Here is a 144179-nt window from a genome sequence, read left to right as displayed (position 1 = left end):
AAGTCTTAAGATTAACATTGGTAAAAGTGAATGCATGTGTTTTGATCTAAAGTCTCACCTTCTGTAATTTTCCTCTAGCCCTCATATGAAGTTGGAAGAGTCTTCAATTGAATGTTATAAATTAATTAGGTTCTTAGGGCTGCATACAAGTAAGTATCTTGACTGGTGGATGCATAAATATTAATGCAACATTACCAAAGATCACAACCATCTCTGTGATTCTTAATGCTGCAGAGACAACCTCCTGTTCTTTCTGAGGTATAGAAGACACTCTACTACACAAACATACATTCTTTTCTTCCATAATGTATCCTTTTTTTAAAGGAACAGCAGTGAGGCTAAATAAGTCTTTTCACTTCAGAAATATGCCATTGAGGTTGCATGTCAAGTTTTATGATGTGTTCATGTATAGCCTAATCGTTAATCTAAGTTTTATTTTCCTCAAATTATAAAATGTGTAGTGTTTTAAAACACTAATCCCATCTGTTTCCTATCAATACTACATCACGTCAACATGCTATACTAGAATCCCTCTTGTTCACTCTCACTTTAGGTGGCCAATATTTTATTCAGCCCCAGTGCTCCAGGGTGTGAATTGCACATTATTATTTATGTATCAGCGTCATTTGGAAATTGAAAATACAAAGCTTGAGATAGTTTTCGATTAACAGTCAATAACTAACTTTAATTCCTGTACAAATAAAGATTACAGGCTCTTTTTGGTTTTGAGGATCAATGAAATTTTTCCCTTTCAATCGTTTGATTTCAAGAAAGAGTGTAATTTTTCTTTTATCATATATAAATGAAATAGTCCAATAACAATGATGACAAGGCATCAATACACTTCAAGCATCATTGCATCTCTTGATGCAATGATGATTGAAATGCCATGATGAGATGGAGTGTTACATATCTCCTCGTGTAGTTAGATCAAATGCTGGACTGGAGCAACTTCTGGGTAAAAAAGAAAAACAAAACTGTGTAGTGGAATACATGGCGTGGAGAGAAAAAAGGTCCTGAACAATGTGCATACATTGTAGAAAAGGTGTGCATAGCATTTCCTTAGTTTGCTATGGTTGCTAGATGAACAGTCCTATGACACTTGTAAGAACAGACTTCTTCAAAATGTGACTTTGCAGAGGCTGACAGAAAGTTATGCAACTCAAAAGTACGCAATTTATTTTTTAATAATTTTTTCAACATTTCTTTTTGGTTAATTTTGTTATGTAAAAATATTGCTTTCATAAGAATATGTAGTAAAAAATGTATCATGTATCAAAACTATTGTTTCTTAAAACAAAATTCTTATTACTAAAAGAAAATTGTTCATATTTAGTTGACTAAAACAATTAGAATTATTTCATAGGTCGATATTGAATTCATTCCTAAATGGTACCGAATTCAGTCAATAAACAATTAAAAAGACTGCTATGGATATTTTTTTAAATGACTTCCAAATGTTTTGCCCCTCGATGGATGATACATTTGATTAAATCACCCTCTGCACTTCTCACTAGTATCACTGGCAGAATGCAGCACTAAAAGGGTGAAGGGAATAGACCTATTATTGTGTCAGACCTTAAAATGCAATAAAAACAAGTCCTGGCTGATTTATTTTACCAATTAAAACAAAGTTTCCCTGCAATCTCTGTAGATGCATCTGGTGTAAACATTCCTCAAAATTCCAGCACCCAATTCCTGGGAGTTGTTCACCAAAGAAACATGCCTTGGGAGGAAAACAATCTCAAATTACATAGAAAGTTAAGTTCCCTGTGCTTCCTCATAAGCAATAGCAGACATTCTGTAAATTAATAGGTCCTTCTATTCAATTTTTCTTGGCTCAACTTTGTGGAAGTTCATGTTCATTAAATGAAGAACACAGTGCATATTTCCACTGCTCTCTATTAATGTACAACTAGTTTCAATGCTTATGCATCATCATGAGGAACAAATTAATCAAGTCACAGTCTATTTATATACCATTCGTGAGGGAGAGGAGGGGTAAGTGAGAGCTGGTGGAAGCAGGGGAAAAAAGTGGAGCTGCAATCGGCATTGATGGGAAGGGGGGGAGGGGTGTTTAGCATCAGGAAAGGAGATTGGTGGGTTCACAGTTGGGGGGTGGATGTTGGGTCTTTCTGTGAAGGAAAGGGGTACTTCCAGGACTGGGGAGAGGTATTCAAACAATAAATTGTTAACCAATTAACCCGTTTTTAAATTCTTCCTGATTTACAGCTCTTCCCACTTGTTCATCCTCATTCCTTTATTTATCTGGTGTCTCCAAGTAAGGTCCCCCGCCCTCCAAACATATCCTAGTGCCATTTGATATCAAAAACCTATATACAAATATCCCGGTTTTGGAAACATTGGTAGTGGCGGTAAAAAAGAGCTGGAGCCGAACCACCCTTCCTCAATGAGTTCATGCCACTATGGAGATTGTGTGTTGAACAAAATTATTTCCAATTTAACAATTAATTCTTCAAACAAGTGGAAGGATTAGCTAAGGGGTCTCCCTTATCACCACTACTTGCTGACCTGTTCATGGACGATTTTGAAAGAAAAATATTCAGCAGCCCCTCAATTTTTACAAAGAATATTCACTGTTGGTTTTGATGCGTAGACGACATCTTTGCTACATGGACAGGAACTGATCGGCAGTTAGAAAATTTTATGAACAACCTAAATTCCCAATGCAAAAGTATTGGTTTCACTTGTGAGAAAGAACAAAATAATCAACTAAATTTTCTAGATATCACAATGTTGAGAAAGGGATGCAATTTGAATTTGCAATTTTCCGGAAAAGTACTACCACAGACCACATCATCCCCTTCAACTCCCGCCATCACACATCTCACAAGCTTTCAACTTTTATTTTCCTCCTAAACAGACTGTTGGCCATTCCTCTTACCAAAAATAATTTTGTTCAAGAACTCAGAACGATTTAAGATTTAGCAATGAAAAATGGCTACAAAGAAAATTTAATTGAAAAAATACTACGAAAAAACGTTCATTTAAAACACACAATCCTTTGTTCAAAACAGTTAATGTGGAGGAGATTATAGGAGGTCATAAATGGTGTAAACTCCCTTATTATGGATTGATTTCACAAAAGATAGCCAACCTCTTTCCTATGGAAAAATTTTGAATAGCTTTTTACGATACGAATTCTATGAAATTTGTAGTGTAAAATCATTCTTGAATGCAACGAAAGACAAAGTAGGAAATCAAAATAAAAGTGGCATTTATAGTTACCTTGTCAGGACTGTAGTGCTATATATTAGGCCAAACAGGGAGATCATTAAAAACACAGGCGGAGGCACATAAACACTGTTTTAGAAATTGTGACATCAAGCAATCTCACTTCGCCAAGCATCAATGGGAAGAAAATCATGGGAGTGATTTCAACCCAGAACTCATACACCAGATGGAAAAAGGAATGAGGCTGGACAAGTGGGAAGAGCTGGAAATCAGGAAGAATTTAATAACGGGTCATTTGGTTAATAATTTATCGTTTGAATACCTCTCCCCAATCCTGGAAGTACCCCTTTCCTTCACAGAAAGACCTAACAACCCTGTGAACCCACCAATCACCTTGCCTGACGCTTAACACTCCTCCCCCCCTTCCCATCAATGCCGATCGCAGCCCCACTTTTTTCCCATCCTTCCTCCCTTTCACCCACCCTTCCTCTCCCTCATGAATGGTATATAAATGAACCACAACTTGATTGTACCTGATGATGATGCCTAAGCGTTGAAACTAGTCGTATGTAAATAAAGAACAGAGGAAATATACATAGTATTCTTCATTTAAGTTTCATCTATCATTTATTATGGTGAATTTTATTCTTGTGTTACTTTTAGTATCTTCTTCTAGGGTTGCTCTTGACATGTGGGTATAATCTTCTAAATTCAGAAGAGGATTATACGTATCATTAGCAATGCTCCTTAAGACGCACCATGTAAACCTCTTTTCAAAAGATTTGGTTTATTACCAGTACCCTGCATACATATATTTAAAGCCATATTGCATGAAAAGTATGGTATTTCTCTGTACAGGTCCAACCACAATAGCCATTGTCACTATACAATGACCTACACCAGCCATATGTCAGAATGCACAACTCTGCTCATGAGCCCAAACAATAGGCTTTAGGTTATTTGATAAACTTCCCCATGAAATCAAATATGAAACAAAAATACCTGTTTTCAAGAAAAAGCAGTTCAACCTATCAAAAAATAATATGAAATGAAAAAAACCAGGCATAGCTGTGAAATTAAATTCTGGGGTTAAACTTACTCGCATTTGAATTCCCAGGTGGGTAAAGCCCAGAGATCCTAGGAGCATTATGGTAAATTCTTTGAATGTTTTCAAGAACTCCATTTAGTTAAATAGTTACTTTAAGGCTAACCCAAAGCAAACATCATTTGGCTTCCAAAGACAATGCTCTCTAGTGTCTGAGAAATGCCAATTAGGTCTTAGCACTTGATGAAGGGAAAGGCTGTGATGACTAAATATAAACCCTCGATATAATACACTAATGGTTTATGAAGTGATGCCAGGAACATGAGGACTATGAAAGAGAAAGGAAAGATTGAGAAAATGGAAAGAAGTACTCTAAATATTCCATGACTGAGTTAAGTGAAATGGGTCGGAAGGAAGAAACTGACGTTGGATGCATACAAGATGATGTGCAAAAGGGAGGCAACTAAGAATAGGGAAATGGGTTTGGTGATGAGGAAGGTGATAGTAAAGAACTTTGCCAATAATGGCAGCTTTTAGTGAGAGGTTGATAGTGGTCAAGTTAAAAATCAAACCAATATATACTTCTCAGGTTATGCTAAGGTACATGCCCATGTTAGATGTAAAGGATGAATTGGATAAAGTGAATGAACAAATATTTCAGGTGTGAGAAGAATAAATTTTCACTTTTCCACAAGTTGTAACTTGTGGAAAAGTGTGCTTCCTACATCTTGCCTGAATCTGTTAATATATTCCAGGATCGTAAGTAGGTATAGCTGTAAGAAAAAAATGATACAACCAGGGCATTGACAGACCAGTAGGTGGAAAGAGGAAATGAGTCAGTGGAGATCATTGAATGGATTATCTAATAAGGCAATACAGATAGCTAAATAATAAAGCTAATTTACTGAGGAGAGAGACAGGTAATTCTCTAGAGGAATGAATGAAGAGGCTATGCTTAGCGTAAAGGGAATGGAGAGGGATGAAAGGTATTAGAGAGCAAAACATCTGACCAAAAGGAACTTGTGAAAGATAAGTAAGAGGGAATTATTCATAGATGAAAATGACAAATTAACATTGGATACTGAGGTAATGAAGGTTCTGGAAATGAAGGAAGGAGAATGATGAAGAATGTTAGAATGGAGACAATTGAACAATAGACCTGAGACAATGAAGGATACATTAGAGAGAGTAATATTGACCTTGAGGAATGGGCTGACTGAGGGTTGTGATAACATTAGTGGCATTTGGCAAGGGAAGGAGAGCTAATCGATGCAGTTGGCTCAAAACTCTTGGGTCTGATCTTGATACAAATCACCAAGAATCAGCGACTTTTAGTTAATGTCATGGGATTATGGGGAAGACATTTTTACTTGATCTAATGTGTTAAGAATGACTACAGAGTCTCTTTCAAGTTCATTGTTTTATGAAGAAATTAAATGGATTTTGGAGAGAAAATAGGAAACCATCAACATAAACTTTTCTTTCCAACCCACAAGATCTAATCTCTTTACCTCTAGTTCTACATTCTATAGGTAGCTCTTACTTGTATATTTCTTCCAAAAGTCCTTAAATCCAGCCATACACTCCCATTCTCTCAATTGCCATCTGATCTGATTTCAAAGGAGGATTCAGTGAAATGGAGTTACATGGTAAAAAATTTGAGCAAGTGTCTTCATTAAAGTGCCTGGGAAGTACCATCATGTGGAATGGGTTCTATACACAGGATATCAGAACTGCATAGGCTTGCTTAGGGATTAGTAGTGTCAGGAAACTGTTCACAACTAAGAATATCAGCTGACAACTATGGAGAATAGTTGCAGATTTTTGTGTATGGGGCATCGCTTTTCCATTACTGTAAAACATGGACATTTTGAAAGAAAGAAAGTAGGTACATATAAGAAAAGCTTTTGGATATAACTGTGCTGATGAGAGTATGAGTTGGATTGATGGAGCTATGAATGGGGATTAACTGAAAAGAATTGAAAAGGGATGACACATTGAAAAGTATGAGGGAGGCATGCTATACAGCCCACATATTTAGGATGAACTGAATGCAGATCAACAAAAAGGCAAGTTTTGATGGGGAAAAAGAAATTGCATGAAAATACTTTAAATTGGACAAGCAGGTAGGAAGTGGAGGCAATAGGAGGCTCTGAGGATGTTATCCATAGTCAGGGGTTAATTAAATTGTGTCATTACACCACCATGATGATAATAAGTTATATTTATTCAATTCAATGTTTTCCCAAAAAACTAAGAGGAAAAGTTTTATATGTAAAACCACATACTCATTTTTACCATTCATCAGTGTAATCATCACCATTTGTTCAATTACATAATGAGTAAAAATTAAATAATAACATCAGAACAAAATTGCACAAAATATAAAAATCAGCGATCTGCTGATTTTATGATACAAAAATATTACAAATTATCATGCTCCTCCCTCCTCATTAGCAAATTTACCCTGGAGATAAATACACTTTTATTCCATGATACATTTAAATGTTCACCCACAATTATTCCTTGCACATTCATACAAGTGGTGAGTTACAACAATATTTAGTCCAGGCAAATGGAATGAAGAAAGTTTATTTAAGCCTTTATTTATATTATTTATGGTTATAAAACAATTTAATTACTGGATGATTGCGCTTTCTTTTCCATAGTTATTATTTCATACACGAACTAATAACCCATGCCCTTTCTTCTTAGATACATCGCTAATAGTCAATAAAAGCTTAACGGGTTTTGTATGGCATATAATATTTGCATATTGGATACTCTTTAGATTCCCCGTAGGAAAGAATTCTAAGGAATTATTTTTGGGTTATTTCCAATAAGTTTACACTTTCTCTTGCATACAATAGTTGCATATTCAAGTTGTCCTGAATATAGCATGAAATAACATTATAATTTCTTAACTACCCTTAAAAGCAGAGGTACTTATTATAATGAATACCAAAGTTCGATGAACAAATATAACGAAATTTTCAATCTGAGGTATAAAGGTAAATGTTTCTTCAAAAGTTACTCCATAGCCCTTACATTTAGATAACTCCTCTATATTGGTTTCTCTAGAGTCCAGATTCGTCTATTTTTTCCAGCATGAAGTACATTAAGTAGGTACTAAACTTAATCCTAGATAATCTCATCATCTCTCTGCGGAATACATTTGAAAAACCCTCGAAAATTAAACAATTGAATCGTAAATTCGATGTAATCGATCTATCAATTTCCACCCGACTGATTCGACCTTGATAAATTTTCGATATTTCATTACACGTGAGGTTGGTGAGGTGGAGAGCTGGTAGTTCGTGAGATTGTGTATGGTTGCATATTGGTGACAGTAGTGATACGACAATGCCTAAAAAAAACAAAGGTTCTAAAAAGGATGCAGACTTAGATGATTTCGAAGCCCCCTCAAAAGCTATAGAAGTCGACTCTACTGCACCTGCAGCCAAAAAAGAAAAGAAGCCATCTGCCAAGAAAAATCAAAAAGGCAAAGGTAAAAAAGAAGATTGGCCAAGTGATGATGAAGATACTGGGAAACTCGAATTGTGTGATGATGTCGATGAAAATGTAATTGCCAAACCCAAGAAAGCAAAGGGCGAGACTGGTAAGAAGAAGCAGAAAGGCAAAGGGAAAAACGACGATTGGGGAGATGACGATGTTCCAGATGTTCTACAAGAGGTTGAGGAAGACGTTCATCTTTTGCAACCAGTAAAGGCAAGCAAAAAGAAAGCTAAGGATAAGAAAAAACAGCAAAATGATTCGGAAGATGACAGTGACGATTTGACTAATCAAGTCGAAAACAATGAAAATGGGAACCTCAAGAAAAAAGGGCAAGGTAAAGGCAAGAAAATGGAAAGCAGTGATTCCGAGGATGGAGTTCCGCAGAAAGTTAACATGGAAGAAGCTAAGGAAAAATCTCAGGCCAAATCGAAACCTAAAAAAGGTGAACGTAATGGAAATAGAGATGTTGGAAAGAATGCACAGGAAAACTACACCAAACCTAGTCCTTCAGAAGACGAAGAAAAAGTAATGGATAGTCAAGAATACTTGGACGAAAGAGAGGGCGAAGATGAAGTCGAAGCTCTAGTGGTTGAAACGAAAAAGCTCAGTGTAGCGACAGAAAAGAACAATTCAAAGAAAGGTGAGATTAAAGTAAGTGATAAGTACCGCAAGAAGGGAAGCAAAACCGATAAGCCAGATGCAACTTCTAAAGACGAGTCAGAGAGTGAAGAGGGAGAAAAGGAGATTACGGCTGAGGCTTTGAAGGAAGAAACTTTGGGTTAGTGCGACCGGAAAGAGAATGCCAAACATTGCTCAATACAATTTGTTGGACCTTATCATCAATTAATGTTTGAAAAATATTTTGTTTTTAATTGCAGATTCTTCTAAGAAACTCACCCACAAGGAGAAGAAGAAGTTAAAAAAACAGGTAGATTTTTTCGGATATAGTCATAGCCATAGATAGTGTTTTGCATGTGAAGTGTAATTGTATGATTTTCTGAGCTTATTCCCAATCAACAAAAAGTTATGAAATGACATAGCATTGAGTGAAAATTTCTGATTAGGGGTTCGGTTGGTGTCCGTCTAATACAATAACTCCCTATGTTGCAAGAACGTGTTGTTTTACAGGTATTCCACGTTAAAACGAAATAAAAAGGAATCAGACATTGTACATGGCTTTGATTAATTTTAGCCTATGATTAGACATTCCCTTTTTTGAGTCAGAACTATCTCTTTGAATCAAAAAGATTGCTCACTGGATAGAGGCAGTTTTTAATGTGTGGACGAAGAAAGGTAATTTTTGATATTTTCAAGTTATGACTGTCTTTCACTCCAAAGGTGTGCTATGAGAGCATTGTTCACCAGAAGAATGGCAGGGAGACAGTAAGGAAGGATTTAAAGAAGGGGAAGAAGTTTATTGTTAACCGTTCAAATTATTTAAAATACTTGTATTTAAAGCATTGTCGGTTATTTTTGGGTAATGCATCAAGGTTGGGTCAGTCTAAGGGGAGAATTGGTATTTACTCAAACTTTAAAATAGACTTGGAAATATATTGAGCAATAACAAATGAACCTCAACAGTAACCATTAATTTCTTTTCCCTTCTTTGCATTCCACTGTCTGCATCGTCTCTCTCTCCTGTTAGCACCTGCTTCCCTCACATGTCTTCACCTACTCACTACTAAATTGGATGATGCAAAAATTTTTTGGTTTCACTTTATGATGATATTGCCATGTTGAAACTAATGTGGGGTTTGAAGATTTTAGTGGCAATGTTATGTGTTATTTTTACCGTTTAATCGTAATTTCAACAAAGTGACAGGCTGCCAGAAAAGTAACTTGGAAATTCTGTTGTTCATATGAAGTGACACCCCTCTAAATGACTGCCCCAATTAGTGTCAGATGCCTTTATAGCAGCATCACTGAGAAACAGATGCTCTGTGAACAACTATCTTCTGTCTGAATCCTGCCTTTCAATATATCTGTGATGGGTGGGCATATTGGGAACAATTGCCATTGCCTCCACCACCACAGGTCTAGGGGTCATCAGAAAACACATGCCATATGAAGGTTGTGGCCTAAGAGGAGGCCTTTTAAAATACACCGGGGTTTTTGTTTTACCTAGCAAAGCATTGTAAAGTCACATTAAACCATCCATGAAACATCTAAACACCTTGTAATTAAAGTCTTTCTCTTAATCACCTACTTTAATTTCTTCAGATTTATCTTCATCAGTATGTTGAATTACTTTACTTCCCGAGTCTTGCTATGGTATTATTGTGTTGCAGAAGTTCTCCATCATTTGTGTTTATTTGTTTAATATATTATTCTCATTCTAGCTTGAATATGAGAAGCAAGTAGAAACTATGACAAAGAAAGGTGGGCAAGGACATAGTGAACTAGGAGAAAACTTCAGTGTTTCTCAGGTGGAAAAGTCTGCTCAACAGAAACAAGCCCTGGAGAATGCTGTTGATATCAAAGTGGAAGGTTTCAGTATTTCAGCCCGAGGAAATGACCTGTTTGTGAATGCCAATCTTCTCATTGCAAATGGACGTAGATATGGTCTTGTTGGGCCAAATGGGTATGTTGTCGGTCATTAAAGATTGCTCGTTCAACATCTGAAGTATAGAAATTTATGTCAATAGAACTTTATTACTAATGAGAGAATGAGATGGTATGAATATCAAAATAATTGGTAAGCCTTTTGCCTTTCAACATTCTCTTTGAATTTTGGTGTTGGGCGAAACTTGTTGGACATTTTTTCCTAGCTTGATCTTCAATTAATTTGTTAACATTGTGTGGTAGATGTACTTTTAAAAACTTTTATTTATTTTAAATACAAAAAAACTTGAGAGACCAAGATTACAGTGAATTTGTTCAGTTTGAATTATAGTCTAAGGGGAAAATTGTAATTATTACTTGAAGAACAGATGCCTCAGGCAATGTAAAACATTGCTCTTTATTCATGATGTGAGTATGCCAGTTAGAAACAATGAAAAGAGTCATTTACAAACAATAATTTATTTCATTCCATTGGGCCATAGAACAATAGATATCATCATGAACACACATACTTAGACACGACAGAACCTAATTTTATATATTACAACCTATCCTCCAAACATTCATGCACAGTATAGTAGCTTTCTCGTTGAGTCGACTGATTGTTGTGTGTGTTAAAGATCAGCTACGCTGACACCTCGTTCTTATTTTTGGATGATTTTTTTTCATTCATACGGTTATTTTTATTTTCTTTTGCCTGTCTCCTTATGGCCTTTTATTTGGTGGCATTTTAAAAACTATTCTTAAAATATTATTAAACTGTGCACAAAAAGTCACAAAAACATTCCTGAACACAGGTTTGGACCAGTGTACAATCACTGGCAACACTACAATGCTAGTAGAACTTGTGCTACACATAAACTGTTTGCTAACACAAACAGTGCAATCACTCTGGGTATCCCCTGCTCCTCATCACTTTCTATGGGAAATGCTAAGCAGGTTATTCTTGGGCACCATATTTTTGCTAATTATGCAAATTATTTGCCATCTAAGGTGTGCATTAAGTGAAATTTCACTGTAAAATCTCCAAAGGAGAAACAAAAGTAAAATATCTGAGGGGGTGAAGAGGGCACTAATGAAATTGTATAAAGAGTACCTTTTAGTAAGAGTTGGGTATGATGTTTCATCAATAAAATGATCACTCTTTCCAAAAAAGATAATTTGGTGTGTAGTATTTATTAATATATTGTGATGAATTTGGTGTTACATAAGTTATGGTGTTTCGATTTGATTTGCTAGTTTTTCAGTGTTAAACAAAGATGTTCATGTACATTAGAGAATAAAAGAATAATTTTGAAGTTTTTAGTTGGTTTAAACACTATAATTGTAAAGTTTCCTCTCCATAAAGTTAAGCAATGTGGCATAATTTGTATTCTTTGTATTGATTCTTAATTTGAGGTTTGTGTGTAAAGTGCATGTATTTTGCTGTAAAATTCCATTTGCATTTAGACACCTCAAAGCAATAATGTACTAATTGATTTTTGGCATTAATGAATATTTAAAGCCAGTGGGATGTTAATGATAGCAAAAATATTGTTTATCAAATTACTTTGAGGAGTTTTTATGATTTTAATGGATTTTCCTTTCCTTTTCATGAACCTCATGGAAACAGACATGGTAAGACCACTTTATTAAGGCACATAGCTTCCCGGGCATTTAACATACCTTCGTCAATTGATGTACTCTACTGTGAGCAGGAGGTTGTAGCTGATGAACGTACAGCAGTTGAAGTGGTGCTTCAGGCAGACACAAAGCGAACTGCTCTACTAGAAGAATGCTCTACCCTTGAAGCCCAACTTGAATCTGGGAAGGGTGTTCATGAAGAGGTTCAAACAAGGCTGAAGGAGGTGGGTCTGTCATTATATATACCTGCTATCTATATATTGATTGGAAAATACCAGGCCACTGGCCATTGTGTGGCAGTTAACTGCTCAATGCAAAGGTGTGGTGGCTAATGTACTTGGCACGTGCAACCTTTGGGATGGAAACCCCCAGAGTGGGAAGGCATGCTGGCTTCCTACTCTGAACTTAGGTTTTAATCCTGTAAATGGCAGGTTTTTTCAGTGATATCCCAATCCCTAATTGCATTGCTGTTTGAAGAGTACTTCAAGTGGTGTATGCTGTCCGTGAGATAAGACATTAATCTGTCGACCCCTTGGTGCCTTTCATTATAAGTAGGCTGATGCCAATGGTGGAGTTTCTCTACACCCTTCCACCATTCCCTGAATATCCTATCTCTACTGAATTTCCCATCTATCCCCAATGTTGCAAATCACCTCACCTGTCTTACATTTCTCATTGTAACTACTACTAATACTAATGCAGTGAATTGTTTATGGTAGTTGACATTAATAAATATTATCAGCCTAATGGCAGTCCTTGTAATAGCAATATTTCTAGCTAAATATTTTGCCAATCTTGATAATTCTATCTTTCATAAACCCTCTTAATTTTGTTGGTAACTTTGCAGATTAAAATGAGTGAATGAATTAATATGTTCCTTTATTTGCTATTGTTATGAGGGTAATCCCAGAAGTACCCAATGCAACAAAGAAAACACAATAATGTTGGTAAATAAGGTATTTATTTTTCAACATCTCCTTTCAGCTTGATTCACTTTTCCCAGCAATGTTCAATACCCTTTTTACAATAAGAACTGTATTGCTCCTCAAAATACCCATTAACTGCCAACATCACTTCTTCACGGTTGGAAAATATTTTACCACCAAGCCATTTTTTCAGGTTTGCAAAAAGAAAATAATCCGAGGGGCCTAAATCTGGCAAATAGGGTGCATGAGGTAGCAAATCAAACTTTAATTCATGAATTTTTGCCATTGCAATAACGGATTTGTGAGCTGGTGCATTGTCTTGATGAAACAACACACTCTTCTTAAACACAACAGTTTCAGGTTTAACTTTGTGGAATTCATTCATTATGAGAGTAAAAAGGAACTTAACATTTCCACCAAAAAGATTTAATATTTCACGACCATGGTTTCGATGCTGCGTATCATTATCAGGTAACAATATGTTGACGATATCTTCTGTGTTTGGACTGGATCTGGAAGACAATTAAACAATTTTTTGACTCTGTTAAATTCTTTAGATGTATGTATACAATTCACTAGTGAGTTTGAAACCGACAGTGCCTTAAATTTACTGTGAAAATAATTAATCAAAGGTTTGACCTCTCCGTGCACAGAAAAAAGTGTTACTACGACCAAATTATCCAATCCACATCCAAGCATCACCATTCACATAAACGTGCTGCCTTTCATTCCATGTTACACAGCGTATGCAATTCCAATTTCACCACACAACAAACAAGAGGAACTCTGTATTATTAAACAAATTGTGGTCAACAACAGTTACAGGAAAATAATGATTGACAACATGTACAACAGAAAACAAGCACAGATTGCCCAGAAATCCATATATCACACTTCTAAACTTAACGAGCACTGATGGTGGAGAATTCCATTTCTCGGCCACATTTAACTCGGGATAGAACAAATACTCTCCAAAAACAAAATCAACACAGCTTTTTACAACACACATTCTTTAAAAAACATATTAGGTTCACCCAAAGACAAAGTTGACATAATGCAACAAAGCGGGGTTTATAAACTCAATTGTGCAGACTGCAATGCCATCTATATTGGACAGACAGGGAGGATATTCGATATTAGGATCAAAGAACGCTGTTCATGCTTCACAAAGAAAGACAGCAGATCCCAATTCACCAAATACCTCTTAGATATAAATCACACTTGTAACTTCACAGCAGACATTCTTCACACTGGAATGAAAGGACGCAGGTTGAATGCTTTGGAGGAGTTGGAAATTTAGCAATCCCTTCAGTCTGACAGGATTGAGGTGGTTAAATGAAACATTATACCTCTCACGTTCCCCCCTCCTAAAATTCTTAAAAGACTCTGATATGTTTCTGCACCAACCCTGCCCCCAGCAAGGCAGTGATGATCATCGACCGTCCCTTAATAAAGGTCAAACCATTGCAGACTAACACCCTCCCTAATTGAATGTAGAACACAATGTGTTCGTTTTTTTCTGCCGCTATTTCCTATGAACCGTGGAGTGTTTTTCATTTAATGATCACTTAATTAATTTAAACCCCCACAAAGTTGAGCCAGTAACCTTCCAATGCATACCCTCCCCCTCCCCTAGACCACTAATAGGTTGCTGCACCTAAACACAACTTACCCCCTCTCCCTTACTCCCCTTACCTTACCCTCTCCTCTCCCTTACTCTTTTCTTTGAGCCAGACTATATAAGTTGAAAAATGTTGATATACGTTACCTGATGATGATGCGCCACATCAAAACCATGGTTGTGAAATATTAAATCTTTTTGGTGGAAATGTTAAGTTTCTTTTTACCCTCACACTCTTCTTAGCCAAATGCAGCAGCTTTTGCTTGATTTCTTCGCTCAAACGTCGCAATAAGTTCGCATTATAGTCGCATTTGAAAGTTTTTCCTTTTTCAAGATAGGCAATGAAAATTATCCCATGCATATCCCAAAAAACCAACGCCATGATCTTGCCTGCAGATGAAACTGTCTTCGCCTTCTTTGGAGCCAGTTCTCCCTGGTGAATCTATTGTTTTGATTGTTCTTTTGTCTCAGGTGTGAAGTAATGGACCCATGTTTCATCCATGGTTTTGAAATGGCATAAAAACTCTGCTTTGTTGCTGTGAAACTTTGCTTAACACTCAATTGAAACATCTTCATGACACTGGTTATGCTCGAGTGTGAGCAAATGCAGCACCCATCTTGCACACAGCTTTCTCAAGTCCAAACATTCAGTTAATATGCGATGTACCGTACTTGTTGAAATGCCTACTATGTCTGCTAGCTCGCGCTCTTTCAGTCGACGATCACTTCCATTGTATTCCCATGTGTTATAATTATTATTAATAAAAACCAGTTAAAGTAAATGCTCTGAATTCATGTTTCCTGCCTGCTTTGGATATCTCCCAACAATCCCCTGTCCTCCCTCATTATAATCAGCACTTCTTTGATTGTTTTCCTATCTAACTATTTCATCTTTTTTATCCTTCCCAACACCCACATTTGAAAAGCCTCCTGTGTACACCTATCATCCTGTTTCAATGACCATGTTTTACCACTGTACAAAACATTTATTATCCATTGTCCCGTTTAAATTGTCAAAAGTAGAGTCCACTGCCATCAGGAATTGTGCTGTACCTAACTCATTTATCCACAAAATACCTGCAAGAACAAAAGAAGATGTACACGAGCCTAAAAAACAATAAATTCCATTAAAAAGTTAAAAAATTCTCATATTTCACTTCTTCCAACCAATGCATGTACTCCTGCAACATCATTACTATAAATGTCAGCTGCTAAATTTTCATGCCTTTTCTGGACTGTTGTTGGGACAAATGAGCCTCTGTAAGGTTAAAGAGCCTATATACATGAAACATGATAAAAGTAATAAATACATCACATAAAAAATTATCATTGCCAATCAGACTATAAGAGCAACAGAAACAGGTAATCTAAGAAAATCAATTTTGAAACATGATATTGTAAAATAAGTTGCAGTGTGAATTGATAATTTTTTTCCAAAGTTTATTTAGACCACATGGCCAACTCATCAAAAAGAAGAAGAACTCCAAAACTGCTATTATTTTGTGGCAGCCTCTGAAAATTATCAATCATGCTCGCAACAAACCATATTCCTCAAGTAACCGCTCACTATATTTTTGTGACAGTATTTCAGTTTATCTACGCAGATATAGACATATTGTTCACTGGAAAGCACTCGACTGAAATATGGAACACAGGGGAGAATTAATATGCATGCATAAAAGTATTATAACTAAATTTAAGTTATAAATATTACAAATTATTTATAAATTTCACTGAATTCGAAGTTTGAATGTCAGGTTTCCATTCCAAGAAATTAATGTCTTAATGGCAATTGGCTTGCTGTCATCCTCATTTAAAACAACTGAAATTTAGGGAAATGTAAATATTTCCTATGACATATCCATCAATATTGCTGATTGAGCCAACATGTGGCACAAAACTCACACATTACAATGGAATTGTATAGATATTGTAACAATTCCTGAACATGCTGCAGGTAGAACCAGTATTTCACTAGCCGAGGCAAGTAGAACCAATTCTTCATTAATCGACTTCTGCATGAATATAAAATAGTCATTCTACACATGAAATAACTTTTGATTTATAAAAGCTAAAAATGATTTCATAATTGACTGGCAACATGTGCATTTGAGTTCGTTAGGTATGAATCTTATTAACCAACTTACTTCTCAATTACCCTCTGAAAATTGAACTGTTTTCCTTCTCTTGAGTAACAGCCAAACACGCGACATCTTCTAGGTATTATAGCTGATTTATTAAATATTCAACAGGAAAAGATCACAGACAACTCAACTTTTTTCGTAACTCGCAAAATTGGATCCTTTCCCGAGAAGATGCCAACCCTCTCCCAACCTCCTCATTTAGGAGGGGGAGGTCTGATGGCTTCTCTTAGTTGGGAAACCCTCTCCTCAGATGGCCTGGAGAAAGGCCAAAAAATGGGCAGGCCACTGACACCGGCCTGCTCTATATCAAGGTTTTGATGAGCCTATTCTTAAAAACCATTCTCAAAGTCATTGTCATCAACTCCCTTCTTATGAAAGCTTATTATGTGTAATTAATTATGAATTACATCAGGCTAAGAAACTTTCACTTGGAGGGAGTTGATGACAGGGACTATGCCTTTGATTGGAAATCGGATGTTGAAGACTGTGATAGTGTGGGGAATGGCAAGCAAGGAAGGGACAGGAATAGGATAGAGATGCTAGATGGAATGAAGGGAGGAAGGAAGTATGCAGAATTGAAGAGGGGCTTATTGTAGTGTTGAATGCTTGGTTGTGTTTTGTTAGGAGAGGCAAGGGAATTGTCACTACCATTTAGTAGCTTGTGTCCATCGAAAACCTCTCCTAAATGGTAGATTACTGATAATAATAATTGTTCTACTGTAAAAATTTGTTGTGGAAGATTTAATTGAGACTATTTGCTGTGTGATTTTTGGGGATCCAGTGACCAGAAATGAAGATATGTAAGTTATGCTAATATCTATTTTATTAGGTGTATGAAGAGCTTAAAGCAATTGGAGCTGATTCAGCAGAGCCTCGATCCAGAAGGATCCTTGCTGGTTTGGGCTTTACTAGACAAATGCAAAATCGTGCGACTCATCACTTCTCAGGTGGTTGGCGAATGCGTGTCTCCTTAGCAAGAGCTTTATTTCTGGAACCTACTCTTTTGTTACTTGATGAACCCACTAATCATTTGGATCTGAATGCTGTTATTTGGCTGGATAAGTAAGTCTGATTGGGAAATTTTATGAGGAGAATTGACGATGAGATAAGGATATGGTACTTTACCACAAAATCTAACTATTGTACGATGCGCATTTCAACTCACAGAGCCATTATCAAGTACAAGCCATCGTCAGGTGTTGTACCTAATAATCGCTTTGAGTCGAAATGTATGTTGTCATAATAAAGTTTTATTTCATGGAAAAGTGCTGTATTCTTACCAAATAATGTAATTCCATCCATTACATCAACCTTGAAACTGTTTATCTTATTAGGAGAACTGATGACAAAATTCAGTGAAATTTAGCAGAATCTATGGAATGGACAAAAGTAATGGGAAATGAGAGTCAAGTTGATTTATTTTAACAGTATTTATCTTTTGTCTGCCAAAATTGTTGCCAATTTCAATGCTACATGAAAGTAAATTAATAGAAATTGCAAACTTTAAATGTTCATTATCTCAAAATTTCACTTAGTGAAAGTGCTCTTCACCGTCTGCTGAAATACATTGCTATTGATGCATGGGTCCATTTTATATTGAAGAATAATGTCTACTCTAACTGGTGAATATAAATTGTTATACAAACCAATCACTAAGTAACTTTTGATATTCATTACAGCTATCTTCAGGGCTGGAAGAAGACCTTGTTGGTTGTATCCCATGACCAGAGCTTTTTAGACAATGTCTGTAATGAGATAATTCATCTTGATCAACAAAAACTTTATTACTACAAAGGAAATTACTCAATGTTTAAGAAGATGTATTTTCAAAAACGTAAAGAAATGAGCAAAGAATATGAAAAGCAGGAGAAACGACTAAAGGAACTGAAAGCTCATGGACAGTCAAAGAAGCAGGCTGTAAGTATATTTTCATAGGGTGTTTGCATGGTCAAATGAGAAAATTTAAAGCATCATACCAAACATTCATGTAATATTGGAAAAAAATTATATTTTTCTGTACGTGGTAAAAGGGGTGCATTTATTAAATTTACTATGTCTCAAGCAGAAGTTTTTTATATTTTTTTGACCTTTTGTTGTATTTGTCCATGGATGCAGCATTTTGGGAAATACCTCAATAATCATTCAGTCAATGAATAAAAATGTTCAACTTAGACATTAATTGAGACTAGGAAGAGAGTTGTGTTTTATCTATTCACCAACAAGAACCACATTATTGTGCTGTTTCATTTATAGCCGAGTAATTAATTAGGGATGTCTTGGAAAATTTGCATGGCAGATGTTTTCCAGGTAAAAAATGTCCATCTTAACAATTTTAACTGTTTAAAAACTGTATACATGTACAATTCTGTATCCTGATAATGCATCTCAAATCCTCATTGAAAATTTCATTTTGCCTCTCATTTATCTTCAAATTTTGTTTACTCATCTTCTGATGATATACTATTAAAATTGATGTACAATTACTGAAATGCTGATAAAGTTATTGTATTTACTGATGTGATTCTATAATCACTAATTAACTAATTCCTATGAATTTCAGGTTGTAATAACAATAGTATAATATACTTCATTCTATTTGAGAACTGGTAAAACCATTTTAATGTGGACACCCTGAATTTATTCTTTGGCCTATGGATATCAAGTAAACTATTGATGTTGGGCTGTCTGACTTTTATGGATTTTCATGATGTGGCACGCATTATTATATTGTGATAATAAGTATTGAAAAATTTACTGATGGATTGGATTTTGTTGACTGCACTATTTGATAATAAATTATAGCTTGTTATTCGATAGTAGCTAAAGAAATATCTTGGGATGAGTTGGGAATATAATCTGTTATTGTGAGTATTATAAAAATAAAATTTATATATATGCACTTAAATACATCTCTTGGCCCAATAATTCCATTTCGTGTAAATAATTGTATTTATGTTGTCAGGTACGTACATCTATGTACACTTATGTAAAAATAATTAAAATAGATGTGGAAAACTTAGTAATTTGTAAACAAACTGTAGAACTAATGAACACATGCTTACAAGTTGGGATTATTGGCTCATAAAATTGCAATCTGTCCCTTGCTTGATGTTAAAATCAATATTGCCATCTACCACCAAATCTAGGCACTTCTTGAATTCCATCATCTGCTGACTGATGATGACTAAAGATACAAGACAAGCATTGAAATAAAACATGCCAAAATCTTCGTGCCAAAATCTGTTTTATGTAGAAAATTAATGTTAAACTGGAGGGAAATGAAAATTTATTTTTATGAACTTTGCCTTACCAATGAGCCCCACCTTTTACTGTCTCATTAACCAGTGAACATTTAAATGGGAAGATGATTGTAGAGCAGTCTTTTTTAAAATCCTTTGCAGAAATTATTTCTTTCAAAATCATTGTCATATTGGGATCTTAACTTTGGAAAATTATGCTGTATGGACTACTTGTGATACATGCCAGTCAGCCTCCAGGACAATTTAAATTTAAATTTGATATCATTTACAGATCTACTCAGCTTCCACCTTGATATGAAGCTTCCTTAGTTTCTGATCTTAGATTACAAAATGAATCAAAAAGAGCAAAGAATGTTGTGTTCAGAATTTTGATTCATATCCATTTAATAAAGCATGGTGATACTGAGGTATGACTGAAATAACTTGTAGCGGTAGAATAACCTGAGCCGTAGAAATCGGTACAACTCAAAATTAAATTTGGGTAGGCAGAGACGGTGAAGAATATGTGTGCTTAGCATTTGAAATTTGGTGAGTTTTTAGGATTGTCTTTTTTGTGCAGATGTTAAATCAATTTTAATTTCAAGTGGAAATTTTTGCAGCAATGCGTAGACCTCGCAAGTGGCAATTTAATTTTCATGTAGATCATTGAGCAATAACATATATCATGATTATTACTCATTATTTTGAAATTTCCATTATTTATGATATTCGTATATCAAAATGACACTGTAACTGTCATTTTGAACTATCACTCTGTGCATTCCTCTCCATTACATTGATAATCAGTGCTCTACACACTATTTATGGAAATAAGTCGTTTTGTGACATCGAGAATAGAAAATAAATTGCCATGTAGGCATTCCTACACAATCTTACTATTGCCTATAATGCTATTTGCTACCTGCTATGGTTTCTCATTCTTATCATCTGAAGAAGGCACTATTAATGTGAGGTTTATTTGGATACTTGGCTGATGTTTGTCATTTGTTTGATCCAATATGCCATCCTTGTTTTCACTGTCCCATGTTTTTTTAATTTGAACTTGACTATGTGATATTGACATTTACAGGAGAAGAAACAAAAAGAGGTTCTTACCAGGAAGCAAGAGAAGAATCGAAGTAGGGCTGGGCAGAAGGGAGGAGGTGGGGCTGGCGATGACAGTGAAACTGGACCGACTGAACTGCTGCAAAAACCCCGGGAGTACATTGTCAAATTTCGTTTTCCTGATCCACCTCCTTTACAACCACCTATTCTTGGATTGCACAGTAAGTTAATAGACCTTTTTGAAAGATGTGTGCTTATACAGATTTTTGACCATTTTTTAATTGATCGTTTTAATTCCGTATTTCTTTTTGTTTTTCAGATGTCACATTTGCTTATGAAGGTCAGAAGCCATTGCTGGAAAAGTGTGACTTTGGCATTGACTTGAGTTCCCGTGTCGCTATTGTCGGGCCAAATGGAGTTGGAAAGTCCACATTTCTCAAGCTTCTTACTGGTGACTTAACTCCACGTATTGGCGATGTTAAGAAAAATCATCGCTTGGTATGTTGTTAGATGTTTCCCTAGGGTATAGGTGAACATATATTTTGCCTGTTTAATTTCACTAAGTGGCTTATGGACTTTCGCTGTTGAAAAAAAGTCACGAAATGAAATGATAAAATTAATGTCAATGTTTTATCTCAGGCAATTTTGATACTAAAGGGGCCTCAATTCTAGCTTGTTAATGGATGGTATATTCGCAATGGTAACATTAACATGCCATGTAGTGAAATTGGTGTTGCATGGCTTAATTATGCCACAAATTAGATAACTTAATTTTTATAAATGATATAGGGACGTATTTCTGTTCAGAAGTAACATCATTGAATGTATTTCAGATAGCAATTGTGCATTTTATTTGATTGCAATTTGTGCATGCCTTACAGTCCATAAACATAATTGAATGCTACGTTACTGTAGCTTTTTTGATCTATATTCATATTATGAAGTTTATAAACTGTTCTTGTCCCGCTTATGCTAATGTGGCTAGTGAGTGAGTGAATAGAGTATTTTTGGCAATGAGATAAATAATTTGGAAATTGGATTGGAATATAATGGCTGGTGCAACTATGGTGTACTCCCTGTATCAAAACTCCAGTCTGTTTTCAAGGTGTCATGTTCTTTCATTTCTCCACTAAGGTGAGGTGTGTACAGTATTCCATAAAGAACCTTAGAACTTCATATTATCTCCCGCAATTCATGCTATGATGATTTTGAGGACAGTTTAAAATTAGATTCTTTCGTGCATGAATTTCCTAAGGATATACTGTTTTCATTGAAACATATTTCTTTGACATAATGGGCTATCTTAATAAATAGTTTTGCAGAATATTATTTCATTGAAGAACATTATTGATTTTTGAACAAATTGGAGTGATTTGTGATTGCACTCAGAAAACAATGAGTAGATAAACCCTAATCTCATTCATTATTCATCGATGTTATTTCCAATATAATTAAGATGTTTTTAAGTATTTATCTGCCATAATAACGTATGATTAGTGTATGGAGTGCCACTATTTGGTTGATTCATTTTCTTGCTTAGAAATTGTGTCAGCAAATTTTATTCCTTGTGCTAAAGGAAAATGATCTTTCATTCTTTGGCTATGTAATAAAAAGTAATTGTAAAAAAAGAATACTCTTCTAATTAATTCTTTCATGTACTAAAATGTGCATTGCAGTAAAAATGATCTATATATATGTAAATCTGGCAATGTCATAGAGCTTTGTATTGAAATGAAATTCAGTTTTTGTGTGTGCTTGTATGAGACTTATTCAAACCAAATACTTAATTAAAAAAATCTTTGTCTCCTTCCTTAGTCAAATGCCACAATGGACAGACCATTGCATATGATATTGATTTAATTAATCCAATTAAACTCTTTCAATGTTATCTCATTGGTTTATGAATTCTACTTGGTACAGCTTTTTTATTTTTACTTTCAGCGCATTGGTAGGTTTGATCAGCACTCTGGGGAGCACTTAACAGCTGAGGAATCTCCCTCTGAATATTTAATGAGATTATTTAATTTGCCTTATGAAAAGGTAATATTTATAGTCAGTTACTCTTATAAAATTACTTTATTAATCATTTTGATGGTTAAAATGGGATGGTAAACATATTTACTAATTATGGTTTATTATGCCAATACTAATTTCAAAGCAACTTGCCGTGATATCTCTATTGTGTTTACACTTTGTGATTGCAAAGGGTAATTTGCATTGAATACCCATTCCATACCTTTTGACGCTCTCTACTACTTGAAACTTGTGTTGTCTGCATGTTAATCCTTATGCTTTGATTAAAATTTTTTTGATATAAGAAATTGATTTTTTATGCTTTGACCTTAAAAATGACTGTAAAAATGTAATTTCTATTTTAAGCAAAAGTAATATCAAGAACAGTGTTGTATATATTTTAAATGGTCTGATATTGGTTTTTCATGTGTCACCAATTTTTTTATAGGCACGAAAGCAGTTAGGAACATTTGGCCTTATTAGTCATGCTCATACTATCAGAATGAAGGACTTGTCTGGTGGGCAGAAGGCTCGAGTTGCTCTTGCAGAGCTTTGCCTCAATGCTCCAGATGTTGTAATTCTGGTAACTATTACATATATTTTGATTAATTTATAATGAAGAAAAATTTTATGAATCAATGTTTTATTGATTACCATTTAACTATTATTTTCATTGGAATTTCACTAATTTTGTTCATCATACATATGCATTAGGTAATCTCAGTTGTCCCTAGTTTTTTATGTGATATAGCTTAAATAGTCTTCCATGTAGCATTAATCGTAAAGTGGAATTGGGTTGATGAGGTAAGTTGCAACTAATTTGTTAAATATCAGTACAGGTTTAAGCCAAAATGAAGTATATGCATATTTAGTTTTTCATGAATTGAACTGTTGCTGTTCCGTGAACACTTAAAATAAATTGCATAAATCCTGACGACTGAATAAATTTAGTAATTATAATGACACCAGAATCATTTTTCTCCCAAGGGTAAGCACTAATACATAGTATATTTGCTTTATTTTAGGATGAACCTACCAATAACCTGGATATTGAATCTATTGATGCCCTTGCAGAAGCAATAAATGAATATAATGGAGGTAAGCAATCCTCATTTTTTAGAAATATTCGTTGTTTGCTGTGATGATTTTACAGCATATCCCTGAAAATTGTTCATTTTATAATGTATAGTGTTCTTCACTCTTCCATTAAGTGAATATTTGAATTTGTGTATTCAAAGGATCCTTTTGGTCGAAGCACCAAAAATTGGTTTAGAAGAGAACTTGGTTCTTCCTGGATAGTATTTGATCCTGTGGCAAATGTAGGAAATAGTAGCAGAAATCTCTGATGAACTGGGATGGTACAATTGCAAAAATATATGGATGTGTATCCTTCATGCCCATTAAATAAGGAAAATTCTGGATTGTTAGCAAGTTACCTGTATATAATGAGCCCTGCACGTTTCCAAGGTTTTCGCTGAATTCATTAGTTTAACTAGGTAATGGTTTCACCAGAAATCCAGTTGACACTTTGAGGTCAAAGGTAGATTGCTGCAACTTGCACTGCCTTTATATCGACCATTCCATCTTGTTGTTACTCTCTGATTGTTCAGTTGTTGCAGAACTCTTTTCAACAAACAATGTAGTGGATAACCAACTTCTCAGTTGAAGTTTTTGTCGTGTATTCATCAAATTGCCAATTGTCTATTTTATCAATCTAGAATAGTATCATTTCTCATTGGCTTATTATATACATTAGTCCATATTTGATGTTGTGCCCTGGTTTGCACCACTCGTGTTTGGATACAGCAGATAGGATGAACTTTTTTCTTTATAGCCGTTTTCATTTGGACACCCATTGATCTTCAGATTGCACAAAATTTTGCCCGACTCTGTTTCTGTTCAGGCTTAATCTTAATGTTATCTTCTGTAGAACTGCAACTTGGACATTTTTTTCCATTTATGTTTGCTTGAAACATGCATAAGAATCCAAATTGCTGCAAGGATTCCAATTGAGAAGGGTAAAGGGCTAGAAAGACAAAGTTCTTCTTGGATTCTCTTGAAAGGAATCACTTAGGCAGAGGAATCATTAAAAGGGAGTAAATGCCTAAAATGAATTAAAATAAGTTTTTTTGTGCTTTTCCCAAAGGGGAATGGCATAGAGGGTATCTATGCATCTCTGTTCATTAGATGCACTGTCCTGTAGAAGTGGATCCTTAGTTTTATATTTTTGCCACAGTTATCAACCTGAAGATTGGTTTTGGTCCTTTATTATAAAATGCTTTTAATCATTTATCTTCATTTATTTGCGTGTTAATATCTTACTATCTAATTTTTAATTGCAGGAGTCATCATCGTCACCCACGATGAACGCCTTATCAGAGAAACTGAGTGTACTCTATGGGTGATTGAGGATAGGACTATCAATGAAGTGGATGGTGATTTTGATGACTATAGACGTGAATTACTCGATAGTTTGGGAGAAGTTATTAATAGCCCAAGCATTGCAGCAAATTTAGCAAACAAACAGTGAGCTGAATAAGTGAGTTGTTGCTTAATGACTTGTGAAGGTTAAATAAATTAATTAAATGGATTCAAGTGATGGTGCTTTAGGTGTCATGTATTTTCAGTTATTATCCTAATCTATTTAAATTTGTGATGCATCCTGGACTTTCATTATTACCTTGAAAAATTAGTATAATTTAACTATTTTCCCAGCTGTTGAAATCTACCCTGTCAGTCTTGTGTTTTTGTAAAGTTGCTACTATTTAAATTGTTTGTAAAAGTGAATGGTTGGCATATTTCTTGTTGGAATGTATGCTCTTTATGTGAGTAGTGGCTATTGCCATTGTGTGTCAGGAAGAACCTGATCTGTTTTTCACTGAGGAATATTTGAGTGGTATTTGTAACTGCTTGCATGTATTAATGATTGAATAAAGCTGGAGTTTATTTTTATTTTTCCATAGCATTTTTCTATCCCTCCCCGTGAGCTACAAAACCTTGACATGGTGACAGCGCATGTTTGTCATGATGAAACCTAGAGTTGTGCTGGTGGGAGTAATAATAACTGTTCCTGATGGGGTCACTCATGCTAGATTAACATAACGGTTTCAGGTTTAACTTTGTGGAATTCGTTCATTATGAGGGTAAATAGAAACGTTACACTTTCACAATAAAGATTTAATATTTCATGACCATAGTTTCAATGCTGTGCATCATCATCAGGTTACCTGTGGTAAATCTTTATTGTGGAAGTGCATCGTTTCTCTTTACCCTCATGCTAGATAGGTTGAAGGGTTTGAGCCAGATGGATTTCTGTTGGGAGTGGAAGATGCAAGGCTTCAGCAATTGCCATCACATGGAATCCTTGCAAAGCAGAATGAGAAGCATTTGCAAAGGAGAGACACAAGGGGACTGAACCAATTAAAATATGGACTTAGAATGTTAGGATGATGTTGAAGTCAGAGAAATTAGATAATATCAAGCGGGAGATAGAGAAAGAAAATTGAGGTATTTTATGGTAGAGATAGGTGAAAGGATAGCGATTACTGAAGTGATAATCAAAGAGTAATATACATTGGAAAGGTGGCAATAGTATTGAACAAAAAGGTAGGAAGAAGCATAGTAAACATTGAGCAAGTAACAGGTAGAATATTACTTGTGAAAGTAAAAGCAGAACGGACAAGCTTTGTCATTGTTCAGGAATATTTGCCACAAAGCAATCATAGGGTGGAAGAAGTCCATAGGGTATACAAGAATGATCAGTACGGAAAAGGACATTATTGCAGGTGTTCTTGGAGGGAAACATTTGTAAATTATTGGGAACTGGAGAGTGATTGTGGGTGAAGGAAGAAATGGTTACGATGTAGGGAACTGCGGTTTAGGAACAAGGGACGACCGTGGAGAGAAAACAATAAATCTGCCGGAGAAATGGTTTAATCATAATGAATGCTTATTTTAACATCACAATAGGCTAAGGTATTCTTAGAGAATGCCCAGGATTACAGAGAGATATCAGTTAGGCTATATTATGGTTAGGTGCAGATTGAGGTATAATGTAATCTATTCTCAGAGTTTCCTGGGAATTTGGTGTGGATTCAGAATTTAATGCTTATGATGTGGAACATCAGATTCAGAAGGATGAATTGGGACAGAAAGGGAGGGAGTACCATGAGATAGTGGAAAAATTGATGAATAAGTAAAGGAACACTGAGATAAGTACCTTGGACCTTGAATAACTGTATTTAAGACCTGCAGCACTAGATTCCTGATGCTCACACATTGGAATTTCATTCATTGCTGGCCTATACTTCATAGTCGGATTTTCCGCTTAAAAATATTGTTCAGTATTTCTTCTGTCCGACTAAATATTAATTCCTCATTGCCATCAAGTTTACTGGGTACATGGGGCTAGAGCATTAAATGCCATTACCAAAAGCAAAGATGAGTTTGTTCTTAAATTTCATGGGATGAAAATTTTTTCTCCATACTGCGATTAGTGTAGCAGTTTTTTGTTTGATTTGACATCATGTATACTTCATTTTTTAGTAAATCCTAACCTATACATTAAGTTTAAGGATTTTGGCCATCCACAAGATGACAAATTATCTTAAATTACATATGCTTAACTGAATGAAGCAATTTCTTGTTCTGCCTATAATTGCCCAGGATATTCTAGTGCCCAGAAAATTTTGCATTACTTTTATTCAGCTCAGGAAAACAACCCAGATTTGAACTGGGGACATCTGGTTAGTGCTTGACCTCTGCCATTACTGGGCTGCCATACCACCCACCTATAATGATTGCAGAAAGTATGAAAAGGCAGCCAATTTTTAGAAAATTGTTGACTACAGTTATATTGATAATCATACTCTTATTATTTTATTGCTATTGATTCATTCAATCAATATGGGCAGTATAAAAATTTAATTTGATAACTGTTGATTATCTTACATTTGATTAATGTGCTAAATATTCTAAACATTACAGGATATTAGCCCTCAGGATTTAGAATTTAAAATGTTTTGAACAAATGCATCGAATGAGGGAATAATTTTATTTTTCCTCCAGTCTCAGGATTGGATTACATCCAAATGATTTCCAAATCCACAAAGATTCATCATTTATAATGAGTAATTTATGGCATATCACCCTGACAAGGATGATTTTTTTGTGTTTGCACTCATTCCATGGTCCATGATGACACTGTAAGTGTATCATATGGTCCAAGAGATGCATGAATTTTCATAGAGCGTGTAATGGTGCCATTCAATGTTTGAAGTATTACAATAATTTATTTGTTTTTGAAATATGTGGCACTTTACACTTGCGCTACTTTCAGCACCGAGTCTCATGAGCATCAATTTATTAATGCCCATTATAAGGATGGATTTTTTGAACTAATGCACAGTATTTGTGAGGAAGGAATATGGGCAGAAGATATCCATAGGTCAATTTGGATCGCTATCCCTGAAAAGTGTGAAGCAGCTGTGCGTGAGGACTAAAAGATGACAAGTCTAATTTCACATTCAACAAAGGTGGTTCTAAGAATTATCAATATAATGTTACAAAGTGGTGCCAGCAGCTACAAAGGCAATGATTAGTTTGGCATCAAAACCGGGGAAAACATATGATCTATTTATTTTAGAAATGAGAAAATTAGTGGAAAGGAACGTCAAATACAATCAGCATGTATTGGTGTGATTTATGAATTTTGAGAAGGTATTCAACTGTGAGGAGTGGGCAAGGTTAGTGAATACATTGTAGAATATGGGAGGGGCCTGGAGGCAACTTATTCGAAACTTGTGCATTGATCAGACAGGTAGGTCTAGCAGAGGGAGGATTTGGATGCTTAGTGATTGATAGCATGAGACAGGGTAGCCTTTTATAGCCAGTACTTTTCAAAATATATGCTGAGAACATTTTAAGGATAGCATGAGAAGGGCTGGAGTTGTGGTTAGAATTTGGCAGCGAGATGATTAAGTCAGGCTTGTCAACGATCAAGCAGTAGTGAGTCAGACAACCAAGGGATTGCAGCTATTATTGAGTGCTTGACTGGAACGATGCAAGAATTATGGGATATGGATTAAAAACAAGAAAATAAGGGAATGAAATTCTCTAGAAGGAGGAAAACTGAGTTAAGTATTAAAGCAGGAGGGAAAAAACTAGAGCAGGTGGAGTAGTTTAATATGGAATGTAGTGCTTTATGGATGTGAGTCTTGGTCTTTTAGGCAAAGGGATGAGCCTAGATTTGAGGTTTTTGAGATGTGGGTGTGGCTGAGGATGGAGGAAAAAAGTTGGCTTTAGTGAGAAAATATTGATGTTTTAAGCTTTGCAAAGAGAGGGAGTTACTGAGGAAGTCTACAGGGAGTAGAGAAAGTGGTTGGAGGAAATATTGAAAGGCAAAGGTATGTTGAAGGCAATGGATGAAGGGAGAATGTTGGATAAGTGGGGGAGTGGAAGGAAAGCGGAGCTTTCTTTGAAGGCAGTTAGAAGTTATGAAGAAATGGGGAAGGAAATACAGCAAAGCAAAGAAAGAGGAGGATCCCAGGGTACTTAGAAATAAGTATCCATCAGGACTAAGACCTACCGACAAGTAGGTAGAATACCTTGATTCAACCCATAGCATTTATGAGGAAGTTTGTTGTCTCAGGCGTAACTTTATGGAATATGCATAACATATTGAAATGTAATGAAATAATTGACTTTTTAATTCCACACACTTTATTTTAAAAAACATGACCCAGGTTTCGACGTTGAACGTCATCATCAGGTGGTCCTCATAGAAGCAAGCTGGCTCTATATACCCTCTGATTATAGGAGGGGGGTTGGTCAGAGAGGGAGGTTGGAGGGGTAAAAAGGTTACAATGCAACTGGGAAGAAAAGAGAATTACATTTTTGACTTAGAAGAGTGGTAGGTCTAGGAGTGGGGAGTGGGAGGGATACAAAATTTCGTTGGCAAGATCATCTTTCCAACGGACACATTTCAAAATTTCTAACTGCTCCAAAGCATCGAGCCTTTGACCTTTTCCTTCAAAATGAATAATTTTTGTCACAAAGTTACTGTTGTGGTCACTTTCGATGAGGTGCTTTGCAAAGAGGGATGTTATGGTCTTATTTTTTACACATGTTTGGTGTTCTTTAATCCTTTCTTTAAATTTCCGTCCTGTTTGCCCAATATACTTTGTGCTACAATCTGAGCACTTTAACTCATACACTCCACTCCTCTCGTTTTTGGGGACTTTGTCTTTAGTGTGAGAGATCAGGTTCTTAAGGCATGAACCACTGTAAAAGGCACATTTAATTTTTTCTTTAGGAAAACTTTTAATTACTTTTTGAGAAAAAGTAATTCTCTGCCATTTGGCAGTGGGATCTTTTAAATGTCCGGGGTTGTAAATGTGGCTAAGGCTATATTTGTAAGTTTATTCCGGTAAAGTTTATTTATTAGATCTTCTGAATAATCATTGTTTACTGCCAACATTTTAATTACATTAAGTTCCTTATTTACATTGAATTTTGACATAGGGATAGCGGTTAAATGGTGGATCATTGCATGAAATGCCGAAAGCTTTTGGGTGAAGCAATGCCTTGAAGAGGAATTAATTAATTGGTCTGTATACATTTCTTTCCTAAAAATGGAATACTCTAACCCGTCTTTGTCTTTAGAAATGGATAGGTCGAGGAAATTCAGGGAACCTTTTTCCTCTTTTTCACACGTGAATTGTACGAGGGTCATCCGGAAAGTAGTACCCGTTCGTGAAATAAAGACACAAAAGTAAATATTAACAAACATAAAAAATTTTATTTGAAAGAGGATACTTTAAACTACTTCTCAACATAATCTCCAAGCAAATTAAGGCATTTGTCATAACGTGTGACAAGTTTCTGTATTCCTGCTGCATAGTCCTTCGCCGCCAGCTCATTGAGATACGCGAGGGACCCATCTTGCACAAATTTTTGCATAATGCAGATGGTGTTTAACAATTTCATGAACAATTGTTCGAGAAACATTGGGAAAATGCTCACAGATGTCATCAATTGTGACGCGCCGATCGTTCCTCACGAATTCGTCAACTGAGCTCACCAGTTGGTCTGTAATGACAGACGGTCTCCCCGAACGCTCATCGTCGTGTGTGTTCCCCCTCCCCATGTTGAAGTTGCGACACCACCGCCGAACAGACGACTCGTCCATTACATTGTCTCCATACACCTCCTTTAATTGGCGATGAATATCACATGGGCGAACGTTTCTTGCATTGAGGAATTTAATCACTGCCCTCACTTCACAACTGGCGGCGTTCTCAATTTTTTTAAACATTGTAAACAATCACAGAAACAACACAGGCAATGCTAGCGTCACGCAACTTGGCTCAGAGAAGGCAGACAAGCCACTGAAGCTATCTGACCTCGTCCAGCGGCTACTCGCGTCGTCAGCACTTCATGCGGCACGAACGGGTACTACTTTCCGGATGACCCTCGTACATTAGAATTGATAGAATTTAGATGTGCTAGAAACTGATCTAGTTGCCTATCAGAACCAGTCCATGCTCAGAAGACATCGTCTACATATCTTAGCCAACAAAATACATTATTAATGAGAGGGTGAGCTGAGGAGAACAAAACTTTTTCAAAATTGTCCATATACATATCGGCCAGGAGTGGGGACTAGGGCAAGCCCATGGCTAAACCATTGGGTTGTTGGAAATAGGTACCATTAAAAATGAAATAATTTTGGGAAACACACGTCTTAAGTAATACACAAAGTTCACTTATAACTGGCACTGGGATGGACTTCCGGATGAGGATGTCTTTGGCAAGGTTCACCGCTTCCATGGGTGGCACGTTGGTGAAAAGGTTGCGTACATCGAAGGAAACAAGCATGCACTTTTTCGGGATGACCTTTTTCATAAGTTTCTGGACAAGCTCCAAGGAATTCACTACACCATATTCCGTGGAAAATTTGGAAACCTCCCTGAAGAGTACATTAAGCCTTTTCGCTAATATATGGTTGATCTGATGATGACGTTCAACATCAAAACCTGGGTTGTGTTTTTTAAAATAAAGTGTGTGGAATTACAAAGTCAATTATTTCATTACATTTCAATTTACGAGGAAGGATTTGGACCAGAAGATTAATTTTCCCAATCTTGAAAAAGAGTGGAGTGGTGGAATGCGAAGACTCTATGATGATTAGTTTGATTTCACATGTGGCAAAGGTAGGACTGCGAATCTTTGAAGGATGGTTACACTCAGTGCCTTGTAGTTATGTGAACTTTATTAGAAAAGAGTATATATAAACCATAATCAGGATGCACTTATAAGCATTTTGGATTTTATGAAGACATTCTTATGGGATAGATTGGACTAAACTGATGGAAATATTATGGAATTTAGAAGTAGATTGTAGGGATAGGAGGTTTATTTGATAGCTGTGAGTGAATCAGATGGCACAGTTAGGAGTAGTGGGATGGGCAGGGATAGGCAGAGAATAAGATAGGGTTGGTTGTTATATCCATTGCATTTTAACTAATATGCTGAGATAATATTAAGGATGGTATGGGAAGGGTTTTAGGTAGAAATGCAAAGTGTGACAAAAAGTGAATGAGTCAGATTTTCAGCTGAAAAAAAACAAATCTTGACAGATAAGAGATTGCAGTTTCTGTTGAGTGATCTACTGGAGCAATGATTCATAGCTACCCCTAATTTTCTACCTTAATTCTTAAAGCAAGAGAGTTATAGAGTATTACATTATTTCAAAGAAACTGCGGGAGATGCCGCATCAGTAACTTTTAACGGAGTCATCCGCTAATGTGCATTTCAATGCAACAATTTCAGTGTGTAAAAATCATTCGCCTGAATGATTTTTACACTCTGAAATTGTTGCATTGAAATTACATTATTTCACTAATTGTGAATTAAATTAGAACTTGGATATAATTCAATGACTCCAAGTGTGATGGGCTAATTATGGACTTTTCCATATAGGGCAAATATGGGACAATTATGGAAGGATGAATCTCTTTCTGCATAATGGGATAATTTTGTTCAAATGTTTGCAAGAAAGTAGAGTATCGTCAAAGCCTTTCAACTAACATACATGGACTAATAATGCTTTCTGTATGACTGCATCTGACATGGGAAAGAGTTGTTGACAAGAAAAGGAGACTGCACATGCTGGAAATGTGGTGATAGAGAATAATGATGGAAATAAGATGGAGTTATCATGTATCTGCTACAAAAATGCTTAAAAGATTGTAGATGGGAATTTCTAATGAAAATATTCAGTGGAAGATGAAATTAATTTCACAAATGGAAGTTCAAGGAAGAATTTTAAGAACCAAATTATGGTTGACAGCAATGCAAGAAGAAACATGGTCATGAAGGGTTTGATTGGGAGCAGGATTTCTAAAAGAGTTGCTCCAAATATCTTTCACTTAACTATGATCAAAAAGACAATTAAATTTAAGGATTTTTTCAGCAGTATTTTCTGAAAAAGGAATGTAAAATTTATAGAAAAAGCTCGAGGGACACAGTTGTGCATCAGAGAGTTTGACCAAAGTGGGATCGAGATGGTGCGGGGGCTAACGTACTGGCTTCCCATCCAGAGGGCGCGGGTTCAAATCCAGGCGGTGTTGAATATTTTTCAGAGGTATCTCGATCCCTACTTGAGGTGCTTTGTGGAGGGCACTTTGAGTGAGTACGCCGTCCGTCGGATGGGACGTTAAACTGCGGACCCCTTGGCGCCTTTCGTAAAGAGTTGGCTTATGCCGACGCCGGATTTATCTCCACCCTTCATCCTTTCCTGTCCATCCCCTATAGCGCAAATGATCGCAGCTGTCGGTCGCCTCCCCTCAAAACTACTACTACTACGAGTTTGACTAAAGTTCTTAAAAATTCTCTCAGGTCCAGCCACATTGGAACGACTGTTGACCTTATATTTTTACGTGCAGGACGTAGGGTGAGGGAGGGAGGGCTGCAAAAAATACTCTCAAACGTTTTTTGGTGTCAATGACAGTAGCGTCCGAGTTTTGCCCTAACTGGAAAAATGTTCCCCGTCAGGCCTGCTTGTAGGAATTATGGCCTACCACCCAGGATACTCATGCTAACATTGAAAATAATGAAATAATGAGGCAGCCAAACAATTAACTCCATGTTCAATCGATGTTGTTGCAAAAAAATACCTGAAGTGAAGGCATCATGTTTCTCATAGCACATTTCTCTAGTTTCAACTTATCTTCAATTTTTTGTTGACCTTCATCTATCAGCAGCACATTATATCGGTTCGGCTATCTCAAAGCGCTCTTTTCATTTTGTTTGTGGCATTTAAGTCAATCATCAAGGAAACGAGTTTCTCAGGTTAACATTACCACGTAGAAAAATATTTTTTCTCAAAATTTGCCTCTTTTCGGAACCATGGGGACAAATTCCAAGTTGAAAAAGGACCGATGATTGAGGTAAGACGATAGGGAATGGGAAATGGCGAAGGGAGTTGTTATATATTACTTCATATTTTTGCGGCTGATCTTATAGAAAGGTATAATGGAAAGTGAGTTGCATTTTGCAATCGTTGTACTTTGATGTTAAAAATTACGAATACCTACTAATCTCAATTTACTATAATACTATCACACACAGGAGGTTAAGTCAATAAATAACTCGCAAAACTGGATAGAGGCAATAATAATCAAAGTAACTTCCTGAACTTTATTTCACTTTTCTACGTAATCACCCTGTTTATTCAGACACTTATCACATCTCTTTACATGTCCTTGATGGCCGGCAGCAAATAAGTCTTTTGTTTGCTGTCGCAGCCAACGAGTCGACCTCTTGGACTACGGCATCGTCATTTTCAAAACGTCGGCCACCCTAACGATTTTTAGGTGCCCGAACAGATGAAAATCAATGGGAGCTAATTCGGCACTACACAGTGAATATTCAAAGCATTCCCAATGAAATGTTTGCAACAGCTCCCGCGTTTGTCTTCCTGATGTTTGCGACTTATTAATTGACTTAACCTCGTATTTTAGGTTAAGTTAGGTAAAATAATTGGAGATTTGAAATTTCTTCTATCTACTATACGCTTGCTATAGTTTGCTAGATGAGATCTGGCTTAGAGTATCCGCAGATCCTGAGCAGCTTCAGTTAGACGATGGATTTGGGGGCAAATTCATCCAAAAAATGTTGGTCGAAAAGAACGATTGTTTTCTGAATGTAGCCAGTGAAATAATTGAAAAAGTGGGGTGAATGTTGTCGCAGGGTATCTCAAAACAATTAATACCTGTTGGGAGTATATGGCACAGAAGAGCGTATGTAAAACAACGTGTGAACGTGACAGAGACAAAAGAAGTATGCAAGGATGTAGAAAGGGCGGTGTGGAAGAGTTTAGTAAAAGGAAGCAGTTTCTTCCCGTAACGTTAAACCAGACTTGCCTTGAGAGGGAAAGGCAAGAAGGACATGTGTGTATAAACTTGCTTTGTTCAAGTTCATACACGAATTAGTTTTTCTTGCCGACTAAGTGTGATAGACGCAAATACTAGTACGAATAGGAGGATATACTACCTTGATCAAAAATTTCCCGGAATAACCACCGTGTGGCGCTCCCATCGTTCCGATTTGAGTTCTGTTTTTTTTGTTAAATTGGTACATCTGTTGTTGATATTCCCTTTAAATCTTAGTGTCATAACTTGACATTTGCAAAAGTTACGTAGCCAAGAGTACATCTATCTCTGTGTGTGTTGGCGATTTTTTACAATTGCAAAAAATGGATTTAAATTTGCAACAACGAACTTGTATTAAATTTTGCGTAAAAAACGGATTTAGTGGCGCACGGACGTTGGAAATGTTGGAAAAGTGTTTCGGCAACGATTCTCTAAAAAAAACGGTCGTTTACCAGTGGCACGAGCGGTTCAGAAGTGGTCGTGAGTCAATCGAAGATGATGAACGCAGTGGCAGACCATCGACATCGAAAGTCGGTGAAAAAATTGATAAAGTAAAAGAAATGTTGGTCAATAACCGCAAATTAACCATCAGAGAAATAGCGGAGGACTTGAACATTGCCTATGGATCCGCCCAAGACATTGTGGTTAATGATTTGGGTTTCCGTCGTGTAGCAGCAAAGTACCTCAATTTCATGCAAAAAAGAGACCGTGTTGACGTCGCAAAAGACATGATTTGCGAGGCTGAATCCGATCCCACATTCATCAAAAGGATCATTACTGGAGACGAGACGTGGGTTTATGAGTACGACACGCAATCCAGACATCAGGCAAGTGAATGGCGTTCACCAAGTGAGCCGAGACCAAAAAACCACGTCGTTTTCAGTCAAAAAAGAAGGCAATGCTGACGGTTTTCATGGATTACAGCGGTGTAGTGCATCATGAATTTTTGCCAGAAGGCCAGAGAGTAAACAAAGAGTATTATTTGGGCGTTATGAGACGTTTGCGTGAAGCAATTCGCCGAAAGAGACCAGAAATGTGGGCAGAAAACTCGTGGATTTTGCACCATGATAACGCACCGTCGCACAGTGCTATCATTATTCGTAATTTTTTGACGAAAAATGCAACAAATACCATCCAACAGCCACCGAATTCACCTGATTTGGCTCCCTGTGACTTCTTTCTGTTCAATCGAGTTAAAAAACCATTACGGGGAACGCGTTTTAGCAGCCGAGAGGAAGTAATGGAAAAATCGCAGGAAGCACTGATGGACATACCGAAAACCGAATATAAAAAATGTTTCGAGGATTGGATCAAGCGCTGGCATAAGTGTGTTGCAGTCGATGGGGATTACTTTGAAGGGGACAATATAGATTTAGATGAATAAACTTGTATTTTTAATTTTCTGAATAAATTCCGGGAAATTTTTGATCAAGGTAGTAATCTTTTAAGGAGGCTATATGTAACGGAAATTAATAGCAGTTTTTCGAGTTTGAGTCTTTAGGTACGCGTACTGTACTAATTCATTGAATTTTCTTAGATGTAAAAATCAGTCGCATATTGTTTAATATAGGCATTAATTGTTTAATATAGGCATTAGGTGGATCATCTATTAGAATGAGCAGACGACTTCTGTGCAAATTACAGAAGACTCATTAATTGACTTGTAACTCTGAGAAACTGGCCTCATTTACTAGATACGATGTAAGGTCTTCTGTTTTTTTCTGCCAAACTACGTTTCTATTTTTTCGTAACTATAGAGTCGACACTTACCTCTATAAATATTTCTCTTATGTTACCTCCATAAATATTTCTTCTGTAAACGCATACATTTTCACAGCGTAGACGCTATGATTTTATGGCTGCCGAGAATGCTTTTATATGGGTCCCAATTTTGGACACTGGAAAAAACGGCTGGTCAATGGCTGGGGCTTATTTGGGTTCGTTGTCACGTTACGACGTTCGGCCTTCTTTGAACTGTCATGTACCCACAAACACATATTTTATATAGACATCCTGTTTGTTTATATACGCATCCCGTTTTTACACATACCGATATTTATATACCACCACCGCATGTATCATTCGCCATATTTGACGATTCATTTCGGAATGGGGATAAATCATGCAAGTGGAGAAAACAGATTATTACACACCGTGCCAAAATCTTATTCATTTACTAGCACTATGATCTTCTTATAATGCGTTTTCTAAAGGTCGCGCCACTGTTGTCAAAGTTTGTTTTAAGTCCCGCCAGGAAGCAGAAAATTTACCCGAAATTATCAAACTTCTTATGGGTCAAACGTTTCTCCATTGTCTTAGATCAATTTTTTCATGCCTCTATAATTAAAAGATATCATTCAATATTGATAAAATACTTTTTCCCCTTCACTACTTTCGAGCCCCCGATTTCAAGTCATAGAAGATTCTTCCTGTAGATGAGACCTATGTCATTGAGTTTTTCATGTGCAAAACATTAAAATATGAAATTATGAACATTATGAAGATTTTTGCGATGAAAGTTTACAAGAATGTATGACATTGTTGTTTGCATTGGAGCATACGCAATTAAAATTTGGATTTGATGCCGCACGCTTAATGTGGAATAATCCCCTAACACACATCCTAGGTGTTGGTTGTTATGTAGATGAGTTTGTTTTTCCCATTTTCCTTATCGTAATGACAAAGCCTGTTACGTCATTGAAAACTATACGATCCATAGTTCCAATTCTTAGAACTCACAAGAACTTCAGTTCCAATACTTAAACCCACCTCATATTTGCATCCATGTCTTACATACTAGTCCATAAGATCATCGAACAATCATGCTGAACATTGGATGATGTTCCATGCTACGATGTTTCATCGAAACATGGAACTTGTTTCGCACCATATCTTATTTAAACCAAGAAATCAAGGCGCGATTCAATATTTACAATGGCTGTACTACTTTCACACATCACTTCTATAGCATTTAATAACCGCTAACATACGTGCACTCTCTAAAACTTCTGAAATATTCTTTTGATTGCCCTGTCATATGCTTTTTCCAAACGCAATATAAAGTTTATTTCGCACATTCAAGCCATTCTCGAGTATTCGCTGACGAGCAAATGATGATCCTTATACAATATTACCTACCAGACATAAAAAATACACTGAGCTCCCCGGATGTTTTCCAAGGCTACCGTGTGTACTTTATTTCAATCAACGCCAACATTTTTCATGGAATACTCAAAGCGAGTATTTGCTCATTAATTTTTCATTGCATCTTACGATGATCGTTCTAGTTCAAACATCTCCATTTTTTTCTGATACACTACTTAACACCACAAAGATAAAACATCTGGTTATTTTTAACTAAAAGATATTTTACCCAATGCCATTTCTTAGGAACGGTTCAGAAGATTTTTCGTGGGGTATAAGTGAATCATAAAGAAACGAGTTGATTCGTTAGCCAAAGCTGTTTTCATTATTTTTACTCTCCAAACTTCTCTGGTGCTCCGTGAGCCCCTTGGGTTTATTTTGTTGTCAGGTGCGTCCCAAAGGTCGATTCACCAGAGTTTTGACATTGCAGACATACCCGAGGTGGAGGTACTCGAACCCGCGACCTTTGGATTAGCAGTCAAGCATGTTACCCACCTGATTAATCTGGCCGGCATTATTAATCTTCTTAATAAATGCCTCAATCAATGCCTCTTATCATTTTAGACATTTTTACCGATGTTCGACGTCCACGGAGGCATGGCTACTTCGGTGTACAATCAATGTTCCAATGTATTCTATCTTTATGATAGAGGCCAAAAAAGTATTTAAATACTGATATCTTTTAAGTAACTTGATTTAATTGAAAATAATACCGGAATTCATTGATATCGGCGTGACGTCATTTTTCAGTTGGAACGCAATACCAGTGACCTATCTGCAGTGACTGGCATAAGATACCCTCATATATCAACTGGAGTTGTATCCATATCAGAAACCGGAAAGATATTGGAAATTCTGGTATAATTTCAGTATTATCATGAGAATTTTCTATCACCGACCATGATACTAACTATTTATGTCATCAATAAGACTGTAAAATACTGGTATCATGCTGGTAGAAGGAGGAAATGAAAGTCTAATTTCTCAAAATGTTGTCATATGATATTCGCATAATACCTCGTATTTTTAAAATTAAATAATACTATACTAAAAAATAAGAAGTTAAATTAGCTTGGAATAGTATTCTAGAATAGATATATTGGAGGCCAAAAATATTTCAAACGCGCTTTGATAATGCAAAAGTGAAGAATTTCCCATTTAAAAATTTAATTTATCTGCGTTTATTCCTATTCTGCGCACAGAAATGATGTGAACCTCCGATTCGTCGCTTGGTATTCGCTCAATCGGCAGTAGTAATTTGATTTCAGGGGCCCCAACGACTGAGGTCATTTGCATCGCTCAATAAGTTTGAAAATTGAATATTACAGGTATTTAGCCAAACGCAAACCTATTTATAATTGGCTAATTAACATATTATCAAATAAATAAAATCTATGATTATATTATCAACAAATGTATTTCTGTATAATTGTGTAGGCTGTGTCCATTGTTGGTATTTTACCTTAACTAGTAGAATACAAATAATAATAGTCGTAGCTCTAAAACTTTCAACCTCGTTTTCTGACATTTATTGAGCCCTTGATAAATTTTCGAAACATTTTTATATGGTCCTGCAGTACAAACAAAATCGACTGCTTCAGATTCCCATGTAGCTGAGATCGATTAACATGTCAGTTTCTGAATTTTATTTTAAAGAAAAATATTTAAATAGATTTGAGTGTGGGAGCGAAAATTCTTTCCTGTTGCCGTTTTTTCAGGCCTTATTATATTTTTGTAGTTTTCCCTCGGCTTTATCTTCTGCAGTAATATGTAATGTTTTATTCGCAGAATAAATCGATAGGCAGAGTTCTTTTTCTAATTATGACAATTCTTTGGGTCAGAGAGTAGGCGATAGTCAATCAACACTTCAATCTTCAATTCCTCAAGCTATTGAAAAGTTAAAGCATTTGATTCGCTGAAAAGCCGGAAATTTCCTTCTATTTATTCTTCCCCCTTATTTATTAGGAGAATAATTCACGATTTCTGTATTGAATACTGTTTGCCAACATGGAAATACCCACCGCAGGCGAGAGAAGCGTTCTCAATGGTCGAAATGGCGTCCTATAGCCCACATAGTGTTATAATCCGTTGTGTTTGGTTTAACATCCATCGACATTCATTACCAATTAGGGAGACATTAGGTGATAGTGTAGTGGATATGTGTTCACATATACCTGTAATATGCGCGTTCGTGGATGCGACAGTTGAAAGAAGACAAAACGTCGTGACGTGACAACGAACCAAAGGAGTCATCCTGATGTTTCTATTGGGTAAAATTGCTACCACCCCTACAAAAGCGTTCTCGGCGTCCACGGCGTCAGTATTTTTAAAAAGTGTAATTAGGTAGGTTAGATAGTTATGTTGAGAAGAACCTGATGTTTTATCTTTGTGGTGTTAAGTAGTTTGTCAGAAAAAATGGAGAAGTTTGAACTAAAACGCTCATCGTAAGATGAAATGAAAAATTAATCAGCAAATATTCATTTTGAGTATTCCATGAAAAATGTTAGCGTTGATTGAAATAAAGTACGCGAGGTATCTTGGAAAATATTCGGGGAGCTCAGCGTATTTTTTTATGTCTGGTAGGTAATATATATAAGGATCATCGTTTTCATCTTCAGCGACTACTCGAGAATTGCTTGAATATGCGAAAGAAATTTTATCTTACATTATTCTATTTGGAAAGGACAAACGACAGGGCAAACAAAATAATATTTTAGAAGGATAAGAGAATGCATGGAGTATGTGAGCATTCATTAAATACTATAAAAGTGATGTGTGAAAGAAGTACAACCATTGTAAAGGGTGAATCGCACCTTGATTGGTTTGATTAAGATATTATGTGAAACGAGGGCACTCGATGTTTTAAGGAAAAGCATGTAAGATATGGATGGAAAGATGAGGTAAGGGTTGGAAATCTAAAGCACCCTTCTTAAAAACATCGGCAGTTCAGTATTGCTGGGCGAGAACTCACAAGACCTTAAGGGAGTATTTCGTAGTTATCAATGAGGTAACAGAGATTATGTCATTATGATAAGGAGAATGAGGAGAAGTAACGCATCTAATTCGCAGCCCATCCCTAGGGTGCGTGGCAGTGGATGATTCCTCATTAAGCGTGATACATCAAATCCATATGTTACTTAAATTACTTACGTATACGAACATCAATTTGATGTATGGTTATTTGTAAATCTTTTATCGAAAAAAGCTTAAGAATATTCATTGAACTTTGTATCTTTATGTTTTTGAATACGATATACTCAATGTCTTAGTCCTACGGTGACGCTTTGTTTAGGCACAAGAAAAATTTCAATTAAGTGTCGGGTGTTACCCACATCATTGCCGTATGCGAGCTGAACAAGTTTCCACTTGCAACAGCTGTCATTAACGGAATTCTCGAAATCGAGGAAACTTGCATCACTTCTATATTATAAATTAAGCTAATAATATAGCAATAAATCAAAAATGTTAATGATATGAGGTCTGTTCAAAACCTCCCGAACTTTTTTATTACCCAAAAAGGTTCACTGACAAGTTGTTGGTAGTCTCCTCCCCAAGTTATACACTTATCCCAATGCTGTTTCCACTTTTTGTCAGTCCTCAAACAGTCCTGGAATGCTTCTTCCGGTATGCTCATAAGCTCCTCCGTCGAATTTTTCTCTATCTATGGAATAATGGTAAATCTTTTTTTTTGAGCGGAGTTTTCAGTTTGAGAAACAGGAAAAAATCACCTGTGGCTAGTTCTGGTGAGTGGGGTGGGTGATCAGGTCTTCTTTTTGGCTAAAAACTAACGAGTTTTGGGAGACGAATGAGCTGGCGCGTTGTCGTGACGAACAAGGCACTCGCCGATCCTCCAAAGTTCGGGCCGTTTTATCTGATTCTGTCTCTTAGGCGTTTAGTAACCCCCAGGTAGTACTTTGTGTTTACTGTATGACCGCTAGGTAGGTATTCGTAATGTACAACCCCCTTTGCATCAAAAAAACAGTCAATATCACCTTGACATTTGAGCGAGCTTGTCGAGCTTTTCTGGGGCAAGAAGATGCTTCACCAATCCATTGTGAAGATTGCACTTTTGTTCAAATGTCATATCCATGAACCCACGACTCATCACCTGTTATAATCCTGGACAAGAAGGCTTAATCCTCTTCAGCTAAATCTAACTGTTCCCGACTAACTTGAACTCGATTTTGTTCCTGGTCAGCTGTCATCAGGCGAGGCACGAATTTGGCGGCAACTCGATGCATCCTCAATTTTTCAGTCAGGATCTCATATCACGAATCAATCGAGATGTCACACTCTTTTGCAAGTTCCCTGAGAGTCAAACGTCTATTTGCGGGAAAGAAATCGTTCACTGTCTCGATGTGGGGGTCATCAGTCGACGTTGATGGCTTCCGGAACGGTCGTCGTCCTCCACTAGTGCCTCCCCATTTTGAACCGGGTAAACCACTCTTAAACACAACACAACACGCGGTACGTTTTAGAGCATCCTCATCATAAAAACCTTGGTAATCAACTCAAAATTTTCCGTGAAGGATTTGCAGAGTTTCACGCAGAATTTCAGGAACAGCGCTGATCCGATTTTTCACCGCACTCCATGAACTCCCCTTTTAAAAAATGTAAATACTAATAACACAAACCAGATACCAACAAAGTGATTGAAAGCGGTTATTTGGGAAGTTTCTGCAGACACAACGCCCCCAAGCAGTTCAAAAAATAACCAACTGGAGACGTGCTATTCAAAATGTTCGGGAACCTTTAATGAGAGTAAAATAAAATAATGGCCATACACTGGGTTACATAGGGTTAAAACTTTTTTTTTTAACCGTCTTCAGTAGATTATCGGACCCCTTCTCGCCTAATTAATTAGAGTAGCGGGGATGAAATTGAGCAAGGGGAATATTTCTCATAAATTTGCAGGATTTCCACAAAATAGGAAAGATAAAGAGATAAAAAGGCATGCAAATGCCAGCATAAAGGTTGTTCCTAATAAGCGGAATGTATAAAAAAATTATTACGTATCTAAAAAGCCAAGAATTGCAGTGCATACGTTTACTCCCCTCTAACATTGCATGGAACCTGGACAGATACTAGGAAAAGAATTTCAATGCTATCAAAAATCGATGGGTTTGGAGTAAATACTGGAGTATGATTTGTGACAAAAATAGGAGAGTTGGGATGAGAAGAGTGAATTACGAGAGAATTTGGCTTGGAAAGTCTACATCCAAATCTGTACGATACGCTGAACACCACCCCAGAGGCGTGTGGGTGTCGGGGTATTAGTGATGCATGTTGGAATATCAGTTCATACGTGCATTTGAATATATACATTTATGTTAGCTGATAAACAAACATACACTTTAGCGCACGCATTTAATGATGCGATGGAATATTTACCATTGCCACTTTCAAAAGTTTCTTAAAACCATGGTTACAAGTAAAAAATAAATGAACTGAGATGAGCGTAAGAAATATCTAGAAATTAGAATAAGGAATCATAAAAATATTAGTGTTTAAGATCCACGAGAGAAAAACTTAATTTTGGAATTTGAACACCTAGGTTTGTTAAAAATTGCCAGGGGAAAGAATAAGCGTGAGGAGTATGTTTGGGGAAATAGGTTGGGATCCCCTTGATTCACGAAGAGATCAGGTAAGGCAAGATTTGTACTTTTATAAAGGTACAGAACACCTATATTTTCTTCGGAGATAGATGATTTTACTGTGGAACCAGATTATGCTGGTAGATTCGACCACCGAGATAAAATAAGAAGGATTAGATTCTATTACAGACCAATCAAAATCGAGTGGGCGAAGAGAGCCAGTGACAAAATTATGCGACTGCCAAGACCATAGTTTTAACAAAATTGGACTTTCAAACGGATAGCACCAAAAACGATCATATAGAGAGAAGAAATCGGTCGAACGTGACGTTCAACCACCGTGGAAGTTAAAAGAGTCAGGTGTGATTAGGAGATCATTGTTTGTTCCTTTCAATGGGTTTTATTCCGAGACACAACTACAGCAATACCATTTAGGTGTGCCTGATCAGAGTCACTCAGAATACATTCAATTAACTTATGCAATAATTGGGGAGGAAGGAGAGCTTGAGGTGCAGGTGGGAAATTACCACTGGACACAGGATGTCTGACCCACAACTCAGCTCCGAGCAGCCTCTTCAGCGGCTTGGTGAGCGTCGGGTGTTCGATCTGTAATTCAGATGGAAGGGGATGATCTGGAAGCCTCGGGGTCAACTTTTTAAAGTGTACCCATCCGAGTGTCGATGACTACCGGTGAAAAATTCACCGGTAACCCTCCAATTCGACCTTCTTCCTCGATGACGTGGGAGCACGGACAGCTTGCCAGCGCCCTCGCTACGTTCATGACTTCATAGTGCGTTTCTAAAATACTCGCTACAAGAATTGCCTTTGTGATGTGTGGAAAAGTATTTTGTGCTTTGATATCTTATTGCACACAGCTTTAGTTAATATTATTCCATTATTGGAAGTATTTTTCATTTTTATTGGTAATTAACATGTAAATGAAACTTAATTGTGATGTTGCATGGCTGGTGGGGAGTCACCCTTTACTACGTACATACCTCCGTGGCAGCTTGCTAGTAGGTCACCATGCAGATAAAGATGTAGGAGTAATGGTAGATTCGACCATTCAGTGAAAATAATAGAGATAAACCCTGTCATGGACATATTCAAATACTCAGTCTTCCCTCGCACGATTCGCAGTTACAACAAAATCGATCCCAAGCAGCCGAATACACTTACTTTATGGCAAAAATTTAATGATTTAGTCAAACACACAAATTGCTGGATCTAGTACCAAAATTGACATGCATAAGTACAAATGTTCATGTACATGAGTAACTATGTATTCGAATTCATACATGAACTAATATTTGTGCATATAAGGCTGGCACCCAAGCACCCCCCATCACACGCCCTTGCTTTGCTTGCTTGGTATTGTGCTGGTGAAGGTGATTTTTCTCTAAGTAGCCAAATCATCATATCTCAATAGCAATATAGATACCTTAACCACGTCTTCGTGCCATATACAGTGAAGTAATTCCTAGTTCGCAGTAGCACGAAAAAATGGGTTCCTAGTGCAGGCGAAGGTTTTTAGATGACTCCATCTGGGGACGTGAAATCATATTATTTCATACTTGCGCCCGGCCAGTTGTCCATCATTTTCAAATAGTATTTCCCTCACCTTGATTCTCGTCCCGAAAGTTCCATTTTCCCCAGTCATTGGTTAAGAGATTTAAAAAAAAATCTATTTTCGACAGATAGAGGTCTTTATTGGGGCGAAATTGAGACCTAATGGTCCCTTCTTCCATTTTACCCGATACGTCCCAAGGTTCACCCACATGAACTGAATCTGTATGTAGTAGTTGTTATGGGGCACGGGAAATAAAGAGAGAGAGATCTGGGGTAATTTGGGAATAGGGATCCGTAGCTGTCAGTAGTGGAAGAATGCTGGATGGGAACCTTGGTTTTGGTTTTTCTTGAAGAAAGGCAATGCGATCTCTTGAGCTTCTCTGTCCCATCCGATTGGTTGAGGTCCTTGAAAGTTTCTTTCATGGCACAGAAATACTAAATTTAATGCAACAAAAAAACTGCCACTACAATTTTTTTATTCCGGTCCTTGGTTGTTGAAGGTACTACGCCAGCCATTGCACTAATCTGATACTCTTCCCTTGCTAAGAGTGTGTGGCATGAGATTTTACATGTTCAGTCAGAAAATATTCGGAATTTTTATATTTTCTTAAAACAGAAGAAACTTAGATTCATAAAGGAATGAAATGTATTATTAGTTTGCAATTTCAAAACTCATGTCGCTAAATTTTTAGAGGATCCGAAAAAGTTGTGTTGTAGGAAAATAAAATCATATCACCGAAAAAAAGGGATAAAATTTCATATTTATGCTATAACGTAAAATATTTGTGTGGTAAGAACAATTTTATTTTTTAAATACAAGCTTGGGTTCTGGAAAACCAATTTTGAAAAAATAAAATCCTGTTGGAATATTCTGTTTTATTGATAATACATTATACCCTTTGTGTGGCAATAAACCACGCGATAAAGGTTTTTATATCGCTTTGCTATACACAACAATGAGCACTTTTATACATACACAATTATATAAATTTGCCGCGGTAAAAATTCGCGACATAGCCTCGTTTACTTTTATACAGCATCAGCATATCAATCACTTCTTCAATTCATTTTATGGAATGGAAAAAGGAGCGGGATACATCAGTTTGAGGGCGGATACTGTTAGATCCTTATCCGTCAAAACGCACGTCATATAGTTCTCCATCACTAACCGTAGCGTTTCGTGATTGACGACAATTGCTGGGTTCTCTTATATCATTGTCCCACTTAGACAAACGAGTGAAAACCCATTATTGAATACTGGAGACTTTCCACAGGTCCATCGAAGGGCGATTGTCAAGACTGTGAATCTTATTCTGTGAATACTTCATGTGAAACTTTTATAAACAGATAATATTATGGATAACTTATGTGTAACGCTTTGAGGTAATACGCTATTACTTATTAGTGTTTGGTTTAGTGTAGTACTTAAAAATAATATCTACTTACATCCACAGAGAATAGTAAATAAAGCACTAGTAAAGTGTAATATGTACCAAGTTATGGAAAATGAACTTTCCTCTTTAGGCGCACGATCACGTAATATGTCAATCCAAAAATCAGTGGCGTATGATTTCGAGAGAAGTCTATGAAACACGGTGTGTACATTTAATTATCATATCACACATGAGATTTGAATTTCCAACGACTCCATCCTTGCATCATTTTGTCCATTGCCATCGAATTCTGATATTGCACTCGAATACGACGTCTAACCAAAACAAAAAAAAGGGCGTTGAATGCAAGCACATGGAATCTCCGACTGATCACTGAATTTTCACGTTCGAACAATATTGTTTTCATTATTTTTTTGCACATTTAAAAATCGTACGAGCCAACCTCCTCGTCAGCCTTGCTTCCCTTAAGCACGTACTTGTACACTATGGCGGAGCACGAGGCGCCGATAATGGGCCCCACCCAGTAGACCTGGAAAAAAAAAGAAAACGTGGGATTAATTTTTAAAATTTCCAAGCGCGGAGGAAGAAAGAGGAGAAAGATATTTTCAAACTAAGGTGAGAAACCACTCCAATAATTAGCAACTTTGAAGATAAGGCTATCCCCTACGCTAAAGAGGATAACACTTCAAAAAGGGTGAAACTTCTGACAGTTATCCGCATGCCGGAATGAGAAAACTATTGTCGCTATTAATGAAAACATTGAATTCACCACGCCCGTATTCATTCTTTTTTTAATGTGTTGAGTTCAGCTATTTCAAATCTAATAGTGATGCTTTCTATTGGAACACACGTTTTTGTCCTGTATAAAGTTTACTCGCCAAACAGATTTAAGCAAAGGAATAAGCGATAACAGATTTTAGCAAACGATCAAGCCAAAAGGATTATAAGTACACTTATTATGAACACATTTTTAAATCTTCCGCCGTAGTGGTATCATTTCCAGCAAAACGATATTCTCTGGAATGAGATGGATAGTATAATCCCACGATAAAAATTATGCAAAATCAAGTGAAAACCTCTGAAATTCACGATAAGCAATCGCGACGACGGACATGCATCGGTAGCATCAGAATTCCCACCACGAAAGAACACTTCTGTTTGGTGAACTGGTTCTTGTTTGACGATTGGGAACGGATTTTTAAGCCATTTCGGCCTGACTCCTTATTGATTAAGTGAGGGACGCGATGGGGCTGGAGGAATCGGAGTGGATAGGAAAGGGAGGGGATGTCTAATGGATGCTAAAGGGAAGGTGAAGAAACAGGAGAGGTGAGGAATATTTTTAACGTTAATGCAGTAACACTGTCCCCATATATTAAAAATCCTTTTAAAAATTCTTTTATAGTATACAAAAATAAGAGCAGATCCGTGCGTATATAAAAATAACGGAGGGCATCTTCCAATTTTGTAGCAGGGGCGGTTTGCCACCTAACGGTGAGGACACGATTTGGCGGGAGAGACGAAAAAAAAGAGATTGCGAAGGAGGTTGATGGTGGGGCGAGAGGGTATACGATGTATTATTAGCAAAAAGAGGGTTGGGCGAAACCTTAGTCCAAAGGGTTTGGGGGGTGGAGGAGGGCGAGGAATGGGGGAGAGGAAGGGGAGGGACGTGGGATAAATCCTCCCCTCGCACCGCGCGCACTTGGGAGGAGGAGAGCCGCCAAGGCATCCCCTGGGGGCAGTTTGGAAACGGGGTCACCGGCAAGCCTCGGGGGCAAAGCTCTTCGAGAGGCAATGATCTGGGAGGAGAGTGCGCGGCGTTGTGGGGGAGAGGGGAGGCTTGAAGAGAGCTTGGGGAGGGGTGGGGCTCTCTCTCTTTCTCGTGTGGGTCCGGAGCTGAGGGGGGGAAAGGGCCGTTGTGTTGCCTCGGATGCTTGCCGTTGTTTGCAGTGGGGAGGGGGAGGCTGTGTGGTGGGGGAGGAGAGGGGTTGTTTGGATGTGTCGCAATCACACCCCCCCCTCCCTCTTACCTATCTCCTCCCGCCCTCCTCCACATCGACTGAGAGCCAGCCCCACCTAGCTCTCAGCTGCCCCGCGGGGTGAGGCGGGAGGGGGGCGGCCGCGTGTATTTAGGTTGAGGTGGGCGACATGCCCCCCGGGGTGAGGATTGGCGGAGAGGGGAGAAAGAGGAGGAGGGTGGGGGGTTGGGAGGCGGGCGGCAGCGAAAGATCCTGCTTCGGCGGTGGAAAGGCGGCGAACGAACGGCAATTGCTAATCCGAAAGGCGTTCTCCTCCTCCGACTTAAATGTTAGTCAAAAGGGGATCCGGGCGGTAGGTAGGACGGAGCGCACTAGAAAACGGCTGGGGATTGCTCCACAAGTGCCACCCGGGCGGTGACACAACACGGAATCCACTGAGTGATTGATATTATCCTCGCTCTGCATTCGCCGTGAAAAACAAGCGGTTATAAATATATACAACTGTTTTATTAATATTCATAGCCGTGTCCGCATGGAGCTTTTTTGACTTTCGTCCTTTTCTTTGTCCCACATTAATCGTTAGAAGACCGTGATTGAGGATTCCCGTTAACAGAACGGCGGCTGCCGGCTGCAACAGCCCGTTTGTGTTGGTCTGTAATAGGTAAAACAGGAAGTTGATATAAGGACTAGCGAAAAGGATCTGCCTACTGAGACATTGAAAAATTACTGACCCCGAATGCGTAAGTTTGAGAACGGAAGAGGCCTTTTCTTTAGCTTGAATAAACTTCCGCACTATTCCACACAGCTACGTATGAGCAAATAAAAACGATCCCGTGCCTCTGCTCGTGTTGATTTAGTATCGAATCGGATTTAAGAAGGTGGATTGATATCCTAAATCGATACGTGAATGGTAAATAAAGAAAAGGATATTAATATTTTTTTGATATAAAACACAGGCATTTTTCGCGGGAGTGGTCGATTAAGGAAATACGAAAAGGTAAATAAAAAGGGAAAGTATAAGTGAAAAATTATCATTTTGGAATGGATTGACGCGTCTCCCTTTCCGGGAGGAGAAAACGTGAGATCCGACGTTTCGGCTTCTTATTTTTGAGATTTCCGACTTCTCTTGATACTGGTACTTCGTGTATTCGACTAGCTAGTCATATAAGCATTTTCGAAAACTTTGATAGCCACTTATTCCATCACAGAACTCTTAAATTGGACGAATGAAGTATACATGAAAGTCGTTGCATAGACTGCAAAAATTGATGGGTCGCGTAATGTTGCACTGCACTTCACCTTTGAGAGAACTCAGGCAAACTTCAACGAAAGATCAAGTCGTAAGAAAACCTAAGATCCGCGAAATATGTAATAGCGAAAATATATAGGAATATTTAGTCTTAGGAATAGATAGCAAGTCAGACATGTTGCCTGGATTGAAAAGGGCGTTGAAGATGGAATGAGACAAATAATAGCTTTCCAATAGCTTGAAAAACTACCTTTTAAGGTAGTTTTTGGCTCATAAGGCTTTGTTAAAAATTATAGGGTAGAATTTAAGGAATTGGGAAAGACTGAAGCGCGGCGACACCAAATGCAGTCATAAAACTCGGCGTTAACATAGACGAAAAAAACAAAGTGAGACAAATATTTTTACGCTCCGGCGGTCATGTCGCCTTCGTCAGATGATAAGAAAAGTGAAGCGGGTGAAACACTGTTTTCTATGTTTCCTTTCTCTAAAGTATAAATTATATATATATATATATATATATATATATATATATATATATATATATATAATATATATATAAATTTTAAGGAACGGAAGGAAAGGTGATTTAAGGTTTCAGAACAAAACTCATGAGCATTTCTAGTGAACGCACGATACCTTACGAAATATTATGTCACCATATGCATAAAAAATTGCTGCCTTTCTCGACGAAAGGGAACTCATTTTAATTCTTCCTATTTATCGAATATAGAGTGCTGATGTGAAAAAAACGATAATAACTGAAGAGCTTGAAATATCCTATCCATTCAAAATATAACGCATGCAATTGTTTGGGATACTATTTAAGTTTGAACCTCCTTATCTTTAGATTCGGCTTTAATTGTCAAGTATACCATTTTTTACGATTCAGCAATCCCTATGCCGATCGTCACTCGAGACAATACCGCAAACCTCAAAAGGGGTGAGAACATCTTCCTCGGCGGAAGAATTATTAAATGTTGCTTTCTCAAATTTCGTTACCTTTCTAAATGTGGAAAGAAGAAAAGGGATTTTCCAGCGGGAAAATATGGCTTTTTCACTCCTCTCTCTTCGACCTCCAAAGCCTCTCCCCGTTCCCTCTTCCTTGCTCCCGCCTCCGCCCGGAGAGCGAACCTTTCACGCCGACTAAGAAAACCCAATCCCTGCACTTCACCATTTCCTTTCCCGAAAGGTAAGGTAACACCTGAGGTGTGTTCCTCAGCAACTGTGATAGGGCGGCATTTCCCGAAATTTCGTGAGAGTATGAAAAAAATATACATTCGTTTCGCAGCTGTGTTCGCGGTTCACAATCTGAGAAGGTATTTGTAACTTACCTTGGGTTAAAATTGGAAATTATTGCCGTATATATCTTTTGATCAGTCATCTTTAGATAAATCATATGATTCAAATTTGTTTGTATTTCAATTGCATTAAGTGACAGCATATTGGCATTGGTTTTCTTTGATTTGAATAAATACATTACAGGCATTAAAATCTCTGTCTAACCCTGTTAAATCTCCTCGCTGGCGATATATCTATGGTCTTACAAGATTTTCCGCTGCGTCACTAAATGCTCTAAGGAAAGCGACCCTGACCCATTTAAAAGATTAGCATAATCTCTGTAGTTGCTAAAAATAGACAGTAAAAATTGCGTCCCATACAAATTATGGTCAATCGGAACTCGGTAGCTAGTAGTAATGACGAGGAGAAAAAATTCATGTACTGCATGCCTGGGAAGAAAGGTCTTGAACTGAGAAACGGTCTGGGTAAAATAAACCATTATGTATCCTGCAATTCAATGTCCAGGGTTCAATTCCATCTGTCCATAATTTACAATCAGATACCAAGCAATTTTATTAGATAAAATCTACATAAGTAGATCAATTCTGAGAGAATGGATAAATGGCGAAATTGTTATACGTGCAGATGTTGAATAATGTAAAATAAATGTCCCGATATTTTTTTAATAATTGAAGTACATCTAATATTTTACCAGGAATGGAAAGTACGTACATACGTTTTCAACTCTCATTAGGTTGCTAAGATATAATTGGATCGAGTTCATCCATAGGAAAAAGTTGAAAAATGAAAAGAAATCTTCGTCAAGAAAGTACATATGAAACAAGGTAAAATGCGTCTAACTTCTATTATAATTGAAAAGAATACTCTTCACATCTGCTATAAATTCTTTTCGAGACGCACGTATAATATCCATCGTATTAGCAAAATACGTATGTTATTATAGTAAATTAAATAAAGGCTTTATTTAAATTTGCATTTTCAGAACATTGTTGAAAATTTCAAATAAACAATCATAACTAAAATTTTAAAAGTTGCGTTTGAAAGTTGATTGCAATGATTATGAATATTATTTGCTATGAAAATCGAAATAATAATTGTTTTAATTTGCTTGAATTATTGGAGAATGGCAAAATTAATGATACGTACATCCACGATAAAAAAATTTATATTTTGAATAAAATAAGGAAACAAAACTGGTTGAATTTAAGAGAAAAAATGAAATAATCTGCCAAACTAATATTTATTCCATATTTTAAGATCTGTTTTTTTCATTGGTTATCTTTTTCTTTTCGATATTGAAATTCACTATTAAATTATGATGGTTAATATTATGTCCAAAAAGTTATGTGATATACTCAGGATTATCAACTTATTGTTTGTATGTTTGTGTAAGTTAAATGTTTTCCAGTGCTCCAGCTAACTGTTTTTCATTTAATATTTCCGGTGGCTTTGATTTAAATGAATGATATATTAATTTCATTAATTGAAGTAAAAAAATAAATTGTTTGAAAATATAATTGAGTATCCAAGTTCATGTTCAAATCAGGTATGAATTGGAATTCAGTACAATAGAACGCCTTTATAGTACGATCTCTATGTAGGGGTGAGGCAGTCGGTTACGAGTCCTTGCTACTTTTGAGCTATTTAGACGTAGATTAATCGCCCAGTAATTTTAATTTTATATTTTGGAACACTCTATCGTTACTGTAGGACGGTTTTCAGGCTCAATTGGTCAACTATCGGTAAAACAGTGATATTGGAAATCTCCCTAAGCCACTCATGTTTAGTAAAATGTAAACCTATGCGAGAAAATAAATTTTCCATTACCACCCCGAAACATATTGGAGCACAGAAATTTTTTTTGAAAGCTGTAAACCACCTGTCCACAAGTCTATAATTAGGCCCATAAATTCACTGAATCTTATTTAAATGGATTTATCGGAAGAACTCAAAGCAGAGAAAACCGGTCTTTATTGTGTCAGCCCGACGAGTGTAGCCGTAAAATAAAAAGAAATGATTGTTCCTTGAGAAATTTTCACGCTCGAAGTTAATGTTTATTGGTCAGTAAATTTGAATATACAATTACAATAGGGGTGAAATTAAATTGGAAGCGCTCTATACCTACAAGGTAAAGGTGGGATATCAGAAAAAAAAACTACCATGCGGATTGATAGGCATGGCGTAAGCACTAAAAAGGCAGATAACGTATTTTAATAAATAAAACATCAAATATTTCGATGAACTACGAGTTAAATACGATTTGTACACCTGGTCATTTATTTATTCGAAACATAATTTGATTCATCTCCACGTTTTGGTCAATAGGGGAGAGCAACGAAAATCCCACAGGAAAATATTTCAACGTTACTATTTTAGCTTAATTTGCTTTCTGATGTACCTCTATGCCCTTTAATTTATATTTTATGCATAATCTGCGGGCCTACGTGGTTAAGAGCGTTAAATATTCATTGTCAAGTTTGGATGGCATGGATATGATATAATTACTTTTGCCTTGCGAATAAGACGTACGTTATATTTTATATTTTAGCTTACTTATCGGTAGAACTGAAATTTTGGATCGATTCACTAAGTTTGTGAACATCATCATGATAAAATGTGTCACTGTGAATTTTCAATTAAAAGTTTCATCAAAGATCAGTGAGGAGGTTCATTTTAAATACGAGTATGTGTATACAAAGACATTAAAAAAAATAAAGTGAAGATGTCGGAAGTTTATGGTAATTAGGCACAGGGACTTGTAAGCAGTTTTGAACCCAGCAAAATATACAACGATAAATGTGACACGGAAGTGGGAGTAGCTGATCAAGTCCTTCAAGCGTTAATACTAGATACGTATTGAATATATTCAGAATTCTGGCCCACGCCAAATTTAAATCCTGTTGATTACACTTAAAAGCAGAAAGGACGATTATAGACATCGCAATTGGGATCGTATAAGTTCCACTATGAGGCTAGCAATTCATGTCTCATGTCATGAAAGTAATCTTACGTCACATGAGGAACTAAGTGGATGGGGCGAAAGTGAATCACTGCTTCAGACTCCAGAAATTAACAGACAACGAGGGAACGGCAATTTTGCAATACTGCAAAATTGGCATTGCGTTGCATTACTTGTTTGTGCGTGTGTGATTTTATCGCCAAAGCCGAAATTCGTTTCAGATTGTAATTCAGTCTGTGGTATTATTTTCAAGGGAAACACATAAGATGGATTAATTTAAGAATTAATATATGTGTGAACTTCTGTCGTCAAATTATATGATCGTGTTTCGTAATAACTAAGAGTAGGTAGCGCTTCTGTTAGTGTGCCCCTCTATTTCGCCATCAAGTTTCTATTTTAATTGCTAGTCAATGCCAAATGGCTTCAATATAAAGCAAAAGGTGGCAGTAATAAATCGATGTTTTATGAGGAGCTAGCTGTAAATGACTGCGATGAAATTAAGGATTGTATTTTTCTAATATTAACCTACACCGGGTTCCTCTCCACCATTCCTCCTTTCCTATCCATCCCTACATGCGCAAATACCCTTAGCTGTCGGTCGCCTCCCCTAAATATACTACCACCAGCAATTTAGTGATATTCGAGAAAAATCGAATGAAGGTAATACATGTAAATCGACGATATACGATAATACATGTAAATCGACGATTGTAAGATACTTTCTCTGCAAAGAATGTAGTCCACAAGTTTAATGAGATTCTAAAAGGGCGACAACTTGACCTTTCTCTATTAGATGATTGAGAAATATTCTTCCAGACATTAGTCTGCTAAATAAAGGAAAACCTGAGTTCAAAATTTCCTGAGATTGCACATCTTATAACTTCTGTCCTACATTCGGCGGTCATTTTATCTCACTACGTCTGACGTCAAAAAACTTTGTTACAGCGCGTAAATATTTTATGAGTTAGGGCATATTGAAGAATCAGCTGTAATTCTTGTCAGAATAGTACTGAATCAGAACAAGTTTCTTCTATTTTAAGAGGCAAATAAACTTAAACAACTTAAAGACGGAAATTTTCTTACCCAATGCTGATCCCATGCACCAGCGAGAACAGCTGGACCGAAACTTCTGGCGGGGTTCATGCTGCTTCCGGTGTACTGCACCTGCAATCAACAAAGTGAAAAAAAATTAGCATTTGTTTGTTTTTTCTGAGTCAATGACAAATGGCTGGCAGAAAAGCAAGCCGTCCAAAAGAGGACCACAGTGACGATTTACTACAAATGCTTAAATATATATGTGGTTCTTCCAGAAAAAAGAAGTAAAGCAGCTAGCCATGTTTTAGTTTATCTAGCGTTCTTATCATCTACATCTGTACACTACCCACCAAGCTATCACAAGGACGTGGGGTAGGGGTCACCACGATTGCTTCTACATACGCGCGGCACCTCGCGATCGTATTGGCACCTTCGAAAAGGCACGTGTATGAGAGGCGAACGGTCATCATCCGTGCGAAAACATTTATAAATATTACAAATAATATACTGCCAGTAACTACTCCACTAAATACACCAAAAAGATAACTGAAAACCCCATTAAAAAGGTCGGGATCAAATGCAACGTAGCTACCAATTACCAAGTAGCGTTCTACTCATGCAGGACAGGCAATTCATAAATGCAGTAGATCCACAACTTTACGTACACGACACGCCACCACCCGGCCAAAGGGTGCGTGGGGAGGGGGGTGTGTTAGGATACCAGCCATGAAATGAGTTCAAGGGGAGAATGTAACTTGCATACTATATTCCTCACTATTTTCGCTAGTGCTTACCAATTTCTCTCTTATTCTTTCCCCCCTTGAGTAGTTGTCGCCAATAGAGCGCGGGGAAAGGTAAAGCTTTAATCTATCCGTTCGACAGTCTATCTCTCTTATTTGTGACAATTTTATGTCCTGGCGATGTGATTATCTGAAGTGGTAGAACGGCGCACTAAATAACCCAACACACGCCATTCTTTCATTTCTGACGGGGCACCATGTCGCTTCGAAAATATTGAGTACCTTTGTTCCCGTTAGGTGTGGAATAAAGAGGAGTGTCATTAAACAGGGCACAGAACAAGGACTGCAACAGCAGTAGCGCGATTGCGAGATCTCGGGTTTCTTACTCATCCCTCCCTTTTGAGCCCTCAACTCATCCCATTCATCTTAACTTCTCGCCTACGCCTCTTACTTAGTCTGCGGATTAACAACATCCCTCTCGCCTCACAAGCGATTGAATGCCAACTTGATCTTTTTCGCATCTATTAGCAATCGTGATCCCATCTAGTTGGCCGCATTACTGGCAAGGGCGTCGCAGCTGGATGCACATGCAGGAGGCGGTGTTCCATTCTTCTTCTGAAATTCTGGGAGCTGAATAAAGTTCAGAAGGGAGTGTCCCAAAAGTATTAGACTCGTCATCTAAACATCAACAAGTAATGGTATTCCTACTCATTGGGTAAATAACTTTCCTTCATTGATGTCTAACCTTAGCACTGCGTTAGATATTCAATTTGGCAGTTCGATGAAATTGTAAAGGTTAATTCACGCCATCATCTCATGATAAAGTGGTATATGGCAATAAGTAACGCCCCATTCGTTATTACGAAATACATACACTATTATACCGGTGGCTAAAATGAAGTTTTCTCGCAACTATAGCTCGTTATATCGAACTTGTACTCATAAAAAATACCTCTTTCGTCTGCGACGAAGCCCAAACAAAGACGAATACAAATATATTTTGAAAATTAATCACACAGACTAAGAATTAAATAACCTCGAGCCCAATATTTTAACTTTGAATGACCCATTCCCATGGTAATGTATATACAAAATAAACAACCAATATATACTAATGTAACGATAGTGAAATGATCATAGCTATAATAACTAAAAACATCAAAATGGAATTTCTTTAGTAATGATAATTTTAATCTACATATGGGCTCCCTTCCTTACCTTATCGAAATCCAAAAATAATTTATATCACGAAAAACATCTGTAAGATTGTATTAAAAGATCTGGAGCGAGATTTCGCGCTTACGCATACTATCCGCAGGTTAGGAAATCAATCAATTGGTCTTATTCTCTATTCGGTAACAGGGTAGTCCAAGTTTGTCTGATCTGTTGAAGCACACTGGTTTTGGATGTAGCTATCGATCTGGCAAGTTCTCGCTGCAACTTCCGATTCGTACACACTGGTTACATTTTGCTGCTTTGAAAGATGATCTTATGAACTGGTTTTAATTTAGTCGTCCGCTAGTATGTAGACATTGAATATTCATAAGTAAATCGATGAAAAATTGGGACCTGGTAAATGTAGCTTAACTGAATAGATACAGTGTTGGGGTTCTATTTTATCTAGATCGTAAATTTAATATGAAAAATTCAGTTTGTTATTTCGCATTTAGCAATATAAATATACATATATATATATATATATATATATATATATATATATATATATATATATATATATATATATATATATATATATATATCTTCGAAATGGAACGCTCTTCGGCGACGCACAAATATATAAAAACACGGATGTAGATTTGTAGAATATAGAGACACAGTTTTAGCCAATGTGTACCTCAAGATGATCTGTGAACTATGGTTATGGTTCAATAAGAGTCATAGAAAATAAGCTACACTGATTGTACAATCTAACCATTCGATTTCTGTTATTAACGTGATGTCCTCTAGTCGTATTCTGAAATATACTTAAATTTTAAGATCTTATATTTAAGGTACAACCTACCATAGTATTACGCCGTTTATAGTTTGCATTTTACGTTTTCCCAAAGAAAAACGTGTGATTAATATTTACTCATGTGATATATTCATATTTTGACCTTTGATCTGTGGGTGATAGTTATAACAATCCGGTGACGTTATTGAGTTATAATAATATCTTTTTTACAATTAAGCCACTCTTTGCTGTACTTATTTTAATTCGGAAATCAAATCCGCCATCCCTGTCCGGCACCATAGTGATGGCTCGAGGGTGCCATGTAGGTATAGGCACCAGCAGCACATTCTAAGTGAGATCTACCATACTGAAAAATTGCATAATCTCGCTTTTATCTCCTCGTAACATTTTTCGATAACTCATTTTGAAAATTCTAAGTTTCTATTAGATGAATGGTACACCAACAACCAGTATCCAAACAAGCTAGAAGAACATTGCTGTTGCGATTTCTCTAGGTCTGCAGATGAGAAGGACATGTGAACGGACGAGGAATTTTTTTAAAACATCAATTGTTTTGCTTGGGGAATCACCATCAATTGTTTTCTTGCGCGCGCGCACACACACGCACACACAAACACAAGAATACACACAGACACTGCAATCAGTAAGATTTACCCAAAGCATTCCCGAGTAACCGTTCACTCGAGGATCCCACGAGCGCAAAATATAGGGGCCGATTACATTGTGCGTCTTCCAGAATATACGGCAAGTGGCTTTAAATCTTGGTTTAGCCGTCCATCTCCGGATGCTTACCACCCTATAAGGTATGCCGCCCGCCAAATTGTAGTTGATGATTACCCTTTCAACGTGAAATCACTACTGAAACACCCTTGACCGCCTGCCTCGAACTTTAATCACCTTCGCCTTTTGTACCTCACCCATTTCCCAACTTCGACGCGTCGTAGAAAGAGGGAAAAATAAAAGGCTCTAATACGCTTTAATCTACGCTCGGTACCCACGATTTGGAAAGGGAACGAGCACTAACAGTCCATTGAATCGATACCAATATGTCATTATTAAGCATAATGCCAAAGTGCAGACACGTTTCTTTGGTTAAATTTATGTACTTTCTTTCGCCAGTTACATTTCACAGAGCAAACCTGTTACTTTGGGCTTAATTCAAACTCATTCATAAAAACAAATTAGGCGAAATAAGCTGAGTGGTTAATCGAATGGATTGGGGACTTGTTAGGATTTTATGATTGGATTATATGATGTTAATAGATATTATTGATTTAGGAAAATAAGTGCAGAGAAGAAATGTTTTAAGAGGAATTTCGGTGGGAATCACTCATCAAAGGTTGAAATATCACGATCGTATATTCTTTATATACGATCGACTCGTATATAAAGTATAGTTGAAGCACATGATTTCCTAGCTGAAGATGCTAAATGCACAGTGCAAATATTTTGCTACTACGTTAGGCTGCATCTTAATGTCACATTAAAGAGATATTCTAAAGGTATATGTTAAAAATTAAATTTTTTCCGCACTATATTGGATAAGAAAATATATAGAAGTCGCCCAAGTGATACTTTGTGATTTTCTATCTGCTTCCTTTCTATCCACATTGTACCCTGAAAGCTACCGCTAGGGTACGTGACAGAGTAACTTACACATCAGGCAATATATATAACATATATGCATATATATACACATATATATATATATATATATATAAACCATAAATACAGTAATCAACAATCAAAATATATTAAGCTCCTTTCCCTGTGCCGGTTAATATATATATATATATATATATATATATATGGGCCCGGGTTCGATTCCCGGGAAAGGCACTCTGGGCATGCAGCTACACCCAAGATATGTGATTTTTCGGGTATCTGATCTTCTTGGGAAACCATAACCGGCACAGGGAAAGGAACTGGCCCCCCTACTCTGATGTGTGAATTTTACACGCCATAGGGCTTAGTACTGGGCGAACTCTGCCATCACCTACCAAACCGACCTTCGGGTTGATTACTGGGTTTATGGTTATATAGTGTGTGTATGTGTGTAAATTAATTCAAATAATGTGTACGATATCTTGATATAACTGCAGGTACCTGCACTACATTGTGAAAGTTATATAGGATTCTCTACGCATACGATGTGAGCTGTTAGCAACGAGAAGGCAACTATGGCTAGATGAGATAATTACAACATACTTGGCTAGGTAGAATAAAAAAAAGAAAAATTCTTTTTTCCCCCTAAACGCGGTTGGATACATTTATTGGTCGTAAAAATGTCATCTTAAGTCTACCTGTTCTACATTTAATCCCTCTAATTTTATTTACATAGTCTCTGCTACCGATGTACAATAGGCGTGTAAGGTGTATCGCAACTCCTCTTGCATGATAACCACTACTAGCAGATTGTCTCACATGCACAAAGTATTTTTTAATATGCACTTGCGTCAATGTAGGGGATAAAAATCTGATTGTGATCCGAGTTATATTCGTCGTTTCAATAATTAGGATTCCCCACTAGTATTTCGTAACCTTTTCCCGAATACGTGTACGAATACTCTTCGCCTCATATGGAATCTCCCCTTGCTACACACTCAAGGGGTCGGTGACTGCAGAATACCATGCATCTTTAGAAGTAAACGGTCGAGCGATTGGACGGTAAATTTTAAGACCGTAGGTTCAAATCCCACTTCCCACATGGCATTTTGCTGCCGTGAAATGAATTTTCTTGCACTGAGTTTAGCGATAAGACCTTAGCTGTCTAATTGCCATTTATTATTACTAGAATAATTACCACTTATAACTAACATTATATAAACAATGTTCCCCACATGCATACCAACATTTTAGCAACTTAATACAGTAGCGCCATATAAATAAGAATATAACACTCAAATGAAACTTAAAATATTGTATTTCCACTGCGATACTGTGATTCTAAAAGGAGAGTAAAATTAATATTTAAAGCGAGAAGGGAGGAAAAAGTATCTTGGCCCTTCACCCTACATCAAAATAAGGTTTACATATGGCAATAAGACTGGATAATTTACGCAAAGCTGTAATATTGAGTTCAATCGATAGAATGTTCGAGATTTGCTCTGAAATGATTTTGAATTCGTAAGTGAAGAATTCGTAAATGATGACTTAATCCATGGTGTCAATAAAAAAATATTTCATAAGCCCGCCCGTCGATGGCAATTTGAAAGAAAATTTCACACATCATTTTCTTTCAATTTTTAAAAGACCTTCTACCATGTTCTACCATTTGGCATTTTAAGATTGAATGAGATTTAAGTTAACTATTAATGTATACTTTGCAATAATAGTTTCGTTGTTATGTGATAACGTCCTGGTGCGACGAATTTCCGATATTTTAATTTTTTCTCGTTTCTCAATGATGGACCCTACGCTGGCCTATAGAAACCCACATATATGCCTCTTGTCGTGCAAAAATTGTTGTGTCTCTTGTGAAAAATGTGTTTCGTGAAAAAAATTATAGTTTTATAATCGTGCCTCGGGCGAATCTCGCGAAGCAAGTGCGAGCGAGCGCGGCGGCATTAACGGCCCCATCCGAAGCCACCTCTTGCATCCCGCACGCCACCAGCTGCGGCCAAACTGTGGCCCGCTCCCTGCCCCCCCCCCCAAAACCAACCACCAAATCCACCACTTGGCAGATCCCTCATCCCCCTCGCGCCCCCCCGGACTTCTCCGCACCCTCCTCCCACGTGCAGGCCTGTCCATCCCCATTCACTACTGACGCCTGACGTCACCGCTTTGGGAAAGAGGTGGGCGAATGATTTGACGAGGGGGAAGGGGGTCTGGTCGGTTCGAACGGAGTGGTAGGGATGGGGGGTGGGGAGAGAGAGAGAGAGAACACCTGCAGGCAACACTCCGCTGCCCCGATGGCAGCAGCCCGCGTGGCGTAACATGCCCCCTCCTCCCCACATCCCCCTCAAACTTTACTCGCTCGCTCCACAAGCCGGCTCCTTCTCCCCAATTTCCACTCCTCGATACGCCCATTCATGTACATAGTCTTTCGCCGAGCGGGTGAAAGGGAGAGTGTTCGCTCTGGGCGACCTCCATTCCCGGGAGAGAGAGAGATGGGAGGGGAAGGGATACTCTCTCCTCCCCTCCTTCCTCTTCCTCGCCCTCTCCAAACCTTCTCCTTCCCCATTCCACACCGAAGTGGTACTGGTATGGCCGGGGTGGGCTCACTTCTTGGTTTAGGGGTGCGCCCGCCGCGGGGATGGGAGGGCGGGAGAAGGGTCCATGGGGGGAGGGAGAGCGGCGGAGGACATTCAAACAGATCTCCCACGGATTGACCAGAGAGTTGAGAGCACCGCTCATGCGACATAATTCTTCGCTTTACTCTGCCCTCCCAAGTTATGATAGGATCAGCTGATTTTGGAAGCAGCATTTTTTCCCTATGATTCGTGCGCGCCCTGATTTTCACGCGGATTTAAATGTCGCGTTTAGCTTTTAAATCCACTGGAGGAGATAATTCTGTCTTCCCCGTCGAGTATTCGCTTCCTATTCACGTACAATCAAGCACTGGCACCACAGTGGTAATCCCAGCACAATTCTATATTCGATATTCACGTGAGGATTATTTGTATTTATTGAAAAGTAACGCAAAGGAAAATGCTACATGGAGTACCGTGAGGAGTCACGTACGTTTGTGCAAAACAATGCGGGGGAGATATTTCATCGCCACCCAAGATATTCCCGGAGAGGCGTGGAGGCCCAGGTTCGATTCCCCGTAATGTTACTTTTTTATAACGACTCCTCCAAACGTGCGTGTTTAAAGGCGTTATCATGAGTCAAGGTTGTAATTGGTACGAGGGTAATCCGGAAAGTAGTACCCGTTCGTGAAATAAAGACACTCGTACATCTGGACGTCAACGCGGAATAGTGTCCATACGCGAGGTTAAATGAGTATTTTGTGCGATGTAAAACCGTAATTAGAGAAGGGAAACAATTGAAAATGTAACCTCAGTAGCTTTATTGAGTTAGTGGATGAGCAGGGATTGGGAAAGAATTTTAATATTTTTAAGTTTCAACCAAAAGAGGTATTTTAACTATTTATCTTATTTTATACTTCTATTTCTCCATATTCCAAGTATTTGCAATGCCTATACAAGTACGTACACACACACACACACACATATATATATATATATATATATATATATATATATATATATATATATATATATACACCCACACACACATATATGTACGTTCAACTAACAAAAGCCAATAAATTAATTGGGAAGCCTTAAAAAGTATAAATCAAAAGAAAATTTATGCCCCACGAATTAATTTTAAATTGTGTCCAATTACTCATTTCACGAGTAAATTAAAGAGAGGATACAATTCAGTATACAAATCTGGGTAGTTTGATGGAATATTCGTGATCTCCGTAACCTTGAACGAGACAAGATGGGAAATTTTGAGTTGCGGCATGCAAGGCATGTTCCGAAATTTTCGGCATCTCTTAATAAAGGAGTATCGGAGACATTTGCCTTTTTTTTTACTGCGAACGCTTAAGAACGCCCATACTAAGTGCACAATGTTTGACCACAGAGGTCATTGACCCATCCATTGAGTTATCACCCTTTGACCAGAGAGGAAAAAATGATTATTATAGCTCTTTCTCAGGAATATTAATAAAAGAAACAAACTATCAAGCACCTTCCTGAATTTATACCAAATTATTGGAAATAAATTATCGAAATCGGTAAAGGAAATACAAGTTAATGCGAATCATATTAGTTTACCAAAACAATGAGCGAAATGGTATAGTGGAAAACCAAATGGGAGAGCGAATCATTGGTGACAAAACAAAAATAAAATCTCACACCTTATGAAATGTTTTCACTGTGTGCGCCGAAGGAAGATGGCCCACTTTAAGATATTTATTCAAAATATTACCCACGCTTCCCAATACTGCTGCTATTACTGAGCTGGGGTTTTAGGCTTTTCGAAGAATCGGGTTGCGGAACCGAATGTGTGAAGAAATCCAGTCGCCATTATACCTGATTATCCATCAAAATATTCATCTTGATCAATGGGATATTTCAATTCGCCTTGCAAATTCTGGAAACCGCGTAATTTATTTTGCATCACTAATAAATGTTGAAATGTAATTTAGGTCGATAAATGAGCAAAAAATATAAATTATTTAATTGAAATATTTCTCTCTTTATCGATGTTTAACTTTCGATGTGTTTTTGCGAGGCAAGAAAAATGTATCTGTCTGATTTTTCAATAAAAAATTTTCCCTTAAATATATAGCCTTATGAGACTAATTATGCGTAGATACATTGACTTTTTATACTGTGAGTAGCTCTATATACCTGAGAGCCTAATCACATCTTTTATTTAGAGTTAATGTCTAGCATCTTATATTTTAAGAGAATATATCTCGTTAGACCAGATATCGGTTACAGATCCCACCCCCTTCTTGGTGTTCTAAGAGCCGCTTTTGACTGCGTTATACATTGCAGCGTCAAGGGATTACCTTTTGCGAAATCTGGCGAATAGTTGACGCCATCTCTCTGATCCAGTTGGATACCTATTTATTTCATCTGACGTACATTTGAGCAAGCAAAATAAAAGTAAGAGTTGTAAAAACTGTGAAACCGGACCGTCATATCAATAAGTAGTGAAGGAATTGTCGTAATTGATTATTTTTGTGACAACAGACAGACAGTGGTGGAAATAGTCGAAAATGGCGTAAATAGCACGACGGTGCATGGCGGGTGACGTTAGTACAGCAAGCAAATAAGTAAAAATGCTTTAATGTATAAATAAAATTATTATTATTAAAGTTCATTTATTTCATTTAATTCTTTAAAATATTATCACTACTAAAATTATATATATCATATGTACTACTCCAACTACCGGTTGGCATTAATAAGAATAAATGACAATCTTTCGTAGATGTAAAGGATATATTATCAAGAGTCTGTCCTTTTAGATTTTACACTTCATCAAGCTTTAAGAGGTTACATCGTGATATCAGGTATATGCCATTTTGGTGAAATTTTCTGAATTTGTATTTTAAAGTGCACTCAAATGACTGTGATAAAAGAGGATCTTACCGCTTCAGTTTTCATAAAATGGGACACTAGAAATCCATGATTTAATTCCACGCGCTCTTATGACAGTAGGAGACTACCACCGGAAGAGTCATAGTTAAATGGTGCAATAAATAATGTTGTTCTCATGAAAACTGATATATTAAATGCACAATTACATTAACATAACAGCATATACCCGAATTAAAAAATTTTATTAGTTCCTTTGTGGGCAAAAAGCAGCCGAAATCACTCAGTTCGAAAACCCAGAGTCTCTGAACTAGTCCAAAATAAGTTTTAGAGCACGTATCGAAAGTTAATGAGAACCTTTTAGAGTTCTTAAAAACTGTCCACATCATATCTGTTTATGAACTACGCACGAAAGGGCGATACCTTTCGTAAGATTATTATCTAATATCTTTATTACAATAAATCAAATCTCTTAACGTCAATGCACGATCTAAGGTGACACGTTGTCTCGCGCAGCCACACGATCCAATCCCATTAACAATAATTACTACTTACGGCGAGCAGGTGGCAGGTGGTGACCGCCAATCCGATGGCCAGGGGTCCAGGTGAAGCGGCGACAGGCGTGGCGCCGCTAGTCTGTTTGGAGCTCAAGTCGACAACGGCGTGCACCACCAAAACCAATACGGCAGTCACGAGGGCTTCCACGAGGAGACCCTGCTCCGAGGTCAAGGACGGAGACACGGAAGTGTTTCCGAGTCCAAAGGCACCGATTTCAGCGGGAGTCATCACCTGCAACCCAGACAGGTTTTCGGTGAATATTAAACAAGATTCTAAATCGTATTAATTAACTCGTTTTCATCGCATTTGTTTACTGGGCAGGCGATGGGCAATAGGTATGCGCTCAGTTTATGAGCATACACTTGCGACAATCAGGGCAACACCATCCAAAAATGACAATTAAGCCATTGAGTGCCGGTAGGACCGTTGCGCCGATACGTAGAGCATCGATGCATTATTTTAGCCCACTTAATCGAAAAGTTTTCTCATGAGAAATGATTATTCTCTACTTGCGCAATTCTTATAACCCATTGATACATGTTCTTAGCATCTTTAGTTGATAGTTTAAATGACGTTCTTCCCTCACCCTAAATTTTAAAACTTGGGGAAATTGTCTAGAATATGAATCCGTTTATTCTATTAATAATTTTCATTTATTTGAAAAACAAACTTATTGGAAAAGACGATCTAATTCCATCTGTAGTGGCACTAAATCGGTTATTTAACTCATTTAATTTATTTATCATGCCATTAAACAATTGCTATAGTTTTAAAGGAGACGTATATTACGAATTGAAGCTCTTTGAGTTGATCGATTTGTATGTAATCATATACCAAATGATATTTTTGCAATATATTCCATTTCTACGAAATTAATTTTTTCGAATTATTCTCTTAAGCCTTTTGCAATTTGCATTTGCAGTTACATTATTCATTATGAAACTTCATTCATCATATTATTCAATAATTGTGTCCTGGCTCTATTAAAAGTTTTTTCATTAAAAAAAGTCATTGTTATGTCATTATCCAAACTGGGAATCAGCGTGGATTTCCACCATCTTCATTCAGGCTCATGATGATTGGCCTGGAAATTTATTGGAAATGGGGGAAAACTTCTGGTGTGCATACATGAAATTGTCGCATTATAAATAGCATTAAGAATTCTTAGAATATAAAATTATACATAAGTATCACACCCGAGTGAAACTGTTATAGGGAACACGGTACTATTTTAAAATGGAGATATTTAGTTTCGTGTTTTCGATTTTGAATGGCCCGAAAATGCGATGCTGTTTGCGGTTTCTGAAGGACGTTCCCGGGCGTTAACGCTCATTAAAAACCTCTACCACATGCTTCCCATTTTAAAATTCATAAATGTATGCATGGACCAATTTTGTTTTAGAATGAAAAATGTGAAATTTCTATTATCGGTGTGATGTTGTTTTAGACCCTAGAATATTTCCTTTGAGTCTCCTAAATCTTCCACACGCATACTTCAGCCTTCTTTCACGCCAATGTCCTTGACCGACAACGGCAATGGAGTTCCCGCGTAAATGTCAAGTAGTTCGGTAGGGAACGGTTTTATTTCGGGTGCTATTGTCATGAAAGTTTTTTGGAGGAAAGCGATTCCAAAATTCACGTCACCTCCTTTACTCTCAGGATGGTATTCAGTATTCATCAGTCATTAATGTCCCTCAAACGTTACTTTTATAATAATCCGCCCATGAACATAGTCACATTTGAGCAACGTGCCAGAGCTGCAACGAACGGTCCAAACAAACTCTGTACGGATTCACCTCACGGGGAATTTTACAAACATCATTTATGGCTTTTAAATATCAATTACAACTGTTTCCAGCACTATATTCCTATTTATAAAAATGCAACAAGTAAAGTATGAATAGATCTGCTACCTAAGATCGACGTAATTCATGCCTTGGAAGACTCCAAAAGTAATAGGTGCGATATAGTGTGTAAGCAGCATTGAAGGAAAAAAAAGTTAACGTGCGTATTGATTTTTTTCCGAAACAGGTCATCTTAAGTGCCGTTAAGAATGCCATTTCGTATAAGGCCTCTGGGGCGGTTGAGGGTGAGCTTCATGGATTTTTTTTCAAATTTATTTGCTTCCCTTCCCCCCTGGAAACATCTAAAACTCGTTCCTTCAGTGTTTTTTTTATTTTATCCGCCCTAAGAACAGCGTTGTCAGAGTGAGGAAACGTTTCCTCTTCGAAGAAATAGTAGGCACCTGAAACATAATTAAAAAGTCTAACAGAAAACTTCGAGGTCTAAGAAGCGGGTGATTATGGCTCTCTATACACATTAGCAGGAACTAATCTGTGCCTTTGTAGTCGTTTATTTTTTCCGCTTGCTTAGAAAGTGTGGTTTGCGGTGGTCTCGCATTCCCCGCCGCAATCCATATGACATAACTGTTCATTCATCACGTTCTATCTCCTCTAAAGGTGTTAAATGGGCATAAACGACGACTCAAGTATTGTCTATTACCTTTCCTGCTGGGTGACGGGTTTTTAATCCCCAGAGTTTCAGTAATTACGATCCAAACTTGGGTACTGTGTAGTGAAAACTTCGAAATTCAGCAAGCCGCACGCTTGACGAGGCGTTAAACCGATCGCAATTGTTCAAGACTGCCTGCTTCCTCTCTCTCTCTCCAACCCCCTTCCCCTCGTCTCTCCCTAATCGCCCGCGTAATTTTCAGTCGCTCAACCCATCGCACCCGAAATGGCGCAAGTAGTGAGCGCGGCGGTCGCGTGAGTCTCCCGCAGGAGCCGCCTCCTGCTACACTACTACCACCACCGCCATCGCTACTACGGGTGCCTCGAGTTACTCCACCGTGACGACGCGCCGCTGATGAAAGGCTTTAAACAGACGGGGAGAGCGATTACGAGCGCTCTCGCCTTGTGAACATTTTCACCGCTCGGTTTCATAGTCCTCGGTCACTCACGAATGCACTCTCACCTTAAAATAAACAAGGAAAAATGAAAAGACTTTCAAGGAAGGGAGAGAAGAGATGAGAGTGAGGCGGCGTGGGGCTCTCTCTCTCACTCTTTCACCCTCCCTCCCCAAAACGCGGGAGAGGGAACCGGGTGTGACCGCTGGTCAATGGGAAATTTCACGTAACAGCAACGGCGGCTGCGTGCCACGGGTCTTCGGAGGAGGGGTTCCGCCTCGGACGCAGCGACGGCTCTGAGGCGAGAGGGGTTTCAAAAACTTGAATAGGAGAGAATGGAGGAGTGGTAAGGTGTTGGGGCTGGAGGGAGGGTGGCGCAGCCGCGATTGATGGTGAAGGGCAACGGCGGTCACCCTCCAGTGGCCATGGGGGTCGCGACCGAGGTGAGTGTGTTGCGCCGGAGGGAGGGGGGCAGGGGGCGTGGAGGAGGAGACCGATGCTGGTGTTGGTGAAGGGGGAGTCTTCGTAGTAGCTGTAGTGTACTAGTTTGGAGAGTGGAATGGAACTATGGGAGGGGGGGAGTGGGAAAATTTACGTCTGGGGAGACACGGGGGCGCCGACTCCGGGGCCCGTGGGAAGGCTTCGATCGATGTTCGGAGTAGGCTGAGGGGATCGTGCCGCCGCATCCTAAAATTCTTGTCCCCCGGCCATTGAAACTAAACCCCGTAATCCAGGCGTGCTGCTATCACACCCAGGGTCCCCCTGGCGGTGGGCGGTCGACGATAGAAGGTTTGTTTTCGGGCGTGGGACTCCACATGAATGCTCCGAAAAAAATAATTCCCAAAAACCCCGGGCAGAATTCTCCAAAATTTTTCGAAATCGCCGATCGCGATATGATCAGCTGAGGAATTTGCAGAGACGGTCTTCGAGTGGGGCATTGCTATTTTCTAGTCCCTTGGGGCGGAGGAGAGGCAAAGGTCACAAGACAGGATGACTGAAGGAGAGAGAAAGTGTACATTTAAGGTCGAGCCCTTTTGTGGTAGGCAGGCAGGCGAGCGGGTCCGAATTTTTCACTGCAATCCAGCTTTCGAATTTAGAGTCAATGTCCAACAAACCAGAGGAAATGAATTCCACACCCTCGCCGAAGGACACCCCAGGCGCCCGCCGTGATTTAACGCCGCCGGCACAGAGTGCACTCACCCACCCCTCCATCCTCGTCCTCGTCCCGGCGTTTTTAAAATGTCATGCGTAGCGCTCAAGAATATTAAAAGCGACATGAGATCCGAAGGGAATAACGAGCCAAGAGTTTTAGCGGGCGAGGAGGGGGCGGGGGCTGGGAGCGAATTCGGCGAAGGGGAGGGTAGGAGGAGACCTTGCACTCTCCCGAAGTTCGACTTCCTTTCCCTCGTGGGAGAATTCCGCAAGCGAGCGCTATTGACGGGCGCACGCCGATTGCCCAAGCTCCCGACTGCCCTCACCCTCGTTACCAAAAACGGCAAGTGCGCAGCTACGAAAGGCTAAGCCAAGACGACCGTTCGACAACACCGAAAGCCAGCATGATTTTCCAGGCGCAACTGCGGAGTGATAGATAAATGTTTCCCCATGACGAAAATATTGCCTAACTATCGCCGTCAAGAAAAAAAAAGAAAAACCTTGTCTGCTAAAATTCGCACCGAAACTTATTCCGCGAGTTTGGGTCACACGAGAGTGGGCAAAGGAACTTACGGGTGTGATGTGTTTAACTCGTTTCGGGTGTGACCCCTTCGTACGCTATCGGTTCGAAGGATGAGAAAAAATTATGGGGACTGGTCTATTCTGCGGTGACTGGTATTCTTACAGGGAGTACCTGTCTAGCCAGTTTTCTTCTTTCCCATTTGGGGGCGGGGGCATCTCGAAAGTACGGAGGATTCTAAAAATCGACCACGGAACAACATATCGACGGAGGAGAATTGATTGAAAATCCGCTAATGCATTCATTAGAGCTAGAATTCATTGGATATGTTAATTATTCATGGAACGTTCCTAAAAATGCCTACAGGGAAGATATGTTTGAACGATGATCGTAGGGGAATTTTTGTTAGAAATTGCATGCATATTGATATAGCAATGTTTAGGCGATCATGTTTTATCTTTCACGCTATCTTTCTGACTTTCTGCGTGATTTTCATAGAATCAGCCCTATTTTATCTCTGTCCTTGTCTTTCTGGTATTCATCTTCAAAACAAGAAGTGCATTAGGAACAAGATTAGTTATCACACCACTGCGAATTTATTGTATAGGAAAGCAAAATATGCAGTCTCCCTCCGTCGGCTGCAAAGGGCACTAAATTTTGGTATACAAACTAGGTCTTCTCAAGACTGATTCGGAAAAAATGTGAACTGTGGACATTAGTTGATTACGACATGTTTTATTGCCCACGATGCTACTGGTCCCGGGACAAATATAGTCTGTATTGAGAATTTTCCGAATTATAAAACGTTTTCGCGCCAGTGCCTCTCTTTTCAATCGTCCTGGCACCGCTTCGGATCGTTTGGCTCCCACCCAGCAACTTCGAAGGCTCGTCATCGAAGCGGCGCCGAAGAAAAGTAGCGGAGACATAATTTCTACATTTATAAATCCCTCTTCGTGGAAGAGATTGTAATTTATTGTTATTATTCGAATTCGTCCGCTACTTCGCTGAGACCCTGATCCGTGCGCGCGGCCGTCCCATCGCCGAAGGACTTGGGTGCGACCGTTATAGCTGGATGGATGGGCGATGCGGTGGCCCTCACCTTGAGAACGGCGGCCCCGGCGACTGCACCGATGCACTGCACGAGGACGTAGAAAGCCGCACGGAGGAGAGTCACGTGACCGGAGACGAGTAGGCCAATGGTAACTGCAGGATTTATGTGCCCACCGCTAACGTGCCCTATCACCTGAAATGGAAAGAATGACCAAAGACAAGTTAATACTCAGTAGCTTTCAATGATAGAAAAAAAATGAATTAGATATAGTGGCATTTAGAAAAGGTCGGTTTTGAATTTATTTCTTTACTGATCAGCTACGTTTGCCTCGAATAAAATGCGAATGTGATAATTTTTATTTGCCAATCTGATATGTTAAAGTCCTTTCCTTGAGATTTATTTGATTTTTTCATATGATATATACATATATTTATTAATTTATATATATATATATATATATATACATATATATATACACACAAATATATATTTAGCAATATCAAAATAATTATATGATTAAATACATATGTCATTGTATATGAAATTCAACACATTTTAAACTAATTATTATATTATTTAAATATCACTAATAGGTTTAAATTTATTTTTCTCAATGCGAAATATACTGCAAATATGTAGCGGACTCGTATATATAGTATAATAAGTAGTATATCTAGAATTAGTTCTTCGTATATAGCACTGAATTTAATGAACACTTTTACTTCTCATTTATTTATATCTAATTATTAAAAGGTACGCGTTTCATTAAGAAATTCCAACAAAAATTCAAGCTTATAGTATAACGATGAAGTTCAGCATCATAGTAGTACATTAAGTATCGAAAACAGAGTTTTTGAGATGAATGAAAAGACGAAGGCTTAATATGAGGGGCTCTCACATAGCCATAAACGAGGAAAGTGCCTTATGTAAGATGAATGAATTATTAATTACCTATCCTAATTATTGAACGGGCTAGGTAAACTCGAACACTCAACTAAAACTATATGGATGATATGGAATTCATTTAGAAAACATTTACTAATTTAACTGTGTCGTAATCCAGGCTTTTCAGGGTGTTCAAAAGGAGGGGCAACGCCTTACTGGAAACTTAGCGTTATTAACTCATTTCGTTCAATTCCTTTTTTGAGTATTATCTGCTACTAATTTTACTTCCAGCCGTGACCCACACAATTATCTGCACGAATAGTGGCTCAAGGTTGGCAGAATTTTTATGAGGGCGGCCTTATTCCAGAACCCGTCTCCGTGACATATTAACGACAACCTGCAAGAGTTTTCAGGACATCATAGGTGGTTCACGGATCTTTTTTTTTGGAAGTTAACGCCACCGCTGACTTTTATGCGATTTTGGACCAAAGTTTGCGATCACCAGTCCTGATTCCCTAATCCAGTGATTTGTTCGTGCGGCAAAGAATCGCGTTATGCTGGTTTTGTCGCGGAAAATGTACAGAAAGGTTATAGGAGTATTCGTTATCCATCGCGGTGAGGACGATAGTTACTACGAATCATTTGAAATAATCGTGAACGCACTCCCAGGACTAAAGCACGGAATTTATTTATGAAAGTCGATTCACACCTCTTTCAAATTGGCGCAAAGGAAATGTTCAAGGTGTAGGCATGACATATACGTGCATAACCGAACACTTTACAGGATAAGCCATATCTTAATTCGAGCCAATTGCCTCCAGGGCAAGCCATATGGAGCAGATATGGTTACGCTTGAGCTGCCGGTCTCATAATTTCAGAATACCTATATTTTAATAACATCATGTTTAAATCCAATGGAGAAATATTTTAATGATAGGTTAGAAAAATCATCAATGGTAGTAAATGAACTTGTTGAAGTATCTCGCGGGGAGTGTGGATTTGAGTCGACCCAGTGTGCCCCCCACGAATTGGAACTCACGGATTGAGTCATTTCGTTATGAAACTGATGGCGCGATCGCATGTAAAATGGGTGATTGAACTCTCTCTTTCCATTTCTTCTCCCTTTTTATGCAACCCTTCCGCCAGGCTGACGTATGCGCACTAATTGCGTAAAGGCGTAATCGGTCAAGTTTAATTGCTCACGATTAGTTTTTTTTTCTTTTCTCGCTCCATTCCAAGGAGGGGCTCCATGAGAGGCTCACAAGTATTCTCCCGTGGAGGTGAAACCCGTTTAAGCCCGTGGACCTCGAATTCTCGCTCATTTTTATTTTGACGTTTTTCGGTGGATAGGCAAATGTCACTCGAGTACGAGCGGGATGCACGAGTTGAATGGCTCCCGAGTTCACAAATCGAAGGCCATATTTGGAAGTGAGAGAGCCAAGTGATTAATCAGTTGCGGGTGGCGTGGACCACCTCGCTTTCGGTCCTCTCTTCATCCTCGGCCTCCTCCCGAGCCTCGTGAGCGCGAGACTAGGGTCAGGCTAGGTTTCTTGACTTATATTCTTCCTTTTCCGGTAGAGAAATCTAAATGTTTACTCTCACCAAAGTCGATGCTCATGGGGGAAAGTACTGAATTAGTAACAAAATTAACTTTCGTTTCAAAACGGAACCAAACGCTTCGCGACGGCTGGAACAACTTCTGAATCCTTTCCCGACTATGCCTGGCCGCGTCCGAAGTCTAAGTATAATATGTTTCTGTGTGCGTGGGGGTAATTGTTGGTCACAATTGCTGAAATTACATCGACCTGGAAACTGAATCTTGTAATATCCAACATTTCTACTGAAATTAGATGAACGTAAAGCTAAAACCAATAGACGGAATTCACTTTGCTGATCGTCTTTGTACTCGTACTATTCTTAATTATTTGGATTTTACTATTCCTAACTTTTTATCGGATGTCTCCTTTAGCTTGAAATTAGATTATGTGTGGGCATTGTTTTGTAAAAATTAATATTCTAAAACACTGATTATTCAGTCATATTTCTGTATCAATGTCAAGGATATCAAAATTATTTCGCGTAGAATTTGAATAACAAATACCACTCTGATGACTAATTCACTATAAAATAAGGAATGCAAACTGTCTGGCAGAATAATTACGCTAGAATATTCAAATAAAATAAAATATTAGCATTTTGTCGTGAATTATAATGTACAAACATGCCTTTAAAACTTTAAAACACTATACTATAGTGTGAAATTTGATACACATTATTTAAGCTCACTATTCACTATTTAAGGTCATTTTTAAAATTAGACAAAGGATTTGCCATTGAAATGTAGACTCTGTATCTGCAGTTAAAATTATCACTACTTATAGCTAATTGGGAGTTATTCCTCCAAGACTTTATGTGAAATGAAAAATATTTCAACATTATGAGAGGAAAGACAATTCTGATATTATCTCATTCTTCCGGAAAAAATTATAACAATTGATATTTTGTAGGGTAAATATCGCATGCTTTAGGAAATCGGGAGAGATGATTGATATACTTTTAGTGATCGTTCTTATGGATTTATACAATATGTTTGGAGCGTTAGCTAAACAGATCTTTAAATTCCTTCTTATGTTTACCTCTCACGTATCAGTTGTTAGCTTGAAAGGAGAACACAGGCGCCCACATCAAGAGTTTCTCACAATAATTAATTTAAAAAATCAACGATCATGTGCCATTGAGGTCATGAATGTGAAATTAATGACATAATATTCATTTCAAAGATGAGATTTTGAAACATATTTGAACAATAACGATGCGTAGGAATGTCGAGCGTATAAATTTAAAGACATCTGAATGGTTTCACGACATTAAAATTTACATGGCTACCCTAACTGAACGATTTAACGTTGCGTTACATTTTTGATACGTGTCAGCTGCAACGAAAATGCTCAAACAGTTGGAAAATAAAGAACGAAAAGTTTATCTGAAGCATCAAACTAGGGCTACCAGAGATACTATTTAGAATAACGCAATGAAAATCTAAAAAACTTTTCCATTTCAAGAAGGATATAGGTTAAAGACTTAATGCTATTCGTATAATAAGCATCCAATTTTAAAGTATACCATTGAAACAGAAAAATTTTCAGACTGCTTAAAGAACTAGGCTCGTGCTTTAATCGATATTGTCGAAGGTTAAATGTGAAATACAATCCGGGTTTATGCACTCAAGCTTAATATCTAGGCTGTACGAGTATACGTACAAAAGAGCGTTTGCATACACGTGTGTCCAAAAATGTTTAGCCTACTTGCAGCGGTCTCAGGAAGTAGATATTTAGCACACTGGTAGTTTTTAAGTCAAATCGGAGAGGAAAATTGCGAAACCCCACGTGGGGTGTCTCTTACCCCCTGGAGCGAAGAAAACAGTATCTCCGTAAGAATGTGAGGGGATTGCTTTTGAAAAATTTTAAAATCCCATGCAGTCCTTCACTGCTTTTTTGTATTACAATATTAAAACAAAGCATGACTTTGACCTCGTGAAAAATATTTTGGAGTTACGAGAAAGCAACCACGTCAAATTATACCAACGAACGATTCAAAGATCAATGTTTAGGAAAAGATTGAATTGTCTAAATAAAACCCTTAGGCTTTCATGGATAAATAAGTTCCTAACACGCAAAATTATCGCATTGCTTTCAATTCAAAGGTACGTATTAAACTAATGCATGGGAAAATATTGAATAATACAAATCAATCCAAATTTTTTAGCACCAAACAATTTCTGTTCAATATATATATATATATATATATATATATATATATATATATATATATATATATATATATATATATCTTGTTTAATGCATAGGAACAAAGTAGAACGCGATGGCCCCGGGAGTTGATCGGTTTGGTAAAATTGAAAAAAAGTAGATTATTAAAAAAATGATTTCCTGGAATGACCCTAGTGACGGTCAATAAGTATAATAAAATTGAAGCGACACGAAATACATATTATTATGGCGATATTCCTTTGCTGACCCATGCATAAAAGTCTAAGGACTAGAATTAAATGACTTGGCTACCTATTTTAGTTGTCGCATAGTTGAAAATACATGAGTGATTCGTCAAAAGTCGCTATTCCGTTTTGTCGTCCCCAATCCTCTCAATGCAAGGCACAGCAGTGTAAGCATTAAAAAAAAATTCAGTTTCATTTTAAGTACTATTCTTTTTTTCTGGAGGAGGTGACGTGGCTCTTTCAGTGGCATGGTGAGGTGTAGTGAACACGTCGAGTTGACCCGGGGAGGGGCTAGATGAGAACAGAGACGGCTTCTCGCGGGACGCGTGGTCGACTTGCCTCTCGGTCCGTTTGAGCCGCTGCTGCTCGATCGCCGAAGGCGTTGGAACGGATCGGGCGAGAGGCAAGTCGGTCTCACAAAGGAGTCGATCATGCAAATATTGGCAATATTGGACGTGTGGGAAAGAAAAAAAAAATGAGAACCGCCGCTCGGAGGTGAGCGATCCCTTGAATCGAATCCACTCAATAATGAAACCTTTCCTCCTCTGTCTTGTTAACATGCGGACGTGCGGGGAGCGGAAGGTTACTTAACCGCTCGCCACGCCTTGTCTGTTCGTCAGCGTGCTAATGCAATCCCCATCTCCGATTGTAAAAGACTCAATCATCTGGAGCCATAATTTGCTTTGATGTAGTCGGCTGGGGAAAATACGAACATATGCTCTTTCTACATTGGTTGGGCAACCGTGAGGGTGTATTTCTTGTACCTCTTAGCCATTAATGTGCAATGTCTGGGAAATTCCTAGTGCCTACTTACATTCAAGTTAATATTTAAATATCCTTTCCTCTCTACTAAATTCAAAGTAGTAGGGACATAACCAGAGGAATTGTGTTAAGCAAAGATGTTTTCACAAGGAGGAGGGAGCTGATGACATATTAGTTGAGTGAAGTTGTTAATAAAAGGTTCGTAATAACTTTCATGTGAAGCGGGGTTTTCTACCGCACGGAAACATGGTCTTTGAATCAAGGTGATAGATGTAGATTGGAGACTTTAGAAATGTGGGTTTGGAGAAGGATGGAGAAGGTGAAGTGGACAGAAAGGAAACCAATAAGGAGACAGGAAAAATGGATTCAGTGCGTTTTTATTGGAATGTGATGTTGATGACTGTGATAGAAAGGAGAATGTTACGAGTGCGAGGAAGGGGAGGAAATATGATAGGGATGTAGGACGGAATGAAGGGAGGAATAATGCAGAATTGACTTACGCTTTACTGCAAAGCCGGGTGTCAGATTTTGTCTTCTAACATGAAGCTAAGAAATATAGTGATGATCGGTAACTGTCCATCCAAACCCTATCTCAAACATAATACCTAATAGTAAACTTGTAAATTGTGTGAAATGTGAAAGAAATTCATAAAAAATAGGATGGGACTTAGCAGGTATTTGCCACTTTTCTGAACGTAGCTATATCATTAATGGTGGAGGTGTATTTTGAGAAAGCTCAAACCTAAACAAGTGATACGATAGTAAAGAAGCAAATAAAATTTAAAATTTTATTTGAATACAAGCAACGATACCTCAACACGTGATTCCTATAGTATGTAATTTCTCTAAACTTAAGCTATTCAAAATAATATATTTTTAACGTATTCAACTCTATGGGTCATTTTGTCATCACTTTTTGTTACTCTTAAGATTGGTAATGAGAGAGAGGCAACTCTCAAACTTTCCCATTTCCTGATATCAACCAATATTTTAATTTTGTTTATGTCCTTGCGCCGAAATCTTTCATCATCTGCGTCTCATAAGTCATCTATATCAAAAACTTCCACTGGTTTCCCATCTCCATTCTCGCCAGAATCAAGAGCTCTATGAGAACATGATACGTATATACCAATGTTTTATATGAAAGCCATTGACAGGATGTTGATGCAATGGGGAGGAACGAAGCTGCAATTAGGATTTGGAGTTATAATAATTATGGCTACCATTAGAAAATGTAATTAATCTAGTTAAAGAATCGGTAGAATTTGCCTATTAGTAGAGAGATTTGTGAGTCTATCGATTGTCGAACACCAAAAGCATGCCATGGGATTGCATAAGAGTGCGTTGATGAATTTGTAGCTTCGTTTCATTTGGAGCGATGTGTGAGACACACGAGGTTAATTGTCGCACGCAAATGGAACCGATGTTCCCTATAGACTCACGACCGTGACGTCGATCTGTTGCATGTACACAATATTGTTTGTCCTTCAGAGCAAACATCGTCACTGACGCTGTATGGAGCAGCAGCTGTGGGAGTGAATGATCAAACAAGAGCTGGCGAAGCCGGAGTTCTCCACCGCGTCCTCATCCCCCGCTTCGATTGCGCGACCTACCAAACGAATTAATGCTATTCCCATGTGAGGCGACGGAGATCGGATTTGGGATCCACGCCACCTACCGGATCTAGTGGTTCGGAATTCTTGTCATTCCATTTATTTCATCACGAACACGTGCACTCCAGCATTGGCGAAACGTGAGCCAATACATTCATAATCAAGTGGATACAACAATCGCTCGCGCATATACAACAATCGTGAGGAGAATGTATGATTTATTTGTCGCGACAATCGACTACATAGAACGCCAAAATACACATAAGCAGCAATTGTATCGGGATATATTTTAGAATTGTATTTTATTTATAAATGTTTGCTCATGTATTTTAGCATTGGAAGAACTGAGTTTTGGTAAATTTAAATTGAAAATTGATTTGACATCATTATGGCACTGGAACATAGAGCTTGGGGCTCACACATGCGAGCTGCTCAATGTGTTGAATAATATGGTGATTTAATACTGCGCACAGCATGCGGTGAACGTCGCTGGATCTCATCTACCCTACCTAGAGTCATAAAAAAAATTTTAGCCCTGATGAAAACATCTTTGAATCCTCCCAAGTCCTCAACAATTTATCCCATCTCCTACTTCTCCTTACGTCCGGCATCGAAAATTTTCAAAACTTTTTGCCATGAGGATAGCAAGGGATGGCAAATACCTACGCATTTTGATCGTCCTCATCTCGAGGCCTTTCTTTCGGCGGGTACACGGTTCAGCGCACGCCCGGGGCCTTGGGTGAACGAGCGCATCGTCTCGCACTCGCGTCGGACGGGTACATTCGCCCACCTACGCGACCACTGCTTCCAAAGCCCCGCGGGGGCGCCCTTCTCCCTCACCCACACACGCTTCGTCTTACGAGTGCGAGCGTGAGCACTCCTCGCTCCGGCACCGTATATCGAGCACTAGGCCAAGGGTCGGCGACCTTAAGCAAGCTGTTCTTTTCCGTCCAAGCTCGGAGCTGTTTCGGAATGGATTATTATTTTATTTTTTTTTACAAATCGCGGCCGGTTTCGGGTCAATCAAGGTATGCCTTTGCTCTGTGCCGCAGAGCAGAGGAGGATGAGAAGGAAGGTACTGGAACGAAATTTTAACGGAAATTATTCTCGAAAATATCCGAGTTCACCTCATCATATAGTGGCTACCTAGATCTCAGTTGGCTTTGCTCTGCGTTCTGATTGTCGTGGATTATTTACCGAGTAAACGAATTGGAAACTACACGGTGCACTCTCTGTGATTGCGTCAGTTCTGTTCTGTTGTGGGGTCAGATGTCTGACACCCGTGCTTTCTTCTCCGACGGTGGGGCCATTCGCGACCCAAATTATAGATTGGTGATCGCAGCCGTGAAGGAGTAAACCGTGTGAGCTAACTCGCGCTAGTGAGACGAACGCTGGAAGAAAAAAATAATATATCCACGCGTCATGTTCTTGCGTTCGCGCAGGACGACAGGAGTTCTTTTCCTTCTCCGTTCCTCCGGGTTGTTTGCTCAAATGATCACGCCGCCGAATGGATGAGGTTTACTGTACCGAGTCCGTTTAGTGTATTGATTCTCTGGTTTTATCAGCACAAGAGTACGTTAATGTCTCTTAAATGTTTTACCACAATTCGTCAACGATCGGTGAACGAACCCGTAGACGATGGAGTACGAAAGATTTCCTTGAATTTGTGGAGAGAATCCACTGCTTGAGTGCTCGATGAACATAAGTATTCGCTCAGTGATTTCCCTAGGCTGACTGCCTTGCATAAAATAAGTGCACATTAGTTCAAGGGTGTACGGAACGGAAGAATGGCAATCATATGCTTGAGCATTATTTTTTATGAATGGTAGAAACTGATTTGCAACGAAACAGATACTTTGGTAAGCCACCGAAATGGTGCACCTTCATTGAGTTTATTTTTAGTTTAAGAATTATATATTCGTCATTGCAATGGTTAGGCGCGATCTTATCTTTTACCTTTTTATTTTCCTGAAAAGAGTTAATCATCATGAATGTGATCTTCAAGAATGGAGTCAACCATAATGATGTTATTTTATAACAAATGAACTTTGGTTCAAGATTTTATTGTAAACAGGTAGAAAAACATTAATTATTACATGATATTAATTCGTTTACTAATATCCGATGTCTCTTTTACATTTTCCTTTTGACTCAATTTGACTAATTAACACCCTAAATCATTAGCCTTAGTCTATCCATAGAGGTACACGTATCTAGAATATTGAAGGACCCAGAAAACTTTATATACCCTAATATAATATACCAATGGACATCACATAACCCATGCTTTCATAATCAATAAGCATGTAAAAGCTTAGTTTATCGTCAAGTTTCATGTTTACCGTTCTCTCATTATGCATTAGGATGACGTGCGCAATTCGGCGAGATGTATTAACTTCCCATTCTGTTTCCATTAGTTTCGTATTTGTATTTGCAATATCGTCCTGAGAAAACAATTTATGCAATTAATGTTTAGTTTTTGCGAAAGTATGAGCGAGAAATTGGAATGGGAGTGCTCTTACAGAAAGAAAACGCAATGAATGAGTTACTAAAATTCGTCAAACAAATTTTTGAGAAAAACCAAAGTTGAGCTTCGCGTTTTTGTGTTGATTTTTCGAGAGTGATAATTAAAAGATATAGTTTTTGTGAGGACTTTTAGTGGGCGTGTGAAATTCTAACCATTTCACGAGAAAAAAACTTCGTCGGCGGACCTTCTTTCACGTTGCGGCAGAGGGCGGCGTACTCATTGGCGACCGCGGAAGAGGTAAACGCCGAACGCCGGTTAGAGGATGGATTTCTCGAGCGGCTACGCCCTTCCGACGCGGAGAGCCCGAATTTCGAACGACCCCCCTCCCCTATCAGACCCGAGAACATAATCCAAATACGACTTACGCATCCACCCCACCACTCTACTCTTTAACCCCCCCCTCTCCAATCTCTTGACTTTCTCACGTGACCTACTCGGATAGGTTTGGCCTCAATAGTGACGGCGGCGGCGGTTGGATGTGGCTGCCCCCGGGGCGTCCCTAAGACAAAACTACGAAGGAAAGGGGAGATGAAGGGTGGCGAGAGGAAAAGGGGGAGTGATGAAGAAGTGCATGCGGCGAGGTGGGGCACTGATTCGGTGAAGGATTCGGCAGAGAGGAGTTTGCGTTATTTCGCGGATTGATCGTTTAGGCTGGGGGCGGAGGGGGTGGGAGGGAGGGCAACATAGAGTTTGGGTTACCTCCGAAAGCTCGGACTTGACGCGTGGGAGCGATACTTTGGGATCAGTAGGAGTTGGAAATGAAAATTTCTTTGAGGATTGAGAAAGGGTTTCAAGTGATGAAAATAAGTTTCCCTCATGGTCGTCCCGTGAAGGAAAGTAATATTCAATAATATTTCTTTCTATATATGCATGAAGTAACAGACGGGAAAATTAGGAGAAGAGGAAAATTGTGGGAGGAGTAAGGATAAACAGATAGGGGTGCTCGATGAAAGATTGGTTCCTGAGACAACATGAGTGGAAGATGTTAGCTAATGGGAGAGGTTTAGTCCGGGAGGATGGAAGGATTTATATAGCCTTATGCGATTTAATCTCAGTGCCCTAAATTGGATTGGTGTGGCTGTGTGAGTGTATATCTATATATAATATAGCTTGGGTCCATTATTAAAAAATTCATAGTTAATACTTCTCTGCACAATAAAAATCAAGAGGAATGGAAAATTTCGCCTGGAAAAATATTACTTAAATTATTTTATCGAAAACAATCTCGTAATACTAGGATTTCTCTTCGAAAATGTGATAATCTTGACCATACCCGACTAATGGAGACTTTTAAATTAAAACAGAATTGAGTTCTGAAAATCTCTCATGGGTATTTATCTACCGTTTCATTAGTTGAAACCCATGGCAATCCCTTAAAGGGGTAATTCACTGCAATATCCGAGTCTTCCTGTCTTCAAACATGAGCACTCCGAGAATGAGCTTAGTGCAGTGTGATTTACTTTCAACGAGGAAAGTCGTCTACGCGCATTCAATGACTTCCCACGGCTATGGTCACTCCTTCCGACACTTTGCACGGTATTTTATGCAGAGATTCAACAGTAATGTGAGTCCCGTAAAATCGGTGATAGTAGAAAATACAAGACTTCTATCTTTCGCAGTGTCTTAAACGTGATCACGAGACCAAGGACCTTTATGAAATTTAATCGAAAACCACATTTGAAAAGTGTCATTACACAAAACTTAGCTACGCATAGACAGCTAAATGACGTGGGAATTATAGCTCGTTATATGAAACCACATATGTTACGAATTTAATGACATTTATTTCCATACAAGTGTACAGGAAGCATTTTATCGTTGACAATAAATAAGAGAGGGAGTGAAGGACGAATGTACTGCTTTTGCTTATGTAATTTCTTCGGCTTGAAAGCAAGCTGTAATAGCGGACTCTGGAAGGGATTTTTCCATTATATTCATTTATCGTCTGATATTTCTTTTCTTGACAAAATAAAACACACGGAAAATTTACGCGACACCAACAACTCAGTGGTCATTCTTAAGTATGAAAAACTAAAATTTTGTAGATTACTTTCCAGTATTTAGGATTATACATAATTTTACGCAATTAACAAATTGAAAATGTAATCCACAATATTTATCTTGCTACTTTTCGCCGGAATGGAAATTTTTGCATTTAGATACTTACGCATAACAGCAATACGTAAAATCTTAAAAATCAGTTTTTGCAATGGGATTAATGTTTTCATGATTTAGTAAAATTATTTAAAATATATTTTCTCTCAAAATTTCAACTCTCTTATTTGCTAGATTTTTTCATACGGCTTAATTGAAAAAAAACCTTTTTCGTAAAACGATGGTGATTCAGCATATTAGAAAATATTTGATTGATACAATATTTAATTACTTCATATTAGTCAAGAAACCTACCACGAGAATGAGAATCTCCGTATAAGGGCTTCACAACAGTACTAAATGCTTTGATTTAATTATATGTCGTTTATCAAAACGAATGCCCATCGAATTAACTTTTATATCAAGAAAAAACATTCAAAATTCTCCGGAAGGTCAAGAGTGTAAAAAATTTCGAATTACGTAATTTGAAAATCTGCATACGTATGCTAATAAAATGTTCACCTTTTGGGCATCAGCGATTCATTTGTGAAGTTAAGAGTAACGATTCAAATACTGAACGGACCTTGGATATGCGGAGTGGGAGGAGGCAAAGGGAAAAGTTTCATAAGCGTTTTTTTTAAGACAAGCACAAATGACACAATTTCAGACTTGTGAGTTCAGCTGTTATTTCTTTTTTGGATGACTGGAGTCGGGTTGCCAAAATGTTCATCGAAGTCAAGTTTGATTAGAGTCATTGAAACGTTAAGTCAAAGTCCAAGTGAATAAAACCTATCTCTCCCAGACAAAGACACATGGGCGACAAGGGGGAACACAATCGTGTATCTTGGACCACTTGGGCGATCCCGATTGAGCAGCAGTTCTGCATCCATCCATACCAATGAGTCACGCGGTCAGCAAGAGAAAGTGTTTCTAATCGACGCCGCGGGCGACGAATGGCGTGGCGAGTGTGGCAGCGGTAGTGTGGGGAAAAAGGCTAGCATATTGTACCGGATGGTCGGTGGATTTCTAGTGAAAACGCTTTTTTAACGGTAAACGAATCAATTATAAAATTTAATTTACAAAAAAGTCAGGATTAATTCTTCGTCCGCCGACCCTTTATGTCATTTGAAAATTCTGGAAAAAATGACCCATTTGTTTTGAAACTACTGTATTACATTGCACTTTTCCTTCTCACTAATTTCATCTTAAATAAATATACCTAAATCATATAAGTGACATAATTTCAGGAGAACGTTTTTTTGATTGGCTAACGAAGCACTTAGTGGATATTATTCGCATGCTTCAAAATTATGATTGCTTCACGTTTCCTTTTTTGTTCGTCCGACGGAAAATTACTCTCATAATCGTAATGTTGTAATATGATTTTTTTCTAATGCCACGAGAGGCCAAAGAAGCCATAACGAACGGTAGAAGAAAAATGCTATTTAATTTTGTTTGTAGAATAATTTTTACTAGACTATAATTTTTCTAGTTGAAGAGAATGTTTAAGATGGTTAAAAGATTTAAAATCTCACGACAGTTTTATTTTCAAAATACTTTAAAAATAAAATGCTGAAAATTCTTACCAATTTCTTAATTTGAGGATGACGGTAGACTGTGTCTGGTGATGAAAATGTAGTAACGAATAGCGAGGACTCATAGCTCAGCTTAAGTTTGCTTACGATAAAAGTGAGAAACAATGCGAACCCAAAGTTCGCATTTTTTCCTTACCTAAGATCAAAACACTCTGTTCTTAATCGTTAAATTTTTCGATGAATACATCATATAATATTGAGTTTTTTCAGTAGACATCAACATCCAAAAGAAGCATGCCGATTAAGTGGATCCTGATTGTTTACCGAATTATATTGCTATTTCGAAATATGTAGACAGTGAAACTGTGCCATCCTTACGTAAATACAAAATCAACAGTCACGGATTCGAATCGCGGGTTTAATATGAAAATGTCGCAATGCAATGGTTTTCCCCTATTGACTAGGTCACAGCAAGTGAGGATCGAATCGCTACCACCGCTACGAGTTTTAATAACTTCATATCTAAAGTTTTTGCCATTCCACCTAAAGCATCTCCGTAGCCACCAAACTCAATCCAATGAGTAAATAAATGTTTATAAAAGGATTTCCTAAACTAATAACCATCAATCAAATACGGCGATAAGATAGAAAAGCGACGAACGACATTTAAAGATTTAGGAATATCGGTTTCATGAGATAAGTCGAGGAAAAAAAAGATCATGTTTGAAAAGTTGAGAAGAAAAAATGTTGTTTAAAAAGACTACAAGAGAATCGAGATTTTTCCGTGAGCTGAGATAAGAAAACTAATAAAAATTCTCGCCAGTAGCAAAGAAAGCCATGCATTGTGGCCGGTAGGTCGCGATTTGGTATACATAAATGTGGGAATGTAGTGAAAAAACTATTGCAAAACAACGATCGCAATATGTCCTGGGGAAAAATTACAAATAATATAAATAGTAATCATATGCAAGCATTTGTGGCATTTTTCACTTTCAATTTGTGGAATTTAATTTACAAAGAAGCGATTTTCCACGCGTAAACACACATAGAATGTCACTCAGGTGAATTCAAATTTCTTATGTATACAATACTCTCAGTTCAGTACAAATATCTAGCCAGTACTGGAATAATGGCTTGGTATTTCTGAGGATAGTAGTCCCTCCAAGACATGATTCATTGGCGATAATCATTTCCAACAAAAGCCAGTTAGCTTGAGAGCAAATTTTCTTTAGTAAACATAATAATAAAGTAAAACATTGTTAGGGAATTGAAATACGATATAACAAGCTCACCTATACATATAAAATACGATATAACAAGCACACCTATACATATCTCTTATATAACAAAGTATATATCCATATCCAATTTGATCTCCCCTATTCCAGTCTTCGCCTCCTCATAACATATACGTACATGTGCTGATATCTATTGAATGGAATTCTTTTCAAATGTGCGTTAAATTAGAACATTTGTCAAATGAAATGAATTATACATCTTCCAATAAAAACTGTTGCTTTTAATCGAATGCCTCGCAGCAAGAGTTGATAATTTTCGAGGAAATAAATATGGTTTTCGAAAGCACCCTCTAACCGGCCGGTTCTTATCCCACCTTCTCCCTCGATAAGCGAAAGGTTAAGGTAATATTACCTAATGGAAATATTGAAACATTCAACGTCCTCATTTTCTGAGTTTTCTTAATCGCTGGACCATCCTCTCAGTGTCAACTACATGCCAGTGGTCAACATACGACGATCTGAGCATTGTGACGGACGGGTGTGCAGAAAATAGAAGAAGGAAACCACAGCCGGCTAATCTTGGCCTACTGAGGGTCTAAGCTTGTGGCAATGTACCAAGAGGCATGTTAAGATCCCTGGGAATCTTTGAAGGTTAATTTGACCTCAATAATGATGCAGATATAAGATAGAGATAACATGAAGTCACAGATAAACCGTTGGAAATAAAGACACGTCTCAGCAGAGCACGATCACTGGATTATAATAACATGTACATACATACATATATATATATATATATATATATATATATATGTATATAATATATATGTATATAAATTATATATATATATATGTATAGTATATATATATATGTATATAAATTATATATATGTATAGTATATATATATATATATATATATATATATATATATATATATATATATATATATATATATATAGGACATATACATCCGTGTGTGTGCCCAAACACGCCTCCAAACAATTTTTCTTGCAGTTCGCTCATCGATAAATATTTTCCAATAAATAGTTTTTATTTAAAAAATAATGCAAATTGATGATTGCCTAATTATAAAATCTTCTCATTGTGCTCACGTGAGAAACTTGGAATACTGTCTATGATTTGATGGTTGATTTTTGAATAATTTTCTGATTCAAATGCAAATGTTGAAACACCTGCGAAGTCTTCATTATTTCAATTATTAACTTAAAACGCTATCCGCGTGTCATAGAGTCTATGCAAAAATAGAGAAGCGACAAGTCACCACTATCTGTTCATTTCAAACTTGCTTTCGTATATGATTGGACATTGACGTCTGATTGTTCTGTTGTATTTCTTAACTATTCTTTTACATTGTTCCTCCCAACTCCTTCCTCTTCTTGGACGGGGAAGCTATCCCAACATAACCGATGAGAATAGTCTGTAAGCTCATGCCTTCTAATACAATGTTTTCAAACATGTAATGATGTCCTTCCCTTGAAAACAAGATTTCCCGTTTATTAAGGCAATAATTTATTTAGGAAATAATTCAATTCCTTCTGAATATTTATGCAGGGAGACTAGATAAATGGCGTAGGAGTGACGCGGAGATATGCACTTGAGGTACACCAGTTACCTGCGCAATAAAACTATCGGAAGATTTTGCCGACTCTATTATAAAGATCCTTTTCAAGTAACTTCTTTAAAATCTTACTGCTCAACTGAAACTTGAAGACTGATTCTCCCGAAGGGAATTTTGGCTGACTCAGGTACCGAAATATAATAATCATCAAAGATATAGGTCAGATGGTTCCAAACATTTAATTTGTTCGTCAGGTTCATCCAGGACATTCATTACAGATCATCCGCTGTTGAGATCTTAATTCCTCACGGAAAGAAATATACCTTGATTCGATTTGAATTTAAATACTCGAAATAAAAATAAGCGGACAGGCGGTTCTTTTCTCTGAAGTCTAATTGATGAATTTTTGGTTATCTAGCCTTTTAAAGTTTTCATGTGGGTCAAGAGGAAGTGTCGAAATCCGAATTTTTGACTCGCTCTGCAGATAGGTAGATACTGACGTGAAAATAAATCCCAGGTATCCAATCACGAAATCTCTGTCTGAGATTTGATAATAATGCCGGTGAAAGAAAAAACACTACCGATCGAGGACCACGATACGCTGAGGGACGAGATACTGCGACGATAGCATTACCACGTATGTATGTATATATATACTCATTTATATAGAAACAGATACAAGGAAAAGGGATAGGAACACACACAAAGGACGAACACAGGAGAGGTGGGGAAGGTGGAATCCACTCCGTTAAGCTCTTATATATCATATATAATTTAAACCGAAAGAAGCGAAATAATGCTATTAAAAAAAAACACAGGGAAACACATACAAAACTCACATTTATTCCAAATTTTCGGACATAGAAACGCATATAAAGGACAAACACAGGAGGCGTTTGTCCTTTATATGTGTTCCAATGCATTTTCATTAGCTCTATATCCATGTGAATGAATGTGTTCTCGCAGTTTGGCGGGTTTTCGTGGTTGAATGTGTGTGTGTGTGTATATATATATATGTATATGTATATATATATATATATATATATATATATATGTATATATATACTCTTTTTTGTGTGTTTCTGTGTGTTTTTGTCTGTGTCCACTAGTGCTAAGTGTTATACATTATTATTCACATCCGTGAGACTTTCAAAAAGTGTTATATATATATATATATACACATATACATGTACATATATATATACATATACATATATATACATACATATATATACATATATATACACATATTTTTATACATATATATAACCATAAACACAGTAATTTACCCGAAGGTAGGTTTGGTAGGTGATTTACACATGGTAGGTAGGACACCCGACGTCGTGTGAAATTCAACCATCAGGGTAGGGGGGCCAGTTCCTTTCCCTGTGCCGGTTATGGTTTCCAAGGAAGATCAGGTACCCGAAAGTTACGTAGCTTGGGTATAGCTGCTGGTACCCAGAGAGCATTGCCCAGTAATCAAATACGGACCCTCTGATTAGTAGTGCAACGCTCTACCGTTGTATACTCGTATACACATGTATATAAAAATAAATAAATATATATATATATATTATTTTTTTTAAACGGTAGACAGCTTTTGAAATAGCCCATAGCCAAAGCTCCTCATTTACGTTGCGAAGTGATACGTATGTAGTTTTGGAGCTACTTGCTATGCGGCTTGATTCATAAAATCTTTGTGCCCGATTACGTTGGAGGAGATATGTGATTGAGTATTATGGTTGTGCAATTTGTGTCTAAATAGCCAATGAAATAGAAGAATAACATTTAGAATAATTCTGCTCGTTAGATGCTTTTATAAAACTAGCCAATGTTTTTTTGAGGCACCGTGCCATGTTGATAGGGATTGTGTTGCATGCCGTCAAATATGATTAATTAAGCTTTTCATGCTCAAATAAATTAAAATAGCTATCATTTTGTCAATTCTTAGTTACAGAAACCGCAGTTATGTTTAGGAGTGTGGATTTTCAATGGATATTCGTCAAACCTGATGAATATAAAAAGTAAATACGGTAAATTTAGCTTTTTCTGTTTTCTTCATTCATATTCTCATTTTAGGGTAAAGTTTCATTCAAAGGCAACTGATAAAACTAATTCACCATTGAGTTACAGGGAGCATTATCAAAACCGCGATTACTGATTTCATGCAATATTTCAAAATTTTTCTGGGCAACTCAAACAAATATGACATAGATCCACTTTTTAAATTTACTTCTTTCGGAGAGCAAAAGTTCCCAATTGATGTCCAGATTGTCATTCCCAATACTCGTCAAATACATATATGCGACACCTGATTGGCCGTAAAAAGAACTCCAGTGGTGTGCCCTCACCTGCACCATGGCGGCAACCGTCAGCCCGAAGCACAAGGCGATGTGTAGGATGGAGGGTGCATAGCCCTCGCTCCACCCCGTGGACGTCGACCCGCAGCCCACGAGCACGAGGAAGAAGGTGCCGAGGAACTCAGCGGCCAGGGCCCTCCAGATAGAACTGCGCGTCACATCAGACACCCCGATGATGCCCTCGAGGGCGCTCTTGCCACCGCTTGAACCCTTCATCCTTCCGTTGGATACGCCGAACTGGAGAGTCGTAGTGGAAGCGGTTGCGCCGACTGGAAACACCGCGTCAGGAGCGCGCGAAGAGAGAGGTGTAGGATCGCTCCCACTGAATCCTGAGGAGAGAATGAAACATTTTGGCTTATTTGAGCGTCGCAACATTGAATACTACAAGGCCGTGTGAGGTGAGGCGGTGAGAACGGTGTCGGAGGTGGGGGAGGTCTGAGAGGAAGAGAGGCTGCAAGCGGACATACCACTGCCGAGGATGAGACGCGCTAACTCCCGTAGCGAGGGAATTCCTTGCAAGAATGAACTGAACTTCTGTTAAATCAAGATCCTACTAAACGTGGAGTGTCTCATTTCCAGTTGACCAGATGTTATAGTGAACGTAAGGCTGAATATGTCTCGTTCGAACTAATGCCCCTCGAATTCGCCCCGAAAATAAATAAACTTTCCGCTCACTTGGCGTAATTCTCTAAAAAGGACACGTCCTGTACACGTTTCCGAGTTGTAATTCCACCCCCAATGTAGCTCAGTCAGGACGTGCATCGGATCATCGCGCGGCTATCGTTTGCCTGCTTGGGAAGAGGCTCGCTTTCCACAAATGACTTATTAGGTGCGGCAGGTGTAAGCAGCGCGCGAAGGTATTTATGTCCTGTCGGGAGTTATACAATTAACCTAATACGATAAGTTCACTTCACCTAACTCGCTGTGTTGAAAGATAAAAATGCGGCTTCCCGATTTGTTGCTTGGATGCCTAAGATACGAGATGTACAACTAGACCACTTGAAACGAGCGGCAAAACTTTGGATATCGTAAATTCTCCACTCTTTGGGAAATTGACGGAGATTTTCCCTGATATGGGAAGAATAATCAAATCCGTCTGTTTGACAGCAACTGAGATCGCATTCCTAGAAGTTTTATTAAAATTATTTATAAAAAATCAAAAAAAATATCGCGATGGCAAGTATGAAGAGACTTGGTGGTCGCAACGCTGAATTATTTTCCTCTTGACTAAGTTAGAGGGTAATTAACTAGTTGTTAAGTTAAAGGGTAATTAATTAAAGAGCTAAAAAATAACATTATAGTTATTCCTTTGATATGCCACATATAGCACAGGACCAATTATATTCTTGCATTGTGGCTAGGATAAATTTCGACATGCTCACATTGGTAGAAGATCTAAAAAAATCAGAATCGTTAAAAAATAGCGAGTATTTCTTGCACTCCTCTGGTCGACTCATATGATGATCATGTGAATGCCGAGAAGGAAAGGGAAAATCCCTGATGAAGAATCTCGTCAATGAAGAGAATGCTACTTATCCCCGGAGTACGACGTTTTCATTCTAATCGGCATACCACATACCATTACCATTTTCTCATATCATCCAATGACGTGGGAAGACGTCTGTCGCATGGTTAATGGACTTGTGAGGCCGCCGGCGCCAGCAAATTGCACGAACTGCATCGCACGAGGCCCCTTCCGCTTCGAAGCGTGTGCCTTGATTACTAAAATCATCATCCTCCTTCATCCAACACAGTCTACATATCTCTTCCTACCTCCACGTGAGAAATACATCCGCATCTTTCGAACTGAATAATTAGCACTCTCGTCCCGTGACTCTAGAATCAGCTTGGAATTTCTCCCTTTCTTACCGTTAATATTCACTTTTACAGCTTTAGAATGCTAAAAAAGGCAATCGCCATTAATTATTAGAGCTATATGTTCAAGTTTCTTTTGGATATTCTTTTAGTAAACCAATCAAAGTATTCAAATATGCATTGTTTCATTTTTTACCCTCAAGGATACCATATTACGTTCAATTTAACATACAAGCACATTGCCGTATTATGTTAACTAAAATTGAAAATTAATATTTTCCTTTTCGCTGGAATATGTAAGTTAATTTTTTTAAATTTACTTCTTGAAGTAAAATCGCCAAGAAAAAAATTACAGCTATGGGACTGACCAGCAGATTTTAAAAATTTTGAAAGACGAGATACAGGTAATTCTCGGTTAAATTTCTCCTTCCCTTGAAGTTTCGTATTCTTGGGTCATTTGAGAAAAACATTTTCAAGCATTGAATACTTTTGCATACTGGCGAGGGATTGAAAAAGGATTGAAACTTAAATCCTACTCTATCTGCTGGTTCAAAGCAGGTCATTCAATTTATCATTTAGTGAAGTAATGTGCATCAACGCTAATATCTTAACGGACGAGAAGGTGTAAGGGACAAGTCCAAGTGCCGCCAGCTTCCCACTAAACAGACTCGGGTTTCCTTCTGTGGAGCTTATTTTCACTGCGACATCACATTCCTCGCGGGGAGGGAGAGGAGGTGATCTCGTTGGTGTGGCGGTTAGTTTTCCATCTTCCCACGTTGAGGGATCCGGTTCCGATCCCGTAGGCGGTGGAATTTTCCGACTCCCGCTTGGTGTACCGTGAAAGGAAGAGGGAACTTTCAACGAGAGTGCACGACCCATGCGACCTTTTAATTCGCGGATGCCATTCGCGGGAGTGTAGGCCGATATCGGCACCGAGTGTCACTCTCCACCCTTCCCTAAAAATCCCAACCCGCCATCGAGATTTCAACTTGCCCATCCCCAATGGCCCGAACGACCTCCGCCGTCAAAGGACGCTTCCCTTAATAACAAATCCCCTCGGGCGGGGGCATCGGAGTACACGATCAGCGTGCGATCGGCTTAATCTCCCCGTTGCCTCACAAGGTGACGACCGTGTCGGCAGGTGCTCAAGTTCGAAGTCGTGGCACGCGAAGGCCTCATCGGCGGCATGGACGCATGGGCGCATCCCAACGGCTTCCTTGACGAGTGCCGCGCGCGGCCACGGTGCAGACTCCGGATGGAATCGATTGGAAAAGGAGTCGGGACGTCTTCATCCTCCACACACCCCCGTAGGACTCTTCATTGCCGCAATAATTTTGCGTGAGATTACCACTCAAGGAAGCTCTTCATGCATGAGTTATGGGACAGGTTCGTCCACTACTCGGTTTTTCCCATAAATTGGTTAAATTAGGCGCAGAAAAACCTTCCGACTGGAGGGAATAAAAAGGAAGGGGAAACGACGCCAAGGATTCGTGAGAAAATCACCGAGAAAGAGATTGTTGGGAGTCCGTGGTATAATTTATAATAATAAAGTCTCCCTTCACAACAGACCCGATCCGACCTCACTTCCTTGAGTATAATTACGACATCGCTGGTATCCAGAGTCACTCCATGTGTCAATGGGAGTTTTTTTTACGAGTTCTATTTAAAAGTGCTTGATTTTAATTGACTTACGCGTAATTTTCCATACAAGCAGAAAACTGCAGTTGGTTCAAGAATTTGAGTCACATGAGTCTGTGCGCATTGAATTATTTTTCAGCGGGACCCGATGGCAATCTCTTTTCTTCATTGATATCTCCTGAGTAAATGAATGAGTAAGCTCGATTGAGTTGAATGATGAATGCAGTGAAAAAGTCACCTCGGCATGTTTACTCTAAATATCCTTGCCCTGCGACCTTGCATTCTTCCTAGATGACAGTAGATTATTAGATCATCTAAGTATTTCGATTCATATTTTTGGAATCATGGGGGTTAATATATTTTTCTCTAAGTTCAGGGAAGGTAGTATATCTCGTACAGTTGCGATTCTCAAGAACATCAAAATGATTAGTAAATACGAGATCCTCCGAGGAAAATACTTTCATTGGCATGAGGCGTGGGTGTGAGAGAGATAGTCTTCTTCTTTCCTCCTGGAAATTTACTTCCGATTGGTAGCACGGTAAGAAAAATACTTGAGATTGAATTTCTGCGACACATATCCTCCACTCGGCGATAAACTGGAGGAGGAAAAGGGGTGCGAGATGTGATGATACCAGTTAGGATGCGGGTTTGCTATCTCGCCTCGCTGATGAATCGCAATAAGTCGCGCACTTTAAGAATCGCTCATATCTCCGGGACATTCGCAATCCCTCGTTAGTGGAACACGGAAGGGCTCCGCTCGTTGGCAAAAACAATGCTGACTTGGTCGTCGGCCAAGCTAGATCGATCCCCGAGATCGCTACCGGCAAATCCTTTGGCGTCCCCCGTGGAAGTTCAATGCTGAGATAGCGAGCGGACAATGAAACCCGCGTGGACGCATCCATTATGCTCATCTTGTCGGTGATAGACGGGGGTCGTTCGAGCGTCTGCGGCGTCGAATGGTGATGCTAATTACGTCAGCGTCTACGTCTTTCAAGCCTGGCGTTCCTCTTAATGCGCGTCAGGTACGAGCTGTGCGGAGCGGTCGTTTGTCGATCGCTTACGTTTCGGTTCGTAGGAATTCGCAAAGGAGAAGTGTCCTCGGATATAAAAAAATCCACGGGGGGATTGGAGGGAAATAAAAAAAAATTGATCCAAGCGGTGATATTTCGTGTATTGTTGGTTCACCTTCGCGCGATTGAATGCGCGCATCAAACATGTCCGGTTGGCGTCGGAAGATTTTGCCCTCCATTAGTTATCACCTTTCCGCTTTCTGCGACCTCGGAAAAGACACTGAAGCGTGAGCATACGATCATTTCCCCATCCACCCAACCATAACCGCAGACTAGTGTTTGCCAATGAATTCATTTCGAATGAAATCAAGTAGATGGATGAATATACAAGGGGAAAAATACGAACAATTGTCTTTTCATTGAAATAAAACTGTTAAAGACGCGGTATAATGCGCGTACACATACCAACAACGGCACTGTTAAGGTTTCCCTGGATATCATAGCGGTGCAACGGATTAGGATATATCCACCAATGCGGTTGGGAAAAGGTCCAAGTATGAAATAGAATGGGAAAACGAAATTTGATACGAAAACGCGTGTTTTTCTTCTGAAATTATCCATCTTCTTAAGTGCGGTAGTGAAATGCAAAGCATGCCTACCTTGAGTGGATGCTGATACTCACACCCCAGATTTGATGCAGGATGTTGAAAGGAAAATCGAAGCCGAATTTCCACTTTCTACTGTTAGATAATGAAGATTTCGTTAAGGTATAATGTCAGGAGTGGATGATTTATCTTAAGACAAAGATGAGGTTTCCAAATTTTTTTTCTGGAATTAGAGAAGGCTCTTCTTTTCCTTTCCATGCATGTGACGGACCGTTAAGATCGTTAAAGTACTTATATATAACCTTTTTTTCTCTAATGCAATTCTTTAAAAGAGCCAAGAAAAACATGCAGGTGATCATTGCCGGTGGATTTGTACCCATTGAGCTAGGAATAAGCAATTATCGCGTTGGTTACTTAAATTTCACCACAAATTCGGATCCTCTTCACCGGGAAGGAGAAATTTCTGAAATTGTATTTTTATTTTCAATTCAGGAATATGAGGTGTTAACGGTTTATCCCTAAGGAATTTCATTTAATCTGTTACTTTTAATTTGTATAAAACTAATATTATTTTATTTAGATCCTTAAATTACTGACATTCAAGGATGAGGTAATCTCGACTTTACCATTAAATATAGCGAAACGCGTTCATCTATTTTGCTCCTCTAACTCGCGTGTGTAGGTTCCTAGCCTCCGACAAATATTAGTTACGTGCAGTGAAATATAGAATTCTAAAACAATTGAATTCCAGTCGGAATCGTGACGAAAATTGCGGCACTCGATGGTTGTTAACAAGTTTTTATCACCCGGAATAAAGACATCCCAGCTCGTCCGGACGTCATAAAACGCCTCGGAGATAATTGTTATTGCATAACGCCATGAATACCAATTACATTAAATGCAAATATGCACCGTCTAATCTTTGGGATTCTTCGTAAAGCTTCCACCTTCTTGACCGTGAATTCACAATGTCATTTCGCTCACGTAACAATCCATCGATTCCATAACCCAACGCTAATTACGCCTGCGTCATAATATGGGTGCAGGTAGTTTTTTTCCGAGCGGAAACAGGCAGCGATCAACGCAAATCTCCTTCCTTTGTGTCCAGTATCATTATGGCGAGTGAGCATTAAATGGCTCGTTTGCCAACGAATGAGTGTTACGACGCAGGTATCCCCATCTTCGCGGCACCTTGAGTTGAATTCGAAACGGGTTTTTAGTTTAATGTGACAAGACTTCGACATTTCTTGAAGTGACCGTATTGAGTCTCTATCATGAATAAGACTAGGAATAAAATAATCGAATAGAATTTTATTTCATCAACGGGAAAGAAGAAATGATATTGAAAGAATTGAAATGGACTCGTGAATTAACTCAATAAATTCATCGAGAAAGAGCAATGCTAATGAGAAAGCATTCTCTCGCAGCTGATGACAGAAATTCGCGAGAAATTGCAGGACTTAACATCTCGTACAGAGGTTTTGAAAATACGATGCTGCAATTCAAACATTAGTCTGATTTTTTTTGGAAAAAATGGGATAACATCGTGCACTGATATCCTTCAAGTAATTTACGAGATTTATTAGACAGTAGATTTTTATGGGTTACTTTGATGTGTAGGGCTGTGCCACGATGGGAACAAACGTGCCTGCGGTATCCCTCTCAACAAGTTGAAAAACAAGCTGTCTCCGAAGGAACAGATTTTGCTTGAGATGTATCGTGAATGCGATACACACTCCTTTGTTTGAGAATCAATGAAAAAAACTAATTACAGCTCGACCCGCAAATTCAACAACTATTTTAATGACTCGACTCATAGTTAATCCATCTCATCTGATCATACTACCTTTTTTGTCATCGCTTGGCGAGAATTCATCAAATATAACGTTCGAACACTCATTTAATGTGAGCGGGACCCAAATCTTACTGGCTAAGTAGGGCGCGATCGCTGCTGACCTCACCAAACAGTTGATCACTCAACTGCCGGATGCGACTCATCATGCATTCGCTCGATGTACCGCAACGGAGATCAACCCATCCTCTCCGCCCATCTCTTGCTGGCATCGCTCCTTCCACCGCACAGGAGTGGCCCACCGCGTCCATATCTCCCCGTCCGTTCGCCCGTCTCATTTAGCCTTCCTCACACACCGCCTTAAACGACCCACGATATAACGTATGCATACCTCTTCTCTCTGCGCAAGACACCATTAATCCTTTGCCTTGCCTCGTGAGATTATGGAGACGACACACGAGGCTTCCACAAATAAGAGACCCAGTTTTAAATGCCCTTCAGATATAGAATATTTCTGGCTCATGGAATTCCAAATAATACGGAGCATGCTGGTCGGAAGAGGCCGTGACTTCGGTCACGGGGCAGTGTCCTCCCGAGGCCACCGGATATAGCTATTTTCCGATAATGCGCGGCTTATTTTTTCTTTCATTGTACATGGGCCGCACTGATAAAGCTCACAGCTGTGACTGAGAAATTCAAATTCCCTGAAAAAAATAGCCCGAACGAGCTCACTATCAACTCGGAGTTTCCCTGGGCAATTTTTCACGGCAGAATATAATTAACACCTCACGAACGCCGTGGATTTCGAGGGCTTGTTAAATCGGCGGATCACGAACGAAATTCGGAGGAATGACATGGTATTGCACGATAGTGTTTATTTCAAATGTGCGCAATGATTTCGAAGATTTAATGCCAACAGCTGTGACTGTAGCCAGGCGAGAAATGGTATTTTCATCCATGCCGTTCACGTCTGTCCGTCTCCAGTGCATTTAAGGTATGCGCGAACGATGCCAATTTTCAATGCTCGTATCTTCTGTTACGTACAACCCGCTAAGAAAGGCAAAGAACGGATTCCGCTCTCTTTACAGCGATTGCGGCAACGAATTTGGTTCTCAAAACGACCGAGGAAAATTGTATCTAAGCGGTCCCCTTTCATAATCTGCGCTTTATCTGGTATATAAGTATACTTCTATCAAGCAACTTAAATCACGTTCGGTTACAGCTGCAAGTCCAACGACCACTTCTGGAGTCCTTGGTCGGGCAGTCTACCTGGAAGGAAATCTTAAAATTATTTTTCCTTTCCCAGAACGGAAAACGCGAAGGAAAAACGAAGGTTACCTCGTGAAAATGGCCAGGCCTATAAGCAACATGATTTCAGATTTGAGCCCTATTTACACATGTTATGCGATTGCTCCTCAGCAAACGGAATTTCCTTAAGGGGACTTAAATAGTAATAAGGGCTCTCTGAGCTAGTGATGGTTGATGCATATAAACGGTGTTCGAGACTACGCCTTAGGAAAAGAAAACAAAAGTATTCTAAGTTTTATTTTCCATCTGCATATGAAACTCCAATTAATTTTCTTGACAACCGTTCTTGGGTAAGTGATTATTTATAAGTACACAAACTAGCGGAGAATACAGTATCATAGACGCTAGATGTAAATTTTGTAGTTATTATGGTGTCCAAAGAATGTGGCACACAATTTAGATTTTCACCGTAGGTTTTAATAACATTATTTCTTTATTTATTTATTTTATTTTAAAACATTGTTCACATACAGCAGTAGCGCCATTTTACAGTGAAAAATATAACATTACGAAATATCTTCAGAAAACTAGGTGTATATTTTATTTAACTTCAAGTCACTTCATTCCAGTGATAAATTATTACCATTTCCTGCGAAATATTTGTTTGTATTGCTGTGAACAGATTTTTTTCCTTTTATATTGATCATAGGAAATTTTAAAATTCACAGTTGTGTACTGAGTGCCGTTGGTCCTCAAATAAGAGGGGCGGACTCTCCTGACCGATACAACTTGAGAAACGGATGACAACCAGAGCAAAGTAATTGGATGGAACAAGTAGAAGGAAAAGGAGTTCCCATTTAAGAAAAAGAAATCATCGCGGGACGCATATAAGCAACGTAGAAAGGGGCCTTGAATGCACCACAACGCAATTCAACAATTGTATTTTCTCATCTCTGGTTTTACTAGTTTCGCGTCAATTTAAATATGTGCGACCTCTGCGGGAACATAGAGGTGTTCTTTACGCTGCGTATTAGATACCGATGTCCTTGGTCTTTTTGCGTCATTCTCCGTGAAACGAACTGAAAGAGATTCCGTAACGTTCAATTTGATAGACGTGGTCAGGAGCGGGTTGTGATGCTTCCTGTCCGAGGGGCACCGCTCACAGGCTTGTGGGTACTGCGCAACTCCTGGACTGGGGCTCATTCGCGGAGATAGTGGGAGGGGAGGGATGGATAGGGATCGCGCGAATCGAAGTGACCTTGCGGCGGCATTTAATTCCACTTCCGTGGAAGACGAGCCAAATCTGCGGCTGGAGACGCGAGTCAGCTCTCCCTCGCTCATCCCCCGGCACTTATGGTATAATCTTCCGATTGGATTCGGGTTGATGTTCGACCGTATTCAAAATCTATCATTAAACGCTCTTTTCAAACGCTCTCGCACACGCTGGGGAAAGTCTTGATCGCGAATAATGATTTAGGTAACCTGAGGCGATTCTATTTCCCGCTCTCCGGAAGATTTCTTTCAGATTTTGGGAAGAAGACGTTCTTCCGTACCCCCATAACGACTTCGTTTTTTATTTTCGCAACACCAGGAGGTAAAGGAACAAGAATATTTTGTTAATTGGCAAGCTAAATGTTTTCAAGCGTCTTTATGTTGGCCAATATGACATATCAAGTTCATATATAATATTTAGTGAATCCCAAAAAAATCACTTCTCACATCCATTCTTCGTCTGAACTAGATAGGGAATATTAGGTTTAAAGTAGTTGTGGCATCAGTTGGGAATTTAATGTAATTCGACAACTGTGCTGATTCCGTTACGTTAATTCTATTTTAGAAAACGCACCACACGATGGTTAAGTACAGCAGTTATGCCAAGCTGAGATTCAAACCTGCCGCCTTCGAGTCCCCACCTCCGATTGAAACTCATCGGGTTACCGTGGTTGGCATAAAATAAAGATCACGCAATCTTATACAAGATTGGTTGAATGGCATGAATTCAAGTGACATCAAGAATAGTAAAGTGAAGATAGACTGTAACTATGATTATTACGTGAAAATAAGTTTAGTATCACAAAAAAGGAATTGTTGACAACTAAATAAAAGCCGAACTACCAGCTCTGTTTTTTGAAAATTGTTAAAAAATTAGTAGAAGTTGATTTATGCACAAAGAACGATCGATAGATTTAATAAACATAAAATATTTAATAATCGTGCGCAAATGTATTTTTTTGTTCCTTCAAAATTTTTAAATTTGGGAAAGAATCAATTGATGTTCCATTCGATAAAGTGAAAAATGGGGTTACGAGATACAAACCACTGATAATAACATACCTGTATCTTAATCGCAAGTCGAGTTACCTCTGCGTTGGACACTGGGCTTGACTGAAACTGATGGAATTTTTGAGACCCCGCAGCATTGTGGAGGCTCTAAAACAGACTTCACAATTATGTTGTGATTAAGAAAACGCGGATTTATTGAACACTACTCAATCCTCCACAGACACTTAGCATAATTCTCCACAGTTACATAATTAAAGGGCTATCATCCCATCAACCGCGCGGAGAGTTAACGGCTCGACGGGTATGGCGCCTGTATGAAGATGTTTGTACTTTAATTTCGCTAGTGCTGGCAAGCGAGTATGCCTAACTCCATTCCCAACACTTGCGGTCAGTTCCGCTTCTCAACGGGCCCGAATTGTTGATAATATAGAGGGCGAAGGTGCGAATGAGCTCCAACGAGAGAAGAATTAACTTGAAGTCACTCACGTTCAGGCACGAAGAAGATTTTTCCGAAAATTAGTATCGTGGTACGAGGATTTCAGAATTATCGAACAAATGAAAATTCGTTGTGACACAACCACGGGAGAGGAAAGTATGGATAGGGAAGCGGGAGGGGGGCGAAAAAAAAGGATCACCTTCTCATTTAAAAAATTGTCATGCACCGACAAAACGGAGTGGAGAGAAGGTGTGGGGAGGGGGGAGAGGGAGAGGAAAGAATTCTCACTCCGTCATAAAGTTTTGGCAGGAAATACTTCAGAACTCTTGCAGTATGAGAAAATATCAAAGCCACGTTCAAGAACGGTGTCACGACTCAGCGAATCGTCAAAGGCGAAGAACAAAAATTCTCATCCGCTCGAAAGTTTGGCAGGAAACGTTCCGCAAGGGGGCGTGGGAAATATCATACTGCTGTTGGGCGGGTTAATTCCTGTGAGGGTGGGGGGTGTGGGAAGGGACTGAGAGCGTGAGGAGATCAATAGGGCAGTGGTCACGCGGGATGGAGAAAGGTGAAAAAGACCGCACCTACTCCAAGGGGTTTTGAAAAGCGTTCTTTTGGAAAGCCAGCTGACCGGTATGGGCTCCCTTGATCGAAAGCGGGAAACAAGGAGACGTGAGGAGTCAGCTCAACGATTTCCGAATGGAAGAAGGGACGTAAGAGATCCGGACCGAACAAGGAATGGGGCTCGCATTACACCCGAAGTGAGAGAAATTGAGCCAGGCATCACCCTTGATACTCTAGACGCCGACTCATTTTTACGTATACTTACCCGGAGATGCACAGGGTGATTCAAAAATGAGTTAGGGACGCAAGAAAAACGCCCAATTTTAACGTCTCGCCTCAAGAGTTCTCAAATATCCCTATTCACAACTGGATTTCTTTCCAATGATAACATTCCCCTTGGTCCGGTTAAAAATATTACTATGAAAAAGAGACCCGGGTGGAATTGCGCGAATTAAAAAAAATGTGTTTGCGACGTCAATGGTAATTTTCCGCGGTCTGTTTATTCCCGCGAACAGCCCAGAGAGGTGGTATTCCATGAGTCTGTCTCAGAACAATCGGAAAAGAGTCATCGGTATTCTCTCGTTTTTCGGAGATTTTAACCGAAGGCGGATACCCAAATGAGAGAGAGCTGACCCGATACAAAAGCCCCGCAGCGTGCGGAATTCCCACGTTCACGGAAAAGGGACCAGGACCATCATTTCCTATGCCGCCTATGGCTTTCCAGGATTATCTGAGCCTCTTTCCTTAAAGTTACACTTTTATTTAACTAAATACGTTCGCAAATATATCGTAAAGCCTTTTTGAACTACATAATGTTAAACTGAGACATTGCAAGTATGGAGCTAATTGGGTTACATAAGTACCACCTGTACGCGTAAACTAAAAGGCCTTTTAGTTACACGTCAACGGCCTTTTAGATTTGAGAAACGGCTTTCCAGTATAGAAAAATAACCCCGTCACATAAAAATCGCGATTGATCAAAAGATTAGTCTGCGAGCATGTTTGCATCCAAATATTTTAGCATATGGTACTGTGTGTTGACTAATGGTCATTTTTGATAGTCGACACCGCGGAGTTCCAACTGAGATATCTTTAAAGCGTACGGTTTTTTCGTCAGAGTAAGTTGCCAACCATAGGCCCTTTATTTTCCTTCTCTCTGGGTACAGTCTCATGTAATATCATTAAATGTTAATATATTTTTCCTCTCCTAAAGAGGAAAACTATTGCTATTACTTTCCCTGTTTTTTCCCAGTAAAATTGTAATTTTATCATCACTAACAGTACTTAAATGTCACTATAATATTTACGGATCACCATTTATGTATTCCGCTGAACTAAAGTTTGTCAAGTTTCCCATTAGATTTGTCAGAATGGGAAATACATATGGTCCGAATGTGTCGAACCAAGGACTTGTCGTCACTCGTGTCTCAGATTCCTATTACCCTTCCAATAAACTACCTCGCAAATGCGTGTAACTCAAAGGGATCCTTTTAAACGATAAATTCTCATCCGAGTTCCAAAGAAAATTCCTAATTTTCATTTGAAATCGACTTAAAAAAATAATTCATGCTTTGACTCGAAGTTTACAAACATCTGTGACGTGTTTTCATCACTTCTCCGTGCAGGAAAATATCTCAATCTTACAATATTTACCTTCAGATAACTTCACTTTAACGTCACACATTCGCAGGGAGAAATATCGCATATTTTTTTAAGAAGACACCCTATTTAGGAAAAGTTCGAGGATCGTTCACTAAATCCATCTTCTTAATTGTACTCAATGAAGTGCCGCCGATGAAGTGATCCGAAAGCCATGATAATCGCCAAGAATGGAGTAGATGCGGAGGATAAGGGGAATATTCCGCCACTTACATCAACCCAACCAGCCGATGGCTCAATGCTCGAGATTGCTTGCTAAAGCGGTGATGGTGAACCAAAACAAGTACTTTTATGTCGGGAGGATAGAGGCGGAATTGCGGCAAGGGATCGGTTGAGTTGGATTCACATGTATCAACAGGCGACCAGGACGATTTCCGCTTGCAATAATATCTAGCGGCTCTCCTTTTTCTCCCTTTTTCGCTGCCAGGAGTGCGAACGAATGATTCACGCGGATTCGCGTGCTCACATGTACCTGAGTCGCAAGACAGTGAATAAAAGGGACCCAGCGAACGTTTGTCTATCGGAGAGTGAGCGATAAGGAAACAAGGAAAAGACAAGGAATTTATTCAAAGAGAATGGTCAATAAGGCATGCGGAAGGTTCACGGCACAAGGAACACTTTGGGCTGTGGTTCAAGACTATTAGATGCTGCAACGGTATTGCGTCCTAATTCCAGAGCTTCGATTCTCCGATTTCTGTACTGGTTCTAATTTCAGTGGTATCTGACGATAAAGTTGATAAAATTCACAGAAATACAGATTATCTGCAGATAATGAGCAATCTGCGAATTCCAGACAATGAAAAATCTTTGCTTCACAGCGTTTTGTCGTCCCATGTATCTGTTCCTAAGCAAAATACAATAAAGAAAAGTCGCTAGCGTGCCACTAAATTAAATTAACTGTATCTTTTTGTATGCAATAATAACTGTTTAGTAAAGTGGTTTATGGTTTCTCAATCTTCACTTGGGGCTGAGTTTAACACAAATTATACAATGGCAAATATCTTTCCAGATATTTTTTATAGCTTGCAAGGGTTTATAGAACGTTCTAATAGAAGCAAGGGAATTAGTACAGAGTTATGAAGTAAAGTTAACAGCCAAAATATAAGAATCGTGAATGAATGAATCATCAATGATTTGAAAAAGGAAATACGATAATTGATGAAAAGATAAATTATTTATGTGACCGATCCCGCAGCATAAATAATGAACGGCTGATGCATAAGAATCGTGATTCGAAAAGGGATTTATAATTTTTTTATATTTAGACAATTTCACCAGGAATTAGTCATAAGGGAGTATCAAAAACGAATGCGCACACATTGAATGGCTAGAGCGTCCCTATTGATTTTCGGTGAAGAAATTTCCTCTTATCCCGCACCAGGCATTTCATAGGCCTTCATTTTAACTAAAGAACTTAAGGGATTCTTCTTTCCAGAACAATTCATATCGTCAGATATTATCCCACCGATAGAAAGAAGTTTTCAGATATACAAATAGATATGAAAGACAGGCGTGAAATTCATGCACGAAAGGAATGAATTAGCAAACTGACAACTTTTATGGGCACCATAAACAGTGTGTAGAGCAAACCGTAACCGCCGGAGACTTCGACGAGCGGAAGCTACGTTTTGACCGCGTTTATGCTGGGCGGAGAGTGGGATCGGAAGCATTAGACACAGATTGCTGGATGTCAGTCAAGGATGTTTTCTGGGAACTCGGCCCGGGGAAACTACATTAGTCGTTTCATCGGAGGAAACGGGGAAATTGGATCTTATACGAGGAATTGCTGCTGAAAAAACCCGTGAGGTTGTGTATTCGCGCGAATCATTTCCGTCATCATATATTGAGGGGTGCATTGTGTTTGTCCTCGGGTTTTTTTAATGTGAGAAAACCGTCGAGCTGTTCTCGGCGTAATCCAGGATAATATTCACTCAACTGATACAAATAAATAGCGGTCAACTGTAATGTGAAGATGTTTTTATTCGGAAAACTCACAGCCATCGGAAAGTAGCTCATGAAATTGTCCACAATGATCGAGAATAAATTTTAAATTAGTTATCAATTATGTTCATTGTTTATAATTGATTTTTTACCTATAATGCAACAGTAAAACGAATGTTGACTTAAAATGCTACTTTACTGCAACGTATTTTCGGCATTTTCTTCCCGTTTTGTAGGGATAATATAAAAAAAAAACTAAAATTCATTTTAGTTTAAGCATCAACTGCCCAAATATTCGTTTTAAGTTTACAACTTGTTGATGGTAAAATAATTTACCCATAGCGCGACGTTTAAAATTCTTTCCTTCAAAATCCCGCCCGGACCCGTTACTCTCGCCTAGCAATTATGGAAGTTCATCGTGGCATCAACATTTTCAGCCTTCTCGAACTATCTTTTCACATAAGGCTACCTTGGTATTGGAAACCCCGGAGGAAATCCGTAATTCTTTTAATCTACCCGAAACTGGGACAAATATTTAGCGAGAAGGACCTACTCGAATTAGTTATTTTTTTAGCTGTTACGGCCGGTCGGATGTGTAGCAACCTAAGAGCAACGCGAGAAACTTGTAAGGAGCACTAATGATTTAGAGCCACTCCTGTGAGTTTGAAAAAAAGCATAGCCTCGGGAGGGATCCCTATGGTTTGTGGCAACCAGCCTGGCAAAAGGTTAACGACCGGTAATGTGGTCGCCGGGGCCGACCGGCGGCCACGGGGCGAACTGGGCGGCCGTCCTGAGAGGTTCCCAGAGACCCACACTTGGTCGACTGACGACTCTTTGACGACGAGAATGAAAATGAGGCGCGGGGGACAGCGACTGCGTAAAATCTAGAGTGTGGGAGAGGTTGACGTTGAAAGGGAAGGAGATCGGTGCATTCTTCTTAGGCCTACGATGGGTCATGGAGATCGAAGAGGACGAGATTGGACGAAGCGTAGTCAGTGCAAATAGATAGGAAATCGCTACGGGAAAGGAGAAAGGTGAGACCAAGGGGAGGCTATAATTTTCCAATCTCTGGACGCGGGAAGTACACGTTTGCAGTTGCCTCGACCCGTCGGAGACGGGATTTTATTTTGAGCTCACTCAGTCTTCGAGGGAATGCCTAATGAGACATAGGCGTCACCTCATGTTGATTCGTCGACGATTAAAAATGACTTCAGAATCAATCAACTGGTGAGTGGCAAAGCACAGCTCCGATGGGCCAATTCATGCAAGTTTCCTTGTTCATTTATCATTCGCTCACGGCGAACAAATATTCAAAAAGAGTTCTCAGCCCAATCGAACGTTTCATGCTTTAGCATATGAAGTAGTCGAATGTTCGAACTGTCACATAGTCACTATAAACAGATTCAAGATCTATATTATTTCAGTTTCGCTGCGTCTTTTTTCCCTTTTATAAAATTACCAATTCAGCTGATCGGTATTATCATGCCTAAACCCAATTGAAAATTTACATGAGATAGATTTGCTGGCAATCACTGGCAATAGTATGATCGACATTATCCAGACATCAATCTTCAACAAAATTTTCTGTCCTATTTCAATACATTTATTTTTACTTCAATGCTAAATGCACACGTATTAAAATTGTCGCTGGAAGTCATACCAAAATACCTCAATGTACAGTGCTAACTGTTGCACCGTCCAGAAATTATATCAGAACCAGTTAAAAATTGAAAATTATTTGTTCAAATGGGCGATAATTAGAGCAATCGTTGTGTTAAATAAACCGTTACTCTCTAAAAAAAGGGTATGCTATCCGTGCTGATTTTACTTGATTATAGGGCCGTTTAATATTCGCCAAAGACACACCAATACAGTCCCGTATATCATTCTGCGACCGAAGAAGCAAATCAACAAAAAAACACAGTGCTATTGAAACACTTGGAGTCCACGGCCATAGAGGTCATTATTGGTGAATAAAGATATTTAAGATCCCTCGCAGATATATCACGATTCCCACGAAACCCATCTCACGACTGTACCGAGGGAGTTTTTGGCTCGAGGGTGCTTGGGATCGAATGAAAATAAGTCCACTTTAACGATGACCAATCCTTGGGTTGATTTCTCTTGGAATCCTAACCAACCCTAAGGTTGCTATTTTGACAGTTGAGGATAAGAACTCACCTCGAACTAATTGTAAGTGTTGCAACCCATTCTGGTGAGGCCATTGCTCTTTCCCTGAGCAACCATTCGGTTTCCCACGAATTTACTCAGGCCAGAAGTTTGAAACGCTTAGATTTTAGCCGGAGATGGACCCTCCGACCAGTAACTCAGCCCTCCAGCACAATGACGCGTTTGATAACCGCAGTGGTCAACTCGACGGATTGGTTTGATAGGTGAAAGTAAAGGTCATATCGTACTAAGGCCTATACGGTGTGTGAAATCTACACATTATCAAGGGTAGGGCCAGGGGTCAGTTCTTTTCCTGTTTCCCTTTCGGTTTCCCATGGAAGATGGTACCTGAAAAATCATACAGCTTATGTGAAGCTGAGGGTGCTCTGAGGTGTCACCATGAAAGGAATAGCCCGAACCCGATCAGTGCTCCAATTCTCCACCCACTGGAACACCACGCTTCTTGTTGATAGTATAAGATACATGTGAAGAAATTACTCCTTTTGTATGACGGAGCAAAATAAACTTAGTCAACTAATGTTCTCGGGTTTTAACTATCGTAGATATTTGTTATTTACGTAGTCACATTTAAAGATATCGCTGATTTTTTATCACAGATTAAAAGAAATGTTGCCTAATATTTTTTTGGGGTATTATCTATGTTAAAATTTTAAAAACTCATATTGTTACCAATGACAAGGGTCTCAGGCGGTAGAGTATCATTCAATTCCCAAATCAACCTAGGGAGGTAATCAGAAATGAAATCCGGGGTCTTTGGCCATTGTCCATGGGCCAGAAAAAAGTTAAAAAGACAAAATAAGACGAGATAAAAAGACAAAGACGAGAAGTGAGTTTGGCTTCGAGAAGAGTGCTCGGGAGGGATGCATGAGGAGACACGAGGAACCTCCGTCTCCTCCGTCGAACGTCCAGGACACGGCGCGCACCGCACCCATCCCCATCGCCTTTGCTTGCGTATTATAAGTGCGTGCGTGCGTCGTGTGCGTAAACAAGGTTCGTGGGAAAAGGGGGAAAAGTGTATTACAAGCATAGGGGGAATTGGCATGGGGAGAGGGTGGTAGGATAGGAGAGAGAGGGAGAGAGGGCGGGGGTGGCTGGGGGAGGGGTAGGTTCGTAGGCGGGGGAGGACTAGTGTGTGGCCTAAATGACGCAACTTTGAGGTGGAGGAGGTGTGTTGGCGAAAGGAGGGTCTGAAGGAGGGAGAGGGAGGAGGAGACTAGTGTGAGAACGCTGACGAGTGAAGGAGAAGGCACCCGGAGGAGGGGACCCGGAGGGGTTTCCTCCGCAGGGATGAGCTAAGTGTATCGATGTGCTGGAACACTTATTGTTGCACCACGCGATTAGATATTCTAGTCCCCCATCTGATATCGAGTGTCAGATCTTACTAGAAGACGGCAGGCTGTAAGGGAACTGTTTCCCCCCATTATCCTGAGTGTGTGCTTTTACGCATCGGAGGTATTGCTGCGAGGTGGACTTCGTGGTTTTGCTTAAAAAAACTGACCTTCGGGTTGATGACTATGGTTTGGGAGAGATATCTGTACATATTACATCGTACATCGATTATTATATTATTTTGGAAAATGAGAAAACCAAAAAAGCCCCTTATTTATCGAAAATTAAATATTAAGAGCTCACCACGGTTACGATTTTAGTTCCGTTTTCGACTGTCCAACAGGCAAAATATACAATATGGCAAACGAATCGATTTCCCGCAAGATTTTTACCTTAGTTCGATAAAAAATTCGAGTCCTACATTGCGGCAAACATTTTGCTCTCGAAAGTGTGTCTGAATGATAATATGTAATGAGCTCATTTGACAAAGCAATAATTTCTTAGTACTAGTCTATGGTCTATTTTTGCATCCTAAATGTCTTGTCATCCTCCATCCACCTTTGATTCAACCTAATTCTGAACTCTACTATTACACACCCACCTTCTACTCTCCTCATCCACCAAAGCCCTTGGGAAAAAGCCCAATATAGGTATAATCCATGGTAAATTCGTCGCCAGCTAGGGTGCGAACGGAGAATGGACATCAAAATACTCGCTCTGTTAATTTCCTACCTTTCACTGGATGAAAATGAGGTTCTTGAGGAAGAATGAGGCGTATTTAGGTTGACAATTTGTTCCTTCCAATGTTTCAACTGACGCATGAGTCGTAAATGTAGGTGAGGCTGCATTCGCCAATCGATCTGTGTCACTATTAACCTGGAGGTTCATAAAACTGGGAGCGTAAAAATCTCCAGTAGAGTGCTATCGATAATGGCGTCCTTCGAATCCCACTCGCTAAGTACGCATAATTCATGAAAAAAAAAGATTTAATAACCCTCGGGGAAACTGCTTCAAACCGTCAATGATGAACAATAATATGTTGAAAACTCAAGATATAACTATTTCCCCCACATATCGATAGTATTGATGAAATAGATAGTTTTCTAATGGGCATGTTATTTCTTTGTAGGAGTCGAATATAGTCTGCACAGGACTATGGCCACAATGCGGTACAGTAACGTCTTACACAAAAATTAAGCTTGATATCACTTGTACTATATTAATGTGGAGCAGACCGTCGATATTTTCATCGGCAGCTAAAATTGTAGTAATTCTACCTTTTTCTCACATTTCTGGAGAATTTCGGCCTTTTCCAACCCTCTGAATAAAGAACGGTACGTAATTAATGACTTTCACGAAAGGCTACTATGATAAGCCTGTGCCAAACCAACTTATTGATGTCCGACACACTTTAGTGCGCGGTACGACTGAAATTCAATCTGACGAAAGCCAAAACGGTAATGGGCAACCCGCAGTCTCCCCTTTCCCTCGATGAGAAATGGAAGAAATTTTCGGGATGATAGTCGGTAGGGTAGATATTAAGGCAAGAATATTATCTTTCGGCATTATCTGAGGCACCGAAAGCTAAAGAATACATAAGAATTTAATACTGGCGCTTGCGAAACAAAAGAGACCTTTCACTTCGAAGAAGCATGACTCACTTGACAAAATTCTGAATCCCGTAGTTAAGTGCTAGACATGAAACAGGCCTTTCGCTATTCACAGACGACTAATTTGCCAAATTTTCTCTCTGACGTTAGAAAAAATATAGGCGATATGCAAAAAAAACTGGAGGTAGATCGAAAGTTGATTCCCACCTTAGCAAACTCCTTACGAGCCGATTGGAAGGGGCTGTAAAGGGCAAGAGTGAAGGTAAAAAGAGGAAAAATGTGTTGTGTACACAATATGAGATCTGAAAATTATCCACAGAATTCCACATTCTTTCTTTGATATACCATTGCATATAATTTTCGTTTAAATCAGGCCGTTGTAGAATATCTGAGGTCCCGCCTCCCATAGACTCGAGACACTCTTTTGAGATACTAAGATTTCGCAGCGCCCAGCCGCGGCGTTTCACAAATAAACGCGGAAAATGCGTTGAACAAATATTTAGAGCCAAGTAACCGTTTCCCCATCGCACCTATCGAGCCTTATTTCGTCTTACGAGTGAATGTTTTATTAAAAGAGCAATGTAGCGGTGCGAAGAGAAAAAGAACAATGGAATAGCGGAGAGCGTGCACATTCCGCTGATGAGAGGCGAAGCTTCTCCGACGACACGGTGAAGGGTGAGCGCTAAAAGTTAACTGTTTGTTACTCACACCTTCTACAGAGAGTGACAGGCAGAATCCTGGAAGACCCGCTAACTTGGATATTTGATATTTTATGTTTGGATCTTTTCTCGCATATTAACTGCTATAAGGATCCAAATTGAAGATGCAATGAGTCAATTGAGAGCTGATAATAACTTAGTTATTAGAAGCACTCAGACAAGAACTCACTTATAAATTAAACTAAAATATTAAAAGAAATAAAAAGATTCATAATGTTAGCAATAAGAAAGCTTAAATAGGATATAAATCAATTAGCTCTGTTATTAGTAACAAGTAGTCAAATGTTTATTGTTTTATTTAGATGGTTAATTTCATATACTATAGTATTTTATATAGTATTTTATATAGTATTTTATATTTTCCATGAACGAGAAAAGTCTCGTTTGGAAATTTATATCTTCCGCAAAAAGTCTAATATCGTTCATCCCACATTTGTCTCAATAATAGTGAATTAACACAAGTGCAATTAAAGTGGGTAGATAATAATTATTAACAACTATTTTTACTGCTAGTAAATGATAGCTTATATTTGTGGTACCCAAATCAAGAGAGGCATTGAATTCCTAAGATTATAATCTTCGGCTTAACAAAACACGAGATTGGGCGTGCCCTCTTGAGAGTGCTTGTCGGTAAGAAAGAAGAAACTAATAATTGCATGAAGGATGAACACAAGATTGCTTGGTAAGGTAATGGAAGGACGAATTTGAACGAACAAAAAATTTCCTGAACCTGGAATCAGACATGGACCTTCTTCTTCTTCCTCGAGAGACGTCCAGACAATTTGATGACTAGTTGTGGCATGTCTACAACATTTTCTTGAGTGTTGTGACATGCCCGTAACCTGACGCTGTGGCATGTCAATAATTATATACAAGTTGGTTTATAGCCACTCTTAAAATCTGTACATAATGATCAAATGTTGGAAACCTGTTAGCCAATAAATACACTACGTGTAGAATCATTTTTTCCGATGCTTTCGAAAAGAAAGCCTTAATCTTAAAACAGTTTAACATTTAATTTAGATTTAGTCATCAAAGAGTTTTGTCATTGGAATAATGCTACTGAATGAACTCATTTTTATTTCTCTTGTAATTGGTGCAGGCTTTTGTTGTGGAGAAAGAAATTTCACGAAAGAATTAAATTCTCTTAAAGTATAAGGTTATGCTCCTGATTTCAGTAATTTATGTTAAGTTACGTCGCACGTTTCTAGATATTCACAAAAAATTGTACTGTCTTTCTATAAGACACATTATTCTATGCACTTTGAGCCATTATTTATCCGTTTACTTTTTTAATGCCAACAGACTTTTAAACAAACTAGTTCAAATTAATAATTTTGAGGTTAAGGCGATATCATGTTTTATGTGTCAGCATATGTCAAACGCCACTGATCTTAGTGCCGCGAAGGAATTATTGCCTCTCTGGGAATGACTGCACTTGAAATCGAATGCTCAGCCTTGAGTGCATCGACATCACCGTGGGTAGGACTCTGTGGGCGGAAAATGACACCGATTCACGCACTTGAATTCGGGAGGTTGGGGATCTCTCGGGTCATCCCCATCATGGTGCTGTCATTTGCTTCTCTGGAGGTTCGTGCGAATGACGAATTGGAATGTTCACGAGCACTTCGGCAAACACAATGCCCATCAAATATAGCAATCTATGCGCTTCGAGCGAGAAGTAGGTTTTGTTGTCAAACTCGCGGACTTTATTTCTAGAAAAAAATATTTGATTACTTAAATAATGCAACGACAATGGACACCATTTTAATGCATATGACATCGCAGTGATCAACCCAAAGCAGAGGGTGGTGACCTGAGGCGTCGACCGAAATTGAATTGGATCAGCCAGTCAGTAGCCCAGCCCAGTCAGTAAACCCACTGGGTGCATCTTGATTGATTTATCCGATGAACATCGATGGAAAAGATATGTATTGGATGACCTACTTACTTAAAAAATTCTTGTGTTAAAAGAAGGAAATGTATTATGACTTGAAATCATTAAATCATAACCAGTGCGAATATAACAGTTACTTCGAACACAAAGTGATGCATGAACGAGCAAAACCGACGTGTGAAAGAGAGTTTCTAAGGAAATGAATGCACACCACAGCCAACAACCCCTCCCACATTTTAAAACCCTGCAAATGTTCACGAGGCAAGCATTCGCCGCCATGATGTGAGACATTGCATAAAGATAAAGCATAAGGCGGGAAAGGAAGGAGGAGGAGGCGGCGGCGGCCTGAGGGTTAAAAGAGGGAGTTAGGAGGTCCCATCAACAGAGCAGGCAGGCAGGTGCAATCGAAATGGGGCACGGGGGCGCGTAATCAGGGAGCCGCCACACTTTTAGACGGGGACAACACGCGGCCGCACTCAAAACGCGCACTTCCCAAGTCCCCTCCGCGCCATTTATCGCTTTGTTTGTTTATTTGCTTGTTTGCTCACTTTCGGAGCTTTGGAAAGGGGAAAAAGAGTGGGGGAAGATCCCACCGGACGACGGAAGACTTCTAGTACTCAAGGAGAAAAAGGGAAACGAGAAACCGCCATCGCGAGTACATAAAAGCCCTAAAATGCCACTCCAAGAGTATTCGAGAGTTTTCCTTCAGAGTGAGGACGTGAAGGTGGAGGTAGGTGCATCGTGGTGGTTGCATCAACGTCGGGCCGCACCCGTCTCTCGTGTCGGCGGTGTCGATGGCCTATGACGTTCAACTAGAATATATGATGTATAACCATAAACACAGTAATCAACCCGAAGGTCGGCTTGGTAGTTGATGGTAGAGTTCACCCAGTACTAAGCCCGACGGTGTGTGAAATTCACACATCAGGGTGGGGGGACCAGTTCCTTTCCCTGTGCCGGTTATGGTTTCCCAGGAAGATTTGGTACCCGAAAAATCACATACCTTGTGTGGAGCCCAGGCAGGCTTGCCCGGGAATCGAACCCGGGTTCTCCGGTCAGTAGTCCAACGCTCTACCCCTGGACTACCGCAACCCACACACAAATATTTAATATATACATTTATATACTATATATATGTATCCATATACAGATACATATATTTATTTATGTATTTATTCATTCACTGCAAAACAAAATGAAAACTTAAATGTGTAACAGTTCAACAATAGAAACTTTAGGTAGCCCATAAGGTTAGGAGGCTCGTATTTCTTGGTGAAGGCTGCCTTCAAATTACGCATACATGTATGACCAGCAGAAATACTTTGAAATTTTTCTGCAGCAGAAAAGCTGATAGTTTGACTACACGTTTTTCGTGTGAGTTAATTTTAAAAAATTACGGGACAAGAGTTGGGATGGCGAGGATAAGGACGGTCGATTCGGTCATTTCGCTGTATTGAGTTCAAGCGAGATAGTCCGTCGGAAACATTTGCTGTCACGATGCGATGCCTTCCGATTTCATTCCAGTCAATGCCACGAATGAAAATATATTAGTCAGTATCATAATTTTAGTTATATTTTGATAAATGGAAGGACGTTCATAGTGCAATTAATAATGGTTTATTTTTTAGTGCCACTAATGGCATCCATGGGGGCCTGTTGTCGTTTTGAATAGCGCGAAAAATAAGGGTAATTATTTCAAAAATACTGTCGAATTAGGCATAAAACAGTTTGCTTACTAGGCATAAAACTGAGTTTGCTTACTAGGCATAAAACTGAGTTTGCTTACTAGGTAAGCAAACTCAGGTTTAATCCACATATTAGATTTTTGTTGTTTTATTTACACTTTAATCTGAGAAACTAATGGCAGAATTCTATAGTAAAGAGCGCATTATTTATCAATTATACCTGAATCACGCTACACGGAGATTGTTTTCAGAAAGAAGCACTCTTGTGCCCCAGCCAGCGATATTCATCCCTAAAATTCTCTAATGCTAAGGCTAACTATGAGCGTTGACTAAATACGTTGTTTGAGCAATTTGCAGAGGATAAAGATTCAATAATGTATATTTTTTAAATTTCCTTACATAACATTAGCTGAATCTTCTTGCCGTTTTTCTCAAAATCATAATTAGATGAGGCTGCTGACATATCAAGTTCAATTATTCTTGCGATAGCGTAAATTAGCGTGTCTAGAAAGTGAGTGTACATTTAGGGCAGTGGAAAGGATATGGATCGCGCATGCAGCCCTAAAGTTATCCCGTTCTTATTTTGAAAAAGCACAGCTCCCGAATGAGCACTATCCCGTCTGATAGTATTGTCTGTGGTTAGATACAGTGGTTAAAACGAGAAGGGGGAGTAATTCACTGTTAACACGAAAATATTAAAGCTCCAGTACAAATTCATGATTGAGGCAAAAGTCTAGGGGTGTTGTGTCAAATGGTTCATAAATCGGCATTGCATCTTGACCCTGAGATTTCGTAATTGACGGAAATTGAGAGCATATAATTATAGCCAACACACGCGCCAAATTTCCTAACCATAATGAGTGGCAGAATATCTTTGACAGCGACTAGAAACGGAATATTGGAAAATTGAAACACAAACCCCATTGATTCACTTTTGAGAAAGAGTCCCTGAAAATGTGTCTAGTGCAAATGTTCATTGAAAATTTACTCATTTTGAATGATAATGAACGACAGCCATAGCCACCGACGATTCCAGTATCTCTCTCGGACATGAATTATGGTGAAAAAACCTTGAAACCACCGAGGCATAACAGAAGATTTCAACGCTTCGACGCTTTCGACTTTCAATGCCTCGCGGGAGATCGGAAGCTTCCGAAGTAGGTGTAACGATATTTGAAATCCGTCGCAGAAGTCCAAATATACAGTTTTTTGCAGCATTTTCTTGCTGTTTCCTTCTTGTGAACTCTGAAGAGTTTGTCGCCATTAGTCTCGCTTCATGGCTTTATGCCGTCATTTCACAAAAACAAGTGTGGAGACTTGTACTTCAAGAACTGCGTCGGACTTTCGTCAAACTTGTTTTCTCTTACTTGCTGACATGACGAGGCTTGCATCCAAATATCACTGAAACTCACCTCTCCGGAAGATTTTGGTAAATTTAGCTTTGTTAACCAATCGAAATATGATTGGGAGGGAGGAGTGCAACTGATAGATGGACCAGGGTTGACGGAAGTAGCAGGAAAAGGGACAACTTAAGTCGAGATACAACAAAGTACGTACGTAAATCTTAGGTGGCTGATTCGACATCTTTTCATTTTTTCCTCTCACGGAAGATTTAAAAACTCAGGAAAGATTGTGAATATGAAAATTCATGACTGGATAAGAGCTCTCATGAGTTAGTTCACAAAAATGAGCTAGCTCATGAGAACCTGGAGAGTCAACCCGAGTATTAATTCTTGCAGTGCCAACGCTGAATAAATCTTTTTCGTGGGTCTAATCACGAGGGAAAAAATTCCCTTGGACAGAAATACACGACCTGTCGCTTTCACCTGAATTCCCCGCTTCCAACGAGTAGAATATTAAAGTGAGTAACAATAATTAAACCCATGTCTCTTGAGAGACATTCATTAAAGTGGAATTCCCCGCTGCTAGCAATCTAACTCGACTTGCGACTTGTTTTTTTTATGTCGTCCAGTCTCCAGAACATTTAATCAATTCTAGGTATTATTTTATAAGCATATCTTCACGTCTCAAGAGAAACTATATCTGCGACAAAATCGTACTCCACTCTGCGGACGGCGTTCATTGATCCAACTCGTTCCTGAGGACCATAAGAGGCACGCGGAGGCGAACGCCACACCGCGCGCTCCATGCGTGGCTCCGTGGAGGAAATGGTCGAAAATACTTTCTTCGAAGTAATCGCTTTGAAAATTTGAGCCATGAGAGCACCGTTCACTTTATTTAGGGCAAAACTGGAAAATTTGAAAAATATTACTGCTTAATGAGTCGGTGATCTATAAGACATCGCGTTCTCCTTTTCCTTCTCGTCGAGCTTCGTCGCACAAGGAAAAATAAAGCCGCCTCCACCGGCCATTGAGTCGGACGGTCGTAAAAAGTGATAGTTCTAAACCGAGTCGAAAATAACCGGAAGGAAGGGTAAAAAATGTATTCCACATGTGCAAAACTGTAACCGATTTTTAAATGTTGGGGAAAGGCAATAATGGAAAAAACCATGAGGGAATAGGACAGAGAGAGAGAGAACATTTTAACTGGAATCCCATGTAGTTTCTTTTTCTAAGGAAAATAACTTCACGGAACTAGCCAATAAATTGTGTGGTACTGAAATCTATCTTCCTCTATATTTCAAACAAAACAGTGGAATTTCGCGATAGCTCGTCAAAATCAAGACATCAAGTTAAAAGTGCAATATAATGAATGACTCGTTATCCTGTAGAGGAGCGTTTCATGAAATGATCGTCATCGCAGAAAGAGGAACTTAGGCCGTAGCAATTTTTAACATACCTTACGTAAAAGCGGCAATGGAATATTATTACGCCATTATATTACTTCCCTTCGTCCTTTCCGTCGACTCTCTGTGATAATGATGGATAATTATGGCATCATTATACGAAACAATAAAACCTTTTACGAATTCTGACGAGGCCGCCTTTCTATATAGCTGTTCCTTTCATTAAACCTATATCTTCTTCCTCATGGTTTTCTCTTCCCGCCAAAATCCGGGGGTAATTTTCCGCGTTATTTTCCTTTCTTTTCGATTATTATTTCCAAGAGTTAAACGTAGATCATTTAATCATCATATTAAGATATTTCCCCTTTCTCCGTAACCTCTCGAGGAAAAAACGCATCATCACGCCCTTCTCCTTTTCGTGACTTATATTACAACGACGATATAGCCACTTAAAGAGTCAATAAAAATAATTCGGTGGAAACACTTTTTTTTGAATATTCAGCGAAAATAGTAATATGGAAGCACTTTTATTAAAATGTAATAAAATCATTGTATATTATTACTAAATTATTTTTAAGCGATTGGATTCTGCGGAGATTCCGCAGGATGTCCCTGATGCGCGTCTCCTAGAAAACATCCATTGCACAGCATTATTATTTATCAATTAAAAACAGAAATTGACCACTTGATCATTGGCACAGTCAAAAGAATCAATTAAGAAGACAAGTAAACGTGAAACCCCAGTTTATTTCCTCGTATGCTTTGCAGAACGTTCCTACATGGAGGGAAAGCCTCGGTGAAGCCTCTCCTCCAAGTACTCCGCGTGTACCCTTGGATGAAGAAACTTGAAAACACCAGCCGCGGCATCATTTGTCTCTCGCGATTGATTGGCGGCCGGGGAAAATTAGGCGAGAGAGAGAGAAAGAGGCCGGAGGGTATCGGATGCAGCCGGGATGTTACGCATCACCTCAGGTTCTTCGCGAAAGCAAGTGAATGACTCACACTCTCCCGCTCCCCTTCCCCCATCAATGAACGCCGCCTCCCGTTTTTCAACTGCTATTTACAAAAGGAAAACCTTGAATGCAAAAATATGCCAGGTGGATGAAAATGCCTCCTCTATTATGGAGGGAAAAAATAAAATAAAAAAGAAACACTGTGAGTCGTTAATACGAACTCGGCACGATTCCCCAGCACGTCCGCCATTCAATCTGATGGGATATTATTAGTTATTTTTTGTATAGGGCAAAGATTTGATAATTACGAGAACTCTAGAGGGACGGCCGGAAGAAGGGAGCGCAAAAGTTTTAGCTATCGTTAATATGAACCTGTGAAAATTTTCTAATTTCACTATGTAATACCATATAAATGATGTTGCCAATAAGGTAATGGCATAAGTTGGCATCAGGGAGAAAATTTGAAAAATTTGGTGCGGAAAAATTGATTGCCTCACTAATCTGTGAATTACGTATCTCCCAAATGGCTTTTACCTCATTTGCATCTCTGTGAAAATTTGTGGGTATGGGAACCTGATTTTACCGAGGTGGCCATTTAATACCCTTTCTAAATGATGTTCATTTTACAGAAGAGTATAAATCCCAATTAAATGAGCTCTACTCTTTATAATAATAAAATAATGGCGAAATCATTGTGCAATTGGTGACTCAAGCTATTGAAAAGGTTGAGCTCAAGTTATTGAAACTCTAAATATTGATGCATGAAAATGTCGGCTATTTACTACCATTGCTATCCAGGTACAAGGTTCATGTCATCGAGTGGGAATAGAGTATGTTTTGAGTCTACAATATCATCAGTTTTCCAAGGCGTTTCAACCCGGTAATATTTCGGAAAATGGTATAACTTTAAATATATTCACTTTTATTGGGTGTCGAATTTTCTTATAGGCAAATAAGCATCTGCTAAGTAGAATTTTTAATTGGGTCCGCACTGATGCCTTAATTTCTTTAAACCACAGCGTCACTTGGAGGTGGTAAACAAAAAACCAAAACAATAGCAGAATCAAAAAGTTCACGTGACTCAACTTTTTCCTTTCCAGGAAAAGAACGGCTAAGGTCTTTTGCTTCTGGCTGACATGGCAAGTATGTGGGCATTTCTGATCCGAGTTGAGCTCAATTTTCCTGTTTCCCATGGCCAGAGCGACACAAATAAACATCTACTACAGCCGAATACCTGAACACCAAATGGCTATTTCCATGCGAGAATTCCCTTCCGAGCGTGGCCTTATGGGCAAGAGAAGATTGGTTTAGGAAGGCATTTAACAGTCATCTAACTATTATACTATTCATACCCAACGTGTAGATCAACATTATTTCTAAATGTGCTGTTTATTTAGTACGGACATTAATACTTGTATTGGGCCTTGATTTTATCATTTTCATTATTTTAAGCTTCGAAGTTTTATTCATATCGCTATTGAAGCAGAAGGATTTCATTGGTGGAAATGAGTGCGATACCAAATTTCTTGGCACCGATATCTCTTCAGCCACGCCCACCATTTAAAAAACGCTTTGCATTAGTTGATTGAGGACTATGGATAAAAAAGTTATTTAGTATCATTCTTACAAAATAATATGCAATTTTCCATGAAATTGAAGTTAAAATATCACTTCTATCTAAGCAGATAAAGCATAGAACGATGGTGGAACTGCTATGCCTCTAATGGGAAAACCTTAGTCTCTTTTTCATAAATGTCCTTACACATATCGATGGTCTTCATTTTGCTTTTTTGAAAATAATTATGAATCCATGGTGATTCTTGCCCAGACATCCGCTTCGTAAAATAGGTTTGATCGATAACCGTTATGCATAATAAAAGGTTTGGACGGTGTGAAGAAAGAGTGAAAATCACTTCTTGGCGCCTAGACTCGGAGATTTCAACGCTCGCAAATATCAGTCTCTTTCGTTTGCTACCATTAATTGTTAAGAGCTTCATAAAAATCACGGCTATATCTCGAACGGGTAAAGCTAAAATTGACTAGTGAATATAAATGTATACACATAAATATATATATATATATATATATATATATATATATATATATATACATATACACACACACATATATATATATATATAAATATATAAAAATAGATATATATATAACCATAAACACAGTAATTAACCCGAAGGTCGGTTTGGTAGGTGATGTTAGAGTTCACCAAGTACTAAGCTCGACGGCGTGTGAAATCACACATCAGGGTAGGGGGCCAGTTCCTTTCCCTGTGCCAGTTATGGTTTCCCATGAAGATCTGGTACTCAAAATATCACATAGCTTGGGTGAGCTGCAGGTGCCCAGAGACTTGCCAAGGAATCGAACCCGGGACCCTCCGGTCTGTAGTCCAACGCTTTACCCCATGGACTACCGCAACCCTCACACACAGATAGATATATATATATATATATATATACACACACACACACACACGAGGGTCATCCGGAAAGTAGTACCCGTTCGTGCCGCATGAAGTGCTGACGACGCGAGTAGCCGCTGGACGAGGTCAGATAGCTTCAGTGGCTTGTCTGCCTTCTCTGAGCCAAGTTGCGTGACGCTAGCATTGCCTGTGTTGTTTCTGTGATTGTTTACAATGTTTAAAAAAATTGAGAACGCCGCCAGTTGTGAAGTGAGGGCAGTGATTAAATTCCTCAATGCAAGAAACGTTCGCCCATGTGATATTCATCGCCAATTAAAGGAGGTGTATGGAGACAATGTAATGGACGAGTCGTCTGTTCGGCGGTGGTGTCGCAACTTCAACATGGGGAGGGGGAACACACACGACGATGAGCGTTCGGGGAGACCGTCTGTCATTACAGACCAACTGGTGAGCTCAGTTGACGAATTCGTGAGGAACGATCGGCGCGTCACAATTGATGACATCTGTGAGCATTTTCCCAATGTTTCTCGAACAATTGTTCATGAAATTGTTAAACACCATCTGCATTATGCAAAAATTTGTGCAAGATGGGTCCCTCGCGTATCTCAATGAGCTGGCGGCGAAGGACTATGCAGCAGGAATACAGAAACTTGTCACACGTTATGACAAATGCCTTAATTTGCTTGGAGATTATGTTGAGAAGTAGTTTAAAGTATCCTCTTTCAAATAAAATTTTTTGTTTGTTAATATTTACTTTTGTGTCTTTATTTCACGAACGGGTACTACTTTCCGGATGACCCTCGTATGTATATATATATGTATATATATGTTACTCTAATTTGATCACACGAAGTCACCGAGCGTGCAAGTATATTCAAGTAAGGGATGCTCCAACAGAGTAGTAATTGAGTATCTTTACCCAAAATGCTGAGGAAAAAACTAGGCTTAAGAATGGCAATGCTCAAGTAATATTGGAACTATTCTTTCTATGATATTTCTATCCATAAATGGAACCTCAAAATATTGTGAAGCAAAGTCAATTAAAACTGTCGGCTTCCCTCGTATATCGATAAAATCTCTTTTAAATAAATGAAAATTAGCGCAGAAGTATGTAAGTATGCCTATTAATCAGCGTGCAATAATGAATGCGCGTACTCTGATGACTTTAATCAATTCTCCTTTTAAGGTGGTTCCCAAGCAAAATTATGCAGCATTCCGTTAGCTTCCTAGTGTACTACTCAAATACTGGAGGAATGTTACAATAGGATATTAATTTGTTAAAATCCCTTAAGTTAACTGGTGAAATATTACGCTCTACCCAAAACAAAATTTACGAACTCTTAACGCCTAAGATCGGGGCACACAATTGCAATAAGAGAAAGGAGTATGCCAACATACACTAAATCACATTATTATTACGAGATCACTAAGATAACTTTAAAATCTAACCTGTGCAGTATCCTGCAAAGTAAGGTCGTGCGGTTATGGTTTTTAAGCGAGTCAGGATGAGCGGACATGTTTGTTAAGACTAAACTGTGACAAAGGAGGGAATGGTCTATAAAGAGAAGGTATTTTTTCACATGGCACTGTTTTCCTCTCTTTGTTTTTTGATCGCGAATTGCGTGAGGAAAATACGGTTCCTTGAATCTATTTGTTTAGCCTTCTATCTCTTAATTTATCACAGTTGTGGTTCTTGCGCAGGATACCAATTATTTCCTCGGTGACGCAAAGAAGATCGTGAGATTGATTTCTTTGCAAAAAGATTAGTTTGGTATTGTCTTCGCGTCTCCAAAGGATCCTGCGAGATTTCACAGTAATTCTATGGCTCTCCGCTATCTCTCGAAGTCTTTTTTCCTCGGATTTCCTCCCTATTTGATTCAAGTTGTCGTATACAGAACCAGTAAAAGCCATATGTTTAACAAGTTATCCGCAGGGTTAGTCATTTGTGGTTTGAAAAAGTCAACTTTTTTTTGAAACCTTCAATTCTTTCCAAAAAATTTACGAGATGGAACGTGATGCGTGAAGGAAACGTTTCAAGTTCATGGTCGTGCGGTGGGTATATTCGTCGAGAAAGGACATTAAAGATTAGTGGCTCGATTTCATCAAATCTGTTATATCTAGCAAAAAGTTTACGCTAGATAATCTTAAATCATGGCATTACACTAAACTGTGCCAATTTTCTAGATCATTTGAGCATAATTAGATTGTAATCCTTCGTATTTTATATTGCTAACCACATCTGTTATAAGTCATAGTAGTGTTATCTTGAATCGATAATTAATTAATCCTCTCTCAGGGTAGATTTCTGACGGACCTGGGGACAAAGCACTGCTACGCCTGCCACTACACAAAATACCCTTAGTATGGACTTTTAGTAGCATTTCGGTTTTTTAAATTACTACTTAGCAGATTTGTATTCTTGTAAGTTATATAGTATCATGTAAAAGATATAACACATATTTTATAAGAATTACGCGATCGTTGAGAATACCCTGTGAGTATTCCGAACATGATTTCATAGGTACCTTATTGCGCTAAAATAAAGAGCCAAATTCGCGCGGTGTCATTAAAAATATGCATTCAAAAACTGTCATCGATATTATTACACTTTGCCGGTCGAAGCGTGCGTTTTGTTTTGCAACTTGAGATCAGTTCTCTATTATCACTTTCACCTAGGACCGGCAGGTAAGTGAAAAAGCACCGTGGGCCTTTCGCGAAGTAACTGAACCAGCGGGATGAGGCACACTCGGGAGGTCTTTTGGGTGAACACACCACCGGCATCCTTCGGATTTCTGTAAACACATTCGGCTCCGCAAAAACAACATGACGAAGACGAACTGGAAGACAAGCGCGAACCATTCCCGATCTGGCAAATTTCGGCAATTATTGCTTTATCGAAGGAAAAAATACTAGAGGAGCTTCTCCGATTAATATATATATATATTTTTTTTTTTGGCCAACCTATTAAAATTAACACCGAAAAATCTCCAGCTGGTGGTTGGTTATCCCAGTTTTAGATCCCTCGTTAAACCGAATCGCGAACGCGGGCACGGGCCTTTATACCTGCGACAATGGGAATAGCTCCCGAGTTCAAAGGCTTCCACATAAAAACATGGAACGTTTCACGTAGGAAAAACAGCACGGAAGACGGGATCTAGGGCAAAAGCATCCTTTAGGGCGACGGGGCTGGTTGTGTAGGATGACGGACGGGACCAACCTGCAAATCCAATCTGTCAAATGAGGGTGGGTGGATTCACTGCCTCTCTTCTGTAGCGATGATAACACGACAGCGCTGAGGGAACCGGTGTTGATCCGTGGAGAGCCGGGAAAGGAATGAGCGTAGTCGCCGCAGACACGTGGATGGTCCCGAGTACTTACGCCAGGCTGGTTGTGTGTGGTTTGGAGTCGACGAACGAGAGAGGCGTAACCTATATGGGGAGGGAGGGGAATGAGGCGAGGTGAGGAGGGCTTTGGAGGTGAAAAAGAGGGGAGGGGGACGCAGAGATAGAGAGAGAGAAAGATAAGAGGGAAAGAGGAGGAGCTAAAGGTTCGAGGGAGGACAAAGAAGGAGGGCACATGGGAGGGAGGAAGGATACGAAGAAAGGAGGATGGAATGGCGGCGAAGGGGAAAAGGGAAGGGGTTGGAGTGGGTGGAAGGCGAGGGAAAGAGGGAACTGGGAGGATAGCATGAGTGGAGGAAGTTGGTAGGTAGAGGAGCAGCGGAAGAGAGGGTTTTGAGGGGAGAAGAATAGATTATAGAAGAATTTTATCATGGCTCTGTTAGTCTAGCGTGCATAATAAGCTAACCCACGCGGACCAAGGCTGCGTCGGAAATGTTTCAAGACCACTTGGGCCAAAATGTGTGCATGGAACCAAACGAAAATACAGGTAGAAAACAATTTGGCTAAGTAATGGAAAAGCAACCGTGCATGTGTTCCGAAATCACCACATGGTTATTCTGTGAGGAACGATGCTATAAAGCAACCTTGCAAACTTAAATCAATATACAATCACAATCAAGAATCAAAATTTCAAAACAGAAAAGTCTTTTCGTAATTGATCGATAAACATGTGTTTGTGAGTGGAGGCGTCGAAATCCGCGCGAGTAAAATATAAAAGGTTAATGCTCACAATTCTGTTAACCTGAATTTTGAAGTGCCGATGCTCACCCGAATGTCCAGCAGGGAAATAAATATACAGAACAACCAATCGTTGCGCGGATATCTGTGCAATCACGACGTCCACATGACCCCCCCCCCATATTTTCCCAATTAAGGCGCAATTCAAAATGCGATACAAGACATGGAGTCAATACCCCATTTGAAACCTGAAAAATTACCGCTCATCGCCCTGGGAAATGCCCTCCGGGGTCCTCGCATTCCTCACGTCATTGGGCAATGAATTATAGAGCCGGCCAGAAATTGCGAGGAGAGACATATAACATGCGCTCCCGTGGAAGCGGGCTGGGATAATCGTCCTTCCGTCTAATCAAACATATTTTCTTTTCTTATCTCTCCCCCTCTCTCTCCGCTGCGTACGCGCGATACTCAAGCAAAGCATAGTTTCGGCTCACCTTACTTCAGCAAGAGGATGGAGTGGGTGGGAAGGAAAGAGTTAAGGACACAAATGGCGGGGGATGGGTGGGGCAGGGGAAGGAATGCGACGGGAGGAGTGGTTAAGAGCAAGGGAGTAGGTGGTGTGGGATAGTGACGTGGGAGAAACATAAGTAGCAAGGAGCACGGCGCTCCCCCCGCGGCTCCAGCCCCAGGGGTTCTAGCTTCAGGTTCGTTGGGGGAGGGAAAGAAAGAGAAGAAAGGAAAAAAAGGGCTTAACTTGTGACGTAAGGTTAAAAACCCAACTCGCGTTTAATAGTCGGTGAGTGCGTCACCGGAAGGGAGGCAATGGCGATCTGTTGGCATGGCGCGAAATTAATTGGCTTTTTAGTTCTCTGACGGCAGCGAAATATCACGCAGAAAACTATCGGGAAAAGGTTTAGAAGATCCTGGAAATTTGAAGGGCGCAGGAAAAAAATATTTATCCTCTTCAAAATTTGTAAAATCAATTATGCGACGGTGGTTCCTTGACTTTGAGTCACCGCTCCCGAGTGTGGACTCAGAATTTCTCTTTGCGGAAGGTGTCAAGGAATCGAAACTAAAGAAAATTGAAGGTATACAGCGTAAAGCAAGTAAACTGCTTCTTTGTTAAAAAATTCGAATTATGACGACAACTTGCACTAACGATTGAAATTATCCGAGTGCTTTTTCTGAACTATTTGTTTTGAACCTGTAAATTCAACTTTTATGATTTTTTTGATCATCATTCCGACCAACTAACTTAAAAACATTTTTATTCTCATTGCACATCTGGAATAGCACTTTGAGGAAAATCTTGGAACTTCATAGCTTTGCCGATTTTATGGTTATTCTTGCGAGCAATAGGCTCTGCTTAATTTTGCATTAAATCGACGCAATACCCTAAAAGCAGCGGCATAGGCATGTGGCGGGGGGTGTTAAGGGTACCGGCCATATATGCAGAATTATTAGTTAATAAATTCACGTGCAAACATGTAAGCTCATATACAAAAGCTCATCTGCACGCCCATGACTGTATTCGAGTAAAAGTGCTGGTTTGGATCATTTTATCAAATTCTTGTATTTAATTTGATTTTTTCGATCTCTTGGTTCCGATTTTATTATGATTGCGTTTCTTGCGAGGTAAAAATGAGTTCTTGAATCGGCCTGTGTTGGTATTCTCTCTTATTTTATCCTGGGGGTCGAATTTGCAAAATTATGATATATATAATTACATTCTTAACCTTAGGCTATAAAGTTCAATAGCCGAATAAATTGCTTATAATATTTATAACATAACATATTTATGACTTCATGTGAGATTGACGAGAAAATTGAAGAAATTGTTGTCATTTCTAAAGTGTCTCATTTTTCCAAGATAAGAAAAAAGGATCGGCACATTCTCTTGTTTCGATCCCGCATAACCTGAATAGAAGAGTAATCAATATTTATTTGCGCAGATTTCTCTTATTCTGACAGCTTATTTCTTTTGCTTCATTTCATTTAACACGAACGCGTGCCTTTTTCACGTATTTGAAGACAAGATATTCGCCAATACATGCCATATAGGTATTATCTTAAATATCTTTATCTTTTTAAAAATGGATATGGATTTTTTAGGCATTGAGGAATACTATTGCTTGAAATGTGGGAAAATATTGTGGTATGACCGGTAAAAATAACTTATAGACCTTATCTCAGAATCCAGTATATATTCTGCCGTGGAACGAGTCGATTACCTTCACTTCCGTACGCCCTCGTTAAGAATGATAATAATCTCGGAGTAATAATATTTCTGGGTTGGAAAGGAAAAACTTGTTCTCAATCTTCAGCATACGTGTATCTTTAACTGTTTAAAGACACGCCGACGACGATCCCAAACTAAGTATTTCGAAATTAACACCAGAGCGATTCCATTCTGACTCCAACGTTCTCCATATGTGGACAAAGGTAACGTGTTTTCCCTTCCGAACACTTCATTTCTTGCGTTGGCCAGATAGAACGTAGAGGTGGTGAAGTATCGAATCCACTTTACTCGTACATTAACCGTTCGGGACTTGAAGAAACAATAATTTTCATCCGCATCTACACAAATCAAGTATTAGTTTTTCCCGTGCACTGCTCGCGACGGCAACTCAAGGAGGAAACACAAAGACGAGAATGTGCAGGCACTGGCGAAAACAAGTGGGAACTTACAAGTTAAGTTCTCTTTTAACTCACTTCATGGCTTTTACGTAAAAACATCCCCATCGCGCCACCTTGGGTCGGCTGATGGGATGTCGTGTAAATAAATTTGTAGAACTGATACATTCGTGAAAAGTGTCTCCTGCATGAGTGGAATAGTATCTGATAGTTGGTGACTGCGCTGCATGTGAACCCTTCCTTTATAATGGGACTCCTTATTTGTGTTCTTAGTGTGGTCGATGGAGTGGTTACTAACATTGTAACATTCGTAATACGTGAAACAGATGTTGCATGAATGGTAGGTATCCTCTCGCCCCTCTTCCACGTGCTCTTTAAGCGGATTACGGGGTGTTTGCGGAAGTATTGGAGAAGATGCAGTATGGCTGGTAACCTAACACCCCCTGCCACACGTCCTTGAGACACCTTACGAGGTAGGATGGTGATTTAAATGAATACCTGGTCAGCTACCATGAAGGCGTGTGGTGGGGGGTTTTTAGGGCACCAGCCATGCATGCAGAAACAAGCACGGGCATGGGCTTCTACATTTACGTCTACACAATACACCGTTAGCTGCCGCAAAGGCGTCTGAAAGGGACACCATCCGTATAAAAGAATACAACTACATGCAAAACAAAGTTTAATTTTGTAAATCATGCAAAACTTATTTTAACTTAAAAACATGAAGACACATATACAAACTTGCCTATATACATCGTGCCATGATAGTTTTGCTTGACTGTTTTATCAAATTCCAACATTCAAAATATTTATTTTTTTTCAGGCTCTTCAGTTCGATTTTATTATGATTGCGTATCGCGTGAGGGCAGAACGGGTACTTGAATCTGACGGTGACGTTTCCTTATCTCTCTCTTATTTCATCCCGGTGGTCGAATCTACCAATTTAATTTTGTGCCGTAATAATTCCACCTGGGTTGCAAGAAAATTCGGCTGCCGTGTGTTTTTTTACGTACAGTAAAAATACAAGTTACTTTTCCAAATGCCAGTAAATATTTTCACCACTCTTATTATTTTACGGCGGTCAGTAATCTGTTGTTCAAATGAGGTCTTATATTTTATACGGTTTCAAAAGTTGAAACTATCACCAATCACAATTCCCTTGCTTGAGGGAAGATTCGAAATTGAAGATGACCTTAATTCTCTTGAAAAAATGAAAGGAAGAACACACGCGATAGATTCGGTTCTACGATAATATCAATGGCATTTAATCGAGAGGTACTGCAGAAGTACTTGTTTGTCATGTAATCTGATGAATCAATCTCATGTCTTCATTGTGTGAGAAGTACAGTGCTCGAGGTTAAGTGCTCAGGAAAATAAGATACTCTACTTCATTGTACTCAGAGGGCAAGGAACTCTATAAATACGCAAGTCACCGATAGGATGAGAGAACAGGAGACTCAAAGCTTGCGTCGCAAGGAAACTTGGGTCACTCTCATCTCTGGTGCTTCCAATGGACTCTTGTCTATAAAGTAATGCAATCAGCACTTTTCAAATAAACTTATGTTTATATGCATATCAATTCATATGAAAGGTGGATAAGAATTTTTTAAGAGCGGTCTCCGACAAAAATGACCATATTCCGATTCCTATATCTTCAATCAATACGAAACTCAGTTTAACCTCAATGTAATTATAGCGATTGAATGAAAGCTAGTCAGCGACCGTTAGTTACGAGCAGTAGTTCGTATGTTTTCTGATATTTTTGCATGTATGGCTGGTCTCCTAGCCCCCAGCCACACGCTCTGGTGTCAGCTTGGGGGCCATTGTGTACAATACGTTATGTATGTACATACAAGTACCTGTACATGTAAATAACCCAACGTGACATTACAGCTTATTCACAACAAAAGAGCATGATATGCATATTTATCAAGAGCATATGGGAATAATTTTAAATTAAACTTGTTTATTTATTAGTAATTGAAAATCGTTGTTACTTGTCATTTGACCAGAACTGTTGGAAAAGGAATAAACAAAACACGTGCGGATTCCACTAAATTCTATTGATATGACCCGGGTTTCGACTCCTCGAGTCATCTCCACGTGATACAATTCGTGTGGATACATCTACACAATACCCCGGAAGCTGCCGCAAGGTCGTGTGCCTGGAGGAGTTGGCCATACATGCAGAAACATTGGTTATACATACGGTTGAATATACGTTAGCTCATACACCAAAACACTCGTTTACATATATTTCTACATACACAATGCAATAATTGTTGTGTTTGACGATTTCATTTGATTTGGTATTTAAGTGTACATAATTGTTTGGGCTCTTTGGTTTGATTTTGTTGCATGAATGCATGTCGGGCAATAGGAGTGCTTGAATCTGTCCGTGACGGTGTCTATCCCACTATCTTATTTTATCCCGGTGGTAAAATCTACCAATATAATTTGGTTCCATAATTGTTATCCCAATATGCAACCTTCAATGGTTGTGAGGGACGGGAAACAGGCGGGGAAGGGACCAATGAGAGTGGTGCGTTGGTGGAATAGGTGAGGTTTGTGTGGGAGAGGGAGGGTTGCGGCGATGGATTAGATTATATATATATATAAATATATAAATAAATATATATATACATATATATGCTAATCCATTAGCATCATTATTCTAATACACATACACACACACACACACACACACACACACACACATATATATATATATATATATATATATATATATATGTGTGTGTGTGTGTGTGTGTGTGTATTAGAATAATGATATATATAAAAAATATAAATATATATATATATATATATGTGTGTGTATATATATATATATATGCGTGTATATATATATATATATATATATATATATATATATATATGTGTGTGTGTGTGTGTGTATTAGAATAATGATATATATAAAAAATATAAATATATATATATATATATATATATATATGTATATATAAACCACTGAGTTAATGTCGTTAATATGGGACTTCAAATTAATTTGAGGTAACACCACCTTTGACTACCCTTTGCATGCGACCATTCAAAAGTCTTTAATCCAGTCCAGAATATTGATATTTCTGCCATAGGCTCCTGTGGAAGTGGTAGTCCAGTGCGTAGAACGTTGGACGACTGACTGGAGGGTCCCGGCTAGATTCCTAGGGACGACTCTGGACATCGTCAGCTTCATCCGAGCTGCGTAAATTTTCGGTAGCAGATCTTTCAGGGAAACCACGAGTGGCACAGGGAAAGAAACCTCCAAAGGTGTGTGAAATTCATACTGCAGAGTAAGGGGGCCCTTACTCTGAAGTATGAATTCCACCCGCCTTTGGACTTTGAACCAGGTGACCTCTACCAAAGCGCATCTTGTGTCTCGCAGGATTTACCCATTCGGAAACCGTGCTGGTTTTGCATCAATAACTCTGGACTATCGAGGTACCTCATTATCGAACTAATGATATGATATAATTACGAGTATAAAAATTATGTTTCATGACCTTGATTGATATGGATCTGAGGGAAATAGGTCTTTAATTACTCAGTTCCTTCCTGTCATTGCTTTTAAATATAGGTGTTACCTAATCCCTTTTCCAGTCACTGAGAACTATTTGCCCTATTGGGGATCTATTAAATATGATCTCTGGTTGCGGAAAAACTGCTACACTAGTCTCTTATTTTACTATCTGATATTTGATCGACTTGGAAGATTTGTTTAAGTTTTAATGTTAATGTCATCGGTTGGCGGAAATGATTTGGTAAAGTATCGGAGTCATTCGGTGAGAAATTGGTGAAAACGCTTTGAAAAAAGAAATTCAATAAGTTGGCCTATTCTAAACTGCTGGGCACTCTTTCAGCTTTATCGTTTTGGAGTGATTTACTTGAAGACTTATTTCCCTGAACCTCTCAAAAATAGACCAAAATGCTTTTGGATTCTCGTTCAAATTTTCAACTTATCTGTTCCTTTTGAATTCGATTAACATTTTCCGAAACTCCTTGGCATTTGCCTTGTATATTTATAATCGTAAATTATCCCATTTGTTTATTTGTCATTTTGCCGTGAAATAGCATTTGTCGTCTTGACGAGTCGCAAAATTTCGCGTTGGACCATCTAGGCTCCGTCTTAATTTTTAAAAGTTAGGAATGAACTTCTTGACTGCCGAACGCGTGATGTTAAGGAGGTGACTCCACGCATCCGTAGTATTACTGTGTTTTTTATCTTTCTTCAAATTTATAAATGAACTCTGTAACATCTGTAACGACATTGTAATAGTCGTCCAATAGCTTCTCTTTTTATGCAAGCTGCATTTTAATTTCAATGCTTTGAGAGGGGGAATGAAAGGTAGGATGGCATCCGCAATGCATAACGAAACCGCCAAATGTACCCCTCATACTTGTTATCGTCAGTAATAAGGTATGTGGGTAGACATAATTGCCAATTTTTCGCTTTATTCTGCCTCCGATACCTTGAAATATTCCTATCTTTCTGAAAAACAAGGTCATAACAAATTATATCGAGTAAGTTTTCGTGCTGATATGATGCAATGAATTTTTGTCGCCATCTTAATTACGGGATATCTATTTAATATTGGGTATTTCGACATTTGCTGGCCGTATAGTCATTATCATTAATTATTTATTTCCTTTCAAGGATAAATTTCCTCTCTCTAGAGCACAAAATAATTCGAATAACAGAATCCTTGTCTTCCCACATGTCACTTGTCCCTGAATTCATGCGAGTGTTGGTTGCAATCTATGACGATTCGTGAAAGTAATTTCTCCGGTATTTAAAAACTCAGTAAAGAACCAGTAAAAAACCTGTAAAGATCAAGCTGGTTAAAGCTCATGTGTTTCTTGTCAATAAAGTAATAACATTGCATGTGTATATATATATATATATATGACGAAGAATTATATATATATATATATATATATATATATATATATATATATATATATATATATACACATACACACACACACACAAACATTTCGTCGACGTAACACGGAAGTGTTGAATAATAAATTGGACAGCAACAGCAAAATAGAAACACATAAAAAGATCACTCACTCGTTATTTCTTGATCATTTCGACGGAATTCTGCTCCGTCTTCATCGGAAGATGTAGAAGTAGAATCCCGTCGAAATGATCAGGAAATAACGTGTGAGTGATCTTTTTATGTGTTTCTATATTGTTCGTTGCTGTCCAATTTATTATATATATACGTGAAAATATGTGTTTATATATATATATATATATATATATATATATATATATATATATATATATATATATATATAGATAATATATATATTACGAGGGTGGTCTGAAAAGTTTCCGAACTAACAAAGATACACGACATTTTTTCTGAAATTTTCTGAGGTCGGAAACTTTTCAGACCACCCTCGTATATATGTGTGTGTGTGTGTATACACACACATTTATATCGATGAATTAGAGATGTAGAAGCGAGAGCGATGAAGCACTTGGGACAGCCCAATAGAATACAAAAATATATGTATAACACGTATAAGGTCAGTTACATTTAATATAGTTGAGCTTTCAGCCTTCTCGAGTCTTCTTCGGGTCTGTTTTTTATGCATTTTTTGTGTTTTGTATTTGTGTGTATTATTTTTATAAAATTACATGACACAAAAATACGCTTAGAAAATAGATCTGAAGAAGGCTTAAGAGAAGGTCGAAAGTTCAAACTATTTGAAATGTGAGTGCTCTTTTATGTGTTTTTTATGTATAATTTTGTGTTCTGTTCATATACATCTACATAAATACCCTGAAAGCCACCAAAAAAGTGTGTGGTAGGGGGCAGGGGGGGGGGTTCTGTTGTGCAATTCAAGTGTTATGTTGGTCTCGTAAAGGCTTCTAAATCATACTTGTACTTTGATGCACTTGGCTGTAAAAGAAACTATTTAATGATACAATGAAATATGTACCACTAACAACTTTCAATGTTTCATCACAACCATGCTAACAGAAGAATGAATGAGAGTAGAAAGATCTAAAATGGGATGACGTAAAGTAAAACCGAAGAAAAGGAATAACAGACCCTACTAGCACTATTGTTTGGGATCCATGCGAGAAAACGTTCATTTAAGCTAAGTGCTAACAATGGAAAAAAGAATAATAATTAAGTGTTGTTAATGATAGATTATAAAAGAGAGAAAGGTCCATACCTAGCCCCTGCTACATTAAAATATTACGGCAGAAGAAGGATCGCATCAATAAAATCAGAGAGTTAAAGTTTAGAGTGGATGGATTCAACATGTCATTTCCCTCACGGACGATAAAGAACCAGAATGACTGTATCCGACCACGCGAAGGGGGAGAAAGTATTTTTTTCTTTCTAAGTAGCCTAATATGTCGTCATTATCTCACTTATTGTCCTACATGTCCCTAATGGTTCCTCTCGTTTACGCAAATAAGTGTATCTCAACTTAGATACCGTAAGGTATACATCTGTAGTTAAGGATCCGCAATTTTTTTTAATTTTCACACAAATATATTGTAATTAAAATTGAGGTAAACAAAATTTGTTGATGTTTCATGCCTGTTGTTGAATAACCTCCTGTCACACTCTAGTGTTGGTTTGCAGGGTACCACGTGGAAATAAGAAGAAGGGAAGGTCTTTTGTTATCCATTTAAATAAAATAATACAATTTTTATGACTTACCGTCCTCTTTTTCATTTTACTGCAGTCTTAAAAATGTTTAACCAAAAGTAGAGACGATTTCTACCAACTACGTAACTCGCGAATAATACTTAAATCGAGATTAACACTGAAAATGTTTAAACTGTTTATCGCCGCATTATGATATATTAAAAAAATCATATCTTGCTGTATTTCTCAAATATATCGTTTAAATTTATAAGAATTTCATACAAGTTTTTGCTTTCCCTTATTGGTGGGAAATATCTAAACCACCCGGAAATTATGATTGGTCACGACATAATCGCAGATGCTGGAAATAGATTTTATTTTACTAATAACCAGAGTCTGTCTTGTTTGACTCTTTAGTGAATTTGGTCCGGGCTCAAACCTAACTGTACTGATTACAAGTTTAATACTTAAATATTAGTCATTGAAATTCAATTGTCTTTTGCCACGAAAGATTTCTTGAGATAAGTGTTCAGCACCCTTGATGGGTTGACTTATCGGAGTGGAAGCAGGAAATGAAACTTCCGCACGTGTGTACTCCATCTAGCCACGGAAGATAAGTGCGAACTACAATGGACGCGACAATTAACAAATGAAGAAATAACAATAGTAAAAGCTTTCGTGAGTTATTGTTAGGGTTATCTTTTAGGATAAGATTTCCTGAAATTGTCCACGGGTGGGGTTCTTTCAAATGGAAACGAAAGAGATATCCCCGGGAACATCTTCAAACTTCTTCTGCCATATACGTGAACATGTAGATTGTTATTCATTGACATTGCGCAACCTGTCAAGCATATAAAGACAATTAATTGTGAATTAAGTCAATTTATTCCATTACATTTATTTCCATTTTTTAAATCCTACTGTAGGAAGAGAAAAATCGCCCCCAAAAGTTCAGTATCATTGTCATTTGTACAAAATGCTTCGTTTTTAATGCAGAATGGGAATCATATGGTTCGTAGTTTGATATCCGGGAATATTCCCAACAAACTCTGCCGTCTCAGATGAAGTGAAGTATTTGAGAATGGATCGTGAATTTCTTTATTGACACTGATATATAAATTTAACTGTAGATAGAGTTATCTGAGAGCAACGAACTTTTAACGATGGATAACTTAACCTACCCTGATAACCTGCATCTACCCTGAAGACGATGCACGAGTCGGGCATCAAAACGTCGGCCAATATGGAACCCCTGACCCGGTGGAAGACCCAAGAAATCTTCATGAAGCAAATACGCCGGGAAAGCACCAGATCTTACTTCATAGATAACTTAGTTTACATGTATAAATAAAAATTCAGAATTGGTGAAGGTTTATCAGAAAACTAATGGAAAGCAAAAATCCATTGGAAGTTAAATTTGGGTGTACAATTTATTCAGTTCACCGATGGAGTAAATAGGAAATATATTTGTTCGTACAGAAAACAAATATTGAGGAAATAGGTGGGGTGGATTATTCAAGTGCGTATATTCATGAACAAAATATTGATCCCCGGAATGTTACCATTATAATCGCTCCAAGAAAGGCAGTAAGTGATTATTAAGAATATTTATTGAATATAACTGACATTAAATTCGTTTGCCCTTGGAGGGAGTTCGTGATGAGGTGATGAAACATCTTTTTTTGAAAAGAGTAAGGAGAGAAAGGAAGGATAAATCATGTGAAACGGTTAATGCGAGACGCTGGTGCAAACTTAAATGATTAAATGAAGACTAAAGTTGAGAATCAAATATAGCTCGTTATCCGAACCAATTCTGAAGTCATTAGGAAGGATTACTTTATTTGTTGGGATGCAGAAATACTAGTTAATATTAACACCTAGTTATATTTACAGTCAAATTTTTGTTTAGGTAGTTAGGTTAGAGCGTATAGTGGTCGTGCAGTAAAAATAAAAACGAAAATGCATTTACTAAATACATTCACCCCGCAAGCCGCCGCAAGGACGTGTGGCAGGGGATATCCAGTCACTAGCCATTCTAATTCTACTTCTCTACTTACACATACAAGTACACATTGCACCCCGCGATCCACTTAAAGTGCACGTAGAGGAGGGGGGGGGCGACCGAAATCATGCAGCATCTATGGTACACATTACGAATGCCATACTGTTTACTCTATTGACTACACTAAGAAGGTAAATAGGTACACCCATTAAAAAGGGCGGGCCCACATGCAATGCAGTTGCTATTTACTAGGTAGTATTCGACTCATGCAGGGCGGATAGTTCAGAAATACATTAGCCCAACATCTTTATTTATTTTACACTCCGCCACCCGGTCAAGGGCACGGGGGATATTATAAGTAAATACATTCTAAAAATGTTAAAAAGAAATATGTGAATATTTAGTTTTTTGAAGCCGCGATGTGTTGTGGAGAGAATAAAAAACCACTGATAAGACCAAGGAAAATGAAAAAAGGACACCGAGAGCGGACCCAAATTTGTGTCGTAGACCGAATTCCTTTTGCAAGAGATACATTGAGTTTTTATAACTTATCTAGTATAATGTTCGACTTGAAAACTTTTTTCACCGCATTTTCTCTCCACTTCCTATCATTCAACATGCCGGGGCACTCCTCCAAATGATTTGCCCACCCAAGCCGATTGAAAAGGACCAGGGGCATATTGCGCAGTCAGTGCCATCTCTTTTGTCTCTGAGGAGTTGGTACCAAAACATTCGCCGCCTCGAGAGAGCGCGGCCACGAGCTTCCCCCCGTAGTTTGGTAAAAAAAGAAAGAATATAAGGTTTGAAAATTGAAGACGCGCAGAAAAGGAAACGCAAAATAACCGGGCAGAGGTCGAGTTTTATGGCAGGGCTCAAGGCAGCCCTCGCTGATCCTCGATATTCCTAAACAATGAAATTTCGCGGTCTTCCGTTTCGGAGGCCCGAGGCAGCGGACGGGGTTCGGGTTGTGGGAAGAAAGAGAGAGAGGCGTTCTGGACATATATAGAGTTCAATAGGCCCACCCGACTCACGGCTCCCATCTCCTTCGTTGCGCACGCTTGTAGGTCGGTAAAATACCGCCTGTGAACTTGCCGATTTGCGAAGGAGGAAAGGTGTTGGATGAAAAACCAATGATTTTTTTCCCGGAAGAGGAAGACGCTGCGAACAAATCTTGGGATCTTACAAAAGAAGACGTCTTGGCATCATGTGTCGACTCTTTTTGTTCGTCCTTGAAAATTGCCTTCTAATAATTGATTCCCAAGACACATGCCAAGCCTATGCTTAGTGCACTCGTAAAGCGAATCGAAATGTACTCCTCATATTTGAGGAAAGTAAATATGCCTGGCTGCAGATGCTGTGGCAAACTAATCCATAGACAGTTCATTTATCTGAAATACGCGTGTTCTTGTTGACGTGAATTTGTAATCCGAAGATAGGTTTGATTGGTGTGCGAAGAGCCAACAAGCCGGCGGGTGAAATTCACTGGTAAATAGGCTTATAAGAGGGACCAGTTCCTTATCTCTGTGATGTCTGTGGTTTCTCAGGAAGAGCTGGCCCCCGAAAAATATCACACAGCTTATTGGGTGAATCTGAGGGTGTCCAGAAGCATCACCGGTAATCGAACACAGGACCTTCGGTCTGGCTCTCTATCCACCTATCTAACACGCTCCCCAAAATAAAACAAATGCGGAGAGCTTCACGATTTTGAAAGCCGTCCTTGCGCAGGGACCATACTAATCTTCTTTATTCTGTTTCGATATTAGTGTAAATACCGCAGAAGTGAGTGCCTGTTTAAATGGGGATCAGATAATTGTGGTAGGTGATGTACTAATGAAGTCGCGAGAATAGTTCTAGCAGGTGTCTGGATAGTTCATTCATTCAGGGCCATTATCAGAAGCAACACGAAGAAATCTTAGATAGTAGTACAACGTACGTCGAAGGTGACATTAAACTATACATACCCTGGCCTTGTCTTCGATGCCAGATTTCTGGAATCCGTTATCCATAACCTACACTTCCTGATTCTAACCATCACAGCTCACAAATCGGTTGACGCCGCATATGCTTATGATTCCTTAGTTTTCCAACCGATCTGCTTATCGCAAAACATGTATGCATATTCCCAAAAAATATGGTACTTTTCCTAAGAAAGTAGGAAAGTGATAGAGCTAAAAGGTCATTTGCTATAATGACAGCAGAATATTTCTGACCATGGATGTCAGATGCCAATTCTTACCTACCTAGCAAGCATTACTTTTTCTTGTGAATTTACATGCTACGTCACGCATGTACAAGATTAAATATATTGTAATAATTGTGTAAGATAGATTAAGGTATAGATTGATAAGATGTATCTTGTATGAGATAATAAATGAACTTAAAAATATATGTATTCCAGGGAAAAAAAATCGTAAAAAATCAACTTTCTCAAATTTGCCGCAGGTTTGCTGCGGTAACGGGCTCGAATCCCTCTACCGAAATGAAAATCATGCTACCATTTTCAATATATTTAGTTGATCTACCGTGCCGTATGGGTTCAGCTGCGGATGCTATTTCATCTGAAAAATTATCGGATCAAACGATCGGGGATGGGGCGTGCGCATAAGAGGCTGGCAGCTGGGATGTACGATTAATAATCGTCGGTAGATCTAGTTCCACCGTAGCAAGTAGAAATAAAAATCAATTGCAAACATTCAAACGAGATGCGTCAACTACCAGAAGAGATAACAGCCGCTTCTCTATTGGTTTCGCAATGATGCTACCGCTAAATCGGCGCATTTATTAATTGATTAAATTAAAGTCATCACCATAAATTGCAGGAGAATATTAGCACTAACGCGTAGTATATTAGGTGAGTACAATTTTCAGAGAGAGCTCTCTAGCAGGCTTTTGTACACACTAACCCATCGATGCGCAGTTGGTAGAAATAGTGTCTTCTGTTCTTATTACTGCTGACATAGTGACAACAGCAGAAGGTTGGCTTACGGAAGGCAGAGCGGAGAGAGAAGTTATTCCCGAAAGGTCATATGCGGAAGAGAGAGGTCGAATGGATTGATGCGCGGCTGAGTATTCAGCAGTCAACTCACAGTTCAGTTGTCACCCTCATGCATTCAATGTCAATGAAATAGCGTACTAATGCAAAGATTACAAACAACAAGGCATACTGCTAAGCTCATTTGCCAACAACTCTCTGACTAAAATACAAATTCCCTACTCTCGCTCAAAAGCCAAGGATTTGGTGAAAACTGAACTCGAAACAGAACAGCAAAAACAACAACAGTGACTGGCTGTACTTTAAATCTGCTATAAATGAATTCGGACACCTATTGCATAGTTAAGCTGGTAAGAAACCTTGTTTTCCGTGAAGTGCTTCATCGCATACTTACCAACTATTTGTTAGAAGAAATGAACTCACCGACTTAATGGTGGAATACTACTCGTATTTGCGACGACATCTGGAATTGATGCATATTTTTACACTTAGTCAAGTTACCAAGTTGAAATTCATCAGTTATAATTAAGCACATATTCAGAATTCAATAGATAAATAACTTTCAATTATTTTTTTATCTTTGAGGAAAACTACCGGAAAATAACAAAATGTGAAACAGTTTATTTAAATAGGTTGTTTTTGTCCCATGACTGTCTAACTTGAGGTCCATAAGAAAAGTATTAAATTCATTTCAGTAGTTTACTAATTTAAAATATAGAACTTTTGTGTGAGCTACGACCTTAAAACTTAAAAAAATACGACCAACTAATTTAAGGCTCTAAAGATCTTTGTCCTTTTTTTCTGCCACTCGAAAAATTGAATGAATCGTTTTCATATTCATTAAGTTAAAGATTTTAAAGGTGACTTTTGTTCAAAGAAATAATGTGGTGTATAAGGAACTTTGTACAGTGGATTGGTTCTTTTATGGCTGCATAAACATTTTGCTACCTTAAAAGCTACGATGAGGATAACATATAAACACATTAATAAGACAGCCTTCTTGTAAAAGCGCTAAATCAATTTTCTCGAGCGTCTTAACTTTTGGGTGTTAAAGACCGGATGAGTGGCTGAGCGACAAAACAATACCATGGACAGCAAAAGAAAATTGACAACGAAATATCAAAATAAAATAATCTTTGGGCCAAAAGAAATATATGATAGGATAATTAAGGGAGATTAAAAAAAAATTGTACATAACCCTTGAGATAATTTATACCTTATGTACATAGAAAACGTCTTCTTGTGGTTTATAACAGAGCAGACAGGAAAATATGGAGAAACTAAGACATTTTGCCTTTCTCTGCCAAAGTCTTTTGAGCTACATAAATCTCTCGGCTTAGCTTGATTAAGAATATTTTACGGCCACGACGGGTGGTTGGGTCTTTCTGACGCGCGAGGAAATGATCTAGAATTATCTGGTAAGTTTTCTAACCAAAAAAAGGTAACATCAGCCCAATTTTGCTTATTCTAATCAAGTTCTCGGTCACAAAACGGTTGTAAATTGGTTCGGGCATTTCATTGCTGCCGGTCAACATTGTAATTAACTCGTTTCCTTGTGCTCTCGAAGTTTTATTGCATTTGCATAATTTACGTGTTAAGTAACTCTTGGATAACCTTGTTTATTCTATTATCAGTACTGATGTACAGGAAAATTAAATGAGTTTTCCAGCGTAATCACAGTCTAAACTTCTATAAAATTGGCAAAAAATAAATCCAGCGTTTATCTTAACCATTCCTAAAAGACGTGCTAGGGCCGACCCGTCATTGAAATAGTACTGCGGTGGTAACTTCCTTTTTACTACAAAAATTTCCAAATTGTTAGAACTGTCCAATTAAAAAACATTACTCTTATTTGAATTTTGCAGTTGAGAGCGTTGGAAAACTTCAATAAATACTTTAAAAGTTATGATGATCCAAATACGAGTTCCATCCGTGATTATAGTTTTATCATCCTATCGTAAAAATTCTCACACTAATCCAATGTTTCCCATATTTAACTTTTAGCAGACAATTTTGACACGCATAATAGAGTCGCATCGAAGTTTAAGAGTCGTATTAACTTAAATTTGCCCGACCATATAAGTAAGCATATGATATATGTGATATAGGAACCTATAATTGGATTTTTCGGCATGGCTTAATCACAGAAGAGATAAATAATTTTCAATCATTTTTTTATCTTAATGTTTTTATCTGTAGTTTACAGGAACTACTCCTTCACTTGACAGTCTAACGGACAGCATCATCTCGTTTTCACTAAAACAAAATAGATTCATGGTGGCGAGTGCATTCCCTACATTTTTTAATTCAGGTAATAATGCCACATGGCTACAACTGCTTTCAAGAACACGAAAATTTCGCGAGGCATGAACTTTTCTTCTTATGCTCACCTATTTACAGTTCACACCAGAAACATCTGTTGTCCGGCAACCAGTGTGAGCAATTTGTTTCCATACCTGGCATAAATAATTTCTCTATCGTTTAAAAATCTTTACCTAACATTCAAGCAGAGAACAAGAGAACATATTGGAAGACGCTGCTGCCGAAGAATGAGCATGGCCAGACTTCACACCATTAGTTTGGAATTCAAATCAGGACAAGGAAGAAGACTACAAAGGATAAAAAATGCCGCCGAAGGACGGCACCTCCGTTTCCAAGAACTACTGTGTCTCACAGTTTCTGGTTTAGGAAGTTTTTGGACCACTTCCAGAAAGGACACGGTGGGGATACTTTGTAAATGGTCCTTCTCGCTAGCGGAACTTCTAATTGAGATGCAATTAAACTGTATTATCTTCGACCAGAACTGGCAGTTGATTACTTTAAAAGAGAAATAATTTCTAGAAATGAATATATAGAAGATGTAGATTGACAAAAAATACCATTTATGAAACATGCCATCTTGTATTCAGTGTTTATCTGGGATGTGATGAAAAGTTGGTATTGTTTCCGTGAATACAACTTGGAGAACCTGTAACCAAACCAATAAAAGGTTTTATTTAGTAGTAACAGCTCTAACCGCTCTATCCCAATCACCATCGCGGAAACGAAGAGAACGAATGGTTGGGAGGAACTGCAATGCGGTCACCAATTTTTCACTACACAATTCAGTTCTTCAATTTTCAATTTAATGACATCTTATCTGCTCGAACCGGATTGGACCGAAGTACCCAACAACTACTTTTTCTTACCCTGGGCTTTGGTGGCACATTTCGAATGACGTGCGTATTAATGAAAAAAAAGTCATTTTATTATTTTATTTTATTTAGAAACCATTCTGTAATTCCCCATAGAGGAGGAATCTGCACATTTACGCCTGTGAAGACTCGTACAATGCTTTCAATCTTTTTAAAATCCTCAACGCTTTTCTCAATTGATTAATCATCACTTTCAATTTCCACATCAATAATATATTTTGGAATGCAGGTGGTCATTTCAGGATTTTTCGAAAAATTTATTACATCTCGGAAAATACCTTTTACCATGATCTTTTAAATTTGATTGCAACATTACTGCTGAAAAGCACCTATTGAAATGACCACGACTGTAAAATTTTAATGTTTACCTTGAAGGTCAAGATTTACAGCATTCAGTTTCGCACTAAATGAATGAATGAAAAATAAATTAAATATCATTTTTTTGCATTACTTTTTGACAACAATCAACTTTTACAGGAAATAATTTTTTAATGTCGACCAGCAGTTCCAGAAATCTAACAAGAAAATGGATTCTATTGAGCCAGCGAAAAGCAATGCGTGGCATATATCGTCTCTTAACATATTCAATTTGTAATCTAAATAGGCGTCTCTGAAGGACACTGCACAGGATAGCATTCACAAGTTTAAAAACAATATCCATAGCATCGTGTAAACAGTCTCTTGGGATGCATAACCTGCTGATGAATAATACAGAGATACGCTAAAAAATCCGGAATATTTATCATCATGTTGTTACTTGATATTTTTCCGTATAAAATGAATAATGCGACGAAAAATATTTAAGATTGGTATAGAAGTGTTTGTACACATCCAGTCATATGTCGATCCTATTGATTTTCATGTGACTGGATGCTGTGAAATATTTAAATACTTGTCGTTGATTTACTCATTTAATGCAAATAAATATCGAATATAAGATTTTCGACCTTTGGAAACAACGTCATTAACTTTCCCGGTCATTGAAGAAACTCTGTCCTCTTAATGGAAACAAATTAAAAAATAGAGAGTGCGTTTCCTTCACAAAGCCATCAAAAGTTGTAAATTGTGTGATCCCCTCTCGTCCTTCCATGCATTGGTATTACTTGAAGAGGTTATCCTTTAGCTATACAGTCTCCGAATGCAATTCAAATAAATTTCATCAATTATGCAGCGACAGTGACGTCGGTTGATTCATAGAATTGTAAGGAAAAGGCCACTTAATGTATCTATCTATGTTCTCTCGTAGTTGATGACTAACACCTGCACTTAGATTTTAAATTCCTCTTCGTGACTGTTTGTTATTCTCAAAAGTCGTAAATCTTTCATTGAATCAATAACATTTTTTTTATTTTTAAAATCAGAAAAAAAGTGCTTCTGCGTCGGTCAAAAAATACTTTTTTCATCAAGTTACCATTGCTAAATGCTTTTTCCTTCGTAACCAATAAATGAAACACTTGCAAGGACGAGATTATTACTGCAACTGGTTTATCCATGACTTTCACAAACATATTTTGCGGCGGAGAAATATCATATTTCAAATATTTGCTTTTTTCTTTACGTAATTCAGTATTTCTTACATATTATGTCATATTCATCATGGATTGTTAGGAAATATCTCTCCACATTTATTTTCTCGAAGATTGCTGAAGACGGGTTGCATATTAAACGGCAACATTTATGCTTAACTGTTGTAGAAAAATAATCAGCATCCCGTTCATCGTTATAATGATATGATAACTTTTCTTTTCAACGTTCATGGCTGGACCTGAAAATGAAAAGAAATTTAAGATCAAATACCTTTTTAAGTATTTAAAATAATTAAAGTACATTTAAGATTATACATTTTTTCATGTGAAACATGCAGCATACAAATTAGTTATACGGGTATATGAATTGGTACGTTTGGCTTAACT

The 144179-nt window shown here is 38.5% G+C and overlaps 2 protein-coding genes and 1 non-coding gene across 3 annotated transcripts; 1 reads left to right on the top strand and 2 right to left on the bottom strand.

Annotated features, from left to right (window-relative positions):
- The first annotated feature begins 7520 nt into the window (after positions 1 to 7520).
- LOC139689829 (ATP-binding cassette sub-family F member 1) lies at positions 7521 to 25901 on the top strand. The gene is made up of 12 exons (XM_071586921.1): positions 7521 to 8534; positions 8635 to 8684; positions 10096 to 10337; positions 11931 to 12165; positions 17462 to 17694; positions 18312 to 18549; positions 20962 to 21157; positions 21256 to 21434; positions 22878 to 22976; positions 23398 to 23532; positions 23975 to 24047; positions 25292 to 25901. The coding sequence occupies exons 1-12, from the start codon at positions 7604 to 7606 to the stop codon at positions 25477 to 25479; spliced, it is 2799 nt and encodes a 932-aa protein (XP_071443022.1). The 5' UTR covers positions 7521 to 7603; the 3' UTR covers positions 25480 to 25901.
- A 20650-nt stretch (positions 25902 to 46551) lies between these two features.
- On the bottom strand, positions 46552 to 124165 carry LOC139689813 (aquaporin AQPAn.G-like). Its single transcript, XM_071586920.1, has 6 exons — positions 123948 to 124165; positions 90165 to 90502; positions 71616 to 71759; positions 65937 to 66170; positions 55651 to 55731; positions 46552 to 47613 (listed from the first exon to the last, which is right to left on the bottom strand). Exons 2-6 carry the CDS (start codon positions 90387 to 90389, stop codon positions 47506 to 47508), a joined length of 792 nt encoding a protein of 263 aa, XP_071443021.1. The 5' UTR covers positions 90390 to 90502; positions 123948 to 124165; the 3' UTR covers positions 46552 to 47505.
- A 13595-nt stretch (positions 124166 to 137760) lies between these two features.
- Positions 137761 to 137867, bottom strand: LOC139697598 (U6 spliceosomal RNA). Its single transcript, XR_011702797.1, has one exon. It is a non-coding gene; the product is annotated as a U6 spliceosomal RNA (small nuclear RNA).
- Between the last annotated feature and the right edge of the window lie 6312 nt (positions 137868 to 144179).

The sequence above is a fragment of the Hetaerina americana genome, unplaced genomic scaffold (assembly GCF_022747635.1).
Source record: "Hetaerina americana unplaced genomic scaffold, ioHetAmer1.1.p SCAF_1, whole genome shotgun sequence".
Taxonomy (NCBI): Eukaryota; Metazoa; Arthropoda; class Insecta; order Odonata; family Calopterygidae; genus Hetaerina; species Hetaerina americana.
This window is presented reverse-complemented; position numbering and strand designations above follow the sequence as displayed.

Bases quoted from the DNA above. Each gene is read 5' to 3' on its own strand.
- LOC139689829 (XM_071586921.1), top strand. From the start codon at position 7,604: ATGCCTAAAAAAAACAAAGGTTCTAAAAAGGATGCAGACTTAGATGAT. The intron at 12,166-17,461 runs GTGGGTCTGTCA...CTATTTTATTAG, and splicing joins TTCAAACAAGGCTGAAGGAG to GTGTATGAAGAGCTTAAAGC. The intron at 21,158-21,255 runs GTAAGTTAATAG...TTTGTTTTTCAG, and splicing joins ACCTATTCTTGGATTGCACA to ATGTCACATTTGCTTATGAA.
- LOC139689813 (XM_071586920.1), bottom strand. From the start codon at position 90,389: ATGAAGGGTTCAAGCGGTGGCAAGAGCGCCCTCGAGGGCATCATCGGG. The intron at 71,760-90,164 runs GTGAGGGCACAC...TTTCCATTTCAG, and splicing joins CGGTTGCCGCCATGGTGCAG to GTGATAGGGCACGTTAGCGG. The intron at 66,171-71,615 runs GTGAGGGCCACC...TCTGGGTTGCAG, and splicing joins CCGGGGCCGCCGTTCTCAAG to GTGATGACTCCCGCTGAAAT.